This window comes from Simochromis diagramma, unplaced genomic scaffold (genome assembly GCF_900408965.1).
Source record: "Simochromis diagramma unplaced genomic scaffold, fSimDia1.1 OVJJ01000571.1, whole genome shotgun sequence".
In the NCBI taxonomy this organism is placed as follows: Eukaryota; Metazoa; Chordata; class Actinopteri; order Cichliformes; family Cichlidae; genus Simochromis; species Simochromis diagramma.
Window position 1 is genome coordinate 3,548,862 of NW_024386885.1, and position 138,709 is coordinate 3,687,570.

The window sequence follows — 138,709 nt, forward strand, 5'->3', positions numbered from 1 at the left end:
GTGGGAAGGTCAAATGAAGACTGACTTTCCAGAATGCATTCAGGATGAGCAATTTGCTTTGTCTAGAGAAGATCAGCAGTTTATGAAGTCAGTGATGGATTCTGTTAAGTTGGTTAATGGTCATTACACCATTGGTTTACCTTTTAGGTGCAATCGGGTAAAAATGTCAAATAATAGGAAGGCTGTAGAACAGCGAGCTATGAGCCTTAAACAGATGTTTGTCAAGGATGATTCCTGGTTGTCAGGGCCAAAGTTTCTTACTGAACCAGAAATTAATTGGCCAGTGAACCTTGATTTTGGGAAGATCTCTTCGAATGATCCAGAGATTAAAATGGCCAATTTAGTTAATGCTGTTGATGCAAATGAATACAAGAGTGCATTAATCAGGGACATCAAGAAGGCCTACAGAAAGCTGGCTTTGCAGTTACACCCCGACAGAAACCAAGACGACCCGCAAGCCCTGGACAAGTTCGCAGACTTGGGGGCAGCCTATGAGGTCCTCTCAGATAAGGAGAAAAGGAAACAGTATGACATGTATGGAGAGTACAGGCTCAAAGAGGGTCACCACAGCTCTCACAGTGATATCTTCTCCAGTTTCTTTGGTGACTTTGGGTTCATGTTTGGTGGCAACCGACAGCAACAGGACAGGAATATTCCCAGAGGAAATGACATAATACTGGACCAGGAGATTACACTGGAAGAAGTGTACTCTGTGAACTTTGTGGGTGGCAAACGTGCGTTGAAAGAGGCAGTGGAAGGATGGAATCAGGCACAGATTCATGAGACGCTGCTGCAAAAGGGCATAAAGTGGATCTTTAATCCTCCTGCTGGTTCCCATCATGGCGGTGTTTGGGAACGTCTCATAAGGTCTGTTAGGAAGGTGTTAAATTCCATTTTGAAAGTGCAGAGTTTGGACGAAGAAGGCCTTTGTACAGTTCTTTGTGAGGCAGAGGCTATTGTGAACAGTAGGCCAATAACTAAAGCCTCTACTGATCCTAATGATTTGGAGGCCTTGACTCCTAACCATCTGTTGCTGCTTAAGACCAAGCCATTGATACCACCAGGAGTGTTTCAGAAGGGGGACGTGTATGGACGACGTCGATGGAGGCAAGTACAGTACATGTCTGACCTGTTCTGGAAGCGCTGGGTTAAGGAGTACCTGCCCCAGCTTCAAGAGCGTCAGAAGTGGCAGAGAATCGGACGGAACTTCATTCCTGGGGATGTGGTTATCGTTGTCGATGATTCTGCGCCTCGTAACTCTTGGGTGACTGGAAGGATTGTGGAAGCAATTTCTGACAGTAAAGGACTTGTACGTCGGGTTCGTGTTAAGACAAAGACTGGTTGTTTGGACAGGCCGATCACTAAAGTGTGTCTTCTACAGGAAACAGAAGAGTCATGAAAATTGACTTTTTTCAAATATCTATTTGCATTAATGTATATTTATTTATTTGGAATTGAAATTGTATCTTTGAATGTTTGATAAAAGATTGATCATGTTTATTAGTATGTCTCCTACATGGTAAGTATGATGTAATTATTGCTCTAAAATAATTAGGGGCCGGTATGTAGGAGCCATATGAGTTGTTTCCGTCTGTCTAAGTGGGTTGGTTTAAATGGACTCACTGTATTGGTGCATGGGTGTGGGGCGTGTCTCATGGGTGTGGTATAAGGTAAATGTGGTTGCACTCACTTGTTCACAGCACCTGATGTGATGAGCAGAAGGTAGGGTGAGCACGAGGCAAAACTTTCTGTTGACCGCAACATACCGCAACATACATGATCGTAATATTATCGCAATATGAATGCAAATTGAACACAACGTGATCGCAATTGATATCAGCTTGAATGATTGTGATATATTTGGACTGTAACTTGATGGTGTTTGTATTTGTGCACTAATTGATGCCATAGATCAGTTTGTAATTTTGACATAGTAGCTAGTGCAGTTATTCGTAAGTTGCAGTTATTTGCTTGTGCCGTCTGTGCGTTTGTTTAGTAGTTAATCCTGTGTGTGTGTGTGTGTGTGTGTGTGTGTGTGTGTGTGTGTATATAGTGTGTGTGTGTGTGTGTGTGTGTGTGTGTGTGTGTGTATGTGTGTATATATATAGTGTGTGTGTGTGTGTGTATATATAGTGTGTGTGTGTGTACATACATACATACATACATACATACATACATACATACATATGTGTGTGGAAATAAAGAAGCAAATGATACAGAAGTGTATGGTATGCGTTTATTGTTGCGCGTCATCAGGGTCCTCATGTTTAGCCTGCCGCGGCCATTGGTTGGAGTAGCCGCAACAAAAAGGAAACAGGAAACACAGTGCAGTGAACGCTCTGCACAAGAACAACATTCAGTTTATTTCTGTAATGTGAACGTTATTTTTCCTCTCATTAACATGATACTGTCATAAGTACATTAATTAATAACATAATGTTGATAAACTGTTGTTGTAGAAGTCTGTACAGTCTCTAAGAATAACGCTGCTTGTTGCTGTTATTATTGATCCCTTATTGATATGTGATGGTCAGTCCTACAACTACAGCAGATACCTCGTATTATCTGCACTCAGATGGAGCAGATCAACACATCAGACACGACCTCTGCAGCTCTCAGCTGATGTGCACATGAATGATTGTGTTTCCTCTGCAGGTGAAGGTAGAAAGTGTGTGTGAGCTGATTTGGATTGAGCAGCATGGATCAGTGTGAGGACAGAGAGGAGGGAGTCCCTCCCTCTAAAAGAGCCAGAGAGAGCCAGACCAAAGCTCAGAGGTGAGATGACCATCTCTAACTGTCCATGACTCTTCTCCATGTCACAGCTCAGCACTCACATCTCTGCTCCATCATTATTCACAGGAGCCCACCTGGACCTCCACCCAGAGAGCGTGACAAGTCTAAAAGCCCTCCCATAGAAGACCTGCCTGTGTCTGCTGCAGAGAGGTGAGCTGTTAGTAACATGAACTCTGTGTTGTCAGTTTGTTGTCTGCTGTAAGTGATGATGATCTTTTTGCTTCGTGGTTTTTAAAATGATCTAAAATGTCTCAAAGGACACACAGGCTCAGCTGTAACTGTCATTTTTATCTGGTTTGAAGCCACATTTTGACAGAATTGGCTGTTTTTAACTATTTATTTTAAGAAGTTGTGGAAATTTAGACATCAGACATCTGGATCCTGAACTGTTATAGAAACAAATGCTAGCAGTGGGTAGTTTGACTTTAGCCTCGTGGCTAAACTGACCAAAACCAGCATGCCCACTTCCAACACTAGTTTGGAGTTTCCTTCTGCTCATGCTCAGCCTGCAATCCAGTTTGTCTTTAGGATGATGAAGGTATCCTAATCTTCATCAGCTTCTGTAGCTGCAAATTAAAAAAAAATGTTTCCTCCCTAACAGGACCCATGGGAGTCCAGCTGGACTTGAAGCTGGACCCAGCTGTGTGTCCTTCAAGAGTGACCAGTCTAGACGTCAGCCCATTGGTTTTAAAGTCCAGCAGGTGTCTGCTGCAGAGAGGTGAGCGGCTAGTAACATCAACTCTTTGAGAGCTGATTTAACTGCTTGGTGTTGTTGAATGTTGTTATACCTCCTCGTTTATCTGTTTGTGTAAGGTTTGTGGTGGGAGTAAGAGGACTGGGTAGGTCTGGTGGACTCTGTACATTTCCATTTGTTTTCTGTTAAAAACACTAAGTAAGATGTGCAGCTGCAAACATGACCCCGTTCTCTGCGGCCTGCTGGAGCGGGGGGGCTAGGAGGAGTTGGCCGTCCGACTGCGGTCTGGAGTGTGGGGCCTCCCTGCTGCTGCGGAGTCGGGGCGGTCTGCCTCTCCCCACCGCAGGGAAAAGGGTAACACCACCTGGGTCTGGGTGCAGTTCCCCCCTCCAGGGGCAAGGGTACCTAGACCCGGTTCATAGAGTATGCTTGGGGAGTGTGATCGTGTGTACAGCGTCTCTTTATGTCTGTCTCCACGTTGGTTGAGTGTGGAGTAAGTGCATATGAGAGCATGAGGGTGGGAATGGATGTTTGTGTCTGTGTGTGCCTGTATGTCTGTGTCTATATGTCAGGTTGGGTATCAGACGCCACCTCTCTGGGGACATCTCAGGCCCTCCAAGGTTTGGAGGCCTATCTCCACCCACCACCACTTCCCCTGCCAGTGGCGGACTCCCTCAGACATCGGTGCGTTGGTGGTTCTTTGTGTGTGGGGGTGGGCGTCCGGGTACACACCGGCTCACTCCTTGGCGGCCGCTTATCGGGGCCTGGAGCCTGGGGCTCGCTCGGGCCACTTCGGAGGTGGGGTGCCCCCGGCCTCTCGGCCTGGGGCTCGGTCACTCAGGCACAGCTGGCTGCCGGCGGAGCTCACGGGCGCGTCACTGCAACTCCCCCTGGCTTCTGCTCCGCGGCTGCTGAGTGAGCCCTCATCTGGGACTCTCCTCAGCTCTTACTGGGACAGTGGCGCGGCTGCCCCTCTGTTGGTCTTCCTTGGTCTCTTGTGTTCTGGGGGCCTCTGGATGTCTGGAGTTTTGATCTCCTCCATACCTGCTTCATGCCCTGGAGGACGGGGCTGTGGCCCCCCCCACACTCCCTAGCAGATCGTTACATGGAGAAACCTTTGGAATGCAAGCATGCTGATCCACACAGGTATGCACACAGGTGTACACACGGGTATTCACAGACGCGGACTACAGCTTTCTTGGCTGCTACCTCAAAGCACATTGTGTACTGTCTATCTTGCGTGCTGCACAATATCGTTTATTATTTAGTAACTATTGATATCTACTGGTAGCTAGTTTATTGTGATGGTGCCGTTTTTTTGTTTTTTTTTTTTTTACTATGTTGCTCTTTGTTGTTTGCTTTCTCTTCTGTGTTTTTTTTTTTTTTTCTCCATACAGGTGACCCAGGTGTTTTGGTTTTTTTTTTGTTTTGTTTTTTTTCTTTCTTCCCCCCCCCTTCTCACAGTCTCTTCTTCCCTTTGGTTTTCTTTCTCTCCCTCTCTTTCTTTCATTCTTTTTCCCTGTCCTGTCCCGTTTGTAGCAACTGAAAATAAAATAAATTCATAATTATAATAAAGGTCAATCAAATGGACCAATATGGCAAGGCCATGATGATCCACTTGGTAAAATAAATCCGCTTGGCATCCTTCTTGGCCTTAAGACAACAATTCTGATGGCTAAAGATCCAAACGGGACACAAAAAAAAGGAAAAAAAAAAAAAAAAAAAAAACACTAAGTAAGCAGGTTGGTGCCACCTATGCAGTGTTTTTCATCTTATGAATATTAAGATTTTTCTGTGTTTTTGTTTCGTTTTTAAGAGTAGAGCTCAGCCAGGTTAGGGTTAGTAGGTCTGACATTCAGCTGCAAATCATTCCAGTGTGGGCTGAAGGCCATCACTCGATGAAGCCAACAGAACCACATCATCTGTGAAAACCAGAGAGGATATTCTGAGACCACCCAAGTGAAAGCCTCGTGGCAATTCTGAACAGAACCGGTGACAAAGGGCAGCCCTGACAGAGTCCATCACCCACTGGGAAAGAGTGCAACTTACTGGTCCTCCTTCTTAAAGATGGGAACCACCACAGTCTGTCAATCTAGAGACACTGCCCCTGATAACCACGCAACATTGTAGAGATGAGTCAACCAACACAGCGCTAGAACGTCCAGAGTCTTCAGGAACTCAGAGCGAACCTCTCTTGAAGGTCTGCTGGAGGTGTTAGTTGAAGATCTCACGGATGTATCGACAAAACATTGAGAAACTAAAAACTATAGAGCATCTCATTCATTAAAAAACAAAGTTTATTGTTTTAATTACAAGAAACCTTCCCACACTGTAACTGACTGACCCATTTTAAAACGAAATAAAGCAGGAGGCCCAAACCATTGCACATACTGGTTCTGTATAGCACAAACGTTCTGCTACCAAATGACACCTGAGCATCCTGACTCAGGGTTTGAACGATTCATCCCATCGTCTGATCCAAACCATATTGTTAACGTTAGTACAGGAACCTCTCTGTGGTTCGTTTATGACAAAACTGTGAGATTTCAACCTCTTGGATATGAATGTGGTTGTTTACCAGGACACAGATGAGTCAGAGACAGTTAGCAGCTCTGTACTCGTGTCCAACACGATGATCCAAAAAATGGTGAAGTTTGAGAGGCATAATTATCTACTTCAAGTATCCGGTCGTTAAGTGATGACGTGACGAATCCTACTTCCGGGCCTAAAGTAGTCTGCGTTTAATATGGCTTTTGTGTTGTTAACATGTTTAATGTTTTGTATTTTCTTCTATTTAATCTCAAAAAGCTCCTAAAACAGTCAGTGATCCCTGTTGACCTCCCTCGGCTTTTATTACCGCTAATCATTTATTTAAGCTCAGTTTTTAAAACCTTAGGATGTAACTACAGCCCAGCCCATGCAGCAGTATATGAATGACTAACCTCGTATTGTGGATGGATTATCTCAGTTGTTCTCCTGGCTGAAGTTTGGTCCTTTTACAGCATCCTGCCATGCGATTACATTTGTTCCTGACCACCGAGAACACTCACGTTAACTTTTATCGAGTGGAAAAAAAGTTAGCTTGTTTATATTATGCTAACATAGCTGTGTCGCTAGCGGTCACGTAGCACATCATTATATACCAGCTAGCCCAACTTCAGTAACCCTACAAACGTCACTGCTGTTTAGTTTTCTTTCTTCATTTATGTTGGAAGTGATAGCAGAGCTGTACGTTTGGATTTGTTTCCCAAACCCCGCAGTCAGGACATCCTATATTGTTTTTAGATAGAAGCTAGCGAGCTAACTTCCTGCTAACTTTTAACTCCGTTAAATGTCATAAATTCCGTTTTCATGGATGCCTGGATGTTAAACTCAATTGTTACACCTAGTAGAGCAGAACGCTGATCATTTTATTAAAGATGAAAGACTTTAGACAGTTTTTCAACTCTTAGTAATGCCACAGTGATCGTTTGATATATGGACCTGCAGCGGAGTTTAGGCCCAGACACGGCTAGTGACGTCAGACTGAACGACCGGATGGTCGTTGAGCTGAGAGAGGAATTAATCATATCTTAGACGATTGATTGTGATTTAATTATTTCATTATGTTTTCTTTACAACTGTCATCCAAAGAGAATTTGTTAGCAGCTGATGTTGGCTTTTAGTTGGGAAACGCAAAGTAAAAAAAAAAAAAACTAAGCTGAGCTGTTGATTTTTAGGACAATCAGCTGAAATCATAGCCATATACGACTATGAGCAGTCATCTAAATAAATGTCTTTGTCAAAATATCACTGGCTGAATTGATGATAATTCCTCCACAGAGTGGACCAGGAGAGCTCAGAGGTTCAACGTGGTCAGACTGCCCATCAAACACAGCTGGACTCCATATTTATGGTCTGTACATGTACAACAACTTCTTTTACATCTATTCTATTCACAGTCATCTCCATGCTGCTCTTTGTAGACCAGCGGAGTGTCAGTGTGTCCAACATGGATCTGATGTTTGGCTCCATGATTTCAGTCTGATTGGCTCATTCATAAAGTATTCTGTTCCAGCTGCTGGAGGACAACATCATCACGTTTGTGAAGAACGAGCTGAAGAAGATCCAGAAGGTTCTGAGTCCAGATTACCCAGAATGCTTAGAGAGTCAGAGGGAGGATGATGAGAAGAGCAGAAGCAGAGAGGCATTTGTGAAGATCACAGTGGACTTCTTGAGGAGACTGAATGAGGAGGAGCTGGCTGACCGTCTGCTGCGCAGTAAGAAACAGATAAAGATTAGAGCTGGTTAATGAATGCTAAATTAACTAATATCTTGCAGATGGACAACATGCATGTGTACTTAATAAATTCTTGACTGAGATTTAATTAATTTGTTTTTTAGAAATTCCCACTGAAGGTTTTCAACATCATTTCAAGTCTGTCATGAAGAAGAAGTTCCAGCATGTGTTTGAGGGCATCGCTAAAGCAGGAAACCCGACCCTTCTGAATCAGATCTACACAGAGCTCCACATCACAGAGGGAGGGACTGCAGAGGTCAATGATGAACATGAGGTCAGACAGATGGAAACAGCATCCAGGAAACCAGACAGACCAGAAACAACCATCAGACAAGAAGACATATTTAAAGCCTCACCTGGAAGAGATGAACCAATCAGAACTGTGCTGACAAAGGGAGTGGCTGGCATTGGGAAAACTGTCCTAACACAGAAGTTCACCCTGGACTGGGCTGAAGGCAAAGCCAACCAGGACTTCCAGTTCATGTTTCCATTCACTTTCAGAGAGCTGAATGTGCTGAAAGAGGAAAAGTTCAGCTTGGTGGGACTTGTTCATCACTTCTTTACTGAAACCAAAGAAGCAGGAATCTGCAGCTTTGAAGACGTCCAGGTTGTGTTCATCTTTGATGGTCTGGATGAGTGTCGCCTTCCTCTGGACTTTCACAAAACTACAATCCTAACTGACCCTACAAAGTCCACCTCAGTGGATGTGCTGCTGATAAACCTCATCAGGGGGAAACTGCTTCCCTCTGCTCACCTCTGGATAACCACACGACCTGCAGCAGCCAATCAGATCCCTCCTGGGTTTGTTGACATAGTGACAGAAGTCAGAGGGTTCACTGACCCACAGAAGGAGAAGTACTTCAGGAAGAGAATTGGAGATAAGAAGCAGTCCAGCAGGATCATCTCCCACATCAAGACTTCACGAAGCCTCCACATCATGTGCCACATCCCAGTCTTCTGCTGGATCACTGCTACAGTTCTGGAGGATGAAACCAGAGAGGGAGGACAGCTGCCCAACACCCTGACTGAGATGTACATCCACTTCCTGGTGGTTCAGGCCAAAGTCAAGAGGATCAAATATGATGGAGGAGCTGAGACAGATCCACACTGGAGTCCAGAGAGCAGGAAGATGATGGAGTCTCTGGGAAAACTGGCTTTTGATCAGCTGCAGAAAGGAAACCTGATCTTCTATGAATCAGACCTGACAGAGTGTGGCATCGATATCAGAGCAGCCTCAGTGTACTCAGGAGTGTTCACACAGATCTTTAAAGAGGAGAGAGGACTGTACCAGGACAAGGTGTTCTGCTTCATCCATCTGAGTGTTCAGGAGTTTCTGGCTGCTCTTCATGTCCATCTGACCTTCATCAACTCTGGACTCAATCTGCTGGAAGAACAACAAACAACCTCCAAGAACTCTGACACAAGAGAATCTACAGAGAAAAACTTCTACCAAACTGCTGTGAATAAGGCCTTACAGAGTCCAAATGGACACCTGGACTTGTTCCTCCGGTTCCTCCTGGGTCTCTCACTGCAGACCAATCAGGACAAACTACAAGGTCTGCTGACACAGACAGGAAGTAGCTCACAGACCAATCAGGAAATGATCCAGTACATCAAGAAGACGCTCAGTGAGAATCTGTCTACAGAGAAAAGCATCAATCTGTTCCACTGTCTGAATGAATTAAATGATCGTTCTCTAGTGGAGGAGATCCAGCAGTCCTTGAGTTCAGGACGTCTCTCCACAGATAAACTGTCTCCTGCTCAGTGGTCAGCTCTGGTCTTCATCTTACTGTCATCAGAAAAAGATCTGGATGTGTTTGACCTGAAGAAATACTCTGCTTCAGAGGAGGCTCTTCTGAGGCTGCTGCCAGTGGTCAAAGCCTCCAACAGAGCCCTGTAAGTAAATATGTGGTCATTCCTTTTTGAATTCGTGAAATATTCAAAATAATTCAGCTGTCAAAGGTAGGGCTGCTCAATTAATCGAATTTTAATCACGATTACGATCTGGGCTTTCAACGATCATTAAAAATGACCGAGCCGATTATTAGCCCCTCCCTCATTTATCCGCGACACCTTAAAGGCCGGTCCGTGAAAAAATTGTCGGGCATAAACCGTTCCGTGGCGCAAAAAAGGTTGGAGACCGCTGATTAAGAGGACCCGAGGGAAGCTTGAAAAGCTAAGCAGAAGTTATTTGGAGAGGAGAGAGTGACTACCGTTGGTTGAAAAGAGAGGTAAAAAAAAAACTTCAGTGGTGTTGCACACTATTTTATATTATTTTTTAAAGTCATTATTCAATACATTGTTATTGTTAACCCTTTAAAGCCGGTCAGAGTAGCACGCTCCGTTTTGTGTAACTATTTTTAAATCCCTGTAGAACCTGAACCGTGTAAGCTAGCGCAATAATTTGTTTTGCATATGAAACTTACATCTTATGCCATCAGCTTGTCCTCGGTCACGGTTTCCTTCCACATAAGGCTTTGCAAAAATTGCATAAAAAGCGCTTGCAGGAACAAAAACATAATATTCCAGAAACACGCTTTGCCGATCCAATCAGCTGTTCGTAACACTTAGCACATTGAAACAGACGTCACCGCTAACTATCGCATGTCCGCCATTTCCTGCCCAAAACCGGAAGTGACGTCATTTTCGCGGAAAATGTAGTTGTTTTTTTTTTACTTGTAGGCCTTAAAAGCCTATACTGGTCATGTTTGACTTTTCTGAATAGTTTCTGTGATGCTTAGAACTCAAATTGCACTGCTGGAAATAGTTTATTTTGATGCACATGCTGTTTTCTTTGCAAATTTGCATCATAGGATTGTTTTTGTTTTTCCTGCAGTATATAAAAATTGCTGTATCTCCAAAATAAAACTATGAAGACACTCAAAATAAATTTCCTGTTGTTGTAAACTATTTTTTTGCAACTTTTTTGTATTTAAAGTTTTGAGGGATAAGCCTCTTAAATTTCTCCAAGTAGAAATATATGTAAAAAAAACAAAAACGATTTTCAATTTTTTTTGTAGTTTATTGCACTTTTTGGCAATTAATGTAGTTACTATGGACTTAATGCATACATATTATTAAAATATGGGCTATAACAGTTGTATAGCAACTTGAAATGCTCCCACAAATGGCACTACAACATGTAAAAAAAAATAGTATAAGCTCTGGCGGACTTGGTTCTATAGTAGGTCGTTAGGGTTAAATAAATATCGTCAAATAATCGAGATCTCAATTTCAGTGAAAATAATCGTGATTATCATTTTTGCCATAATCGAGCAGCCCTAGTCAAAGGTCCTCTCGAGCCTCTCGATTATCAAAGACATGTCTGTAAATTGCTGACCTTTAGTGAGGACACCGCTAGACCAGCCGGCACGGTGACCTTAGGCGTAGCAGGACCCTTGTGCGCCTCCACCTCCTTCCGGTCCGTGAAAACACGCTGGTCGCTCAGCGGCCCTCCTCCGGGGAGCCACGACGGGTGCAGACCCCTGCTGGCCGACAGCCACTCCCACCCAAGGAGTGGTGATGGGTGCGCTGACAGGCTGCATCCTGGCTGGTTTCACCCCGGATGTCAGAACAGACGCTGTGCAGTTGAGGGTCGTGGGTGGCGGAGTTGGCGGCCAGGAACCAATCCGAGCTGCCAGACTCGCGATCCGCTGCATCCGGCACTCGGATCAGTTTTGCAGTTCTTCCCACCGGCAGCAAGACACCGCCGCCTGCTCTCTCTGTGTGGCCACTAGCTCGGCCACTTTTTGGGCCAGCTCCTTCCCTGGCTTTCACCGTCTTGGGTCTGCCACGCCCCCTCCTGGGTTTTGGCGCCACTGTAAACATCACACGGCAGACCCAACCACAGTTTCATGCTTTTCAGCATGCTGCTTTATTTAACAGCCCAACACATACCAACAACAACAATCTAATGACTAACAGCACAGCCTTTTAAGCCAGCAAGGCATGATCGGTGTGATTCATTTTGGAATGAGGCTCTAACATGACAACTTGGAGAAAACTGAACTGCTGTGAATACTTTCTGCATGCATTCTAGATCTGATCCTTCAGCTTCGTCTGTGAGATTTGCTAGCCTCATGTTTTTCACTCACAATGTTGTCTTCAAGGACAGGAGTTTTGTTCTTTATTTCAATTACACATACTTTAGTTAGCTAATCATAGCTCAGTTTATAACTCGCTTTCAGTGTAGTCTGTTATCTCTGCTATGTCTGCCATAACACCATCTAGTTTAGAAGTCTTGGAGTCCAGGTTTGTCATCTGTGCCAGGAAATGGAGCAGTTAAAATGAACTTTCCAACAAGTGTGATCATACCAGAAGCTTACTGACCAAAAGCACCTGGTGGAGGTGCAACACTTAAGTCTCCCTTAGAAGAGATTTGTTTGGGCCAAGAAAGTGACCAATAGTGCCTTCTGTTTATGCCAACAGGTATATTTAGACAGAGGTTGATTTGTGTTTTCACAAAGAAAATTTAAAATGTTTTATTAGATTTGTTTTAACTCAAATTTTAGATTCTTTTCTTAACCATGAATTGGGTTGTCTAGGTTCAGCATTTACAGTAATTTAATCTTATCACAAATCTTGCTTTTCAGATTGAGTGGCTGTAACCTTTCAGGGAGAAGCTGTGAAGTTCTGTCTGCTCTCAACTTCCAGTCCTCTAGTCTCCAAGAGCTGGACCTGAGTAACAATGACCTGTGGGATTCAGGAGTGAGGCTTTTCTCTGCAGGACTGAAAAATCCACATTGCAAACTGGAATTTCTCAGGTCAGGAATCAGCCATAAAACATTACATTTTATTAATATTTAAACACCTACCAATCATATAATTGTCAAACTATTTTTGTTTAACCTTTTGCGTAGTGTTAGACTCTGGGTACTGTAGACTTTTTTCATATTTCATATTTTTGCATGTTTAAAAAGTGAATTCATTCACCGTCCATTTAGAGAATTTAGGGCTATTTTGTGCTTGTGATATACTAATTCCCTTTCATTGCTATGAATGATAGATTAAGGAAAAACTGCAGGAAATGCAAAAAAGACCTTGAGACATTGAGAATAGTTACAAGTACCTGGGAATCCCACAGGCAAATGTGGCTTCCAGGAAAGCTGCAACCACAAGTTCTGAGCAGTCAGCCGAATGGGAAGAACAAGATCTGGACAATCAATACCTATGCCCTTCCCCATTGGTGAGATCATCAGTTGGCTAAAGGAGGCGATAGAAAAAGCAGATGAAGACAGCCATAGTGATAGATGTAGCTGAGTGATAGTAATATGAGAAACCTGAAAAATACGACGGGCTGTGAGATGAGCTCAAAAAGATGTCGAGGGTGAAGGAAACAGTGGTTCTCTTGGTAACTGGAGCAGCGAGGGCAGTGACCTCCAAACTGGGCGAGTGGCTCCAGCAGATCCCAGGAATGACGTCTGAGATCTGCGTCCAGAAGAGTGCAGTCCTAGGAACAGCAAAGATACTGTGCAGAACCCTCATGGCCTTATCACTGTGAAAGACAAAGCTGGCACCGCTGATTAACAATGGGCAAAAAAATCCAACTAATTATATCTCATTATGTGTTCTCAATTGCTGCTGCTATAAATAAAGCTAACATTAACTGAATGCGTGGAATGGGTGCGTGGCATTCAAGCTCAAAAAAAAAGAAAAAACAACAACACAGCAACAACAAAAAAGTGTTCACACGTTGTTCTGTCTGCAGTCTGTCAGGCTGTCTGATCACAGAGGAAGGGTGTACGTCTCTGGCCTCAGCTCTGAGCTGCAACCCCTCCCATCTGAGAGAGCTGGACCTGAGTTACAATCATCCAGGAGATTCGGGAATGAAGCTGCTGTCGGCTGGACTGAAGGATCCAGACTGGAGACTGGACACTCTCAGGTATGGAGAGAATGTCTGATAGAGGAGGATGAATTTTAATTTCCTCAGGGAATGATAGAGTTCTCTGATTCTCTCCCTTTCACATATATTCTACGTGTGAATCAAAGGAACATGTGTTTCGTTCAGCCTGCTATCCCACAGCTTCCCATCCAGTGTGATACTCAGCCTTTCAGCCTTAACTGGAGAGCAGTCTTCTGGTCGAGTCAGTGCTAAATCAGCTGTCGGCCTTCTTCACGTAGTTACTGGGTCTTACAGACAGACGCATCAAACAAACAGACATTTATCTTCTAAAAGGATTCAGTGTTTCTTTTGATAATAAAAGCCTAAGCACCAAATGAGCAATACATATTTAGCCCTTCTACTTCTCAACATCTGGGGCTCCAACTTATCTCTCAACTCAGTCCTGAGTCCTCCTCACCCGACCCCAACCAGCAATGGCATCTGATAGTTTGGTGGCACGTGTTCGTCCTTTACTGCCGTTGTTATCAATCTGTTTATAAGAGTCCTCAAACATGAGATCTGACAACATCAATCCCAGAAAATTCTTTCATCTCATGTGACAGTTTCCATAATCCTTCCGGTGCCCTGGTAACTGACCCGTCCAGAGCTGTATAATTTGAAATATACATACAACAAGCCAACCCAAGCATTGGACACACCCATGTGTCCAATTTTTTTGCCAAAAGCATAACTAAAGCTATCCTGATCTGGACTGTCATAACTGACGTTGACATCAACTTTCTGACAGTCCAGCTATTGCATTCCTGGTCAGGTTAGCCAATTTCTGCACATTGTAATGAACATAATTAATACGGCTAAAATCCTTATTGGGTGTTATGCAAAGTACTATAGACTCAAACCCGTTAACTGTTGGGTTTGCCAATTTATAAGTAAGTAAAGTGTACTTATTAAGTGCTTTTTGTAGACAAGCCATCACAAAGAGCTGAACATGAAGGTAAAAATAACAGAACGCTAAGTATCCAAACTCTCTGTGAATGGTACTCATGGACAAGGCCCATTTAATCAATGGCCCTTGATCAGTGGTTGTTGATCAATGGGGATGAGAATTTGCACAATTATTATACTGACCTCCCAGCCCATTGTTCCTTCAGTGGGCTGGTTTCAGTCATTATGCAAATTTACTGTTTATAAGATTGAAACCTGCAGTCAGCTGAGACTGAAGACATCACCTGATGATGATGAAACGTTTCTCCCACAAAACGCTACGTCCAGATGAACAGAATGCAACTTTTGGAGATTTACTTACCTGGATGATTGAGAAATGCATCAAGAAGAACACTAAGTAACAAAACAGACATATAAACAATACAAAAGGTTAAAGGTAATAAAAAAGGTAAAAGAAATGAAGCGATCAACAGTAGGCTTTGAATGAATTTTTATTCATCTGGAACTCCTTTCTGTATCCCTGTTGATTTATATGTGCTGAGAATTTTGTCTATGGACCGTCTATTCCAATTTTTGGACTGATGTACCTTTTGTCTTATAACTCTTACTGGCAGTCCCAACCTGACCATTGAGCAAGACACTGACCAGGCACTGGGCAATACCAAAACAAATCAGCCTTTATATCAAAGATCTGGAAGAATTTGGCCATAAAGTAAAATTCATGGTGCCGTCAGGGCGTACGTCCTCTACTTTGGTATCCAGATTTCGATATAAACAACAGGCTCTGCTTACCTTTATTTTGAAGGCTTTCTGTGAGCTGAACCGAAACCAGTTGAAAAACTCCGTCAGGGTCGCCACTTTGTTAAAGCCATCATGACAATTGCGATTTACATTTGTTTCCTGATCCACCGAGAACACTTCACTGTTAACTTTTTACCGCGTGGAAAAAAAAAGGTTCGCTTGTTATATTATGCTAACATTAGCTGCTGTCGCTAGCGGTCCACGTTAGCACACTCATATACCATCAGACTTAGCAAAATCTTCTAGTAACCCTACCAAACGTCCCTGGTTTAGTATTCTCTGTTTCATTTATTGCTGGAAGTGATAATACCAGAGTGTACGTTTAATTTTGTTTCCAAAAACCCCCGCCAGTCAGCGACATGCTATATTGTTTGCTTTTTTCCCAAAAAACAAAAAGTGTAGAAGAAAATTTACATCAATTTTTTCTATACAAGAGTGTTTACAAAGTTATACTGTAGCTTTTTAGTTATCGTAGCCATTTGGTGGTCCGTTTTCTTTGCTTTTTTTTTTGATATCTCTATTCATGTTTTTTACATGTTTGAATGTTTTGGACATGCATGTTCAAACCCGTAATAAGTATGTGTTATATTACCTGGGTTGTTTTCCCCTTTTGATCTGAGCTAAGATTCCTGGCTTTCTGAGCGGCCAGTGAAGTATTCATGAGGCGGCCCCACAGGAAGTCGTTGGGTTTTGTCTGTTGCGGTGTGCTAAGTAAAGAGGCTGCTAACCAAGTTATCCGTCTCCGTCCTTGCTGTTTTCATTATTCAGAGAGATTTTCCGAACCATCTAGTGAACCTCACGTTTACAATTGTATTTTCGATTAGAAGCTAGCGAGTCGCTAAACTTCCTGTAATTTTAACTCACGTTAAAATGTTCATAATTCCGACTTTTTCCTTGGATGCTGGATGTTTAAACTCAATTTTACACTTGGTAGAGCGAACGCTTGATCATTTTATTTAAAGATGAAAGTACTTTAGACAGTTTTTAACTCTTCAGTAATGTCCACAGTGATCGTTTTTGATTATGGACCTGCAGCGGAGTTTAGGCCCAGACACGGCTGTGACGTCAGACTTAACGACCGTGATGGTTGTGAGCTGGAGAGGAATTAATCATTATCTTAGACGATTGTTGTTATTTAATATTTCATTATGTTTTCTTTACAAACTGTCATCCAAAGCGGAATTTGTTAGCAGCTGATGTTGGCTTTTAGGTGGGAAACAAAGTAAAAAAAAACTAAGCTGAGCTGTTGATTTTTAGACATCAGCTGAAATCATAGCCATATACGACTAAGAGCAGTCATCTAAATAAATGTCTTGTCGAAAATACTCACTGGCTGATTGATGGATAATTCCTCCACAGAGTGGACCAGGAGAGCTCAGAGGTTCAACGTGGTCAGCTGCCCCATCAAACACAGCTGGACTCCATATTTATGGTCTGTACCTGTACAACAACTACTTTACATTCTATTCTTCACAGTCATTCCATGCTGCCTCTTTGTTAGACCGCGGCCAGGCGTGTCAGTGTGTCTCAACATGGATCTGATGTTTGGCTCCATGATTTCAGTCTGATTGGCTCATTCATAAAGTATTCGTTCCAGCTGCTGGGTGACAACATCATCACTTGTGACGAACGAGCTGAAGAAGATCAGGAGTTCTGAGTCCAGATTACCCCAGGAAATGCTTAGAGAGTTCAGAGGGAGGATGATTGAGAGGCAGAAGCAGAGAGGCATTTGTGAAGATCCAGTGGACTTCTTGGGAGATGAATGAGGAGGAGGCGGCTGACCTCTGCTGGCAGTCAGAAACAGATAAGAATAGATGGAAACCAAATCCTTTAATGAATGCTAAATTAACTAATATCTTGCAGATGGACAACATGCATGTGTACTTAATTTAAATCTTGACTGAGATGAATTAATTGTTTTTTAGAATTGCCCACTGAAGGTTTTCAACTCATTTCAAGTCTTGCTCATGAAAAGAAGATTAGTTCCAGCATGTGTTGCAGGGCATCGCTAAAGCAGGGAAACCCACCCTTCGAATCAGATCTACACAGAGCTTCCACATCCACGGGGAGGGACTGGCAGAGGTCAATGATGAACATGAGGTCAATCAGACAGATGGAAACAGCATCCAGGAAACCAGACACAAACCAGAAACCACCATCAACAAGAAGACATATTTAAAGCCTCACCTGGAAGAGATGAACAATCCGAACTGTTCGCTGACAAGGGGTGGCTGGCATTGGGAAAAACTGTCCTAACACAGAGTTCACCCTGGACTCGGGCTGAAGGCAAAGCCAACCCGGACTTCCAGTGTTCATGTTTCCATTCACTTTCAGAGAGAGCTGAATGTGCGTGAAAGAGGAAAGTTCCGCTTGGTGGGACTTTTTCATCACTTCTTTACTGAAACCAAAAGGCAGGAATCGCCGCTTTGAAGACGTCCAGGTTGTGTTCATCTTTGTGGGCATGGTCTGGATGAGTGTCGCCTTCCTCTGGACTTCACAAAACTACATCCTAACTGACCCTAACAAAGTCCACTCAGTGGATGTGCTGCTGATTAACCTCACTCTGGGGGAAAACGCTTCCCTCTGCTCCCTCTGATTAACCACACGACCTGCAGCCGCCAATCAGATCCTCCTGGGTTTGTTGACATGTGACAGGAAGTCAGGGGTTCACTGACCCACAGAAAGGAGTTACTTCATGGAGAGAATTGGAAGATAGAAGCAGTCCAGAAGATCCTCTCCCACATCAAGAATTACCGAAGCCTCCCCATCATGTGCCACATTCCCAGTCTTCTGCTGGATCACTGCTACATTCTGGAGGATGGGACACCCGAAGGGAGGACAGCTGCCACAAACCCTGACTGAGTGTACATCCACTTCTTGGTGGTTCCGGCCAAAGTAAGAGGATCAATATGATGGAGGAGCTGAGCCAGATCCACACTGGAGTCCCGAGAGCAGGAGGATGGATGGAGTCTCCCTGGGAAAACTTGCTTTTGATCAGCTGCAGAAAGGAAACCTGATCTTCTATGAATCAGCCCTGACAGAGTGTGCCATCGATGAGTCGAAGCAGCCTCAGTGTACTCAGGCTTGTCACACAGATCTTTAAAGAGGAGAAGAAGGTGACTCTACACGGACAAGGTGTTCTGCTCATCCATCGAGTGTTCCGAGTTTCTGGGCTGCTCTTCATGCTCATCTGACCTTCATCACTCTGGACTCCATCTGCTGGAAAACAACAACAACCTCCAAGAACTCTGACACAAGAGAAATCTTACAGAGAAAAACTTTAAAAAAATGCTTGTGACAAGGCTTACAGAGCCAAATGACACCTGGACTTGTTCCTCCGTTCCTCCTTGGGTCTCTTCACTGCAGACCAACCAGAACCTACAGGGCTGCTGACACAGACGGAAGTAGCTCACAGACACTCAGGAAATGATCCAGTACATCAGAAGACGCTCAGTGAGAATCTGTCTACAGAGGAAAAGCATCAATCTGTTCCACTGTCTGAATGAATTAAATGATGTTCTCTAGTGGGGAGATCCACATGTCCTTGAGTTCAGGAAGTCTCTCCACAGATATAAACTGTCTCCTGCTCAGTGGTCCGCTTGGTCTTCATCTTACTGTCATCAGAAAAGATCTGGATGTGTTTGACGAAAAATACTCTTGTTCCGAGGAGGCTCTTCTGGAGCTGCTCCAGTGGTCAAAGCCTCCCACAGAGCCTGTAAGTAATATGTGGTCCTTCTTTTTGAATTGTGCCTATTCTAAAATATTCAGCTGTCAAGTCTCTCGAGCCTCTCGATTTCAAAGAAGTCTGTAAAATGCGCATTATTTTACTCCTGATATACGATCTGCCTGGTTCCTGATTGCTCATAACTTCACTGCCCAGCGATCCTGATGCCCACTCTGGTTCACCTCGTCAGATGGTATTGGACAGCTGTTATGACATTTTTAAAGCTGCGATTTTGCCTTTAGACAGCAGAAGTTTTGGGCATTCTGGTCAACCCCATTAAATGAGTTCTACATAGACTTTGCTTGCGTCCACGCTCCTCGGTAACTGTTTGCTACTGAAATGCTCTCTCAAAAATGGCCGTATTATAAACAAAGCCTTGCCACAACAATCTTACCGCATCAATTGGTGGACTCTATCCACAGCTTGTTCGAATTCTCAACAATATGCACATGAAATGATCACCAGCTAATTGATGTCGTTGTGCGAATACTGCTTTACATTTTTTTTTTTTTTGGTTGTTTCATTTTAACTAAGTGTCTTCTGAAAAATTTTTGGCAACCATTGATTTTTTTTTCTTGATTCCTTTGTCACTTTAGTTGTAAACAGCATCACCGGCTAGAGACCAAACCACAGTTTCACATTCTTTGCATATCCTGCTGTATTTATAACTTTTTCCCGCTGTTACACCAAAGTCACTGGCTTCGCAACTCTTCGCCGTTGGGGAGTGCATTATGCGTACATCCGAGTATTATCTACAGCCGGTCATTTTCTCCAATGATAGAGATGTGAGTAGTCTACCCAGACGTATCCCGTGCGTCTGTGATTGCTGGCACTCCTTAGGCTAAGTGTGGCTAAGTTATGCCAGAAATGATCCAAGTGCAGCAGAATGCTCCCCACGGTATGGCTGATGAGTGTGGCCGGCTATGCGAGACCCACTTTGCAGTGCATCTGATCATTTCAGGGACACCGCCATTTTTCATATCAGGAGTCCAAAGGCCAGTCTGTAACAGCGTGACCTCCGGGGAGTTAGCATCGGACCCTTCACGCTATGCGACCCCCCACCTGCTAGATGCCCTCTGCGCGCGCTCCACCTCCACCTCCGCTGAACCCTCGCGTGCTTCCTCCGGCTGAGAAACCGCCTGCGCTCTGCGGCCCTCCTCGGGGAGCCACGACGGGTGCAGACCCCCTGGTCCGGCCACAGCCCTCCCACCCAAGGAGTGGTGATGGGTGCGCTGACAGTGCTGCTCCTGGCTGGTTTCACCCCGGAGTCAGAAACAGGCGCTGTGCGTTGAGGGTCGTGGGTGGCGGGTGACGGAGTTCTGAGTTAGCCTTCGAACCAATGCTCTCGCTTGCATCCGGCACTCGGATCGTTTTTGCAGTTCTTCCCCACTGGCGAGACACCGCGCCTGCTCCTCGTGGGGCCCACCAGCTCGGCCACTTTTTGGGCCAGCTCCTTCCCTGGCTCACCGTCTTGGGCGTTGCCCGCCCCCTCCTGGGTTTTGGCCCACCGTAAACATCACACGGCAGACCCAAACCACAGTTCTGGTTTTCAGCATGCTGCTTTATTAACAACCCAACACATACCAAAACAACAAATCAATGACTAACCGCACAGCCTTTTAGCAGCAATGCGCTGGTGTGATTCATTTTGCAATGGGCTCTACATGACAACTTGGAGAAAACTGAACTGCTTGAATACTTTCTGCATGCCTTCTAGATCTGATCCTTCAGCTCTTCGTCTCGAGATTTGCTGCCTCTGTTTTTCACTCACAATGTTGTCTTCAGGACAGGAGTTTTTTTCTTTATTCTAATTACACATACTTTAGTACGTAATCCTAGCTCCAGTTTTAACTCGCTTCCGCGTAGTCTAGTTATCGTCCTGTCCATCTTCAGCTAAAATGAACTTTCCAACAGTGTGATCATACCAGGCTTACTGACCAAAAGCACCTGGTGTGAGGTGCAACACTTAAGTTCCCTTGAAGAGATTTGTTTGGGCCAAGAAAGTGACCAATAGTGCCTTCGTTTATGCCAACAGGTATATTAGACAGAGAGTTGATTTGTGTTTTCACCAGGAAAATTAAAATGTTTTATGATTTTTTTAACTCAATTTTTAGATTTTTCTTAACCATGAATTGGTTGTCTCGGTTCAGCATTTACAGTAATTTAATCTTATCACAAATCTTGCTTTTTCAGATTGGTGGCTGTAACCTTTTAGGGAGAAGCTGTGAAGTTCTGTCTGCCTCTCAACTTCCAGTCCTCTAGTCTCCAAGAGCTGGACCTGAGTAAACAATGACCTGTGGGATTCAGGAGTGAGGCTTTTCTCTGCAGGACTGAAAAATCCACCTTGAGCACTGGAATTTCTCAGGTCAGGAATCAGCCATAAAACATAAATTTATTAATATTTAAACACTACCAACATAATTGTCAAACTATTTTGTTTACCTTTTGCGTAGTGTTGCTCTTGTACTGTAGACTTTTTTCCATTTCTCTTTTTGTATGTTTAAAAAGTGAATTCATTCACCGTCCATTTAGTATTAGGGCATTTGTGCCTGTGTATACTAATTCCCTTTCATTGCTATGAATGATAGATTAAGGAAAAACTGCAGGAAATGCAAAAAAGACCCTAGACATATGAGATAGTTACAAGTACCTGGGATCCCACAGGAAATGTGGCTTCCAGGAAAAGCTGCAACCACAAGTCTGAGCAGTCAGCCGAATGGAAGAACAAGATCTGGACAATTCACTACAACAGTTTTTTATCAAATGAAAGGAAACAGGAAACACAGTGCAGTGAACGCTCTGCACAAGAACAACATTCAGTTTATTTCTGTAATGTGAACGTTATTTTTCCTCTCATTAACATGATACTCATAAGTACATTAATTAATAACAAATGTTGATAAACTTGGTTGTAGAAGTCTGTACAGTCTCTAAGAATAACGCTGCTGTGCTGTTATTTGATCCCTTATTGATAGTGATGGTCAGTCCTACAACTACAGCAGATACCTCGTATTATCTGCACTCAGATGGAGCAGATCAACACAATCAGACACGACCTCTGCAGCTCTCAGCTGATGTGCACATGAATGATTGTGTTTCCTCTGCAGGTGAAGGTAGAAAGTGTGTGTGAGCTGATTTGGATTGAGCAGCATGGATCAGTGTGAGGACAGAGAGGAGGGAGTCCCCCCTCTAAAACCACTCGAAGAGAGCCAGACCAAAGCTCAGAGGTGAGATGACCATCTCTAACTGTCCATGACTCTTCTCCATGTCACAGCTCAGCACTCACATCTCTGCTCCATCATTATTCACAGGAGCCCACCTGGACCTCCACCCAGAGAGCGTGACAAGTCTAAAAGCCCTCCCATAGAAGACCTGCCTGTGTCTGCTGCAGAGAGGTGAGCTGTTAGTAACATGAACTCTGTGTTGTCAGTTTGTTGTCTGCTGTAAGTGATGATGATCTTTTTGCTTCGTGGTTTTTAAAATGATCTAAAATGTCTCAAAGGACACACAGGCTCAGCTGTAACTGTCATTTTTATCTGGTTTGAAGCCACATTTTGACAGAATTGGCTGTTTTTTAACTATTTATTTTAAGAAGTTGTGGAAATTTAGACATCAGACATCTGGATCCTGAACTGTTATAGAAACAAATGCTAGCAGTGGGTAGTTTGACTTTAGCCTCGTGGCTAAACTGACCAAAACCAGCATGCCCACTGCCAACACTAATTTGGAGTTTCCTTCTGCTCATGCTCAGCCTGCAATCCAGTTTGTCTTTAGGATGATGAAGGTATCCTAATCTTCATCAGCTTCTGTAGCTGCAAATTAAAAAAATGTTTCCTCCCTAACAGGACCCATGGGAGTCCAGCTGGACCTGAAACTGGACCCAGCTGTGTGTCCTTCAAGAGTGACCGGTCTAGACGTCAGCCCATTAATTTTAAAGTCCAGCAGGTGTCTGCTGCAGAGAGGTGAGCGGCTAGTAACATCAACTCTTTGAGAGCTGATTTAAACTGCTTGGTGTTGCTGAATGTTGTTATACCTCCCTCGTTTATCTGTTTGTGTAAGGTTTGTGGTGGGAGTAAGAGGACTGGGTAGATCTGGTGGACTCTGTACATTTCCATTTGTTTTCTGTTAAAAACACTAAGTAAGCAGGTTGGTGCCACTATGCAGTGTTTTTCATCTTATGAATATTAAGATTTTTCTGTGTTTTTGTTTCGTTTTAAGAGTAGAGCTCAGCCAGGTTAGGGTTAGTAGGTCTGACAGAGTCCAATCACCCACTGGGAAAGAGTGCAAACTTACTGGTTCCTCCTTCTTAAAGATGGGAACCACCACAGTCTGTCAATCTAGAGACACTGCCCCTGATAACCACGCAACATTGTAGAGATGAGTCAACCAACAAAGCGCTAGAAACGTCCCAGAGTCTTCAGGAACTCAGAACGAACCTCTCTTGAAGGTCTGCTGGAGGTGTTAGTTGAAGATCTCGCGGATGTATCGACAAAACATTGAGAAACTAAAAACTATAGAGCATCTCATTCATTTAAAAACAAAGTTTATTGTTTTAATTACAAGAAACCTTCCCACACTGTAACTGACTGACCCATTTTAAAACTAAATAAAGCAGGAGGCCCAAACCATTGCACATACTGGTTCTGTATAGCACAAACGTTCTGCTACCAAATGACACCTGAGCATCCTGACTCAGGGTTTGATATGATTCGTCCCATCGTCTGATCCAAACCATATTGTTAACGTTAATACAGGAACCTCTCTGTGGTTCGTTTATGACAAAACTGTGAGATTTCAACCTCTTGGATATGAATGTGGTTGTTTACCAGGACACAGATGAGTCAGAGACAGTTAGCAGCTCTGTACTCGTGTCCAACACGATGATCCAAAAAATGGTGAAGTTTGAGAGACATAATTATCTACTTCAAGTATCTGGTCGTTAAGTGATGACGTGACGAATCCTACTTCCGGGCCTAAAGTAGTCTGCGTTTAATATGGCTTTTTGTTGTTAACATGTTTAATGTTTTGTATTTCTTCTATTTAATCTCAAAAGCTCCTAAAAACAGTCAGTGATCCCTGTTGACCTCCCTCGGCTTTTATTACCGCTAATCATTTATTTAAGCTCAGTTTTTAAAACCTTAGGATGTAACTACAGCCCAGCCCATGCAGCAGTATATGAATGACTAACCTCGTATTGTGGATGGATTATCTCAGTTTGTTCTCCTGGCTGAAGTTTGGTCCTTTTACAGCATCCTGATGTTGGAAGTCATAACAGAGCTGTACGTTTGAATTTGTTTCCAAAATCTCTCAGTCAGGAAATACTATATTGTTTTTAGATAGAAGCTAGCGAGCTAACGTCCTGCTAACTTCTAACTTCGTTAAATGTCATAAATTCCGTTTTCATGGAGGCCTGCCATGCTATTACATTTGTTCCTGACCACCGAGAACACTCACGTTAACTTTTATCGAGTGGAAAAAAGTTAGCTTGTTTATATTATGCTAACATAGCTGTGTCGCTAGCGCTCACGTAGCACATCATTATATACCAGCTAGCCAAACTTCAGTAACCCTAACAAACATCACTGCTGTTTAGTTTTCTGTCTTCATTTATTTTGGAAGTCATAACAGAGCTGTACGTTGAATTGTTTCCAAAACCCCGCAGTCAGGAATGCTATATTGTATTTAGATAGAAGCTAGCGAGCTAACTTCCTGCTAACTTCTAACTTCGTTAAATGTCATAAATTCGTTTTCATGGATGCCTGGATGTTAAACTCAATTGTTACACCTGGTAGAGCAGAACGCTGATCATTTTATTAAAGATGAAAGACTTTAGACAGTTTTTCAACTCTCAGTAATGCCACAGTGATCGTTTGATATATGGACCTGCAGCAGAGTTTACGCCCAGACACGGCTAGTGACGTCAGACTTAATGACTGGATGGTCATTGAGCTTGAGAGAGGAATTAATCATATCTTAGACGATTGATTGTGATTTAACTATTTCATTATGTTTTCTTTACAACTGTCATCCAAAGAGAATTTGTTAGCAGCTGATGTTGGCTTTTAGTTGGGAAACTTAAAGTAAAAAGAAACTAAGCTGAGCTGTTGATTTTTAGTACGATCAGCTGAAATCATAGCCATATACGACTAAGAGCAGTCATCTAAATAAATGTCTTTGTCAAAATATCACTGGCTGAATTGCTAATGATTCCTCCACAGAGTGGACCAGGAGAGCTCAGAGGTTCAACGTGGTCAGACTGCCCATCAAAACACAGCTGGACTCCATATTTATGGTCTGTACATGTACAACAACTTCTTTTACATCTATTCTGTTCACAGTCATCTCCATGCTGCTCTTTGTAGACCAGCGGGGTGTCAGTGTGTCCAACATGGATCTGATGTTTGGCTCCATGATTTCAGTCTGATTGGCTCATTCATAAAGTATTCTGTTCCAGCTGCTGGAGGACAACATCATCACGTTTGTGAAGAACGAGCTGAAGAAGATCCAGAAGCTTCTGAGTCCAGATTACCCAGAATGCTTAGAGAGTCAGAGGGAGGATGATGAGAAGAGCAGAAGCAGAGAGGCATTTGTGAAGATCACAGTGGACTTCTTGAGGAGACTGAATGAGGAGGAGCTGGCTGACCTTCTGCTGCGCAGTAAGAAACAGATAAAGATTAGAGCTGGTTAATGAATGCTAAATTAACTAATATCTTGCAGATGGACAACATGCATGTGTACTTAATAAATTCTTGACTGAGATTTAATTAATTTGTTTTTTAGAAATTCCCACTGAAGGTTTTCAACATCATTTCAAGTCTGTCATGAAGAAGAAGTTCCAGCGTGTGTTTGAGGGCATCGCTAAAGCAGGAAACCCGACCCTTCTGAATCAGATCTACACAGAGCTCCACATCACAGAGAGAGGGACTGCAGAGGTCAATGATGAACATGAGGTCAGACAGATGGAAACAGCATCCAGGAAACCAGACAGACCAGAAACAACCATCAGACAAGAAGACATCTTTAAAGCCTTACCTGGAAGAGATGAACCAATCAGAACTGTGCTGACAAAGGGAGTGGCTGGCATTGGGAAAACTGTCCTAACACAGAAGTTCACCCTGGACTGGGCTGAAGACAAAGCCAACCAGGACTTCCAGTTCATGTTTCCATTCACTTTCAGAGAGCTGAATGTGCTGAAAGAGGAGAAGTTCAGCTTGGTGGGACTTGTTCATCACTTCTTTACTGAAACCAAAGAAGCAGGAATCTGCAGCTTTGAAGACTTCCAGGTTGTGTTCATCTTTGATGGTCTGGATGAGTGTCGCCTTCCTCTGGACTTCCACAAAACTACAATCCTAACTGATGTTACAGAGTCCACCTCAGTGGATGTGCTGCTGATAAACCTCATCAGGGGGAAACTGCTTCCCTCTGCTCGCCTCTGGATAACCACACGACCTGCAGCAGCCAATCAGATCCCTCCTGGGTTTGTTGACATGGTGACAGAAGTCAGAGGGTTCACTGACCCACAGAAGGAGAAGTACTTCAGGAAGAAAATTGGAGATAAGAAACAGTCCAGCAGGATCATCTCCCACATCAAGACTTCACGAAGCCTCCACATCATGTGCCACATCCCAGTCTTCTGCTGGATCACTGCTACAGTTCTGGAGGATGTGCTGGAAACCAGACAGGGAGGACAGCTGCCCAAGACCCTGACTGAGATGTACATCCACTTCCTGGTGGTTCAGGCCAAAGTGAAGAAGGTCAAGTATGATGGAGGAGCTGAGACAGATCCACACTGGAGTCCAGAGAGCAGGAAGATGATGGAGTCTCTGGGAAAACTGGCTTTTGATCAGCTGCAGAAAGGAAACCTGATCTTCTATGAATCAGACCTGGCAGAGTGTGGCATCGATATCAGAGCAGCCTCAGTGTACTCAGGAGTGTTCACACAGATATTTAAAGAGGAGAGAGGACTGTACCAGGAGAAGGTGTTCTGCTTCATCCATCTGAGTGTTCAGGAGTTTCTGGCTGCTCTTCATGTCCATCTGACCTTCATCAACTCTGGACTCAATCTGCTGGAAGAACAACAAACAACCTCCAAGAACTCTGACACAAGAGAATCTACAGAGAAAAACTTCTACCAAACTGCTGTGGACAAGGCCTTACAGAGCCCAAATGGACACCTGGACTTGTTCCTCCGCTTCCTCCTGGGTCTTTCACTGCAGACCAACCAGACCCTCCTACGAGGCCTGCTGACACAGACAGGAAGTAGCTCACAGACCAATCAGGAAATGATCCAGTACATCAAGAAGACGCTCAGTGAGAATCTGTCTACAGAGAAAAGCATCAATCTGTTCCACTGTCTGAATGAATTAAATGATCGTTCTCTAGTGGAGGAGATCCAACAGTCCTTGAGATCAGGAAGTCTCTCCACAGATAAACTGTCTCCTGCTCAGTGGTCAGCTCTGGTCTTCATCTTACGGTCATCAGAAAAGATCTGGATGTGTTTGACCTGAAGAAATACTCTGCTTCAGAGGAGGCTCTTCTGAGACTGCTACCAGTGGTCAAAGCCTCCAACAGAGCTCTGTAAGTAAATATGTGGTCATTCCTTTTTGAATTTGTGAAATATTCAAAATAATTCAGCTGTCAAAGGTCCTCTCAAGCCTCTCGATTATCAAAGACATGTCTGTAAATTGCTGCATTCATCTTTCCCTGACTAGTCTCCTGGTTCCTGCTGCCATAAACCTTCCCACAGCATCCTGATGCCACCACTTGTTCACCTGTAGAGATGGTATTGGCCAGGTGATGACCTTTAGCTGGTTTCCTTTAGACACGACATTTGGCATTCTGGCCAAAGAGTTCACATCAGATCTTTGGTCACCTCTCTATTTGCTCTGAAATGCTCTCTCAAAAATGGGACCGTAAATAAACAAGCCTGTGCCTTTAAAAATCACAGCCAGTCAACTGGTGGACTCTATTCAACTTGTAGAAATATCTAACAAATGATCAGTGGAAACGGGATACACCTGAGCTTAATTTTGAGTGGCATGGTTGTGAATACTTGCTTATACTTGCTTATACGTTTTATTTATTTATTTTTTGGTTGTTTCATTTTAAATAAGTTTCTGAAAATTTTTCAAGCAGATTTTTTTTTTTTACTTTGTCACTATGGGTTGTAAACAGCACACGGCAGAACCAACCACAGTTTCACAGTTTGCATCCTGCTGTATTTAACACTTTTTCCCGGTTGCTGTACACACACAGTCAGCTGCAGCTCCACAGCTTGCAGCGTGAGCCGGGATTGCATATGCCGTACAGGTGAGTCCATCTCCCCTACAGCGGCTCAGCGATAGGGAAGTGTGAGTTCAGGTGGCTACCCACGTATCCGTGGCGCTGGTGATGGGGGCCACCCATGTGGCAATTGCAGATGTAAGCAGAGGCTCCCACGTGGCTTGGCAGGTGGCCGGCATGCAGGACCACTTGGCGTGCTGACCTCAGGACACCGCTAGACCGGCCAGCACGGTGACCTCAGGAGTAGCACGACCCTTGCACGCTTCGACCTCCACCACCTGCTTTAGATGCCCCTCGCAGCGCCTCCTCGACCTCCACCTCTGGCTGGAGAGGCCCCTCGCAGTGCCTCTGGCCGGACCGTGAAGACACACCAGTCGCTCTGCGGCCCTCCTCCGGGGCCATGACGGGTGCAGGCCCCTGCCGGCCAACAGCCGCTCCCACCCAAGGAGTGGTGATGGGTGCGCTGACAGGCTGCATCCTGGCTGGTTTCACCCTGGAGGCCAGAACAGGCGCTGTGCAGTTGAGGGTCATAGGTGGGGGGTGGCGGGGGTGACGGCCAGGAACTAATCTGAGCTGCTAGACTCATGATTCGCTGCATCCAGCACTCGGATCAGTTTTGTAGTTCTTCCCACGGGTGGCGAGACACCGCTGCCTGCAAGCTCGGCCACTTTTTGGGCCAGCTCCTTCCCTGGCTGGCCCGGTCTTGGGTCTGCCACGCCCCCTCCTGGGTTTTGGCACCACTGTAAACATCACACGGCAGACCCAACCACAGTTTCATGCTTTTCAGCATGCTGCTTTATTTAACAGCCCAACACATACCAACAACAACAATCTAATGACTAACAGCACAGCCTTTTAAGCCAGCAAGGCATGATTGGTGTGATTCATTTTGGAATGAGGCTCTAACATGACAACTTGGAGAAAACTGAAATGCTGTGAATACTTTCTGCATGCATTCTAGATCTGATCCTTCAGCCTCGTCTCCGAGATTTGCTAGCCTCGTGTTTTTCACTCACAATGTTGTCTTCAAGGACAGGAGTTTTGTTCTTTATATCAATTACACATACTTTAGTTAGCTAATCATAGCTCAGTTATAACTCGCCTTCAGTGTAGTCTGTTATCTCCTTTTTCATTTCTGCTATGAACTTTCCAACAAGTGTGATCATACCAGAAGCTTACTGACCAAAAGCATCTGGTGGAGGTGCAACACTTAAGTGTCCCTTAGAAGAGATTTGTTTGGGCCAAGAAAGTGACCAATAGTGCCTTCTGTTTATGCCAACAGGTATATTTAGACAGAGCTTGATTTGTGTTTTCACCAGGAAAATTTAAAATGTTTTATTAGATTTGTTTTAACTCAAATTTTAGATTATTTTCTTAACCATGAATTGGGCTGTCTAGGTTCAGCATTTACAGTAATTTAATCTTATCACAAATCTTGCTTTTCAGATTGAGTGGCTGTAACCTTTCAGGGAGAAGCTGTGAAGTTCTGTCTGCTCTCAACTTCCAGTCCTCTAGTCTCCAAGAGCTGGACCTGAGTAACAATGACCTGCGGGATTCAGGAGTGAGGCTTTTCTCTGCAGGACTGAAAAATCCACATTGTAAACTGGAATTTCTCAGGTCAGGAATCAGCCATAAAACATTAAATGTATTAATATTTAAACAGCTACCCATCACATAATTGTCAAATTATTTTTGTTTAACCTTTTGCGTAGTGTTAGACTCTGGGTACTGTATACTTTTTTCATATTTCATATTTTTGCATGTTTAAAAAGTGAATTCATTCACCGTCCATTTAGAGAATTTAGGGCTATTTTGTGCTCGTGATATACTAATTCCCTTTCATTGCTATGAATGATAGATTAAGGAAAAACTGCAGGAAATGCAAAAAAGACCATAAGAAATTGAGAATAGTTACAAGTACCTGGGAATCCCACAGGCAAATGTGGCTTCCAGGAAAGCTGCAACCACAAGTTCTGAGCAGTCAGCCGAATGGGAAGAACAAGATCTGGACAATCAATACCTATGCCCTTCCCCACTGGTGAGATCATCAGTTGGCTAAAGGAGGCGATAGAAAAAGCAGATGAAGACAGTCATAGTGATAGATGTAGCTGGGTGATAGTAATATGAGAAACCTGAAAAATACGACGGGCTGTGAGATGAGCTCAAAAAGATGTCGAGGGTGAAGGAAACAGTGGTTCTCTTGGTAACTGGAGCAGCGAGGGCAGTGACCTCCAAACTGGGCGAGTGGCTCCAGCAGATCCCAGGAATGACGTCTGAGATCTGCGTCCAGAAGAGTGCAGTCCTAGGAACAGCAAAGATACTGTGCAGAACCCTCATGGCCTTATCACTGTGAAAGACAAAGCTGGCACCGCTGATTAACAATGGGCAAAAAAATCCAACTAATTATATCTCATTATGTGTTCTCAATTGCTGCTGCTATAAATAAAGCTAACATTAACTGAATGCGTGGAATGGGTGCGTGGCATTCAAGCTCAAAAAAAAGAAAAAACAACAACACAGCAACAACAAAAAAGTGTTCACACGTTGTTCTGTCTGCAGTCTGTCAGGCTGTCTGATCACAGAGGAAGGCTGTACGTCTCTGGCCTCAGCTCTGAGCTCCAACCCCTCCCATCTGAGAGAGCTGGACCTGAGTTACAATCATCCAGGTGATTCGGGAATGAAGCTGCTGTCGGCTGGACTGAAGGATCCAGGCTGGAGACTGGACACTCTCAGGTATGGAGAGAATGTCTGATAGAGGAGGATGAATTTTAATTTCCTCAGGGAATGATAGAGTTCTCTGATTCTCTCCCTTTCACATATATTCTACATGTGAATCAAAGGAACATGTGTTTCGTTCAGCCTGCTATCCCACAGCTTCCCATCCAGTGTGATACTCAGCCTTTCAGCCTTAACTGGAGAGCAGTCTTCTGGTCGAGTCAGTGCTAAATCAGCTGTCGGCCTTCTTCACGTAGTTACTGGGTCTTACAGACAGACGCATCAAACAAACAGACATTTTATCTTCTAAAAGGATTCAGTGTTTCTTTTGATAATAAAAGCCTAAGCACCAAATGAGCAATACATATTTAGCCCTTCTACTTCTCAACATCTGGGGCTCCAACTTATCTCTCGACTCAGTCCTGAGTCCTCCTCACCCGACCCCAACCAGCAATGGCATCTGATAGTTTGGTGGCACGTGTTCGTCCTTTACTGCCGTTGTTATCAATCTGTTTATAAGAGTCCTCAAACATGAGATCTGACAACATCAATCCCAGAAAATTCTTTCATCTCATGTGACAGTTTCCATAATCCTTCCGGTGCCCTGGTAACTGACCCGTCCAGAGCTGTATAATTTGAAATATACATACAACAAGCCAACCCAAGCATTGGACACACCCAATGTGTCCAATTTTTTGCCAAAAGCATAACTAAAGCTATCCTGATCTGGATTGTCATAACTGACGTTGACATCAACTTTTCTGACAGTCCAGCTATTGCATTCTTGGTCAGGTTAGCCAATTTCTGAACATTGTAATGAACATAATTAATACGGCTAAAATCCTTATTGGGTGTTATGCAAAGTACTATAGACTCAAACCCGTTAACTGTTGGGTTTGCCAATTTATAAGTAAGTAAAGTGTACTTATTAAGCGCTTTTTGTAGGCAGGCCGTCACAAAGAGCTGAACATGAAGGTAAAAATAAACAGAACGCTAAGTATCCAAACTCTCTGTGAATGGTACTCATGGACAAGGCCCATTTAATCAATGGCCCTTGATCAGTGGTTGTTGATCAATGGGGATGAGAATTTGCATAATTATGATACTGACCTCCCAGCCCATTGTTCCTTCAGTGGGCTGGTTTCAGTCATTATGCAAATTTACTGTTTATAAGATTGAAACCTGCAGTCAGCTGAGACTGAAGACATCACCTGATGATGACGAAACGTTTCTCCCACAAAACGCTACGTCCAGATGAACAGAATCAACTTTTGGAGATTTACTTACCTGGATGATTGAGAAATGCATCAAGAAGAACACTAAGTAACAAAACAGACAATATAAACAATACAAAAGGTTAAAGGTAAATAAAAAGGTAAAAGAAATGAAAGCGATCAACAGAAGGCTTTGAATGAATTTTTATTCATCTGGAACTCCTTTCTGTATCCCTGTTGATTTATATATGCTGATAATTTTGTCTAATATGGACCGTCTATTCCAATTTTTGGACTGATGTACCTTTTGTCTTATAACTCTTACTGGCAGTCCCAACCTGACCATTGAGCAAGACACTGACCAGGCACTGGGCAATACCAAAACAAATCAGCCTTTATATCAAAGATCTGGAACAATTTGGCCACAAAGTAAAATTCATGGTGCCGTCAGGGCGTACGTCCTCTACTTTGGTATCCAGATTTCGATATAAACAACAGGCTCTGCTTACCTTTATTTTGAAGGCTTTCTGTGAGCTGAACCGAAACCAGTTGAAAAACTCCGTCAGGGTCGCCACTTTGTTGTGTTCATTTTTCTTTCTTAAGGAAGGAGAACGACTATCTTTGGAAAGATTTTATTGGCTTCAGCAGTTGAAGTTACAAGTTATTGCGTGCTGGACCTCAATGTGAACACGCGGTCTGCTTCACAAATAGGATGGCCCTGTAAGCATGCAATACAGTTTTATACCGCGATGTGGTGCTCCTACCGTCTCCCCTGCGGGTCTTCTCCACTCCGTCCATGTCTGACCTTGTCCTACCATCTGCTCCTTTCCTGGAAAAAAGGAAAAACACCTCCGTAGCCTAACCTTGTTGCACTAATATTATCCAGCAATTCTTAGCCTCTTATTTTCTACTGATTATCTAAATCTGGGACATTGTGTTCGGACTCTCTCAGCCCAGAAAAAATATCCCCCTGACTCTAACTCCACAATTGATGTGTAAGCATGTTTGCAAGCTCTACATGTCAGTCTTAATAATTCAATTTTAGAATATTGCTGAATTAATGCGTTTGGCCCTTATTACATGGAGTGCCACATTTGTATGAGCACAATAGGAATGTGTATAAACCATAAAGCAAAAGCAGCTTTATTTAATCCTTTTTCATCCTAACACTATCAGTCTGTGTATGAGAGCCATGTAATGTCCATGTGTGCATGCTGACTGTGCTGCTCTGACCCCCCTCCTCCTTTCAGGGTGCAGCCTGCTGGAGAACAATGGTTGACACCAGGTCTGAGCAAGTGTAAGTGTGTTTTTAATGGGATTCATGAAAACAAAGCAGCACACATTCACATCTCTGATCCATCATCTCTTCAATCAATGAACAGATGATGGATCAATAACTGCAGCTGGATTGTGTTTGTTCTCTCCATCAGATTCCTGTCAACTCACAATCGACACAAACACAGTGAACACAAAGCTCCAACTGTCCAACAACAACAGGATGGTGACACATGTGGAGCAGGTTCAGTCGTATCCTGATCATCCAGACAGATTCGATGTTCGTCCCCAGCTGCTGTGCACAAATGGTCTGACTGGTCGCTGTTACTGGGAGGTCAAATGGGAAGGACTGGTTGATATATCAGTGAGTTACAGAAGAATCAGAAGGAAAGGAGAGACGTACAACTGTGTTTTTGGATACAACAATCAGTCCTGGAGTCTGGACTGCATTAAAGATGGTCCTGATGCTGTCTGTCACAATAACAATCGAGCATCCATCTCCTCCTCCTCCTCCTCCTCCTCCTCCGTCTCTAAGAGAGTAGCAGTGTATGTGGACTGTCCTGCTGGCACTCTGTCCTTCTACAGAGTCTCTGACACTCTGATCCACCTCCACACCTTCAACACCACATTCACTGATACTCTTTATCCTGGGTTTTGGTTAGAAAGTGGTGCCTCAGTGTGTCTGTGCTGAGTGTAAAGAGGGTCGTCCTGTTAGAGAAACACTGACTGTTGAACAGTTCAGTCTGTACATGTCTGTCTCTTTCACTCACAAACGATTTTCGATTCTTTTTTTTATTTAGTTTATTGCACCTTTTTCCAATTTATGTAGTTACTACGGACTTAATGCATACATATTATTACAATTTGGGATGTAATGGTTGTATTGATGTATAGCAACTTGAAAACTAACTTACCTTAAATATGTTTATTTGCAATCTCGAGATTTGCCGCAGCTTGAATTACTTTCTACTGAGTTGTAGCAGCGCATTTTCATGTGGTGTTCTCTGTGTGTTTGAACCAAGTTATGTAATGTTTGCATAATTTGAGTTATTATATATTATGTCATGGACATGTATATGCATGCATGCATGTGTAGGTTTATCATATTAGATATTGTTTGAGTTTATATTAGTTGAACCACTGCTGGTGTGACATATATTTAGTCTAATGGCAACATATGTTACTACAGACTGCTGGCAACACTGAGCATTGAGGTGACAATAAACTAGCTGACTGTGACAGCCTCTTGTCCTCCGTCCTGTATTCTGACCGATACACCATCTTGTTAGCAGCTGAACCTAAAAGAACCAGCCCTCGCCTACTACTTACATATGGTGTCCAATGTGTGCCAAAATTGGGCCGGGCTGGAAACACCTAAACATTTATTAAAAGTGCTATAATTTTTTTACTTTTTCACTTTAGAAACAGAAATTTTTGCACAGGTGATCTTTATATGTTCATTACTGAATTTCTGGATTAAAATCTGAACTAAAGCATATTTTTAAAAGGTTTTTATGCTGGAAAAAATAAATAAATTAGGTGAGGAAAAAATCTATTTAATGTTTCTGTGTTCCAGCCTCGGTAACTTTGACACAGTAACATCAGCTGCAATTTTTACATCTCTGATGAAATCTCACAATTTTATTTATACAGCGCCAAATCACACAAACAGTCACCTCAAGGTGCTTTATATTGTAAGGTCGACCCTACAATAACACATACAGAGAAAAACCCAACAATCAATGACCCCCTATGAGCAAGCAATAAAAAGTGTGATTAATGCAGAGAGGTCTATTAACACCTAGTGAGTGAGAAAGGCTGAAGGCTCTGCCTCCCATTCTACTTTAAATACTCGAGGAACAACAAGTAGGCCTGCAGAGCGAGAGCGAAGCGCTCTAATAGGGTGATATGGTACTACAAGGTCATTAAGATAAGATGGGGCCTGATTATTTAAGACCTTGTATGTGAGGAGCAGGATTTTGAATTCTGGATTTAACAGGAAGCCAATGAAGGGAAGCCAAAACAGGAGAAATCTGCTCTCTCTTTCTAGTCCCTGTCAGGACTCTTGCTGCAGCATTTTGGATTAGCTGAAGGCTTTTCAGGGAGTTTTCAGGACTTCCTGATAATAATGAATTACAGTCGTCCAGCCTGGAAGTAATAAATGCATGAACTAGTTTTTCAGCGTCACTCTGAGACAGGATATTTCTAACTTTAGAGATGTTGCACAAATGGAAGAACGCAGTCTTACATATTTGTTTAATATGTGCGTTGAAGGACATGTCCTGGTCAAAAATGACTCCAAGGTTCCTCACAGTGTTACTGGAGGCCAAGGTAATGCCATCCAGAGTAAGAATCTGCTTAGATACCATATTTCTAAGCTTTTCAGGGCCGAGTACAATAACCTCAGTTTGATCTGAATTAAGAAGCAGAAAGTTAGCGGCCATCCAGGTCTTTATGTCTTTAAGACATTCCTGCAGTTTAACTCATTGGTGTGTGTTATCTGGCTTCATGGACAGATAGAGCTGGGTGTCATCTGCATAGCAGTGTAAATGTACGCTATGTCTTCTAATGATGCTGCCTAAGGGAAGCATGTATAATGTAAACAGAATTGGTCCTAGCACTGAACCCTGTGGAACTCCATAATTAACCTCAGTGTGTGAAGAGGACTCTCCATTTACATACACAAACTGGAGTCTATTAGATAGATATGATACAAACCACTGCAGTGCAGTACCTGTAATACCTACAGCATGTTCTAATCGCTCTAATAGGATATTATGGATGCAAAATCACACGGATTGTGCTGTTGTTTGTTTTTTAATACGATGGCCTGAACACAGGAGGTGTCTGACTAAGCAAAGATTAATCTGATCCCATTTCTACCTGTCTCTACTGTTTCAACTGTAACTGTCAGGATATATATTTATTCCAGCTCTCGTAGGGCAAATGAATGACTCAGACTTGTCAAATGTTCTTTGATTTGATGCACAATATGAAGTTCACAATTTTCTTACAAATAAAACTCTAATGACAAACATGAACAGCTGTGCTTGTTTCTGAGACATGAGTTTTTGAGTGTGTTCATACTTAGACAGTGTGCATCTGTCTGCTGAAACTGTGATGGTGAACCTGAGGTGATGGTCAACAAAGGCAAATATATATAAATATAAAACAATATTGAAGTAATGTCTTTACCCCCTGCAGCGTGTGGACGCTGTGCACGCAATCACCTTATTCACTGTAGTAAACGTGCACCGCTAGCTCACGTGACTGACTGTCTCCATGGTTACATCGTATATTATTAGCTATGTAAACAGCTTCCAAAGATGCCGCCATAGCTCTCTGCAGCTGTAACACTTTCACACTTTGCAAATCATTTCACGTTTTTGATAGTTATGAAGACAGAATATGTTTTTAAGGTCATGCTAGGCTGTTGCTATGGTGGTTGCTGTGGACTTGGGTGGACCGCGTCCGATTCCTGTTATTAGCTGTTGCTGTTTAATTTTTTACATTGTTACCATGTCATGAATAAGGTTCACCTGCTGGGGTTTGATGGCTCAGCTGGACAATACAGTCAAAGTTCATTCATCATATGCAGGAATCCTAGTTGGATTTTTGTTTTCACTCATATTTTTAAACCAAATATTGAAAACAACTGTGACAGACTGGATACCTGGTCAGGTGTACATTACCTTTCACTCAAGCATCCCAGGACAGAGCCCTGCCCCACCATGAGCCTGGGTGGATACGTGGTTATAATATAAAAGGACTGATACTGAATATGAATATGTCATGAAAATCGAATTATAATATGAATTCCTGGGTGTTTGTTATATCCAGCAAGAGTAATATTGATTACATATGTGTGAAACCCTAACCCTAGCTCAACAGACCACAGTGCCCTGGACTGTCAGCATTATTACATGCTGTGAACATAAGTAGCTTTGATCACAGTTTATGTTGTAAAGAGAAGGAATATTGACAAAAAGATCAACATTGTGATATTATTTCTTCCAAACTGACCAGAAACATGCTTGTCAGACTCTCACAGCAAAGGATCAGACTCACTGTGCATGACGGCTCAGGCCAATGATGTCTGTTAGATTGTCAGTTGTTTAGTGCTTCTGTACAGTTAGAGTCACGTCTCTATTTCAGAATAATTAATATGCAGAAAACACTAAAAGTTGGTTGTCTTCCAATATTCTAGCATAATTAAAAAACTTTAAGTTTGTAAGTACATATTATTAGTCCTAATGCCAGCATGATTCTTCATAACTCCTGCTTTGAAATACTGAACTTTAAATTTACCTGATGAAAGATCATTCACAGTGGCACTCTGTCAGGATCATTCTGACTGTAAGATCACTGTATTAATCTGAATCCTTCTGAAATGTGCTGTGAATGAATGCTGATGCAACTCACTGTGGGAAAGCTGTTAATAAAATGAATCTGTGACACATGTAGCACATTCACAGAGGAAGAGGACACAAAGGGAGGACACGCAGAGGCTGTGTTGAAGTCAGAAATCCAAATCTTTAGTCAAAAACAGGCGGCGGTAACAAACAGGAAGACAAGCAGTCCATCAAACAGTCTACAGGGTCAAACATACAGAGAATTCAAACAGCAGTAAAAAATAACTGGACACTGAAAAACTTAAAGCAATGTGAGACGCAATAAAAGGAAGCAGCGCAGTATATTCACTGAATTATCATCAATTACAACAGAGAAAAACGACGATTTCTAAGGATTATTTTCTTAAATGCAGTTAGAGTGTGGCTGGTAAAGATGGAAACATACAGAATGTAAACTGTGTGAGTTTGTGAACTTTGTTAGTAACAAATGAGAAAAAAGAGACAAAAACTCAGTATTCACGAATAATTAGAAAGCATCTAAACATTCTGGTCGTGGATTTTTACAGTCTTAGTTCCGCTCGCTGTCATCATTATAATCATCATGATCAATGGCGAGGTCCTGAGGCGGGCGGGGCTGTCTCTGGTGATGTCACCATGAAGGAACAGCATCTGGCACGTGTTGCTGAAACATCCCAGTACACTGGTGTCGTTTCCTCTCCAGCTGTTTGACATGTGACACTTGAACATTAAGGGGAAGAAGAAGAAACAGTGTTAGGTCAGGTGACCACATGGTTTCTAAAGTAACTGACAGGAAGTAACCAGGCCGTTAGAAATGGATGGCATGTGTTTAGAGTTACTGGAGTTGGGTAACTCTACTTACCAAAAGCAGAAGCACACAGATGAAGGATCAGATGCTGAATGTTGCAGGAACATGCTCATGTGTGGTGGTCATTCAGTGCTGCAGGTTAGACAGTCCAAGACTGATATGCTGCCCATCTGAGAGTTTGAAAACACACATGCAAAGATTTATTTTGTGTTACAGTCAAAGTTGGATGTTCATTTCTGTCCTTTAAAAATGTTTGTGTATTTGAAAGCACTAACATTTAAGGATGACTCTGATCGTCTCCTTTAAAGGGGAGACAAGTGTATCCACTGATCCACGTCACTTTACCTGGATGATGACTCCTCCCCCCTCACTCAGAAACACTCCTAATATAACCAAGCAAATAAATAATATTGAAGATTTACTTACATCATTTCTACATCATTTTCTCTGCTTTGTCTAACCTCTGCAGAGCCCCTGTCAAGAAAAACATAACTGTAAGCATAAAACAAATCTACATTCATAACACGTCACTGGACAAACCTCGGTCAGCTGATTTCCTCTGTGCAGTGCAGACGAGCATCAGTCAGCGAGTCAGGGTGGTGAGATGGACTGGTGTCCTTTGTGACTCTGCTGGTTCTTCTGAGGAAACACCACCGTCTCTCCACACCGTCACCATCTGTGAGCACAAACTGCTGCTCTGCCAGCATGTAGGAATCACATGTCACACACAGGGGTGAAGAAACATCAGAGCTCAACTTTGGAGACTTTAGATGTAAACAGATCAAAGCAGCTCTTAGTTTCAGCAATCAGACAAACAATGATACCAAACTGATTCTGTATGAATACAATAAAGTCTTTTCAACACAGGTGCCAAATTAATTTATTAAAACTAATACAGATATATGTATGATAAATTAGTTTGCTAAATTATAAGAATATTTTTTTATTTTTTTATTTAACAATTGCAACTGCAAGAAATTAAATATTGAACAAAAATATATCGTCACATTCTTCATTCTCAAATTCTAATTTCACAAAGTAAATTTTTGATTAACAGAAAAAATGAATTACAAAAAATAATATTTAGTATATTATAAAATATTCTGCAACCATGAGTCAGAATCTTCATGACAGTACTGTGGACTTACTGCTTGTCTAATAGTGATAAACTTCAGGGGAGATCATGATGACAGAAAACTGTAAACAGCACTCTGAAGTCTGAAGCTTCTTGTTTCTGTGACCTCAGCACGCTGACACACCTGAACTTACTACAGATTTTAAAAAGCGATGATTACAGGGAAGAAACTTCTCTTTTTCATCCGTTTAATCAAACATTTGAAGCCTCAGCTGTCTCAGTCCTGTAGCAAATACAACTAACCTGAGGCTTGGATTTGGCAGCAGGAGCCCCTGTACATCCTTCTCAGCAGCACACATGTGGGGCCCATTTAATCCCACTTCTTCCTGAGCTTTGCTTCATCACAAGACTAAAGGTGGCATCCCGTGTCACGGTCTGATCATCATCCAACTGGAGAAGAAACATTTACAGACCTCCTGGTTTTGTTTTCTGATCCTGCAAAAAGACCGAGGACAACAAAACCCAGAGAACACGAGATACACAACATCCAACAGACTCAACAGCCTCCATAAATGAAGAGCAGCAGGTTGGTCCAGGTATACCAGATATGAGCATACTTCACATTACTGGGTATGAATAATAATCAAGAGACAAACTTTGAAGATGCAGAGCATGATGTCCCATCATCAGACTGCAAACAAACATCCACCAGGCTTCTTTGCTGTCAGTGGTGATGGTTCTCCCATCAGGGATCAGTAGAGTGTATTAACCTGTGGTATAAGCAGCAGTCACTGAAATATTACTGTTTCAGATAAGGCTGCTCCTCCAGCCTCAACAATAATCTGACTCTCCAGTCACAAACAAAAAGCTCCAGCTGGGAGATAGAAAACGCTGTCTGGGTCTTGCTGGATGTTGCTGGGCAGAGTCCCACATTAGCACAGTGCTTCTTGGTCCCACTGACCCATGTGGACAGTGACTGTGGAGAACTGTTCTGGCAAACGGAAAAGAGAATTCAAATGACAAAAAGCCAAACAGGATTTCCACAAAGACTCTCTTGGAATCAGCAAATCCTTGATTCATTTTACAATGAAATATGACCAGTCTCCTTAAATGTCAGCAGTTAGGATCTGATGTGATTTACAGCTTCACACAGCACATTTGTCCAGACTGTCAGGTAAACATAGAATTCATCTCAGGTAAATGACTCGGAGTAGAGATTCAGTAGGAAAGATTGCCAGCTCTAATATTATTACCACACAATCCAAGGACACACCAACAGCTCAGATTTCTACAAGTATTTAACCCTCATAATGTCGTCCCGATTTCCACACACCTGTGCTCCTCAGGGGTCAAAAATGTCCCCACTTTATTTGAGTGTTTTTTAAAGTATAAAGTGTCAATCAATTCAGTGTTACATCTTAGCTTTACTTAAGACCAACACATTAACACAACATTTACCCAACATTTGACATTTTAGGGCCACCAGACCTTGTTTACATAAAGTGCACTCTGTTTTTGAGCGAAAATAAAACGAGACAATAAAATATTTAAGTGTTTAGATCATTTTGACTATTTGTCGAACTACAGAGTGCTGTATGTTGAACTTAATGTTTCTCAGTCTCAAAACTATTTGCTGGAACTTCCAGGTTGGTTTCCCATATTTCCTAATTTTCCATTTTTATGGAAAGACTCTTATGGAAAGAGGGTGCAGTCCTTCAAGTATCTTGGTGTCCACATCTCCTCAGACCTGACATGGTCTGCCCACATTCAGGTCCAGACCAAAAAGGCTAGGCAGCGCCTGTATCACCTACGACAACTGAGGAAGTTCAGGGTCTCTCCAAAGATCCTCAGGATTTTCTATACAGGCGCTGTGGAGAGCATCCTCACACAGAACATGACATCGTGGTTCGGGAACAGCTGTGTGAAGGACCAAAAAGCTCTCCAGAGAGTGATCCGTACAGCAGAACGCTGCTGCAGGATTGCTCTCCCCCCGCTTCAGGACACCTACACCAGGAGATGCCGGACTAGAGCAGCGCAGATACTGAAGGACCCGTCCCATCCTGGCAACAAACTGTTCCAACTTCTGCAATCTGGTAGAAGGTTCCGCATCTTCCGGGCAAGGACAGAGAGACTCAAGAGGAGCTTCTATCCCCAAGCCATCCGTGCCCTAAACACACACACCCGCCCTCTCACATCATCTATAATTGACTGAGTCAGGACTCTTCCAGACACTAAACCAAGGCACAATGTACATTTCAATTCCTTTAATTTTAAATATGTTTATATTGTCTATCCTGTAAAATAGTCAGATATCTATTCATATTAATGTACAGAATTCACCTGCTTGCTGCTACTACTGCACATTCACCCAGTGTATATACTATATATATATATATATATATATATATATATAATGTTCTTCCTCTACACCCCCCCCAATTTGTGCACATGTCGAGGAGCGTGTCAGGTTACATTTCACTGTGTGTTATACTTGTATAACTATGCATGTGACAAATAATAAAGAACCTTGAAGACTCACTTAGCTGGCTTCATTTTAACAAATACTTTTTCCTGTTGTAAAGGTTAGAGGACTCATTTTGTTCTAAAATCGAAACATATTTACATTTTCATAACTTTCTCGATACAAGAACTCATCTTTGTCTCAAATATTACATTTCAGTTTAAATTCAAGGTATTTTTTGTATCATTTATTTCTAACTTCTGACTGTCTGACAGACAAATATTAATATACAACCCCCACTGTGTGAAAGCTTTAGATATATTTAAGGACAATATCCCAAAAATAAAGTAAAAAGATTTGATCCTCTTACGTCTCAGATACAATGAAAGACAAACAGATGCAGTAAATATTCTTTTATTGATGAGAAAACTGTGCAGTATAATTTACTTATGTTGAAGATATGAGAGCATTAAACAGGCTGATGTTTGGAGGCTCTGACAGCAGAGAGATGATACAGAAACATGACATCTTTATAAAATACTGACACTTTGTGAAGGGACAGCTTTGTATTTAAATGCATACTTTTCCCACTGAAACCAGCACAATCCCACTGTGATGAAAACAATATCTGAACTCAACATATTCTGGATAAATCAAAGCATTATTGTCTGTGGTTCCCTTATTTTTCCTTGGTTCCCTGTCAGATCCTGCAGGACGAACAGCAGTGAGTGGTTCCTGTATGCAGCTGTTACAGTTTGTGTTGGAGATACTTCTGCAGATACAGGAAGCAAATATAAAAGTGTTTTCAATGTTTTTAGCAGTCCCTCAACTACAGAGAGCTGTCTGCTCTCCTCTGCATCTCTCAGCTGCTGCTGGTTCCTCTTCCTCCTCCTCCTCCTCACACACCGTCCTGGATCTGTCCTGGTGTCTCATCAGGGGTGGAGAGCCTCCGTCTCCTCTCACCTTCTCCGGCTCTTCTGACTCTGGACACTTGCAGAAGGAAATCAACCACAGCAGTCAGCAACAAAAGCAGCAGAAGTTTATCAAATATCTGTAAACTTGCAGTATAATACTTGTAATAAGAGTACAGTAACAGTAATTAGTGACTGAGCAGCCCGGGGCGTTCCTCTTGATTTCTTTAGTAAATGCATTCACCTGCACAGCTAAACGAACCCTGACATCTTAGCTAGCTAGGTCTCAGGACCGAGCTAAGGACGGTAGTTACGGAGTAGCTGACAAACACGTCTAACTTACCGGAACAGTGCAGCGGGGCCTCGGATCCTTCTGTCGGGTAGTCCAGTTTACTGAAGAACACCTCAGGCTGTCAGGTTAAAACACTCGGTCGTGTTTTTGTAGCGTAAACGCTGGCCTCCTCTCAGAGCCTACGCTCTGTTATTCCCGAACAGAGATACGCAAGTTTCTCCGTGACTGCAGCTGTCACTACAGTCATTGGTGGGACGTGACAACAGCGCCACCTGCAGGAAGGTTTTCTCTCTGTCTGATAGCTCGTGTTCTGAGACCTGACGATGTCCTAAAATGTACACCGTACTGCGCTTACTTTGAAGACTTATTTCTGGACCGCTTCACTTCGACCTCCGCCATTTTTCTTCAAGGACTTTGGTCTTGTATGTCTTCCATTTTCTGATGATTGCTCCCACAGTTGATTTCTTCACACCAAGCTGCTTGCCTATTGTAGATTCACTCTTCCCAGTCTGGTGCAGGTCTACAATACTTTTCCTGGTGTCCTTCGAAAGCTCTTTGGTCTTGGCCATGGCGGAGTTTGGAGTCTGACTGTTTGAGGCTGTGGACAGGTGTCTTTTATACAGATGATGAGTTCAAACAGGTGCCATTCATACAGGTAACGAGTGGGGGACAGAAAAGCTTCTTACAGAAGACGTTACAGGTCTGTGAGAGCCAGAGATTTTCCTTGTTTGAGGTGACCAAATACTTATTTTCCACCCTGATTTACGAATAAATTCTTTACAAATCCTACCATGTGGATTCATGGATTTTTTTTTCACATTCTGTCTCTCACAGTTGAAGTGTACCTCTGGTGCACATTACTGACCTCTGTCATCATTTTAAGTGGGGGAACTTGCACAATCGGTGGCTGACTAAATACTTTTTTGCCCCACTGTAGAAAAGGATCCTGGTGTTATTTGTCTCTCAGAAACAGTTCATAACTTCCCTTCAACTCATTCATGTTAACTAAAAGGTAAACCTGTTTCTCCATCACAGATCTGATGATTCAGTAAGGACATCTCCTGGTTTCATCTTCATGTTTCCCTCTCACCACATATCCAAACCGACATCATGACCAGCAGGTTTACAGCTGTGGCTCCAGCAAACATCAGCTGATACTAGAAAGTAATATTAAATAAATTCTAACAACAGCTGATCAAGCTTAAACGTGCTGCTGTTGTTTAGCGCAACATCTGCTGGTTTCCTCTTTCTTTCGATAAACAAACAAGAGAGAAAAGCCGATCAGCTGATCATTGATCAGTTTCATGATTGAAGTAGCAACAGGAGACGGAGGGGGGAGTATGAGAGAAGAAGAGGCAGCTGTGCAACGTAAAGATGCAGAATAAATCCAGCTTTGTGTCTTTTTCATTGTAGCTGAAGTTCGCGACAAACTGTGTTCTTTTCAGCTCAATACGAAACGCGTAATATTTTCTCTGAATTTGACGATTCCGAATTTTTACGGGACGGTTGGCAACTCTACGAACTAACCTTATGAATAAAATAAAGTTCACTATCAGTAACATCATAGCACCCACCCAGCTGTATAGAAACTCCATCATGCTAGCTAGCACACAGTACGAGTTATTGTAACTGACGGTAAAAAGTCAGCACAGCGAAAATAAACTCCACCTAAACTTGGTTCATATCTGACCCAGATAGACTGCAGGTCATAACTTCTTACCTGAAGTTCAGTTCACCTGATACTCGGACCGGTGGCCGCCTCAGGTCTCTGCTCCTCCTGCCTCCCATTTCCCTCATCCACCTGCTGGCCTCCACCACTTGCTAATGTTACTGAATCTGTGGAAGCTCCGCAACAGCCACCACCAAACAATTGAGTTATTTTTACACATCTGCCAGCATCTGGCCAATCCACCACCTTTCATTGTTTATACTGTTACCGAAAAAAACAAAAAAAACAAACATTCGCACATCAAAACGAAAAATCATCATCGGCCCACCGGGTCCAGCTATGGCTGCATATGTGTTTAGTAGTAATTTGTTTTTGTAGAGGACTAGCATAGCAACTGTTTTCGAGGGCATTGCCATATTGGAATCCCGACTTCTCTGACGAGGCTAACCAGAACGCTGTTTCCTGGAGTGTGACATTATTCCCAGGTCCGTGTTCCGAGGTAAGTCGAACACAACACGAATCTAAATCCCAGTAACGATTAATGCCTTCCTGATTTTAGCATAATAACTAGTTACCGTGCTCCATAAAATTATGAACAGAATCAGTAACAAAGGGCAGCCCTGGCGGCGCCCATCACCCACCAAGAACGAGTCCAACTTATTGCCGGCTATGCGGACCAAGCTCTTGTAACGGTCGTATAAGGACTGAATGGCCCATATCAATGGGCCAGACACCCCATACTTCCGGAGCACCTCCCATAGGACCCCCTGAAGGATACGGTCAAATGCTTTCTCCAAGTCCACAAAACACATGTAGACTGGTTGGGCAAATGCCCATGCGCCCTCGAGTATCCTCGAGAGGATAAAGAGCTGGTCCAGTGTTCCACGACCAGGACGAAAACCACGTTGTTCCTCATGTATCTGAGGTTCGACTAGTGGACGGACTCTCCTCTACAGCACCCTGGCATAGACTTTCACAGGGAGGCTGAGGAGTGCGATCCCCCTGTAGTTGGAACACACCCTCCAGTCCCCTTTCTTAAAGATAGGAACCACCACCCCGGTCTGCCAGTCCAGGGGTACTGCCCCTGATCGCCACGCAACATTGCAGAGGCGTGTCAACCAAGACAGCCCTACAACATCCAGAGCCTTCAGGATCTCGGGGCGAGCCTCATCCACCCCAGGGGCTCTGCCACCAAGGAGTTGTTTAACTGCCTCAGTGACCTCGCCCCCAGAGACTGGCGGGTCATCCCCTTCGTCATCAGACTCTGCTTCCTCCACGAAAGATGTGCCAGTGGGATTGAGGAGGTCCCCGAAGTATTCCTTCTACCGGCCAACAATTTTCTCTGTCGAAGTCAGCAGCGCTCCAATCGCACTATACACAGTGCAGGTAGAGCACTGCTTTCCCCTCCTGAGTCGCCTGACGGTTTGCCAGAATCTCTTCAGTCCGAAAGTCTTTTTCCATGTCCTCTCCGAACACCTCCCACAAACGAGTTTTTGCTTCAGCCACTGCCCGCGCCACGTTCCGCTTGGCCTGTGGGTACCTATCAGTTGCCTCCGAAGTCCCACAGGCTAACTAAGCCCGATAGGACTCCTTCTTCAGCTTGGTGGCTCCCCTCACCTCTGGTGTCCACCATTTGGTTCAAGGGTTTCAACCATGACAGGCACCAACCACCTTGCTCAATGCAGCAGCTTCAGCAATGGAGATGCTGAACGTGGTCCATTCGGACTCAATGTCCCCAGTCTTCCTCGGAATACTGTTGAAGCTCTGCCGGAGGTGTGAGTTGAAGATCTCACTGACAGGAGTTGCAGGTGAGAAGTTCAGGATTGTGTTTGGAAGTAGCCAACCATAGGCGGGTCGCTCCTCAGGTAGAAGAGAATAGTAGATCCCTGATCGCCGACACCAGAGCCATGCCAGCTTGTAATTAAGTGAGTGACACCTCGGATCTTGGTCTGCATTGGCATAAAAAGCATGTCTAATAATAATAATAATAATAATAACAATAATAGTACCAAATATAAACAAACTTTAGAAAGCTTCAAAATAATGATTTTAAGCTTTTCAGACCTTTCTCTTGGCCAGGGCTGGGCAATTAATTTCTATAGGTGGCCACATCAAAAATCTGAATAGTGTTGTAGGGGCGAACCACTGATAACTTTAACTTAATGCGGCTAAATATTAAATTTCTCCCATTTCTCTCCTACTGGTAATCAGAAGTTTAAGAATATTCTGTAGATATTTATGTAAATGTATGAATTGTTATGTAGGTTGACAGTAAAATAATCCTTTAAAAGTAATAAACAACTTTAAAAAATCATTACATCACTGTTTTATTTTAACTTGTTAATCTTCACAAATCTGCAGTATGTTAAAGATTCTTTAGAATATATAAAATAACTTTATACAAGAAGAAACAAGTGCTTACGATGTTTCCATTCAGCTCACTGGTTTAATGAGAAAAATCCAGTCTGTCTTGGGCTTGAACAAGTGCAGCGAAATCTGGCTGAATGTCTGCGATGTAACCCTGAGAGGGGATCATCAGATCAGAGGATCTGGATTTGTTGAACTTCATCACTGAGAATGTTTGCAGGTAGATCCAAAGAGGGCTAGGATGCTCTGAGCATGTCTCCTCATGTGTGGGAAGAGTAAAACTCAGGTAGTGGGACAGACCTGTGAACATCACTGGGTGCATTATCCACACTACAGGAGAAGAAACCATGTGCTTCAGTAGTGACGGTTCACTCTCAAACGTTTTCAAGTCTTGAAGTTGCCTTGAAAACTCGCCATGCGGTGCTTCTACCGCGGAACCTGTGGGGCTGATCAGCTCAAATTCAAATTCAAATTCAAATTTTATTTGTCACGTACACAGTCATACACAGTACGATATGTAGTGAAATGCTTGGACAACTGCTCGTGACCTAAAGAAAACAAAAAGGAAAAGGCTATGAATAAGATAGGAAATAAATATGAAAAATTAAAAAGGGTAAATTTAACTAGGAAGGAATAAAATATAAATTAAGGTTAAAAATGAAATAACTGTACAACACAAATTAGAATGAAGGGTAAATTTAACTGGGAAGAATAAGATAAATATATAAATTAAAGTTGAAAATAAAATAAAATAACTGTACAACAAAATACACAATATAGAACTATATAAGAATGTATGAAGAAATCTAAATATAAATAAATATATACACAATAAAGGCAGCTGTACAAGTATTAACCGGAAATGATGATGGCCTCCTTCAGTGTTAGCATGTGAGTCAGGATATTGTCCCCCAATTGAGTTGAGAGAAGTTGCAACTTTCACTGTGCTGTACATTTCAGGCCCTTGCATTGCACTTTGATATTCAGTTCATTTATCTGAGCAGTCACATCTACAGAAAACCAAGGTTGTCAAACCAGTCTGCATCTGAAAGCTTATTTCTACCTTATTAAGCTTATTCATAAGCATTTCTGATCATGCTTGACTTTTCATCACTATGTGCTGCTTTTACGTGACATGCCTGTGCATGTGTGGTATTTTAGATTAGATTAGATTAGATAGAACTTTATTAATCCCTCGGGTGGGTTCCTCTGGGAAATTCGATTTCCAAAAAAGCACAGCACCGACAGAAGTTACAGAGTTACAGAATATTATATATATATATACACACACACACACACATATATATAAATACAGAGACAATATAAATAAAATATACGAAGGGGATAAATAGAATAAATAGGAATAAAAAATAAAAATACAAGTGAATTGCACATTTCAAGTATTGAGGTCTATTGCACTGTTGACTATTTACAAAAGGTATTGCACAAAAGTATTGCACAGTGAGGTGAAGAGGCACTACAGCTTAGTTGTCCCCCCTCCTTTGTCCTCCTGTCTCCCCTCCCTCTCCCCTCCAGAGAGGAGTTAAACAGTCTGATGGCGTGTGGGACAAAGGAGTTTTTAAGTCTGTTAGTTCTTGTCTTTGGGAGAAGCAACCTGTCACTGAACAGACTCTTCTGGTTGTTAATGGCCGTGTGCAGAGGATGCCCAGCATTGTCCATAATGTCCATCAGTTTCTTTAATGTCCTTTTCTCTGCCACTGTCACCAGAGTGTCCAGCTTCATGCCGACCACAGAGCCAGCCTTCCTGATCAGTTTCTCCAGCCTGGATGAGTCCTTCTTTGCTGTGCTGCTCTCCCAGCACACCACAGCATAGAAAAGTACTCCAGCAACCACCGACTGGTAAAACATCCTCAGGAGCTTCCTGCAGATGTTAAAAGACCTCAGCCTCCTGAGGACGTACAGTCGGCTTTGGGCTTTTTTATACAGGTGCTCTGTGTTGCATGACCAGTCCAGTTTATTGTCCACCCACAGCCCGAGTTACTTGTACTTGTTGACCACCTCCACCTCCTCCCCCTCTATCTGAACCGGCAGTGGACCTGCTCTAGACCTCCCGAAGTCCACAACCAGTTCCTTAGTCTTTGAGGTGTTGAGTTGCAGGTGGTTTGTGTGACTCCATGCGACAAAGTTCCTCACCAGACTTCTGTACTCCTCTTCCTGATCATCCCAGATACACCCCATGATGGCTGTGTCGTCTGCAAACTTCTGAATGTGGCATAATTCAGAGTTGTAGCAGAAGTCAGAGGTGTGCAGGGTGAAGAGAAGAGGGGACAGCACAGTTCCCTGTGGTGCTCCTGTGCTGCTGACCACTGTGTCAGACGTGATGTCCTTCAGCCTGATGTACTGTGGTCTGTCGGTGAGGTAGTCGGAGATCCAAGCGACCGGGCAGGGGTCCACCTCCATCCTGTTCAGTTTTTCCTGAAGCATACAGGGCCGGATGGTATTAAAGGCACTGGAAAAGTCAAGAAACAGGATCCTGACCGTGCCTTTTCCCCCATCCAGGTGTGAGTGGGCTCTATGCAGGAGGTACAGGATGGCATCCTCCACTCCGACACCCGCCTTGTATGCAAACTGTAGTGGGTCCTGGGCATGTTGTACCTGTGGTCGGAGGAGGTTGAGGAAGAGCCGCTCTAGAGTCTTCATAAGATGTGACGTCAGTGCCACCGGTCGGAAGTCATTCAGCTCATTGGGCCGGTTCCTTTTGGGGACCGGGACGATGCAGGATGTCTTCCATAGGGCGGGCACTCTCCCCAGTCGCAGACTGAGGTTGAAGACTCGTTGTAGCGGCTCCCCAAGTTCAGCAGCACACGCCTTTAGCATCCTAGGACACACCTTGTCTGGGCCTGCTGCCTTTCTGGGGCGAAGCTTCCTCAGTTGTCTCCTGACCTGATCCACTGTGACACTGGGAGATGTTTGGGAGGAGGGGAGGGGGGGAGATGTCTTGCTGCTGAGAGAGGGATTGGAGGAGGGGGGTGTCATGGTGTCAGGAAGGGGGGGAAGCGAGGGAGGTAGGAGAGTGGGGGTTGGACTCTGTAGTGAAGGTGAGGGTGGGGGGGTTGTGGGCTGGTCAAACCTGTTGAAGAAGTTGTTGAGTTCGTTTGCCTTCTCCACAGTCCCCCCCACTGTGCTTTTCTTGGTGTTGTGGCCTGTGATGGTTTTCACACCATTCCAGACCTCCCTCATATTGTTCCTCTCCAACTTCTGCTCCACCTTCCTCCTGTAGGTGTCCTTTGCTTCCCTCAGGCAGCGTTTCACCTCCCGCTGTGCTGCTTTCATCTCCTCCTTCACTTTGCTCCTGAAAGCCTTCTTCTTCATGTTGAGGACAGCTTTGACTTCCTGTGTTACCCACGGTTTGTTATTAGGATAACACCGTACCGTCTTAGCAGGGGCGACCGTGTCCACACAAAAGTTGAGGTAGTCTGTAAGACAGTGTGTCGCCCCCTCTATGTCCTCACCATGTGGGCTCAGGAGCACATCCCAGTCTGTGGTGTCATAACAGTCCCTCAGAGCATCCTCCTTTTCTGGGGTCCATCTCCGGATGGAGCGCGTTGTGACAGGCTGCCTTTGGACGAGGGGTGTGTATTGTGGCTGTAGGTAAACCAGGTTGTGGTCTGACTTCCCTAGTGGGGGGAGGGGGGTGGCTCTGGATGCATCTCTCACATTAGCATACAGTAGGTCAATTGTCCTGTTGCTCCTTGTGGGACAATTCACAAACTGGTGAAAAGCAGCCAGAGTAGAGTCCAGTGTGGCATGGTTAAAGTCTCCAGATATAATAATGAAAGCCTCGGGGTTTTGTGTCTGAAGTCTTGCTGTGACTGTGTGTATTTTCTCACAGGCAGCTGTTGCGTCGGCCCTCGGAGGGATGTAAACACACACACAGATCACATGACTGAACTCCCGAGGTAGATAATATGGCCGCAAGCTAACAGCTAGCAGCTCCAGGTCCGGACGGCATACCGAAACTTTAACGGAGACGTGTCCAGGGTTACAGTATCTGTTGTTAACGTAGACAATGAGTCCCCCACCTCTGCTTTTTCCGCTGGCCTGCGTGTCCCTATCGGCTCTCACGGATGTGAAACCGCATAGGTCTACGTTAGCCTGCGGCGTTAGCTTGGTTAGCCACGTCTCCGTGAAGATAAACAAGCTGCACTCACGGTATAGTCTGTGGTTGTTCAGAGCGCACAGTTCATCAATCTTATTCTGTAACGAGTTCACGTTGCCCATGATCACTGTCGGGATTGATGGTTTGAATCGCCTCCGGTGATCCGCTCTCCTCGCTCCAGCTTTGCAGCCTCTGTAGCTCCTCTTTAGCTCGGCCGGGATGTTGTGTCGCATGCCGGTCTGTCCCTTTGTTTTTAGTGCCAGCAGCTCCGCTCTCAAATAGATGAAGGAGCTGGTTCCAGAAGTTTTAAAAAGTGCATTATCCATCTTGTATCGCTATATCTAAGAGGTATAAGTAGAGGAAGGTGAAAAAAAGTTTGAAAAGCCTAGTCTAAAAAAGTTAAAGTTAACAAAAAAGGTGCGGTGTTGCAGAGCTACTTGGAAAGGCTGCCGTCACTCCAGCGCCATCTTTGAGATCTTCCCAGTGTTTCCTCTATGAAATGGGCGGAGAGAGCAAAACACAGCCAGAGAGCATTTGAAGCCACACAACACGAGTGTGGAGACAATTCTTCCTCTGCAGATTTTGAAGGCACCGTAAGTTTCCCTTCTTTCTACCTTTAAGCTTTTATAGATTATTGATTAAACAGAAAAACACATAAATTCTTGTTGAGTAAACAATAAAACCTGAAGCTCAGTCACAAAGCGTCAGTTTCTGTTGGGCGCTGCTCACACACAAACACTCAGGAGGAAGTGCTCGTACACGCTGCTGTTATTTGCAGGTTCAGTCGGTTTTCTGCAGCTGGAACTCATAAATCCATGTTATGCAAATCTTCTGTTATAACAATGTAAGTAATGTTAACATCTCTGTTTATCATTTCAACTGTAGCTTTAAGTCTCAGCAACACCTTTGTCACAGGCTAATTGGTCCATTGTTCTAATTTGTCATGATAACTACAGAACAACATGGTAAAGATCAGCACATCGATATACTGAACTAAACATGACTGGATTTATAAACAGACTTCAAACATTTCAGTAACACACACACAGTCCACACACCTGCTTTTGCTTTCATTTCTAACATCAGATCTCCTTTTTTCACCAATCTTCTTCCTCTAACAAGATCCTCAGTCTGCCGCTGTTTCTTTTGTGGAGGCAAATCCATTCTGCGTTTCCTTCAAAGCTGTGAAAATGTGTCAGCTGAAGTTCCCTCTTTAAAAAGCGATGATGAAACTGTGGCACTTAGTGACTGAAACCCAAAACACATCATGTTTGTCTGCTGGAGAGACGGATCAGGGCGGCCTTCGTCGCTGTGATGTCATCAGCCTTTGAAGACTCTGTCAGGACAGTGACAGGAAGTGACCTCAGTCTAAAGGTCATTTGTGGAGCTGAGCTGATGCACAGCATCAACATGTTACTGCAGCTGAAAAGTAACAAACTCAGATTAAACAGTTCAAACAAGTCGAAGACGTTCCTACATCAGGGAGCAAAGACGAACTCCACACACACTGACACCTCTGCAGTGACACGTTCAACACAATAACATGATGCAGGTATGACGCTGACCTTTGACCTCAAACCCAGAAACAAACATCACTGATGTGTCAGTGTACAGGGACTGTTATCATAAATGTGTGTTCGTCGCATTAATCTCAGCTCAGATGTTTTATTTTAGCTGGAGGCTCAAACAGAGCAGGGAGCTCATAAAATATAAAAGCAGAATTCAAAGAGCTTTTAATAACTCAACACGATGCTTCAAAGTTAAAGGAGCTGGACTGATGTTCGTGCACATCAGAAGCTTCAAATATACAAACTTTTTTTTATAAAAAGGTAGCAGGAGGTCAAAGGTCAGAGCTCCTGTGTGTCTGAGGGCGGCTTCACGCTGGAGAAGGATGAAGGAGTCTGACCTGAGCCAGTGTTTGACATGAACACATCAGCACTGCTGTCAGTGAGCCTAACGACAGCCGTTAGCATCATTTCAGTGTTTCGGTGATAAAAACACTTCCTGTCACTGTGGTGGTCACAGTGACATCATGCAGTTTGTGTTTTGACCTCCAGAAAACCAGCAGACATAAATCACCTTTGGACAACCTGCCAGAGATTTGGGAGTTTCCCACGTGCACCTGAATGCAGCACTGACAGTTTCTAACGGTAACGTCACACCAGGGCCGGCCCGTGGCATAGGCCGTATAGGCAAATGCTAAGGGCGCCGTCCATCAGGGGGCGCCACGCCAGTGCCACAAATGTTGAAAAAAAAAAAGTTGGTACTATTATTTCTAAATACAAAAAATAATCCCACGTTAATTAAAATGCAAAGTAAAGCTTATTTAATAGAAATATTATTTGTTACAACATTACACTACACTGCTGATGTAGGGGGGCACCACCTAAAATCTTGCCTAGGGCGCCAGATTGGTTAGGGCCGTTTCTGCGTCACACAACCCTGTGGGTGTTTCCTTCCTGCTCAAACTTTACTTTCTCTTTCCTGAACTACCCGTTTCTGCTGACTGATCGTCTCCGTGTGAAGCTCCGTGTGAAGGTAACCTTAGCAGTCTGTAATGTTTCCTGGCTAACATCAGCTGTGTGCAGCTTAGTTCCAGCACCAACAGCACACATCTGCCGCTCCATAGTTCACGGTAACGGACTCACAGCTGGACCAACAGGCTGTTGGTTAGGGACGTGTGCTAAACACACATCCTTCTTTCAGTGTGGGCGTGACTTTGTCTTAACATTTAATGTCCTGTTTGTAGTTCGAAGGAAAAACGACTCCATGATGAGTCAGTTTGAATGTTTTCAGTGATGATCTGTAGAAAAATAGCAGTGAAGACTTTTTCAGGGTGAAGTTTGTGGTTCAGCTTTTAGCAGCTCTGCAAGTGGAAGGTTTGAATCCTGTTTTAAGGACTGATGTAAATTTCTTGCCGATGGGCAATGTTCCCTCTAAGCTGCGCGCGTGCGCAATTGCGCACTGCTGGCACGGTCTCTGCGTTGCGCACAAAAAAGAAAAAATCTAACCTGAATTGAAATTAAAATGAATACTTTAACAATCATGTTTTGCAGTGTTAGTCAGTGACTGACTGCTCCTGTATGGGATTAGAACGATGCCACCTTATCCCACAGTCCAGCCAATGATGCGATTCACATTCATATATACGCAGTAGTGATGTGTCGGTCGCGAACGAAATGTGTCAGAGCCGGGTCTTTGACGTGAACGACGCGAGCCGGTGTTGTGCTTTGCGCTGGGCAGAGGGGGGAGGGGCGGTAGTTACAGTCAGTACCACAGGAACAGAGCGGGAGAGAGAGAGAGAGAGAGCCAGGGACAACAAGGTCACATTAGAAAGGTATAGTAATCATCCACAACTATTTTCAGTTGCAGATGATGGGGTTTCCGTCTCTTTTTAGAGAACCGGCTCTTCAGGTTGTTTTGTTGCTTTAATTAATTTATTATTAACAATAATATAAAAGTATGCACAAAAGGAATTATAATGTAGAAAAAAAAAAGTCTGTTGTATTTATATATGTTTATATATAAATATATGCGGTGGCCCCTAGAGACAAAACACGTACAAACTGCAAAACACATTTCTAGCATGAACTGAACTTCCAAAGCAGAGCTACTAGATCACTTAAATTACACAATTGAAAGCATGAAAGCATGTGTGTATTCTTTGTGTATTTGTACACAAGCACTCATATATATTCAAATAAGTTGAAAAAAATGTTAATTTACCTGTTACTACCACACACCAAATCTGGTTGTTGGTACTTGCTGGCTTGTGTAGCCACGAGGTAACAAAAGCTCAACACTGCCCCCTAGCATCCTGGAGCACTGCTGTTGTGTTTTGTACGTGCTTCTGAGTTGCTGATGGGTTCCTGTTGTCTAAAGGTTGTTGCTCCTCACAGATCACAGTGTTTTCAGCCTTTGGTCAGTTTTTGCTGTCAGAACTTTCTTGATGTGATAGATGTGCAGCTGCAAACATCTGGAGTTGGTGGGGATGGGTTGAAATATTGACACTATGATCAGCAGCTGAGCTGAACAGCTGATTTCCTCTCAGTGTTTCAGGATTCAGAGACTTGTGGAGACTTCTGATCACTTCCTGTTTAAAATGTTCGACTTTAACCCTTTGTGTGAAATGAAGCTGCTGACTTCAGAGAGGGTTCAGCCTTCACAGTGAATAAAAGAGGAAAGACATGAATGTTCCTGTGCTCCCTCAGACATTTGATTACACTCAGACAAACAGCAGCTTCACTGCATTTAGTTCATGTTTGTCTGTTCAGACACAATCGCTGTTGTGTTTTAGTGTCTCTGCTGGAACTACACAAAACTCCTTCATTGACCCAACACTGAGAGAGGCCCTGCAGCTGAGAAAGTACCAGAACACAAAGAGAAGGAAAGACGTGTTTTCAGGAGCTCAGAAGGAACCATTTCAGTTTCTTTCCACTCGAGCAAAAGTTCAGCAAAGCAAACATTTAAAGATCAGAAAAGATCAAATCTGTCAGATGTTAAATAAACAGGAAGATGACCGTTGACCAGAGCAGGAAGAAGACGACAGTCTGAGGTTTCACTGTTTTATACTGCACCTCACACTAAACAGCTAACAGTCACATGACTGTGACCACAGGAAGTTGATGAAACCACCTCCTCTGTTACCAAGCAGAAAACATGAACACACTCAGCAAACAATGATGACTATGAAGTTCTTAAAGTGAAATTAAAAAAAACTGTTAAACTTGTAACTGTTTAAAGAAGAAAGCTGAGACTTACTTCAGTCGCATGATGCTCCTCTTTTTTCCTCCTCTCTTTTTTTAGACATGAGGTCACATGACAACTGTTAATGAGTGGGAGGGGCAGCGTCCCGCCGCCTCAGTAAAACTGCCCTCCTGGCCAACAGGGAACAAATCAGTGAGGATCAGTTTTGCATCAATTACAACCAGGCCCAGGCCGTATCATAGCGTTCACGGTAACACTGGAATAGTGTTGGGCAACGATAAGAAAATGAAATATGGCGATAGAATATGAGTAACACGCGCATGCGCAGTGCCTTTGTTTTCATACGCACATGGCGGTGACGGAGAACGAGAAGGGCGAAAGCGGATCATTGAATGAAACGATGAACCAGAACTGTTTTGTAAAAATGCTGCAGCTTCACTGGTGTGGAACTGGTTTAGCTTTACCATCAGATACACAACAAAGCACATGTTTTTGTAAAGCCTGCAAGCGGGCCGTCGTTATTACCGTACAGATTTTATGTCGTACACGCTGCTCAAAAATCTGTCAAGAATGTTTTAGTACGACTTTGCTAAGTTATGGAGCATTACAGCTATCGTAGGCTGGAGCCTCGCGGAGTGATACGTACGGTGCTTCAACATAATATTACATGCACATAAAAAACAGCTGCTTGTTTAAGTGAAAATCAGTGATGTTTTTTTGGAATAATAAAGTTGTGGAGTTGTAAAGCATTTTGTGTCGCGTCAGTTATATCGTTATTGCAAATTTTCAAACATTTATCATGATAAATATTTTTGGCCATATTGCTCTGCCCTAATTACAACATGGAGTGAGTTCAGTATGGATACGAGAGCATCTGGATTTTGAAAAGTGGGCTGTATGCACCACTTTGAACTGGATTAAACAGTGGAGAGCACATAATGATGTTGTTTTGACATGTGTGAGTATACAGGCCCATGTCATGTCCAAGTCTTCTTCCCATAATGTTTTGCGTTTGGCTCAAGAGGCACTCTATTGGTTGGATTCAATTGTTGGATAGTTCCTAATAGTGTAGGCTGGTGGAGGCGGGGGGCTTGAGTCTGATACCTGGGAACAAATAAAGTGCCTGGCTTGCAAGTATCTTAAAGTGTGTGATACTGGTTGACTGTATTTATTACCAAGTTGTGCAAATGACACCAGAAGCTAGAAGAAGGGTTCATCCAGCCTGTTTTACATTCTGGTGGAATTTCAAGAATGTTAAGTTTAGCTAGAAAGTCATTAATTGCATTGCAGTCAGTTTGTGACTCTGAGGTGTAAAGCTTTTAAATCTGGCCACTGATATAGTCCTTAAAATAATCCCATACAACAAGGCTGGAAGTCTCTGGAGAGGGGCTAGTGGCAAAGTAAAACCTTATCATGCTGGATAAACTTTACAAACTTGTCTCTTTTCTTTTCCTGTCCCGTTTGGTTCTTTAACCGTCAGATCTGTTGTCTGAAGACCAACAAGGAGACCCGATGGATGCCTTGCCGTATTGGTCCATTTGATCGACCTTTGTTGTTATTATTTATTTTATTTTATTTTCAGTTGTTACAGACGGGACAGACGTGAGTGAGGGATAGGAAAGGGAGAAAGTGGAACTGGATGTAAGTCCCGAAAAACTGAATTGTTGAACTGAAACTGAAATTAGTCGAGAGCTACATTTTTAAAGGATAAAATACAGTTTCAGAGCAAATGAATTCATTTTCAAAATATAAAATTCAATTTTAATTTAGTGACTATCAAACAAATATAATGAATTTCAAATTATGCGAATTCAAATTCAGTTTTAAAAAGCATTGATTCAAGTTACAATTCAGATTCAATCTGAGCAATTCAAATTTAACTTCTTCAAATTCAGTTTCTGATGGCACAAAGTTCTGCCCACAGTTGATGTTTGTGTATTCTCTGTAACACCTGACACTGATTATCTAAAGAGGATTTTTATTTTTACAACAACCAGCGAATGTCTTAATGTGGGGGTGTGACTGGGTGAGGGAAAGACTCTACAATAATACAAGTAAAACAGAGAAAACCCAACAACTCTTCGTAATATTCTGATGCCTGCAGACATGCATTTACTATGATTATTATGATTGGGTGATTTGGAGGCTGAAATCAGCTCTGTGACACTTCTCACAGTGAACTGATGAAAGCAGTTTGTGACAGAGGAAACTGTGGCTGATTCTCAGAGATGATATTTGGACATGTACTCTGTTACTCTGAGGTGTGCTGCTGTAAACGATTGTGTACTTTATTCTTTCCATACGTGCCAGTGCAACTCGGACTCAGTTTGATCGTCTGTCTCTGAACATTTACAGTTTTTATCAAATGAAAGGAAACAGGAAACACAGTGCAGTGAACGCTCTGCACAAGAACAACATTCAGTTTATTTCTGTAATGTGAACGTTATTTTTCCTCTCATTAACATGATACTGTCATAAGTACATTAATTAATAACATAATGTTGATAAACTCTGGTTGTAGAAGTCTGTACAGTCTCTAAGAATAACGCTGCTTGTTGCTGTTATTATTGATCCCTTATTGATATGTGATGGTCAGTCCTACAACTACAGCAGATACTTCGTATTATCTGCACTCAGATGGAGCAGATCAACACATCAGACACGACCTCTGCAGCTCTCAGCTGATGTGCACTTGAATGATTGTGTTTCCTCTGCAGGTGAAGGTAGAAAGTGTGTGTGAGCTGATTTGGATTGAGCAGCATGGATCAGTGTGAGGACAGAGAGGAGGGAGCCCCTCCCTCTAAAACCACTCTGTGTGGGGAACATGAGAGCCAGACCAAAGCTCAGAGGTGAGATGACCATCTCTAACTGTCCATGACTCTTCTCCATGTCACAGCTCAGCACTCACATCTCTGCTCCATCATTATTCACAGGAACCCACCTGGACCTCCACCCAGAGAGCGTGACAAGTCTAAAAGCCCTCCCATAGAAGACCTGCCTGTGTCTGCTGCAGAGAGGTGAGCTGTTAGTAACATGAACTCTGTGTTGTCAGTTTGTTGTCTGCTGTAAGTGATGATGATCTTTTTGCTTCGTGGTTTTTAAAATGATCTAAAATGTCTCAAAGGACACACAGGCTCAGCTGTAACTGTCATTTTTATCTGGTTTGAAGCCACATTTTGACAGAATTGGCTGTTTTTAACTATTTATTTTAAGAAGTTGTGGAAATTTAGACATCAGACATCTGGATCCTGAACTGTTATAGAAACAAATGCTAGCAGTGGGTAGTTTGACTTTAGCCTCGTGGCTAAACTGACCAAAACCAGCATGCCCACTGCCAACACTAGTTTGGAGTTTCCTTCTGCTCATGCTCAGCCTGCAATCCAGTTTGTCTTTAGGACGATGAAGGTATCCTAATCTTCATCAGCTTCTGTAGCTGCAAATTAAAAAAAATGTTTCCTCCCTAACAGGACCCATTGGAGTCCAGCTGGACTTGAAGCTGGACCCAGCTGTGTGTCCTTCAAGAGTGACAGGTCTAGACGTCACTTCATTGATTTTAAAGTCCAGCGGGTGTCTGCTGCAGAGAGGTGAGCGGCTAGTAACATCAACTCTTTGAGAGCTGATTTAACTGCTTGGTGTTGTTGAATGTTGTTATACCTCCTCGTTTATCTGTTTGTGTAAGGTTTGTGGTGGGAGTAAGAGGACTGGGTAGGTCTGGTGGACTCTGTACATTTCCATTTGTTTTCTGTTAAAAACACTAAGTAAGCAGGTTGGTGCCACCTATGCAGTGTTTTTCATCTTATGAATATTAAGATTTTTCTGTGTTTTTGTTTCGTTTTTAAGAGTAGAGCTCAGCCAGGTTAGGGTTAGTAGGTCTGACATTCAGCTGCAAATCATTCCAGTGTGGGCTGAAGGCCATCACTCGATGAAGCCAACAGAACCACATCATCTGTGAAAACCAGAGAGGATATTCTGAGACCACCCAAGTGAAAGCCTCGTGGCAATTCTGAACAGAACCGGTGACAAAGGGCAGCCCTGACAGAGTCCATCACCCACTGGGAAAGAGTGCAACTTACTGGTCCTCCTTCTTAAAGATGGGAACCACCACAGTCTGTCAATCTAGAGACACTGCCCCTGATAACCACGCAACATTGTAGAGATGAGTCAACCAACACAGCGCTAGAACATCCAGAGTCTTCAGGAACTCAGAGCGAACCTCTCTTGAAGGTCTGCTGGAGGTGTTAGTTGAAGATCTCACGGATGTATCGACAAAACATTGAGAAACTAAAAACTATAGAGCATCTCATTCATTTAAAAACAAAGTTTATTGTTTTAATTACAAGAAACCTTCCCACACTGTAACTGACTGACCCATTTTAAAACGAAATAAAGCAGGAGGCCCAAACCATTGCACATACTGGTTCTGTATAGCACAAACGTTCTGCTACCAAATGACACCTGAGCATCCTGACTCAGGGTTTGAACGATTCATCCCATCGTCTGATCCAAACCATATTGTTAACGTTAATACAGGAACCTCTCTGTGGTTCGTTTATGACAAAACTGTGAGATTTCAACCTCTTGGATATGAATGTGGTTGTTTACCAGGACACAGATGAGTCAGAGACAGTTAGCAGCTCTGTACTCGTGTCCAACACGATGATCCAAAAAATGGTGAAGTTTGAGAGGCATAATTATCTACTTCAAGTATCCGGTTGTTCAGTGATGACGTGACGAATCCTACTTCCGGGTCTAAAGTAGTCTGCGTTTAATATGGCTTTTGTGTTGTTAACATGTTTAATGTTTTGTATTTTCTTCTATTTGATCTCAAAAAGCTCCTAAAACAGTCAGTGATCACTGTTGACCTCCCTTGGCTTTTATTACCGCTAATCATTTATTTAAGATCAGTTTTTAAAACCTTAGGATGTAACTACAGCCCAGCCCATGCAGCAGTATATGAATGACTAACCTCGTATTGTGGATGGATTATCTCAGTTGTTCTCCTGGCTGAAGTTTGGTCCTTTTACAGCATCCTGCCATGCGATTACATTTGTTCCCGACCACCGAGAACACTCACGTTAACTTTTATCGAATGGAAAAAAAGTTAGCTTATTTATATTATGCTAACATAGCTGTGTCGCTAGCGGTCACGTAGCACATCATTATATACCAGCTAGCCCAACTTCAGTAACCCTAAAAACGTCACTGCTGTTTAGTTTTCTTTCTTCATTTATGTTGGAAGTCATAACAGAGCTGTACGTTTGAATTTGTTTCCAAAATCTCTCAGTCAGGAAATGCTATATTGTTTTTAGATAGAAGCTAGCGAGCTAACTTCCTGCTAACTTCTAACTTCATTAAATGTCATAAATTCCGTTTTCATGGATGCCTGGATGTTAAACTCAATTGTTACACCTGGTAGAGCAGAACGCTGATCATTTTATTAAAGATGAAAGACTTTAGACAGTTTTTCAACTCTCAGTAATGCCACAGTGATCGTTTGATCTATGGACCTGCAGCGGAGTTTAGGCCCAGACACGGCTAGTGACGTTAGACTGAACGACCGGATGGTTGTTGAGCTGAGAGAGGAATTAATCATATCTTAGACGATTGATTGTTATTTAACTATTTCATTATGTTTTCTTTACAACTGTCATCCAAAGAGAATTTGTTAGCAGCTGATGTTGGCTTTTAGTTGGGAAACTTAAAGTAAAAAGAAACTAAGCTGAGCTGTTGATTTTTAGTACGATCAGCTGAAATCATAGCCATATACGACTAAGAGCAGTCATCTAAATAAATGTCTTTGTCAAAATATCACTGGCTGAATTGATGATAATTCCTCCACAGAGTGGACCAGGAGAGCTCAGAGGTTCAACGTGGTCAGTCTGCCCATCAAACACAGCTGGACTCCATATTTATGGTCTGTACATGTACAACAACTTCTTTTACATCTATTCTGTTCACAGTCATCTCCATGGTGCTCTTTGTAGACCAGCGGGGTGTCAGTGTGTCCAACATGGATCTGATGTTTGGCTCCATGATTTCAGTCTGATTGGCTCATATATAAAGTATTCTGTTCCAGCTGCTGGAGGACAACATCATCACGTTTGTGAAGAACGAGCTGAAGAAGATCCAGAAGCTTCTGAGTCCAGATTACCCAGAATGCTTAGAGAGTCAGAGGGAGGATGATGAGAAGAGCAGAAGCAGAGAGGCATTTGTGAAGATCACAGTGGACTTCTTGAGGAGACTGAATGAGGAGGAGCTGGCTGACCGTCTGCTGCGCAGTAAGAAACAGATAAAGATTAGAGCTGGTTAATGAATGCTAAATTAACTAATATCTTGCAGATGGACAACATGCATGTGTACTTAATAAATTCTTGACTGAGATTTAATTAATTTGTTTTTTAGAAATTCCCACTGAAGGTTATGAACATCATTTCAAGTCTGTCATGAAGAAGAAGTTCCAGCGTGTGTTTGAGGGCATCGCTAAAGCAGGAAACCCGACCCTTCTGAATCAGATCTACACAGAGCTCCACATCACAGAGAGAGGGACTGCAGAGGTCAATGATGAACATGAGGTCAGACAGATGGAAACAGCATCCAGGAAACCAGACAGACCAGAAACAACCATCAGACAAGAAGACATCTTTAAAGCCTCACCTGGAAGAGATGAACCAATCAGAACTGTGCTGACAAAGGGAGTGGCTGGCATTGGGAAAACTGTCCTAACACAGAAGTTCACCCTGGACTGGGCTGAAGGCAAAGCCAACCAGGACTTCCAGTTCATGTTTCCATTCACTTTCAGAGAGCTGAATGTGCTGAAAGAGGAGAAGTTCAGCTTGGTGGGACTTGTTCATCACTTCTTTACTGAAACCAAAGAAGCAGGAATCTGCAGCTTTGAAGACTTCCAGGTTGTGTTCATCTTTGATGGTCTGGATGAGTGTCGCCTTCCTCTGGACTTCCACAAAACTACAATCCTAACTGACCCTACAAAGTCCACCTCAGTGGATGTGCTGCTGATAAACCTCATCAGGGGGAAACTGCTTCCCTCTGCTCGCCTCTGGATAACCACACGACCTGCAGCAGCCAATCAGATCCCTCCTGGGTTTGTTGACATGGTAACAGAAGTCAGAGGGTTCACTGACCCACAGAAGGCGAAGTACTTCAGGAAGAGAATTGGAGATAAGAAGCAGTCCAGCAGGATCATCTCCCACATCAAGACTTCACGAAGCCTCCACATCATGTGCCACATCCCAGTCTTCTGCTGGATCACTGCTACAGTTCTGGAGAATGTGCTGAAAACCAGAGAGGGAGAACAGCTGCCCAAGACCCTGACTGAGATGTACATCCACTTCCTGGTGGTTCAGGCCAAAGTGAAGAAGGTCAAGTATGATGGAGGAGCTGAGACAGATCCACACTGGAGTCCAGAGAGCAGGAAGATGATGGAGTCTCTGGGAAAACTGGCTTTTGATCAGCTGCAGAAAGGAAACCTGATCTTCTATGAATCAGACCTGGCAGAGTGTGGCATCAATATCAGAGCAGCCTCAGTGTACTCGGGAGTGTTCACACAGATCTTTAAAGAGGAGAGAGGACTGTACCAGGACAAGGTGTTCTGCTTCATCCATCTGAGTGTTCAGGAGTTTCTGGCTGCTCTTCATGTCCATCTGACCTTCATCAACTCTGGACTCAATCTGCTGGAAGAACAACAAACAACCTCCAAGAACTCTGACACAAGAGAATCTACAGAGAAAAACTTCTACCAAACTGCTGTGGACAAGGCCTTACAGAGTCCAAATGGACACCTGGACTTGTTCCTCTGCTTCCTCCTGGGTCTTTCACTGCAGACCAACCAGACCCTCCTACGAGGCCTGCTGACACAGACAGGAAGTAGCTCACAGACCAATCAGGAAATGATCCAGTACATCAAGAAGACGCTCAGTGAGAATCTGTCTACAGAGAAAAGCATCAATCTGTTCCACTGTCTGAATGAATTAAATGATCGTTCTCTAGTGGAGGAGATCCAACAGTCCTTGAGATCAGGAAGTCTCTCCACAGATAAACTGTCTCCTGCTCAGTGGTCAGCTCTGGTCTTCATCTTACTGTCATCAGAAAAAGATCTGGATGTGTTTGACCTGAATAAATACTCTGCTTCAGAGGAGGCTCTTCTGAGACTGCTACCAGTGGTCAAAGCCTCCAACAGAGCTCTGTAAGTAAATATGTGGTCATTCCTTTTTGAATTTGTGAAATATTCAAAATAATTCAGCTGTCAAAGGTCCTCTCGAGCCTCTCAATTATCAAAGACATGTCTGTAAATTGCTGCATTCATCTTTCCCTGACTAGTCTCCTGGTTCCTGCTGCCATAAACCTTCCCCACAGCATCCTGATGCCACCACTTGTTCACCTGTAGAGATGGTATTGGCCAGGTGATGACCTTTAGCTGGTTTCCTTTAGACACGACATTTGGCATTCTGGCCAAAGAGTTCACATCAGATTTTTGGTCACCTCTCTATTTGCTCTGAAATGCTCTCTCAAAAATGGGACCGTATATAAACAAGCCTGTGCCTTTAAAAATCACAGCCAGTCAACTGGTGGACTCTATTCAACTTGTAGAAATATCTAACAAATGATCAGTGGAAATGGGATACACCTGAGCTTAATTTTGAGTGGCATGGTTGTGAATACTTGCTTATACTTGCTTATACATTTTATTTATTTATTTTTTGGTTGTTTCATTTTAAATAAGTTTCTGAAAATTTTTCAAGCAGACTTTTTTTTTTTAACTTTGTCACTATGGGTTGTAAACAGCACACGGCAGAACCAACCACAGTTTCACAGTTTGCATCCTGCTGTATTTAACACTTTTTCCCGGTTGCTGTACACACACAGTCAGCTGCAGCTCCACAGCTTGCAGCGTGAGCCGGGATTGCATATGCCGTACAGGTGAGTCCATCTCCCCTACAGCGGCTCAGCAATAGGGAAGTGTGAGTTCAGGTGGCTACCCACGTATCCGTGGCGCTGGTGACGGGGGCCACCCATGTGGCAATTGCAGATGTAAGCAGAGGCTCCCACGTGGCTTGGCAGGTGGCCGGCATGCAGGACCACTTGGCGTGCTGACCTCAGGACACCGCTAGACCGGCCAGCACGGTGACCTCAGGAGTAGCATGACCCTTGCACGCTTCGACCTCCACCACCTGCTTTAGATGCCCCTCGCAGCGCCTCCTCGACCTCCACCTCTGGCTGGAGAGGCCCCTCGCAGTGCCTCTGACCGGACCGTGAAGACACACCAGTCGCTCTGCGGCCCTCCTCCGGGGCCATGACGGGTGCAGGCCCCTGCCGACCAACAGCCGCTCCCACCCAAGGAGTGGTGATGGGTGCACTGACAGGCTGCATCCTGGCTGGTTTCACCCTGGAGGCCAGAACAGGCGCTGTGCAGTTGAGGGTCATAGGTGGGGGTGGCGGGGGTGACGGCCAGGAACTAATCTGAGCTACTAGACTCATGATTCGCTGCATCCGGCACTCGGATCAGTTTTGTAGTTCTTCCCACGGGTGGCGAGACACCGCCGCCTGCCAGCTCGGCCACTTTTTGGGCCAGCTCCTTCCCTGGCTGGCCCGGTCTTGGGTCTGCCACGCCCCCTCCTGGGTTTTGGCGCCACTGTAAACATCACACGGCAGACCCAACCACAGTTTCATGCTTTTCAGCATGCTGCTTTCTTTAACAGCCCAACACATACCAACAACAACAATCTAATGACTAACAGCACAGCCTTTTAAGCCAGCAAGGCATGATTGGTGTGATTCATTTTGGAATGAGGCTCTAACATGACAACTTGGAGAAAACTGAACTGCTGTGAATACTTTCTGCATGCATTCTAGATCTGATCCTTCAGCCTCGTCTCCGAGATTTGCTAGCCTCGTGTTTTTCACTCACAATGTTGTCTTCAAGGACAGGAGTTTTGTTCTTTATATCAATTACACATACTTTAGTTAGCTAATCATAGCTCAGTTTATAACTCGCCTTCAGTGTAGTCTGTTATCTCCTTTTTCATTTCTGCTATGAACTTTCCAACAAGTGTGATCATACCAGAAGCTTACTGACCAAAAGCATCTGGTGGAGGTGCAACACTTAAGTGTCCCTTAGAAGAGATTTGTTTGGGCCAAGAAAGTGACCAATAGTGCCTTCTGTTTATGCCAACAGGTATATTTAGACAGAGCTTGATTTGTGTTTTCACAAAGAAAATTTAAAATGTTTTATTAGATTTGTTTTAACTCAAATTTTAGATTATTTTCTTTCTTTTTTTTTTCTTTTTTTTTCTTTTTTTTTTGCCTGTCCCGTTTGGCTCTTTTGCCATCAGAATTGTTGTCTAAAGGCAAAGAAAGATGCCCAACGGATTTACTTTACCAAATTGACCATCCCAGCCTTGCCGTAATGGTCCATTTGATTCACCTTTTATTGTTTATTTTATTTTCACTTACTGAATACGGGACAGACTTGACTGGGGGAAAGAAGGGGAGAAAGAAAGAGGGAAAGAGAAACAGCTGAGAAGAGGGACGGGGAGAAGGGCAAAAGACAAAAACCAACAGAATGAGCAGAAAAAAAAAAAAGAAAAAAAAATGCATATATCAATCACCTGGATCACCTGCTGAAAGAAAAAAGAAAACAAGCAGAAGAGAACAAGAGTAATAGAATAAACAACATCACAATGATATATGGGAATATGACAGTAAATACTAAATATTAAACATTATTGTGCAGCACATAAGATCAACATAACACAGTGTGCGTTGAGGTAGAAGCCAAAAAGGGTGTAGTTTGTGGGTGTGATCACCCGTGTGTACACCTGTGAGCATGGACGCGCTTGTTTTTAAAAGGTTCCTTCATGTAATGATCTGCTAGAGGGTGTGGGGGGGCCGCAGCCCCGTCCTCCAGGGCATGAAGCAGGTATGGAGGAGATCAAAACTCCAGACATCAGAGCACAAGAGACCAAGGAAGACCAACAGAGGGGCAGCCGCGCCACTGTCCCAGTAAGAGCTGAGGAGAGTCCCAGATGAGGGCTCACTCAGCAGCCGCGGAGCAGAAGCCAGGGGGAGTTGTAGTGACGCGCCCGTGAGCTCCGCCGGCAGCCAGCCGTGCCTGAGTGACCGAGCCCCAGGCCGAGAGGCCGGGGGCACCCCACCTCCGAAGTGGCCCGAGCGAGCCCCAGGCTCCAGGCCCCAATAAGCGGCCGCCAAGGAGTGAGCCGGTGTGTACCTGGACGCCCATCCCCGGACACAAAGAACCACCAACGCACCGATGTCTGAGGGAGTCCGCCACTGGCAGGGGAAGTGGTGGTAGGGGGAGATAGGCCTCCAAACCTTGGAGGGCCTAAGATGTCCCCAGAGAGGTGGCGCCTGACACCCAACCTGACATATAGACACAGAAATACAGGCACACACATATACAAACATCCATTCCCACCCTCATGCTCTCATATGCACTTACTCCACACTCAACCAACGTGGAGACAGACATAAAGAGACGCTGTACACACAATCACACTCCCCAAGCATACTCTACAAACCGGGTCTAGGTACCCTTGCCCCTGGAGGGGGGAACTGCACCCAGACCCAGGTGGTGTTACCCTTTTCCCTGCGGTGGGGGGAGGCAGACCGCCCCGACTCCGCAGCAGCAGGGAGGCCCCACACTCCAGACCGCAGCCGGACGGCCAACTCCTCCTCCTAGCCCCCCCGCTCCAGCAGGTCGCAGAGAATGGGGGTGAGAGAAGACTCCAAACCTCCCTCCACCCGCTCATTGTAGTGTTGATGCATGTGTGTTCTAAGGTGCATTTAAAACCCAGGAGGGCATGGAGCTACCTGCCAGAGAGCAGCAGGTAAGCACATGGTCCCTCCTGCTAGCCCTCAATGTCTACGTGTATTTAACATTGAGAGGTGGGCAACGACGCCAGGGGTGGGGTGTACACCCTGATGGTACTTTGGATTCCGTGTATCGTGCCCACCCCCAAGATCCTATATGTATGTGTAATGAGAGTGTGAGTAATGTGAATGTCTAAGTTGTGGGATAAAATTGAGGCAGAGGCAGCCAGAAGGGGACAGGGGGGGTGGTAGCCTCCTCTGCACCCTGGTGACATACCCCTACTCCAAGGTCCTGCATGTGTGGGTGGTTGTGGTGGAGCGGGAAGAGGGAGGCAGCTGGAGATGGGGAGGGAAGGAAGGGAGGGGCAAGTGACCCCTCCCTGGGGCCAGCTCCCCCGCTGACCCCAGTAGGCACCCCCATACTCCGCGACCCGCCAGGGAAAGGGGGCCCAGGCCCATCCAGACCGGGGCCCAGCGCAGCAGTGCCTCCCGGCCCCACAGAGCCCGGGACAGTCCACCCAACCCCACCACAGAGAAAACTGCACCCACCCCACCATCCACTCATCTTCCAGACTACATAAGACAATAAACACCCAGGCTGAGATCTTCCTCCACCTCTCCTGTGTCTCCCCCTCCTGCAGAGAGAGCCCCTGAGGAGAGGAAAGCTCCTGCGAGATGTGACAATCTTCCCCACCAGTTGAAGAGCCCCCCAGGTGGCTCGATGCACCGGCGGCACCCTGCTCCAGGGCTGGGCCCCCATGCACCCACCCGCCCACAACCCCGGCAACACACCAACCAGGACCCAAGCCCCCGAGGCCTGGCCCGGGCCCCAGCCCAGAGACGGAGCGCCCCCAGAACCTCACGCCCATCCCGGACCCACCCAGGGGCAGCCAGGCTACCAGGTCAGTAACCCACGTCCGTCAGTACAGACCCTCCCCTAGCCCCGCTGCACGCAGCCGCGAGGAAACAGTCACCTGAAAGCCAACAGAGCCCCTAACCGGACATGACCGCTACCCCGGGTTGAGCCCCCCAAGGAAGATGCCTCCGGGGAACCCCCCGACGCCCTAAGCCTGTCCCTACCCCCACACCAATCACAACAGTGAAGGCGGGACCAAACTATGACCCCCCACCCCCACTAGGTGATGGAGCTGATCAAAGGAGCCCAGAGCAATTGATCTGATGTGGTGGCAGAGGCTGTATCAAGACTAATATAACCTAATAGATAATTTCTATATTGGTTAGAATTAAGATTATTTTTATTTTTCCAGTTCATGAGGACTGTTTTCTTGGCTATGCATAGGGCAGTGAAAACCATATGGGCGATATTCTTTTCTGAAGTGACATTATCTAAGCTGCCCAACAAACACACTAAGGGGGAAGTTGGAATGTTACATTTCAGACACTTCGATAAGTCTTCACATATCTCGCGCCAAAACTTCTGAACTGGTGGACAGAACCAAAGAGCGTGGATATAATTGTCCGGTGAATTGGTTTGGCAGTGTGAGCAGTTGTTGGTAGACGTAAGGCCCATCTTGAACATCCGATGACCTGTATAGTGCACTCTATGTAATATTTTGTATTGAATTAATTGAAGACTGGGATTTCTAATTAGATGAAAGGTTTTTAAGCAAATCTGAGACCAGAAGTTTAGGTCTAAGTTAACTGATAAATCCGCTTCCCATTTTGCAATAGGAAGTGATATTGATTCATCTGTTTCAGAAAGCATTCTGTATATTTTGGATAGTAATTTGGGGGTTTTAAGAGTAAGAAATTGAACCACACTTGGTGGTGTTTGTAGTTCAACTTGACCCGGTTTAAATTTCTTTTTTACTATGGATTTAATTTGTTGATATTCTAAAAATCTTTTCTTGTTGATCCCATATTGTGTAACTAGTCCGTCAAATGAAATAAATTCTGTTCCTTCTAGTATATGTTCTAAATATTTGATTCCTTTACCACTCCAATCTGAAAAGTTTATCATATTATTGTTTTGTAATATGTCAGGGTTGTTCCAGATAGGTGTACGTTTGCATGGGATTAATGAAGACGCCGTCAATTTTAGAAACTCCCACCATGCTGTCAGAGAAGAGCTGATGTTGATGCTTTTAAAGCATTCATGTCGTTGGATGTTTGAGCTGATAAATGGTAGGTCTGAGATCTCTAGATTATTGCAAAGTGCTTGTTCTACATCTAGCCAAGGTTCATCTAAGAAGGTATGTTTTAGCCATCCTGAGATAAACTGAAGCCTGTTGGCTAAGAAGTAGTGCTGAAAGTTAGGCAGTTCTAGTCCTCCTTTATCCTTGGTCTTTTGTAGTGTTTTTAAGCTTATACGTGGGGGTTTATTTTTCCAAAGGAATTTGGACATACATGAATCTAGAGATCTGAACCAATCTTGTGGCGGTTTAGTTGGGATCATTGAGAATAAATAATTTATTTTTGGTAAGACCATCATTTTTATAGCGGCAACCCTTCCCATGAGTGATATGGGTAGACATTTCCATCTAGCCAGATCATCTTCTACCTTCTTTAAAAGTGGGATATGGTTTAATTTAGTTAGATCTGCAAGCTTGGGAGAAACATTAATACCTAAATATTTTATATTTCCTGATTGCAGTGGTGTAGTGGTTATTTTCTTAACCATGAATTGGGCTGTCTAGGTTCAGCATTTACAGTAATTTAATCTTATCACAAATCTTGCTTTTCAGATTGAGTGGCTGTAACCTTTCAGGGAGAAGCTGTGAAGTTCTGTCTGCTCTCAACTTCCAGTCCTCTAGTCTCCGAGAGCTGGACCTGAGTAACAATGACCTGTGGGATTCAGGAGTGAGGCTTTTCTCTGCAGGACTGAAAAATCCACATTGTAAACTGGAATTTCTCAGGTCAGGAATCAGCCATAAAACATTAAATTATATTAATATTTAAACAGCTACCAATCATATAATTGTCAAATTATTTTTGTTTAACCTTTTGCATAGTGTTAGACTCTGGGTACTGTAGACTTTTTTCATATTTCATATTTTTGCATGTTTAAAAAGTGAATTCATTCACCGTCCATTTAGAGAATTTAGGGCTATTTTGTGCTCGTGATATACTAATTCCCTTTCATTGCTATGAATGATAGATTAAGGAAAAAGTGCAGAAAATGCAAAAAAGACCATGAGACATTGAGAATAGTTACAAGTACCTGGGAATCCCACAGGCAAATGTGGCTTCCAGGAAAGCTGCAACCACAAGTTCTGAGCAGTCAGCCGAATGGGAAGAACAAGATCTGGACAATCAATACCTATGCCCTTCCCCACTGGTGAGATCATCAGTTGGCTAAAGGAGGCGATAGAAAAAGCAGATGAAGACAGCCATAGTGATAGATGTAGCTGAGTGATAGTAATATGAGAAACCTGAAAAATACGACGGGCTGTGAGATGAGCTCAAAAAGATGTCAAGGGTGAAGGAAACAGTGGTTCTCTTGGTAACTGGAGCAGCAAGGGCAGTGACCTCCAAACTGGGCGAGTGGCTCCAGCAGATCCCAGGAATGACGTCTGAGATCTGCGTCCAGAAGAGTGCAGTCCTAGGAACAGCAAAGATACTGTGCAGAACCCTCATGGCCTTATCACTGTGAAAGACAAAGCTGGCACCGCTGATTAACAATGGGCAAAAAAATCCAACTAATTATATCTCATTATGTGTTCTCAATTGCTGCTGCTATAAATAAAGCTAACATTAACTGAATGCGTGGAATGGGTGCGTGGCATTCAAGCTCAAAAAAAAGAAAAAAACAACAACACAGCAACAACAAAAAAGTATTCACACGTTGTTCTGTCTGCAGTCTGTCAGGCTGTCTGATCACAGAGGAAGGCTGTACGTCTCTGGCCTCAGCTCTGAGCTCCAACCCCTCCCATCTGAGAGAGCTGGACCTGAGTTACAATCATCCAGGAGACTTGGGAATGAAGCTGCTGTCGGCTGGACTGAAGGATCCAGGCTGGAGACTGGACACTCTCAGGTATGGAGAGAATGTCTGATAGAGGAGGATGAATTTTAATTTCCTCAGGGAATGATAGAGTTCTCTGATTCTCTCCCTTTCACATATATTCTACGTGTGAATCAAAGGAACATGTGTTTCGTTCAGCCTGCTATCCCACAGCTTCCCATCCAGTGTGATACTCAGCCTTTCAGCCTTAACTGGAGAGCAGTCTTCTGGTCGAGTCAGTGCTAAATCAGCTGTCGGCCTTCTTCACGTAGTTACTGGGTCTTACAGACAGACGCATCAAACAAACAGACATTTTATCTTCTAAAAGGATTCAGTGTTTCTTTTGATAATAAAAGCCTAAGCACCAAATGAGCAATACATATTTAGCCCTTCTACTTCTCAACATCTGGGGCTCCAACTTATCTCTCGACTCAGTCCTGAGTCCTCCTCACCCGACCCCAACCAGCAATGGCATCTGATAGTTTGGTGGCACGTGTTCGTCCTTTACTGCCGTTGTTATCAATCTGTTTATAAGAGTCCTCAAACATGAGATCTGACAACATCAATCCCAGAAAATTCTTTCATCTCATGTGACAGTTTCCATAATCCTTCCGGTGCCCTGGTAACTGACCCATCCAGAGCTGTATAATTTGAAATATACATACAACAAGCCAACCCAAGCATTGGACACACCCAATGTGTCCAATTTTTTGCCAAAAGCATAACTAAAGCTATCCTGATCTGGACTGTCATAACTGACGTTGACATCAACTTTTCTGACAGTCCAGCTATTGCATTCTTGGTCAGGTTAGCCAATTTCTGCACATTGTAATGAACATAATTAATACGGCTAAAATCCTTATTGGGTGTTATGCAAAATACTATAGACTCAAACCCGTTAACTGTTGGGTTTGCCAATTTATAAGTAAGTAAAGTGTACTTATTAAGCGCTTTTTGTAGACAGGCCATCACAAAGAGCTGAACATGAAGGTAAAAATAAACAGAACGCTAAGTATCCAAACTCTCTGTGAATGGTACTCATGGACAAGGCCCATTTAATCAATGGACCTTGATCAGTGGTTGTTGATCAATGGGGATGAGAATTTGCACAATTATGATACTGACCTCCCAGCCCATTGTTCCTTCAGTGGGCTGGTTTCAGTCATTATGCAAATTTACTGTTTATAAGATTGAAACCTGCAGTCAGCTGAGACTGAAGACGTCACCTGGATGATGACGAAACGTTTCTCCCACAAAACGCTACGTCCAGATGAACAGAATCAACTTTTGGAGCTTTACTTACCTGGATGATTGAGAAATGCATCAAGAAGAACACTAAGTAACAAAACAGACAATATAAACAATACAAAAGGTTAAAGGTAAATAAAAAGGTAAAAGAAATGAAAGCGATCAACAGAAGGCTTTGAATGAATTTTTATTCATCTGGAACTCCTTTCTGTATCCCTGTTGATTTATATGTGCTGAGAATTTTGTCTACTATGGACCGTCTATTCCAATTTTTGGACTGATGTACCTTTTGACTTATAACTCTTACTGGCAGTCCCAACCTGACCATTGAGCAAGACACTGACCAGGCACTGGGCAATACCAAAACAAATCAGCCTTTATATCAAAGATCTGGAAGAATTTGGCCATAAAGTAAAATTCATGGTGCCATCAGGGCATACGTCCTCTACTTTGGTATCCAGATTTCAATATAAACAACAGGCTCTGCTTACCTTTATTTTGAAGGCTTTCTGTGAGCTGAACCGAAACCAGTTGAAAAACTCCGTCAGGGTCGCCACTTTGTTGTGTTCATTTTTCTTTCTTAAGGAAGGAGAACGACTATCTTTGGAAAGATTTTATTGGCTTCAGCAGTTGAAGTTACAAGTTATTGCGTGCTGGACCTCAATGTGAACACGCGGTCTGCTTCACAAATAGGATGGCCCTGTAAGCATGCAATACAGTTTTATACCGCGATGTGGTGCTCCTACCGTCTCCCCTGCGGGTCTTCTCCACTCCGTCCATGTCTGACCTTGTCCTACCATCTGCTTCTTTCCTGGAAAAAAGGAAAAACACCTCCGTAGCCTAACCTTGTTGCACTAATATTATCCAGCAATTCTTAGCCTCTTATTTTCTACTGATTATCTAAATCTGGGACATTGTGTTCGGACTCTCTCAGCCCAGAAAAAATATCCCCCTGACTCTAACTCCACAATTGATGTGTAAGCATGTTTGCAAGCTCTACATGTCAGTCTTAATAATTCAATTTAAGAATATTGCTGAATTAATGTGTTTGGCCCTTATTACATGGAGTGCCACATTTGTATGAGCACAATAGGAAGGTGTATAAAACATCAAGCAAAAGCAGATTTATTTAATCATTTTCCATCCTAACACTATCAGTCTGTGTATGAGAGCCATGTAATGTCCATGTGTGCATGCTGACTGTGCTGCACTGATCCCCTCCTCCTTTCAGGGTGGAGCCTGCTGGAGAACAATGGTTGACACCAGGTCTGAGGAAGTGTAAGTGTGTTTTTAAAGGGATTCATGAAAACAAAGCAGCACACATTCTGATCCATCTCTGATCCATCATCTGTTCAATCAATGAACAGATGATGGATCAATAACTGCAGCTGGATTGTGTTTGTTCTCTCCATCAGATTCCTGTCAACTCACAATCGACACAAACACAGTGAACACAAACCTCCAACTGTCCAACAACAACAGGAAGGTGACACGTGTGGAGGAGGTTCAGTCGTATCCTGATCATCCAGACAGATTCGATGTTCGTCCCCAGCTGCTGTGCACAAATGGTCTGACTGGTCGCTGTTACTGGGAGGTCGAATGGGAAGGAATGGTTGATATATCAGTGAGTTACAGAAGAATCAGAAGGAAAGGAGAGACGTACAACTGTGTTTTTGGATACAACGATCAGTCCTGGAGTCTGGACTGCATTAAAGATGGTCCTGATGCTGTCTGTCACAATAACAATCGAGCATCCATCTCCTCCTCCTCCTCCTCCTCCTCCGTCTCTAAGATAGTAGCAGTGTATGTGGACTGTCCTGCTGGCACTCTGTCCTTCTACAGAGTCTCTGACACTCTGATCCACCTCCACACCTTCAACACCACATTCACTGATACTCTTTATCCTGGGTTTTGGTTAGAAAGTGGTGCCTCAGTGTCCCTGTGCTGAGTGTAAAGAGTGTGGTCCTGTTAGAGAAACACTGACTGTTGAACAGTTCAGTCTGTACATGTCTGTCTCTTTCACTCACAAACGATTTTCAATTCTTTTTTTTATTTAGTTTATTGCACCTTTTTCCAATTTATGTAGTTACTACGGACTTAATGCATACATATTATTACAATTTGGGATGTAATGGTTGTATTGATGTATAGCAACTTGAAAACTAACTTACCTTAAATATGTTTATTTGCAATCTCGAGATTTGCCGCAGCTTGAATTACTTTCTACTGAGTTGTAGCAGCGCATTTTCATGTGGTGTTCTCTGTGTGTTTGAACCAAGTTATGTAATATTTGCATAATTTGAGTTATTATATATTATGTCATGGACATGTATATGCATGCATGCATGTGCAGGTTTATCATATTAGATATTGTTTGAGTTTATATTAGTTGAACCACTGCTGGTGTGACATATATTTAGTCTAATGGCAACATATGTTACTACAGACTGCTGGCAACACTGAGCATTGAGGTGGCAATAAACTAGCTGACTGTGACAGCCTCTTGTCCTCCGTCCTGTATTCTGACCGATACACCATCTTGTTAGCAGCTGAACCTAAAAGAACCAGCCCTCGCCTACTACTGACATATGGTGTCCAATGTGTGCCAAAATTGGGCCGGGCTGGAAACACCTAAACATTTATTAAAAGTGCTATAATTTTTTTACTTTTTCACTTTAGAAACAGAAATTTTTGCACAGGTGATCTTTATATGTTCATTACTGAATTTCTGGATTAAAATCTGAACTAAAGCATATTTTTAAAAGGTTTTTATGCTGGAAAAAATAAATAAATTAGGTGAGGAAAAAATCTATTTAATGTTTCTGTGTTCCAGCCTTGGTAACTTTGACACAGTAACATCAGCTGCAATTTTTACATCTCTGATGAAATCTCACAATTTTATTTATACAGCGCCAAATCACACAAACAGTCGCCTCAAGGTGCTTTATATTGTAAGGTCGACCCTACAATAACACATACAGAGAAAAACCCAACAATCAATGACCCCCTATGAGCAAGCAATAAAAAGTGTGATTAATGCAGAGAGGTTTATTAACACCTAGTGAGTGAGAAAGGCTGAAGGCTCTGCCTCCCATTCTACTTTAAATACTCTATGAACAACAAGTAGGCCTGCAGAGCGAGAGCGAAGTGCTCTAATAGGGTGATATGGTACTACAAGGTCATTAAGATAAGACGGGGCCTGATTATTTAAGACCTTGTATGTGAGGAGCAGGATTTTGAATTCTGGATTTAACAGGAAGCCAAAACAGGAGAAATCTGCTCTCTCTTTCTAGTCCCTGTCAGGACTCTTGCTGCAGCATTTTGGATTAGCTGAAGGCTTTTCAAGGAGTTTTTAGGACTTCCTGATAATAATGAATTACAGTCGTCCAGCCTGGAAGTAATAAATGCATGAACTAGTTTTTCAGCGTCACTCTGAGACAGGATATTTCTAATTTTAGAGATGTTGCACAAATGGAAGAAAGCAGTCTCACATATTTGTTTAATATGTGCGTTGAAGGACGTGTCCTGGTCAAAAATGACTCCAAGGTTCCTCACAGTGTTACTGGAGGCCAAGGTAATGCCATCCAGAGGAAGAATCTGGTTAGATACCATATTTCTAAGCTTTTCAGGGCCGAGTACAATAACCTCAGTTTGATCTGAATTAAGAAGCAGAAAGTTAGCGGCCATCCAGGTCTTTATGTCTTTAAGACATTCCTGCAGTTTAACTCATTGGTGTGTGTTATCTGGCTTCATGGACAGATAGAGCTGGGTGTCATCTGCATAGCAGTGTAAATGTATGCTACGTCTTCTAATGATGCTGCCTAAGGGAAGCATGTATAATGTAAACAGAATTGGTCCTAGCACTGAACCCTGTGGAACTCCATAATTAACCTCAGTGTGTGAAGAGGACTCTCCATTTACATGCACAAACTGGAGTCTATTAGATAGATATGATACAAACCACTGCAGCACAGTACCTGTAATACCTACAGCATGTTCTAATCGCTCTAATAGGATATTATGGATGCAGAATCACACGGATTGTGCTGTTGTTTGTTTTTAATACGATGGCCTGAACACAGGAGGTGTCTGACTAAGCAAAGATTAATCTGATCCCATTTCTACCTGTCTCTACTGTTTCAACTGTAACTGTCAGGATATATATTTATTCCAGCTCTCGTAGGGCAAATGAATGACTCAGACTTGTCAAATGTTCTTTGATTTGATGCACAATATGAAGTTCACAATTTTCTTACAAATAAAACTCTAATGACAAACATGAACAGCTGTGCTTGTTTCTGAGACATGAGTTTTTGAGTGTGTTCATATTTAGACAGTGTGCATCTGTCTGCTGAAACTGTGATGGTGAACCTGAGGTGATGGTCAACAAAGGCAAATATATATAAATATAAAACAATATTGAAGTAATGTCTTTACCCTGTGCAGCGTGTGGACGCTGTGCACACAATCACCTTATTCACTGTAGTAAACGTGCACCGCTAGCTCACGTGACTGACTGTCTCCATGGTTACATCGTATATTATTAGCTATGTAAACAGCTTCCAAAGATGCCGCCATAGCTCTCTGCAGCTGTAACACTTTCACGCTTTGCAAATCATTTCACGTTTTTGATAGTTATGAAGACAGAATATGTTTTTAAGGTCATGCTAGGCTGTTGCTATGGTGGTTGCTGTGGACTTGGGTGGACCGCGTGTCCGATTCCTGTTATTAGCTGTTGCTGTTTAATTTTTTACATTGTTACCATGTCATGAATAAGGTTCACCTGCTGGGGTTTGATGGCTCAGCTGGACAATACAGTCAAAGTTCATTCATCATATGCAGGAATCCTAGTTGGATTTTTGTTTTCACTCATATTTTTAAACCAAATATTGAAAACAACTGTGACAGACTGGATACCTGGTCAGGTGTACATTACCTTTCACTCAAGCATCCCAGGACAGAGCCCTGCCCCACCATGAGCCTGGGTGGATACGTGGTTATAATATAAAAGGACTGATACTGAATATGAATATGTCATGAAAATCGAATTATAATATGAATTCCTGGGTGTTTGTTATATCCAGCAAGAGTAATATTGATTACATATGTCTGAAACCCTAACCCTAGCTCAACAGACCACAGTGCCCTGGACTGTCAGCATTATTACATGCTGTGAACATAAGTAGCTTTGATCACAGTTTATGTTGTAAAGAGAAGGAATATTGACAAAAAGATCAACATTGTGATATTATTTCTTCCAAACTGACCAGAAACATGCTTGTCAGACTCTCACAGCAAAGGATCAGACTCACTGTGCATGACAGCTCAGGCCAATGATGTCTGTTAGATTGTCAGCTGTTTAGTGCTTCTGTACAGTTAGAGTCACGTCTCTATTTCAGAATAATTAATATGCAGAAAACACTAAAAGTTGGTTGTCTTCCAATATTCTAGCATAATTAGAAAACTTTAAGTTTGTAAGTACATATTATTAGTCCTAATGCCAGCATGATTCTTCATAACTCCTGCTTTGAAATACTGAACTTTAAATTTACCTGATGAAAGATCATTCACAGTGGCACTCTGTCAGGATCATTCTGACTGTAAGATCACTGTATTAATCTGAATCCTTCTGAAATGTGCTGTGAATGAATGCTGATGCAACTCACTGTGGGAAAGCTGTTAATAAAATGAATCTGTGACACATGCAACACATTCACAGAGGAAGAGGACACAAAGGGAGGACACGCAGAGGCTGTGTTGAAGTCAGAAATCCAAATCTTTAGTCAAAAACAGGCAGCGGTTACAAACAGGAAGACAAGCAGTCCATCAAACAGTCTACAGGGTCAAACATACAGAGAATTCAAACAGCAGTAAAAAATAACTGGACACTGAAAAACTTAAAGCAATGTGAGACGCAATAAAAGGAAGCAGCGCAGTATATTCACTGAATTATCATCAATTACAACAGAGAAAAACGACGATTTCTAAGGATTATTTTCTTAAATGCAGTTAGAGTGTGGCTGGTAAAGATGGAAACATACAGAATGTAAACTGTGTGAGTTTGTGAACTTTGTTAGTAACAAATGAGGTAAAAAAAACACAACCAAAACAGACAAAACACAGAACGAGGCTCTCAGTATTCATTAATAATTACAAAGAAACATTCTGGTCGTGGATTTTTACAGTCTTAGTTCCGCTCGCTGTCATCATTATAATCATCATGATCAATGGCGAGGTCCTGAGGTGGGCGGGGCTGTCTCTGGTGATGTCACCATGAAGGAACAGCATCTGGCACGTGTTGCTGAAACATCTCAGTACACTGGTGTCGTTTCCTCTCCAGCTGTTTGACATGTGACACTTGAACATTAAGGGGAAGAAGAAGAAACAGTGTTAGGTCAGGTGACCACATGGTTTCTAAAGTAACTGACAGGAAGTAACCAGGCCGTTAGAAACGGATGGCATGTGTTTAGAGTTACTGGAGTTGGGTAACTCTACTTACCAAAAGCAGAAGCACACAGATGAAGGATCAGATGCTGAATGTTGCAGGAACATGCTCATGTGCGGTGGTCATTCAGTGCTGCAGGTTAGACAGTCCAAGACTGATATGCTGCCCATCTGAGAGTTTGAAAACACACATGCAAAGATTTATTTTGTGTTCCAGTCAAAGTTGGATGTTCATTTTTGTCCTTTAAAAATGTTTGTGTATTTGAAAGCACTAACATTTAAGGATGACTCTGATCGTCTCCTTTAAAGGGGAGAAAAGTGTGTCCACTGATCCACGTCACTTTACCTGGATGATGACTCCTCCCCCCTCACTCAGAAACACTCCTAATATAACCAAGCAAATAAATAATATTGAAGATTTACTTACATCATTTCTACATCATTTTCTCTGCTTTGTCTAACCTCTGCAGAGCCCCTGTCAAGAAAAACATATCTGTAAGCATAAAACAAATCTACATTCATAACACGTCACTGGACAAACCTCGGTCAGCTGATTTCCTCTGTGCAGTGCAGACGAGCATCAGTCAGCGAGTCAGGGTGGTGAGATGGACTGGTGTCCTTTGTGACTCTGCTGGTTCTTCTGAGGAAACACCACCGTCTCTCCACACCGTCACCATCTGTGAGCACAAACTGCTGCTCTGCCAGCATGTAGGAATCACATGTCACACACAGGGGAGAAGAAACATCAGAGCTCAACTTTGGAGACTTTAGATGTAAACAGATCAAAGCAGCTCTTAGTTTCAGCAATCAGACAAACAATGATACCAAACTGATTCTGTATGAATACAATAAAGTCTTTTTTTTTTTCTTTTTTGCCTGTCCCGTTTGGCTTTTTTGCCATCAGAATTGTTGTCTAAAGGCAAAGAAAGGTGCCCAACGGATTTACTTTACCAAATTGACCATCCCAGCCTTGCCATAATGGTCCATTTGATTCACCTTTTATTGTTTATATGATCATGATGACAGAAAACTGTAAACAGCACTCTGAAGTCTGAAGTTTCTTGTTTCTGTGACCTCAGCACGCTGACACACCTGAACTTACTACAGATTTTAAGAAGCGATGATTACAGGGAAGAAACTTCTCTTTTTCATCCGTTTAATCAAACATTTGATGCCTCAGCTGTCTCAGTCCTGTAGCAAATACAACTAACCTGAGGCTTGGATTTGGCAACAGGAGCCCCTGTACATCCTTCTCAGCAGCACACATGTGGGGCCCATTTAATCCCACTTCTGTGCTGGGAGCTCATAAAATATAAAAGCAGAATTCAAAGAGCTTTTAATAACTCAACACGATGCTTCAAAGTTAAAGGAGCTGGACTGATGTTCGTGCACATCAGAAACTTCAAATATACAAACTTTTTTTTATAAAAAGGTAGCAGGAGGTCAAAGGTCAGAGCTCCTGTGTGTCTGAGGGCGGCTTCACGCTGGAGAAGGATGAAGGAGTCTGACCTGAGCCAGTGTTTGACATGAACACATCAGCACTGCTGTCAGTGAGCCTAACGACAGCCGTTAGCATCATTTCAGTGTTTCGGTGATAAAAACACTTCCTGTCACTGTGGTGGTCACAGTGACATCATGCAGTTTGTGTTTTGACCTCCAGAAAACCAGCAGACATAAATCACCTTTGGACAACCTGCCAGAGATTTGGGAGTTTCCCACGTGCACCTGAATGCAGCACTGACAGTTTCTAACGGTAACATTACAGCACCCTGTGGGTGTTTCCTTCCTGCTCAAACTTTACTTTCTCTTTCCTGAACTACCCGTTTCTGCTGACTGATCGTCTCCGTGTGAAGCTCCGTGTGAAGGTAACCTTAGCAGTCTGTAATGTTTCCTGACTAACATCAGCTGTGTGCAGCTTAGTTCCAGCACCAACAGCACACATCTGCCGCTCCATAGTTCACGGTAACGGACTCACAGCTGGACCAACAGGCTGTTGGTTAAGGACGTGTGCTAAACACACATCCTTCTTTCAGTGTGGGCGTGACTTTGTCTTAAAACACACATTTAATGTCCTGTTTGTAGTTCGAAGGAAAAACGACTCCATGATGAGTCAGTTTGAATGTTTTCAGTGATGATCTGTAGAAAAATAGCAGTGAAGACTTTTTCAGTACAGGGTGAAGTTTGTGGTTCAGGTTTTAGCAGCTCTGCAAGTGGAAGGTTTGAATCCTGTTTTAAGGACTGATGTAAATTTCTTGCTGATGGGCAATGTTCCCTCTAAGCTGCGCGCGTGCGCAATTGCGCACTGCTGGCACGGTCTCTGCGTTGCGCACAAAAAAGAAAAAATCTAACCTGAATTGAAATTAAAATGAATACTTTAACAATCATGTTTTGCAGTGTTAGTCAGTGACTGACTGCTCCTGTATGGGATTAGAACGATGCCACCTTATCCCACGTAGTCCAGCCAATGATGCGATTCACATTCATATATACGCAGTAGTGATGTGTCGGTCGCGAACGAAATGTGTCAGAGCCGGCTCTTTGACGTGAACGACGCGAGCCGGTGTTGTGCTTTGCGCTGGGCAGAGGGGGGAGGGGCGGTAGTTACAGTCAGTACCACAGGAACAGAGCGGGAGGGAGAGAGAGAGAGAGAGCCAGGGACAACAAGGTCACATTAGAAAGGTATAGTAATCATCCACAACTATTTTCAGTTGCAGATGATGGGATTTCCGTCTCTTTTTAGAGAACCGGCTCTTCAGGTTGTTTTGTTGCTTTAATTAATTTATTATTAACAATAATATAAAATTATGCACAAAAGGAATTATAATGTAAAAAAAAAAGAAGTCGGTTGTATTTATATATGTTTATATATAAATATATGCGGTGGCCCCTAGAGACAAAACACGTACAAGCTGCAAAACACATTTCTAGCATGAACTGAACTTCCAAAGCAGAGCTACTAGATCACTTAAATTACACAATTGAAAGCATGAAAGCATGTGTGTATTCTTTGTGTATTTGTACACAGGCACTCATATATATTCAAATAAGTTTAAAAAACAATGTTAATTTACCTGTTACTACCACACACCAAATCTGGTTGTTGGTACTTGCTGGTTTGTGTAGCCACGAGGTAACAAAAGCTCAACACTGCCCCCTAGCATCCTGGAGCACTGCTGTTGTGTTTTGTACGTGCTTCTGAGTTGCTGATGGGTTCCTGTTGTCTAAAGGTTGTTGCTCCTCACAGATCACAGTGTTTTCAGCCTTTGGTCAGTTTTTGCTGTCAGAACTTTCGTGATGTGATAGATGTGCAGCTGCAAACATCTGGAGTTGGTGGGGATGGGTTGAAATATTGACACTATGATCAGCAGCTGAGCTGAACAGCTGATTTCCTCTCAGTGTTTCAGGATTCAGAGACTTGTGGAGACTTCTGATCACTTCCTGTTTAAAATGTTCGACTTTAACCCTTTGTGTGAAATGAAGCTGCTGACTTCAGAGAGGGTTCAGCCTTCACAGTGAATAAAAGAGGAAAGACATGAATGTTCCTGTGCTCCCTCAGACATTTGATTACACTCAGACAAACAGCAGCTTCACTGCATTTAGTTCATGTTTGTCTGTTCAGACACAATCGCTGTTGTGTTTTAGTGTCTCTGCTGGAACTACACAAAACTCCTTCATTGACCCAACACTGAGAGAGGCCCTGCAGCTGAGAAAGTACCAGAACACAAAGAGAAGGAAAGACGTGTTTTCAGGAGCTCAGAAGGAACCATTTCAGTTTCTTTCCACTCGAGCAAAAGTTCAGCAAAGCAAACATTTAAAGATCAGAAAAGATCAAATCTGTCAGATGTTAAATAAACAGGAAGATGACCGTTGACCAGAGCAGGAAGAAGACGACAGTCTGAGGTTTCACTGTTTTATACTGCAGCTCACACTAAACAGCTAACAGTCACATGACTGTGACCACAGGAAGTTGATGAAACCACCTCCTCTGTTACCAAGCAGAAAACATGAACACACTCAGCAAACAATGATGACTATGAAGTTCTTAAAGTGAAATAAAAAAAAACAACTAAAAAAACTGTTAAACTTGTAACTGTTTAAAGAAGAAAGCTGAGACTTACTTCAGTCGCATGATGCTCCTCTTTTTTCCTCCTCTCTTTTTTTAGACATGAGGTCACATGACAACTGTTAATGAGTGGGAGGGGCAGCGTCCCGTCGCCTCAGTAAAACTGCCCTCCTGGCCAACAGGGAACAAATCAGTGAGGATCAGTTTTGCATCAATTACAACCAGGCCCAGGCCGTATCATAGCGTTCACGGTAACACCGGAATAATGTTGGGCAACGATAAGAAAATGAAATATGGCGATAGAATATGAGTAACACGCGCATGCGCAGTGCCTTTGTTTTCATACGCACATGGCGGTGACGGAGAACGAGAAGGGCGAAAGCGGATCGTTGAATGAAACGATGAACCAGAACTGGTTTGTAAAAATGCTGCAGCTTCACTGGTGTGGAACTGGTTTAGCTTTACCATCAGATACACAACAAAGCACATGTTTTTGTAAAGCCTGCAAGCGGGCCGTCGTTATTACCGTACAGATTTTATGTCGTACACGCCGCTCAAAAATCTGTCAAGAATGTTTTAGTACGACTTTGCTAAGTTACGGAGCATTACAGCTATCGTAGGCTGGAGCCTCGCGGAGTGATACGTACGGTGCTTCAACATAATATTACATGCACATAAAAAAACAGCTGCTTGTTTAAGTGAAAATCAGTGATGTTTTTTTTGGAATAATAAAGTTGTGGAGTTGTAAAGCATTTTGTGTTGCGTCAGTTATATCGTTATTGAAAATTTTCAAACATTTATCATGATAAATATTTTTGGCCATATTGCTCTGCCCTAATTACAACATGGAGTGAGTTCAGTATGGATACGAGAGCATCTGGATTTTGAAAAGTGGGCTGTATGCACCACTTTTTTTTTTTTGACACTTTTTATTTGTTTAGGAACATTTTTATGCAACAAGATAAAAGAAAAAACAGAAACAGTATGAGGTCATGGGAAGATAACATACACCTGTACATACATCTGCACATCCACACATACATACGTCAACAAGTCTGCATTGCTAATTCTATGCATCAAAGGGTGCTGCCACAAGCTGTAAAGTCCAGCCATTTTCTCCACCGTCTCCTTCCCAAATCTCCCTGCAGTCGCAGAGTGAAAGTCATACATTCCATCAATTTGACGTCTTCCACTATAGAGGTAAAAAGTGTTACAGTGGGAGGATCTCTACAGAGCCAGCGTTTTGTTATGGCCTTCTTCGCAGAAGCCAAGAGAACTTTCAGAAGGTAAACATCATCTGCAACTAAATCGTCTGTAAAATATCCCAGATACAATGAGGTAAATGTACAAGACACGTGGAATCCCAACACCTCTGTAATTATCTTTATAACTTCCGTCCAGAAGGGTCGTATGAGTGGGCAGGACCAGAATATATGACCGTAATCAGCCATGACTTCCCCACAATTCCTCCAGCAAAACGCAGGTGTAGCACTGAATTTAGACTTCTGTTTAGGCGTTATGAAATAGCGTATAATGTTCTTCCAGCAGAAGTCCCGCCACATGTTGGAGTTAGTCGTGGTAAACTGTGTCTCCCAGATCCGTGCCCAGCCATCTTCTGTAATCACAATGTCCATTTCTTTTTCCCATTTCTGCTTTATGTAAATCGTTGAGTGCCCTTTGAGCTTAGTCAGACATTTATACAGTTTACTTATCAAGGCTCTGTTACTCCCAGAGTCATAAGCATCAATGAAAATATTAACAATCGAGAAGTCTCCACGGACACAGCTCTTCAGTCTTTTGCCAATATAGTCACGGAGTTGCAAGTATCGAAAAAAGTCTTGTTTCCCAAGATCGTAAGTCTTGCATAGGGTATCAAAAGCCATAATTTTAGATTTTACAATAACCAAACACCCAGCAGTGATTCCATGCCACACCCATTGTTTAAATCTACTATCGTGGGAAGCAGGTAGAAAATCAGGGTCATACGCTGGCCACCTCAGAAGTTTTATCTCTTCCTGGAGTTGCGCCTGCTTGACCACTCCCCTCCATATTTTTAATGTAAAAGTGACCCAGTGGCTGGGCGTCAAGGTATCGTCCAAATCAGAAGCCGCGTGGCCAAGTCTAGACTGGATTGGCGTGTCTGAGAGAGACATCTCAATAGTCTTCCACCTCGCACAAAAAGATGGATTACACCAACACACCAAGGACCTCAGCTGAGCAGATAAGTAGTAATTCCTTAATGAAGGTAGAGCCAAGCCCCCTTTGTCTTTCGGCAACTGCAAAGTAGAGAACTTCACCCTTGGTCTTTTGTTAAGCCAAATGAATCTCGAAATCTGCTTATTCCATTCCCTGAATTGCTTCTCTGGAATTTGAATAGGTAAAGCAAGAAAAAGATAGAGTAGTTTGGGGAGAATATTCATTTTAATTATCTGTATCCTGTTGCCAAGGTCGAGAGGGAGCAAGGCCCAAATGTTGAGATCGCTATATATTTCCCTATTAATACGACTGTAATTAATATCGTACAGTTGTGTCAGATCTCTAGGCAGAAACACTCCCAAATATTTGATAGCAGTTGCCTCCCAATTAAACTTGAATTTTGCCAGTAGTGTCTGGTCCGGAGAAAAATTAAATGACAGAACTTGAGTTTTTTTGACATTAAGGACATACCCTGAATACAGGCCATATGTTTCCAACATCCCCATTAACACTGGTATACCTGAGCTGGGATCCATGATTGTCACCAAGACATCATCTGCGTATAAACACACCTTGTACTCGTCCCCTCCTATTACAATCCCTTTCAACGATGTTTCCTGACGTATAGCCTGGGCTAGAGGTTCGATACACAAGTTGAAGAGGTAGGGGCTTGCTGGACACCCCTGTCTACATCCTCGTTCTAAAAAAATAGTATCGGAGAGGCTACCGTTAATTTTTATTCTGGCAGTAGGGAGAGAATAAAGAGCTTGGAAACATCTTATAAACTCGCTACAGAAACCAAATCTTTCCATCACTAGGAAGAGGAAGTCCCAATTCACTGAATCATATGCTTTTTCAGCATCTAAGCTAAGAATAATTGAGCTTTTTTTCTTATTATTAATGTGTTCGATGATGTGTAAAGCTCGTCTAATATTATCGTGGGTTTGTCTATTTTTCAAGAAACCCGTTTGGTCTTCATCAATCAAAGAAGGCATTACAGCATCCATTCTTCGCACCAAAATAGTTGTGTATAGTTTATAGTCTGAGTTCAGGACACTTATCGGCCTATAAGATTTGCAGTTTAGTCTATCCTGTCCCCCCTTTGGCAAAACCGATATGAAGGCCTCCTTCCAAGAGGGAGGTACCAGACCTCCTTTCAAAATGTAGTTAAAACTAGTTTCCAACAGGGGAAGAAGGCTTTCCCTCATGGTTTTGTACCATTCGGCAGGGAGCCCGTCGGTACCTGGTGATTTATTGGATTTAAGGCTGGAGATAGCTTTAATTATTTCTTCCCGAGATATTAAGGACGTTAACTTACTATTTGCTTCTCGACCAATCGTAGGCAGGTCTAAGGAATTCAAAAAGTCAGTCATCTTATTTACATCACCCTGAGTAGATTGACTATATAAGGATTTGTAATACTTTTCAAACGCTTTTTGAATTTTATCCAGGTCAGTTACAACATTGTTACCAACCGGGTCTCTAATCTTATAAATATTATTTTCAGCTTGCTGTTTTCTAATCCGCCACGCCAACTGCTTCGCCGCCTTAGGCCCCGCCTCATAATACCTCTGTTTCATGAACCTTATGTTTTTCTCTACTTCTTCGCTCAATATCTTATCTATCTCCTGCTTAATCTGTCTGATCTGGTGGGTTACTGTAGTATTTTTATCCTTTAGACCTGACTGTTCCAAGGCCATTAATCTATCCTGCAGTTGTAACAATTCTTGTGACTTTTTCTTTTTAATCATGGTCGACCACGCAATTATTTTACCTCTGAGGACAGCTTTGGCTGCATCCCATACAATACTGTGATTTGTCTCTCCATTATCATTGTCCTGCAGGTACAAGTTAAGATCGGCTGTCATTTGTTTCACAAAAGCGGGGTCATTTAACATACCGGTATTTAGTCTCCACAAAGTTGTCTTCCGTGTCCCGTCTAAATGTAACGTTATATAAATTCCATTGTGGTCAGAGACATCTCTTGGACCTATTCTGCAATCTTTTATCCTGTGTAAATCCCTATTAAACATAAAACAGTAATCTATCCTCGAATACACTGAGTGTCGAGCAGAGTAAAAAGTGAATCCTGACGCTGACCCATGGATAGATCGCCACACGTCCATAAGCCCTAATTCCGTTAACATTCCTTTAACCCGTTTCCCTCCAGACGTGCTTTTCCTGTCCCTATTATTTGAGTCTAATCTGGGATTTAACAGTAAATTAAAATCTCCTGCACAAATAAGAGTTCCCACCGTTTCCTTAGAGATCAAATCAAATATCTTCTTAAAGAAGCTTGCGTTGCTTCCTGGGGGTGCATAGACATTTAATAGTGTGACCGTCTTATTCTCTATTCTACCTTTTACTAAAACAAACCGACCTTCCTTATCACTTATAGTAGATATATGTTCAAATTTTATTTTATTTGAGATAAGGATAGCTACTCCTCGTTTTTTCCCGGCCCTATACGATGAATAAAATGTATGTCTGAAACCCATCTTTTTTAATTTCTCATGTTCTGCATTATCTAGATGAGTTTCTTGCCAATATGCCAAGTCTACTGTCTCCTTTTTCAATTTGGCAATTAATTTGCTTCTTTTAATAGGGCTATTCAGGCCATTTACATTTAGTGACAGCATTTTATAGAAATTATAAGCCATCAAGTGGATATGTGGAATACAACATAATCAACCCAGACCTCAGAACATCACAACCAGAACTCACTGAACAGCAAACACACAAAACATCAACAGGATCTTCCAATACAAAGGATATAACAGCATCCTTTGACATTGAGGGGACTGGCCACAGGGTGGGGCCCCTCATCCGACAAGAGGGGAGTGACCGACAAAAAAGCCAAAAAAGGGCAAAAAATAAACGAAACAGTCTCTTATCGCTACTAGACATAACGTGGTGGTTCTCTAACCATGTCCGTAGGCACCAACCTAAAGAAATATGAATTCTGAAGGATACGAAAGTCAGTGTTCCTGCGGTTAGATTATCAAAACTCTACCGCCAGCTATCTCACCGTTGTCCCGCCATCAGCTGCTCACTCGTCTGCTGACACTTTTTCTTGCTCCCTCCGGAATGCTTGGAGTTTTTCCCGCACGTGCTGCTGGAAGCCGCCCCCGCAGTGTGCTGTCTGCGTTTCCCAAGGAAGTAGCTGCTTTATCGTGTCCTCTGTCATCCTGTTGGTTTGGTTCCCCAAGGTGATCTTACCCACGGCTATTCCCCGCTTTCTTAAATCCTCGGCAGCTTGGCTCGCGGTATTATATAGGACATTGCCTGACGCATAAAACACTCGCATCTTACTTAGTGGTGTCTGGAAACGGATCCCGTTGTCCTTCAAAGCCTTCTTAACTGGGATATATTCCCGTCTCCTTTTCTGCACTTCCAGAGAGTAGTCATGATCGAAATACACCCGTTTGTTTTGGATATGTACCCCTTTGTTCCACGCCGTGCGGAGAATCTCTTCTTTAACAGAGAACCGGAGGAAGCGCACTATTATTGAGCGTGGTGGGGCGTTCGGGGGTGGTTTCGGTCCCAACGCGCGGTGTGCGCGCTCAATGCCGAGGCACGGTCCGGGCCGAAATCTTCGCCTAGGTGTTCTTTGATCAGATTTTCAACAAAGGTAGTCACCGACGAGCCCTCCGAGTTTTCCGGTACGCCGTAGATCCGGATGTTCTTGCGCCTAGCGCGGCCCTCCATATCGGACACCTTTTCCTGAAGCGCCCGTTGATTTTCCAACAGCTGCACAAGTGTATCCCTAACACCAATGTCCCAGCGTTCCGAGTCAGCCATGTTGTCCTCGACGTGCTTTAGCCGACCGGTCATCTCCTCCACCTGATCCGCCATCTCGTGTAATCTTTGATTCAATTCCTTAGAGAGTTCGGCCATTTGCTTCTTTACATCCTCCCGAAATTCCGTACCGAGTGCTTTGAAGTCACTCTTCAATTCGGTTCGCAATGTAGCCATCTCGGCCACCAGTACGCTACTCACAGCATCCCGAAGCCAACCCAGACCTTCACCTCGGTCGCCATCTTGTCCCGATGCGAGGCTTGCCTCACTAGCCGCGGCGTCCTTCTCCATTTCACAGTCAAGAATGTTTCGTAGCCCGTATCCTCCCTTTTTAGATTTATCCCCACTCATTCTTGAGTCGAAAAATGGCAATGTAGCCTTAATACAGCTCTCGAGTCCGGGGAAACACACGGTTGGTGCCGGAGGTCACTCTCTATGCGGCCATGCGGTGCTACGAGCCACCGGAAGTCCCTGTATGCACCACTTTGAACTGGATTAAACAGTGGAGAGCACATAATGATGTTGTGTTGACATGTTTGAGTATACAGGCCCATGTCATGTCCAAGTCTTCTTCCCATAATGTTTTGCGTTTGGCTCAAGAGGCACTCTATTGGTTGGATTCAATTGTTGGATAGTTCCTAATAGTGTAGGCTGGTGGAGGCGGGGGGCTTGAGTCTGATACCTGGGAACAAATAAAGTGCCTGGCTTGCAAGTATCTTAAAGTGTGTGATGCTGGTTGACTGTATTTATTACCAAGTTGTGCAAATGACACCAGAAGCTAGAAGAAGGGTTCATCCAGCCTGTTTTACATTCTGGTGGAATTTCAAGAATGTTAAGTTTAGCTAGAAAGTCATTAATTGCATTGCAGTCAGTTTGTGACTCTGAGGTGTAAAGCTTTTAAATCTGGCCACTGATATAGTCCTTAAAATAACCCCATACAACAAGGCTGGAAGTCTCTGGAGAGGGGCTAGTGGCAAAGTAAAACCTTATCATGCTGGATAAACTTTACAAACTTGTCTCTTTTCTTTTCCTGTCCCGTTTGGTTCTTTAACCGTCAGATCTGTTGTCTGAAGACCAACAAGGAGACCCGATGGATGCCTTGCCATATTGGTCCATTTGATCGACCTTTGTTGTTATTATTTATTTTCTTTTATTTTCAGTTGTTACAGACGGGACAGACGTGAGTGAGGGATAGGAAAGGGAGAAAGAAAGAGGAAGGAAAAGAAAAACAGGAGGGAAGAGTGACAGTGAGACAGGAAACTTATAAAGAGAAAGAAGGGGAAAAAAATCTCCTGGATCAGCTGTTGAGAGAAAAAGAAGAGAAAACAAGGAAAAAAACAGAGCAACATACTAAACACAACACCATCACGTTAATCTAGCTAAGTGTAAACAGCAGTAAATACTAAATATTGAATGTTGTTGTGTAGCAAACGGGACCGACAGCGCACAATGTGCTTGGAAATAGCAGCCAATAGAGGTGTAGTTTATGTCTATGAACAGACATGAACAAACTTCTGACAGAAGGGTTGAATTGAAACGCCGTTGTGCAGCTTTTGCAGTAAGATGTGGAAGAGACGGAGTAAGTGGGGCATGATCTGAAATAACTATGCTATCGTAGGCACAGGAGTGGACCTGCTACAGATAATTAATGTAATGTATGGTGCACGAGTGAGAAGTAGAAGTCTCTCTTGTGAGGATTTAAGCTACACTAAACATCACACATTCCATATTCAGATAGAAAGATGTCGTCACAGCTTAGTAATAATGCTTTGTGAGGCTTCTGGAGTCTTTGGGAGCCTCTTAAAGCCTCGCCTGTAGAACATAATGTTCGCCCGTTGATTAAAGACCTCAGGATTGTAGTCTTCCACACTACAGATTGTTGCGCCTCAGCAGGTGAATCTCCTGCTCCTCCAGGCCCTCAAATGATGAGGTCCTCGGTCTGGTATCGATGGAGACGAAAGATCACCGGGCAGGGCGGGTGGCCCACGGGCAGCTTAGCTGCAAGGGAGCAATGTTTTCTATCGAGCTCAGGTGGAGATGGAAACAAGTCTTTGCGCAGTAACTCACAGAGAAGGTTAGAAAGGAAATGAGTGGGGCGCCCATTCTCAGTGTCTTCAGGTGATCCGAGGATCTGAGGTAACTTTTATGCTACAATAAGCATAAAAGTTACTGTACGGCTATCATTTGTTAACATGACGCTTGTTCCTATACATATAATACATTTATTACCAACCCGCTGGTCATTCAACATGACTTTTGAGGTCTTAATCCAGCTCAAGATGCTGTAGATTCCAGACAGTAACAAGCTGGCAAAACGTAGTTCTATTAATCTGCACTCGATTACTCTGGAACTGGATGTAAGTCCCGAAAAACTGAATTGTTGAACTGAAACTGAAATTAGTCGAGAGCTACATTTTTAAAGGATAAAATACAGTTTCAGAGCAAATGAATTCATTTTCAAAATATGAAATTCAATTTTTATTTAGTGACTATCAAACAAATATAATGAATTTCAAATTATGCGAATTCAAATTCAGTTTTAAAAAGCATTGATTCAAGTTACAATTCAGATTCAATCTGAGCAATTCAAATTTAACTTCTTCAAATTCAGTTTCTGATGGCACAAAGTTCTGCCCACAGTTGATGTTTGTGTATTCTCTGTAACACCTGACACTGATTATCTAAAGAGGATTTTAATTTTTACAACAACCAGCGAATGTCTTAATGTGGGGGTGTGACTGGGTGAGGGAAAGACTCTACAATAATACAAGCAAAACAGAGAAAACCCAACAACTCTTCGTAATATTCTGCTGCCTGCAGACATGCATTTACTATGATTATTATGATTGGGTGATTTGGAGGCTGAAATCAGCTCTGTGACACTTCTCGCAGTGAACTGATGAAAGCAGTTTGTGACAGAGGAAACTGTCAGGCTGATTCTCAGAGATGATATTTGGACATGTACTCTGTTACTCTGAGGTGTGCTGCTGTAAACAATTGTGTACTTTATTCTTTCCATACGTGCCAGTGCAACTCCGACTCAGTTTGATCGTCTGTCTCTGAACATTTACAGTTTTTATCAAATGAAAGGAAACAGGAAACACAGTGCAGTGAACGCTCTGCACAAGAACAACATTCAGTTTATTTCTGTAATGTGAACGTTATTTTTCCTCTCATTAACATGATACTGTCATAAGTACATTAATTAATAACATAATGTTGATAAACTCTGGTTGTAGAAGTCTGTACAGTCTCTAAGAATAACGCTGCTTGTTGCTGTTATTATTGATCCCTTATTGATATGTGATGGTCAGTCCTACAACTACAGCAGATACCTCGTATTATCTGCACTCAGATGGAGCAGATCAACACATCAGACACGACCTCTGCAGCTCTCAGCTGATGTGCACTTGAATGATCGTGTTTCCTCTGCAGGTGAAGGTAGAAAGTGTGTGTGAGCTGATTTGGATTGAGCAGCATGGATCAGTGTGAGGACAGAGAGGAGGGAGCCCCTCCCTCTAAAACCACTCTGTGTGGGGAACATGAGAGCCAGACCAAAGCTCAGAGGTGAGATGACCATCTCTAACTGTCCATGACTCTTCTCCATGTCACAGCTCAGCACTCACATCTCTGCTCCATCATTATTCACAGGAACCCACCTGGACCTCCACCCAGAGAGCGTGACAAGTCTAAAAGCCCTCCCATAGAAGACCTGCCTGTGTCTGCTGCAGAGAGGTGAGCTGTTAGTAACATGAACTCTGTGTTGTCAGTTTGTTGTCTGCTGTAAGTGATGATGATCTTTTTGCTTCGTGGTTTTTAAAATGATCTAAAATGTCTCAAAGGACACACAGGCTCAGCTGTAACTGTCATTTTTATCTGGTTTGAAGCCACATTTTGACAGAATTGGCTGTTTTTAACTATTTATTTTAAGAAGTTGTGGAAATTTAGACATCAGACATCTGGATCCTGAACTGTTATAGAAACAAATGCTAGCAGTGGGTAGTTTGACTTTAGCCTCGTGGCTAAACTGACCAAAACCAGCATGCCCACTGCCAACACTAGTTTGGAGTTTCCTTCTGCTCATGCTCAGCCTGCAATCCAGTTTGTCTTTAGGATGATGAAGGTATCCTAATCTTCATCAGCTTCTGTAGCTGCAAATTAAAAAAAATGTTTCCTCCCTAACAGGACCCATGGGAGTCCAGCTGGACTTGAAGCTGGACCCAGCTGTGTGTCCTTCAAGAGTGACCGGTCTAGACGTCACCTCATTGGTTTTAAAGTCCAGCGGGTGTCTGCTGCAGAAAGGTGAGCGGCTAGTAACATCAACTCTTTGAGAGCTGATTTAACTGCTTGGTGTTGCTGAATGTTGTTATACCTCCTCGTTTATCTGTTTGTGTAAGGTTTGTGGTGGGAGTAAGAGGACTGGGTAGGTCTGGTGGACTCTGTACATTTCCATTTGTTTTCTGTTAAAAACACTAAGTAAGCAGGTTGGTGCCACCTATGCAGTGTTTTTCATCTTATGAATATTAAGATTTTTCTGTGTTTTTGTTTCGTTTTTAAGAGTAGAGCTCAGCCAGGTTAGGGTTAGTAGGTCTGACATTCAGCTGCAAATCATTCCAGTGTGGGCTGAAGGCCATCACTCGATGAAGCCAACAGAACCACATCATCTGTGAAAACCAGAGAGGATATTCTGAGACCACCCAAGTGAAAGCCTCGTGGCAATTCTGAACAGAACCGGTGACAAAGGGCAGCCCTGACAGAGTCCATCACCCACTGGGAAAGAGTGCAACTTACTGGTCCTCCTTCTTAAAGATGGGAACCACCACAGTCTGTCAATCTAGAGACACTGCCCCTGATAACCACGCAACATTGTAGAGATGAGTCAACCAACACTAGGGATGGGTATTGATAAGATTTTAACGATTCCGATTCCATTTTCGATTCTGTTTAACGATTCGATTCTTTATCGATTCTTATTTTTAAAAAGGAGAACACTAAAGTCGATTAGCTTAGAACTTTGTTTTTTATCTTCTCTTTGAACAAGATAGAAATTTAGGAGTAACATGGCCTTACAAACCCAACAGTGAGATCTTAAGAGATCCAGCCTATGGCTCTTCAATGGGGTGTCACAGGGTCCCCAGGAAAAAATATGTAAATGTAAAATAATAAAATAAATATTCTTCTGTAGCAATAACAAAGTGTAACATAAATTATTCTGTAGCAATTACACAAGAATATCCAGTAATGTCCCTGCCTACAATTAAACACATTCACTTACCAAAGTGAAATCGGGGGCATCTGCTGTGGCAAATGGGTGCAAGGCTTCGACCACAAACTTAGTCACTGCTTGGTGACATTCGTCTATCCTGGCCTGAAAGGAGACGCTACCGGCAGACTGCAGCGAGAACTGCCAGCATCTGAGCCAGACTCTGTCTGTCATCATGGTCACCTAAATGCACAGTGATGGCAGGTTTTGTAATAAGGCAGATCGCGCTAACATAATATGCACTGTTGTTGGTTATTTACCTGCCGCATTAACGGGAGAGGACGTGCAAACGTTACCGCTGCTGCTGGGTTGAGATTCACGAGTCCGGAGCGGAATTAAAAACACGACATTCATTTAAGGTTATCACGTGTTTTGTGAGCAAATGCTTTTGCATATTCGTAGTGTTTCCTCCCTTAAATGAAATATCTACTTTGCAAGTATTGCAAGTTGCCCTGTTGTCATCCGTTCTCGTAAAGTATAACCAAACTTTTGAGCGTTTGAGCCGCTGGCGCCGTGTTTCCTGTCAGGTAAATGACGCTCCGCAACGTGGTGACGTCATTCGGGGCGACTGGAATCGATAAGGGAATCGTTTGCAAAAATGGCAAACGATTCCAAGGAATTGAAACAGTGGGAACCGGTTCTCAACAAGAACCGGGTTTCGATACCCATCCCTAACCAACACAGCGCTAGAACGTCCAGAGTCTTCAGGAACTCAGAACGAACCTCTCTTGAAGGTCTGCTGGAGGTGTTAGTTGAAGATCTCGCGGATGTATCGACAAAACATTGAGAAACTAAAAACTATAGAGCATCTCATTCATTTAAAAACAAAGTTTATTGTTTTAATTACAAGAAACCTTCCCACACTGTAACTGACTGACCCATTTTAAAACTAAATAAAGCAGGAGGCCCAAACCATTGCACATACTGGTTCTGTATAGCACAAACGTTCTGCTACCAAATGACACCTGAGCATCCTGACTCAGGGTTTGAACGATTCATCCCATCGTCTGATCCAAACCATATTGTTAACGTTAATACAGGAACCTCTCTGTGGTTCGTTTATGACAAAACTGTGAGATTTCAACCTCTTGGATATGAATGTGGTTGTTTACCAGGACACAGATGAGTCAGAGACAGTTAGCAGCTCTGTACTCGTGTCCAACACGATGATCCAAAAAATGGTGAAGTTTGAGAGGCATAATTATCTACTTCAAGTATCCGGTCGTTAAGTGATGACGTGACGAATCCTACTTCCGGGTCTAAAGTAGTCTGCGTTTAATATGGCTTTTGTGTTGTTAACATGTTTAATGTTTTGTATTTTCTTCTATTTGATCTCAAAAAGCTCCTAAAACAGTCAGTGATCACTGTTGACCTCCCTCGGCTTTTATTACCGCTAATCATTTATTTAAGCTCAGTTTTTAAAACCTTAGGATGTAACTACAGCCCAGCCCATGCAGCAGTATATGAATGACTAACCTCGTATTGTGGATGGATTATCTCAGTTGTTCTCCTGGCTGAAGTTTGGTCCTTTTACAGCATCCTGATGCTGGAAGTCATAACAGAGCTGTACCTTTGAATTTGTTTCCAAAATCTCTCAGTCAGGACATGCTATATTGTATTTAGATAGAAGCTAGCGAGCTAACTTCCTGCTAACTTCTAACTCCGTTAAATGTCATAAATTCCGTTTTCATGGATGCCTGGATGTTAAACTCAATTGTTACACCTGGTAGAGCAGAACGCTGATCATTTTATTAAAGATGAAAGACTTTAGACAGTTTTTCAACTCTCAGTAATGCCACAGTGATCGTTTGATATATGGACCTGCAGCAGAGTTTAGGCCCAGACACGGCTAGTGACGTCAGACTTAATGACTGGATGGTCATTGAGCTGAGAGAGGAATTAATCATATCTTAGACGATTGATTGTTATTTAACTATTTCATTATGTTTTCTTTACAACTGTTATCCAAAGAGAATTTGTTAGCAGCTGATGTTGGCTTTTAGTTGGGAAACTTAAAGTAAAAAGAAACTAAGCTGAGCTGTTGATTTTTAGTACGATCACCTGAAATCATAGCCATATACGACTAAGAGCAGTCATCTAAATAAATGTCTTTGTCAAAATATCACTGGCTGAATTGATAATGATTCCTCCACAGAGTGGACCAGGAGAGCTCAGAGGTTCAACGTGGTCAGACTGCCCATCAAACACAGCTGGACTCCATATTTATGGTCTGTACATGTACAACAACTTCTTTTACATCTATTCTGTTCAGTCATCTCCATGCTGCTCTTTGTAGACCAGCGGGGTGTCAGTGTGTCCAACATGGATCTGATGTTTGGCTCCATGATTTCAGTCTGATTGGCTCATTCATAAAGTATTCTGTTCCAGCTGCTGGAGGACAACATCATCACGTTTGTGAAGAACGAGCTGAAGAAGATCCAGAAGCTTCTGAGTCCAGATTACCCAGAATGCTTAGAGAGTCAGAGGGAGGATGATGAGAAGAGCAGAAGCAGAGAGGCATTTGTGAAGATCACAGTGGACTTCTTGAGGAGACTGAATGAGGAGGAGCTGGCTGGCCGTCTGCTGCGCAGTAAGAAACAGATAAAGATTAGAGCTGGTTAATGAATGCTAAATTAACTAATATCTTGCAGATGGACAACATGCATGTGTACTTAATAAATTCTTGACTGAGATTTAATTAATTTGTTTTTTAGAAATTCCCACTGAAGGTTTTCAACATCATTTCAAGTCTGTCATGAAGAAGAAGTTCCAGCATGTGTTTGAGGGCATCGCTAAAGCAGGAAACCCGACCCTTCTGAATCAGATCTACACAGAGCTCCACATCACAAAGGGAGGGACTGCAGAGGTCAATGATGAACATGAGGTCAGACAGATGGAAACAGCATCCAGGAAACCAGACAGACCAGAAACAACCATCAGACAAGAAGACATATTTAAAGCCTCACCTGGAAGAGATGAACCAATCAGAACTGTGCTGACCAAGGGAGTGACTGGCATTGGGAAAACTGTCCTAACACAGAAGTTCACCCTGGACTGGGCTGAAGACAAAGCCAACCAGGACATCCAGTTCATATTTCCATTCACTTTCAGAGAGCTGAATGTGCTGAAAGAGGAAAAGTTCAGCTTGGTGGGACTTGTTCATCACTTCTTTACTGAAACCAAAGAAGCAGGAATCTGCAGCTTTGAAGACTTCCAGGTTGTGTTCATCTTTGATGGTCTGGATGAGTGTCGCCTTCCTCTGGACTTTCACAAAACTACAATCCTAACTGATGTTACAGAGTCCACCTCAGTGGATGTGCTGCTGATAAACCTCATCAGGGGGAAACTGCTTCCCTCTGCTCGCCTCTGGATAACAACACAACCTGCAGCAGCCAATCAGATCCCTCCTGGGTTTGTTGACATGGTGACAGAAGTCAGAGGGTTCACTGACCCACAGAAGGAGGAGTACTTCAGGAAGAGAATTGGAGATAAGAAGCAGTCCAGCAGGATCATCTCCCACATCAAGACTTCACGAAGCCTCCACATCATGTGCCACATCCCAGTCTTCTGCTGGATCACTGCTACAGTTCTGGAGGATGTGCTGGAAACCAGAGAGGGGGGACAGCTGCCCAAGACCCTGACTGAGATGTACATCCACTTCTTGGTGGTTCAGGCCAAAGTGAAGAAGGTCAAGTATGATGGAGGAGCTGAGACAGATCCACACTGGAGTCCAGAGAGCAGGAAGATGATGGAGTCTCTGGGAAAACTGGCTTTTGATCAGCTGCAGAAAGGAAACCTGATCTTCTATGAATCAGACCTGACAGAGTGTGGCATCGATATCAGAGCAGCCTCAGTGTACTCAGGAATGTTCACACAGATCTTTAAAGAGGAGAGAGGACTGTACCAGGACAAGGTGTTCTGCTTCATCCATCTGAGTGTTCAGGAGTTTCTGGCTGCTCTTCATGTCCATCTGACCTTCATCAACTCTGGACTCAATCTGCTGGAAGAACAACAAACAACCTCCAAGAACTCTGACACAAGAGAATCTACAGAGAAAAACTTCTACCAAACTGCTGTGGACAAGGCCTTACAGAGTCCAAATGGACACCTGGACTTGTTCCTCTGCTTCCTCCTGGGTCTTTCACTGCAGACCAACCAGACCCTCCTACGAGGCCTGCTGACACAGACAGGAAGTAGCTCACAGACCAATCAGGAAATGATCCAGTACATCAAGAAGACGCTCAGTGAGAATCTGTCTACAGAGAAAAGCATCAATCTGTTCCACTGTCTGAATGAATTAAATGATCGTTCTCTAGTGGAGGAGATCCAGCAGTCCTTGAGTTCACGAAGTCTCTCCACAGATAAACTGTCTCCTGCTCAGTGGTCAGCTCTGGTCTTCATCTTACTGTCATCAGAAAAAGATCTGGATGTGTTTGACCTGAAGAAATACTCTGCTTCAGAGGAGGCTCTTCTGAGACTACTACCAGTGGTCAAAGCCTCCAACAGAGCTCTGTAAGTAAATATGTGGTCATTCCTTTTTGAATTTGTGAAATATTCAAAATAATTCAGCTGTCAAAGGTCCTCTCAAGCCTCTCGATTATCAAAGACATGTCTGTAAATTGCTGCATTCATCTTTCCCTGACTAGTCTCCTGGTTCCTGCTGCCATAAACCTTCCCCACAGCATCCTGATGCCACCACTTGTTCACCTGTAGAGATGGTATTGGCCAGGTGATGACCTTTAGCTGGTTTCCTTTAGACACGACATTTGGCATTCTGGCCAAAGAGTTCACATCAGATCTTTGGTCACCTCTCTATTTGCTCTGAAATGCTCTCTCAAAAATGGGACCGTATATAAACAAGCCTGTGCCTTTAAGAATCATAGCCAGTCAACTGGTGGACTCTATTCAACTTGTAGAAATATCTAACAAATGATCAGTGGAAACGGGATACACCTGAGCTTAATTTTGAGTGGCATGGTTGTGAATACTTGCTTATACGTTTTATTTATTTATTTTTTGGTTGTTTCATTTTAAATAAGTTTCTGAAAATTTTTCAAGCAGACTTTTTTTTTTTACTTTGTCACTATGGGTTGTAAACAGAACGGCAGAACCAACCACAGTTTCACAGTTTGCATCCTGCTGTATTTAACACTTTTTCCTGTTTGCTGTACACACACAGTCAGCTGCAGCTCCACAGCTTGCAGCGTGAGCCGGGATTGCATATACCGTACAGGTGAGTCCATCTCCCCTACAGCGGCTCAGCGATAGGGAAGTGTGAGTTCAGGTGGCTACCCACGTATCCGTGGCGCTGGTGACGGGGGCCACCCATGTGGCAATTGCAGATGTAAGCAGAGGCTCCCACGTGGCTTGGCAGGTGGCCGGCATGCAGGACCACTTGGCGTGCTGACCTCAGGACACCGCTAGACCGGCCAGCACGGTGACCTCAGGAGTAGCACGACCCTTGCACGCTTCGACCTCCACCACCTGCTTTAGATGCCCCTCGCAGCGCCTCCTCGACCTCCACCTCTGGCTGGAGAGGCCCCTCGCAGTGCCTCTGGCCGGTCCGTGAAGACACACCAGTCGCTCTGCGGCCCTCCTCTGGGGCCATGACGGGTGCAGGCCCCTGCCGGCCAACAGCCGCTCCCACCCAAGGAGTAGTGATGGGTGCGCTGACAGGCTGCATCCTGGCTGGTTTCACCCTGGAGGCCAGAACAGGCGCTGTGCAGTTGAGGGTCATAGGTGGGGGTGGCCGGGGTGACGGCCAGGAACTAATCTGAGCTGCTAGACTCATGATTCGCTGCATCCGGCACTCGGATCAGTTTTGTAGTTCTTCCCACGGGTGGCGAGACACCGCCTGCCTGCTCTCACTGCGTGGCCACTAGCTCGGCCACTTTTTGGGCCAGCTCCTTCCCTGGCTGTGGGTCTGCCACGCCCCCTCCTGGGTTTTGGCGCCACTGTAAACATCACACGGCAGACCCAACCACAGTTTCTTGTGGTTTGCTTTTCAGCATGCTGCTTTCTTTAACAGCCCAACACATACCAACAACAACAATCTAATGACTAACAGCACAGCCTTTTAAGCCAGCAAGGCATGATTGGTGTGATTCATTTTGGAATGAGGCTCTAACATGACAACTTGGAGAAAACTGAACTGCTGTGAATACTTTCTGCATGCATTCTAGATCTGATCCTTCAGCCTCGTCTCCGAGATTTGCTAGCCTCGTGTTTTTCACTCACAATGTTGTCTTCAAGGACAGGAGTTTTGTTCTTTATATCAATTACACATACTTTAGTTAGCTAATCATAGCTCAGTTTATAACTCGCCTTCAGTGTAGTCTGTTATCTCCTTTTTCATTTCTGCTATGAACTTTCCAACAAGTGTGATCATACCAGAAGCTTACTGACCAAAAGCATCTGGTGGAGGTGCAACACTTAAGTGTCCCTTAGAAGAGATTTGTTTGGGCCAAGAAAGTGACCAATAGTGCCTTCTGTTTATGCCAACAGGTATATTTAGACAGAGCTTGATTTGTGTTTTCACAAAGAAAATTTAAAATGTTTTATTAGATTTGTTATAACTCAAATTTTAGATTATTTTCTTAACCATGAATTGGGCTGTCTAGGTTCAGCATTTACAGTAATTTAATCTTATCACAAATCTTGCTTTTCAGATTGAGTGGCTGTAACCTTTCAGGGAGAAGCTGTGAAGTTCTGTCTGCTCTCAACTTCCAGTCCTCTAGTCTCCGAGAGCTGGACCTGAGTAACAATGACCTGTGGGATTCAGGAGTGAGGCTTTTCTCTGCAGGACTGAAAAATCCACATTGTAAACTGGAATTTCTCAGGTCAGGAATCAGCCATAAAACATTAAATTGTATTAATATTTAAACAGCTACCCATCACATAATTGTCAAATTATTTTTGTTTAACCTTTTGCGTAGTGTTAGACTCTGGGTACTGTAGACTTTTTTCATATTTCATATTTTTGCATGTTTAAAAAGTGAATTCATTCACCGTCCATTTAGAGAATTTAGGGCTATTTTGTGCTCGTGATATACTAATTCCCTTTCATTGCTATGAATGATAGATTAAGGAAAAACTGCAGGAAATGCAAAAAAGACCTTGAGACATTGAAAATAATTACAAGTACCTGGGAATCCCACAGGCAAATGTGGCTTCCAGGAAAGCTGCAACCACAAGTTCTGAGCAGTCAGCCGAATGGGAAGAACAAGATCTGGACAATCAATACCTATGCCCTTCCCCACTGGTGAGATCATCAGTTGGCTAAAGGAGGCGATAGAAAAAGCAGATGAAGACAGCCATAGTGATAGATGTAGCTGAGTGATAGTAATATGAGAAACCTGAAAAATACGACGGGCTGTGAGATGAGCTCAAAAAGATGTCGAGGGTGAAGGAAACAGTGGTTCTCTTGGTAACTGGAGCAGCGAGGGCAGTGACCTCCAAACTGGGCGAGTGGCTCCAGCAGATCCCAGGAATGACGTCTGAGATCTGTGTCCAGAAGAGTGCAGTCCTAGGAACAGCAAAGATACTGTGCAGAACCCTCATGGCCTTATCACTGTGAAAGACAAAGCTGGCACCGCTGATTAACAATGGGCAAAAAAATCCAACTAATTATATCTCATTATGTGTTCTCAATTGCTGCTGCTATAAATAAAGCTAACATTAACTGAATGCGTGGAATGGGTGCGTGGCATTCAAGCTCAAAAAAAAGAAAAAAACAACAACACAGCAACAACAAAAAAGTGTTCACACGTTGTTCTGTCTGCAGTCTGTCAGGCTGTCTGATCACAGAGGAAGGCTGTACGTCTCTGGCCTCAGCTCTGAGCTGCAACTCCTCCCATCTGAGAGAGCTGGACCTGAGTTACAATCATCCAGGAGATTCGGGAATGAAGCTGCTGTCGGCTGGACTGAAGGATCCAGACTGGAGACTGAACACTCTCAGGTATGGAGAGAATGTCTGATAGAGGAGGATGAATTTTAATTTCCTCAGGGAAGTTCTCTGATTCTCTCCCTTTCACATATATTCTACATGTGAATCAAAGGAACATGTGTTTCGTTCAGCCTGCTATCCCACAGCTTCCCATCCAGTGTGATACTCAGCCTTTCAGCCTTAACTGGAGAGCAGTCTTCTGGTCGAGTCAGTGCTAAATCAGCTGTCGGCCTTCTTCACGTAGTTACTGGGTCTTACAGACAGACGCATCAAACAAACAGACATTTTATCTTCTAAAAGGATTCAGTGTTTCTTTTGATAATAAAAGCCTAAGCACCAAATGAGCAATACATATTTAGCCCTTCTACTTCTCAACATCTGGGGCTCCAACTTATCTCTCGACTCAGTCCTGAGTCCTCCTCACCCGACCCCAACCAGCAATGGCATCTGATAGTTTGGTGGCACGTGTTCGTCCTTTACTGCCGTTGTTATCAATCTGTTTATAAGAGTCCTCAAACATGAGATCTGACAACATCAATCCCAGAAAATTCTTTCATCTCATGTGACAGTTTCCATAATCCTTCCGGTGCCCTGGTAACTGACCCGTCCAGAGCTGTATAATTTGAAATATACATTCAACAAGCCAGCCCAAGCATTGGACACACCCAATGTGTCCAATTTTTTGCCAAAAGCATAACTAAAGCTATCCTGATCTGGACTGTCATAACTGACGTTGACATCAACTTTTCTGACAGTCCAGCTATTGCATTCCTGGTCAGGTTAGCCAATTTCTGCACATTGTAATGAACATAATTAATACGGCTAAAATCCTTATTGGGTGTTATGCAAAGTACTATAGACTCAAACCCGTTAACTGTTGGGTTTGCCAATTTATAAGTAAGTAAAGTGTACTTATTAAGCGCTTTTTGTAGGCAGGCCGTCACAAAGAGCTGAACATGAAGGTAAAAATAAACAGAACGCTAAGTATCCAAACTCTCTGTGAATGGTACTCATGGACAAGGCCCATTTAATCAATGGCCCTTGATCAGTGGTTGTTGATCAATGGGGATGAGAATTTGCATAATTATGATACTGACCTCCCAGCCCATTGTTCCTTCAGTGGGCTGGTTTCAGTCATTATGCAAATGTACTGTTTATAAGATTGAAACCTGCAGTCAGCTGAGACTGAAGAAGTTACCTGGATGATGACGAAACGTTTCTCCCACAAAACGCTACGTCCAGATGAACAAAAGCAACTTTTGGAGATTTACTTACCTGGATGATTGAGAAATGCATCAAGAAGAACACTAAGTAACAAAACAGACAATATAAACAATACAAAAGGTTAAAGGTAAATAAAAAGGTAAAAGAAATGAAAGCGATCAACAGAAGGCTTTGAATGAATTTTTATTCATCTGGAACTCCTTTCTGTATCCCTGTTGATTTATATGTGCTGAGAATTTTGTCTTATATGGACCGTCTATTCCAATTTTTGGACTGATGTACCTTTTGTCTTATAACTCTTACTGGCAGTCCCAACCTGACCATTGAGCAAGACACTGACCAGGCACTGGGCAATACCAAAACAAATCAGCCTTTATATCAAAGATCTGGAAGAATTTGGCCATAAAGTAAAATTCATGGTGCCGTCAGGGCGTACGTCCTCTACTTTGGTATCCAGACTTCGATATAAACAACAGGCTCTGCTTACCTTTATTTTGAAGGCTTTCTGTGAGCTGAACCGAAACCAGTTGAAAAACTCCATCAGGGTCGCCACTTTGTTGTGTTCATTTTTCTTTCTTAAGGAAGGAGAACGACTATCTTTGGAAAGATTTTATTGGCCTTAGCATTTGAAGTTACAAGTTATTGCGTGCTGGACCTCAATGTGAACACGCGGTCTGCTTCACAAATAGGATGGCCCTGTAAGCATGCAATACAGTTTTATACCGCGATGTGGTGCTCCTACCGTCTCCCCTGCGGGTCTTCTCCACTCCGTCCATGTCTGACCTTGTCCTACCATCTGCTTCTTTCCTGGAAAAAAGGAAAAACACCTCCGTAGCCTAACCTTGTTGCACTAATATTATCCAGCAATTCTTAGCCTCTTATTTTCTACTGATTATCTAAGTCTGGGACATTGTGTTCGGACTCTCTCAGCCCAGAAAAAATATCCCCCTGACTCTAACTCCACAATTGATGTGTAAGCATGTTTGCAAGCTCTACATGTCAGTCTTAATAATTCAATTTTAGAATATTGCTGAATTAATGCATTTGGCCCTTATTACATGGAGTGCCACATTTGTATGAGCACAATAGGAATGTGTATAAAACATCAAGCAAAAGCAGCTTTATTTAATCCTTTTTCATCCTAACACTATCAGTCTGTGTATGAGAGCCATGTAATGTCCATGTGTGCATGCTGACTGTGCTGCACTGACCCCCCTCCTCCTTTCAGGGTGCAGCCTGCTGGAGAACAATGGTTGACACCAGGTCTGAGGAAGTGTAAGTGTGTTTTTAAAGGGATTCATGAAAACAAAGCAGCACACATTCACATCTCTGATCCATCATCTCTTCAATCAATGAACAGATGATGGATCAATAACTGCAGCTGGATTGTGTTTGTTCTCTCCATCAGATTCCTGTCAACTCACAGTCGACACAAACACAGTGAACACAAAGCTCCAACTGTCCAACAACAACAGGAAGGTGACACATGTGGAGCAGGTTCAGTCGTATCCTGATCATCCAGACAGATTCGATGTTCGTCCCCAGCTGCTGTGCACAAATGGTCTGACTGGTCGCTGTTACTGGGAGGTCGAATGGAAAGGACTGGTTGATATATCAGTGAGTTACAGAAGAATCAGAAGGAAAGGAGAGACGTACAACTGTGTTTTTGGATACAACGATCAGTCCTGGAGTCTGGACTGCATTAAAGATGGTCCTGATGCTGTCTGTCACAATAACAATCGAGCATCCATCTCCTCCTCCTCCTCCTCCTCCTCCTCCGTCTCTAAGAGAGTAGCAGTGTATGTGGACTGTCCTGCTGGCACTCTGTCCTTCTACAGAGTCTCTGACACTCTGATCCACCTCCACACCTTCAACACCACATTCACTGAACCTCTTTATCCTGGGTTTTGGTTAGAAAGTGGTGCCTCAGTGTGTCTGTGCTGAGTGTAAAGAGGGTCGTCCTGTTAGAGAAACACTGACTGTTGAACAGTTCAGTCTGTACATGTCTGTCTCTTTCACTCACAAACGATTTTCAATTCTTTTTTTTATTTAGTTTATTGCACCTTTTTCCAATTTATGTAGTTACTACGGACTTAATGCATACATATTATTACAATTTGGGATGTAATGGTTGTATTGATGTATAGCAACTTGAAAACTAACTTACCTTAAATATGTTTATTTGCAATCTCGAGATTTGCCGCAGCTTGAATTACTTTCTACTGAGTTGTAGCAGCGCATTTTCATGTGGTGTTCTCTGTGTGTTTGAACCAAGTTATGTAATATTTGCATAATTTGAGTTATTATATATTATGTCATGGACATGTATATGCATGCATGCATGTGTAGGTTTATCATATTAGATATTGTTTGAGTTTATATTAGTTGAACCACTGCTGGTGTGACATATATTTAGTCTAATGACAACATATGTTACTACAGACTGCTGGCAACACTGAGCATTGAGGTGACAATAAACTAGCTGACTGTGACAGCCTCTTGTCCTCCTTCCTGTATTCTGACCGATACACCATCTTGTTAGCTGAATCTAAAAGAACCAGCCCTCGCCTACTACTTACATATGGTGTCCAATGTGTGCCAAAATTGGGCCGGGCTGGAAACACCTAAACATTTATTAAAAGTGCTATAATTTTTTTACTTTTTCACTTTAGAAACAGAAATTTTTGCACAGGTGATCTTTATATGTTCATTACTGAATTTCTGGATTAAAATCTGAACTAAAGCATATTTTTAAAAGGTTTTTATGCTGGAAAAAATAAATAAATTAGGTGAGGAAAAAATCTATTTAATGTTTCTGTGTTCCAGCCTCGGTAACTTTGACACAGTAACATCAGCTGCAATTTTTACATCTCTGATGAAATCTCACAATTTTATTTATACAGCGCCAAATCACACAAACAGTCGCCTCAAGGTGCTTTATATTGTAAGGTCGACCCTACAATAACACATACAGAGAAAAACCCAACAATCAATGACCCCCTATGAGCAAGCAATAAAAAGTGTGATTAATGCAGAGAGGTTTATTAACACCTAGTAAGTGAGAAAGGCTGAAGGCTCTGCCTCCCATTCTACTTTAAATACTCTAGGAACAACAAGTAGGCCTGCAGAGCGAGAGCGAAGTGCTCTAATAGGGTGATATGGTACTACAAGGTCATTAAGATAAGATGGGGCCTGATTATTTAAGACCTTGTATGTGAGGAGCAGGATTTTGAATTCTGGATTTAACAGGAAGCCAAAACAGGAGAAATCTGCTCTCTCTTTCTAGTCCCTGTCAGGACTCTTGCTGCAGCATTTTGGATTAGCTGAAGGCTTTTCAGGGAGTTTTTAGGACATTCTGATAATAATGAATTACAGTCGTCCAGCCTGGAAGTAATAAATGCATGAACTAGTTTTTCAGCGTCACTCTGAGACAGGATATTTCTAACTTCAGAGATGTTGCACAAATGGAAGAACGCAGTCTTACATATTTGTTTAATATGTGCATTGAAGGACATGTCCTGGTCAAAAATGACTCCAAGGTTCCTCACAGCGTTACTGGAGGCCAAGGTAATGCCATCCAGAGGAAGAATCTGCTTAGATACCATATTTCTAAGCTTTTCAGGGCCGAGTACAATAACCTCAGTTTGATCTGAATTAAGAAGCAGAAAGTTAGCGGCCATCCAGGTCTTTATATCTTTAAGACATTCCTGCAGTTTAACTCATTGGTGTGTGTTATCTGGCTTCATGGACAGATAGAGCTGGGTGTCATCTGCATAGCAGTGTAAATGTATGCTATGTCTTCTAATGATGCTGCCTAAGGGAAGCATGTATAATGTAAACAGAATTGGTCCTAGCACTGAACCCTGTGGAACTCCATAATTAACCTCAGTGTGTGAAGAGGACTCTCCATTTACATGCACAAACTGGAGTCTATTAGATAGATATGATACAAACCACTGCAGTGTGTATAAGCACATTGTGCGCTGTCGGTCCTGCGTGCTGCACAACAACATTCAATAGTTAATATTTACTGTTATTTACACTTAGCTAGATTAATGCTTTGCTGCTATTTCTTTTATGTTGCTCTGTTTTTTTGGTTGTTTTCTCTTTTTTTTTTTTCCTCTCAACAGGTGACTCGGGAGATTTTTCTTCTTTTTAAGTTTCCTTTCTCACTGTTCCTCTTCCTCTGTTCTTCTTTTCCTTCATTTTTCTTTCTCCCTTTCCTATCCCCCAGCCATGTCTTTCCCGACTGTAACAACTGAAAATAAAATAAAATAAAATAAATAACAACAACAAAGGTCGATCAAATGCACCAATACAGCAAGGCTATGATGATCCACTTGGCAAAGTAAATCTGTTGGGTATCTTTGTTGGTCTTCGGACAACAATTCTGACAGCTAAAGAACCAAACGGGACAGGCAAAAAAAAACAAACCCAAAAAACAGGCTGAGATTCAGCAGATGATCCAGAAGAGATGACTGAAGATTCAGGAGATCAAAGAGTCGGTGAAGATGAGGAAAGATGCTGCAGACAGACAGAAATCAGAAGGTGTTCAGGTCCTCACGGCTCTGATGGAGTCTGTTGAGAGACGCCTGAAGGAGCTCATAAAGGAGATCGAAGACAAACAGGAAACTACAGAGAAACAGGCTGAAGGTCTCATCAAAGATCTGGAACAGGAAATCTCTGAGCTGATGGAGAGAAGCTCTGAGGTGGAGCAGCTCTCACACTCTGAAGACCACCTCCACCTCCTCCAAAGCTTCTCCTCCCTGAAAGCTGCTCTATGCACCAAGGACTGGACAGAGGTCAGAGTCCCTCCACCATCATATGAGGGGACCGTGGGGAGAGCTTTGGTGACATTTCTGAATCAAGTAAACTCGATATTCAGGAAAGGGAAGAGGTAGAAGCTGCTTTAGGTGGAGAAACAGAAATGTTTATACAACTAGTGCTGGTCCTGCAGTTTGTCTGTGCTTGTGCTCCCTCGATGGCTGGTTTCCTTGTATGATACCTTGTATGTGTTCAGGTCCTTTTCCTTGAAGGGCACACAGAGGGATCTAAGAAAACTAATACACCACTTACATTGGGGATGATGATTTTGTTCATTGTATATATAATAAATTGTACAGATCAAGTCAAACACAATACATTCATCCATCCATTAGTTTTCCTCCACTTATCCAAGCCCAGGTTGCTCCCTGTCAGATGAGGTCGGTGAAGGAGCTGGTCAATTCCACGAAATTTGGGAAGAACCTGCGGTAATAACCAGCCAGCCCCAACAACCACCTCAGTTCTTGTTTGGTCTTGGGACATGGGCAGGACACGATGGCTGCCGTCGTATCTATCTAAGGGCGCATTTGGCCCACCTCCCAAGTGGTATCCCAGATACTGAACCTCCCTTCAACCAGTTGCACACTTCTAGCGGTTGGCTGTGAGCCCCACCTGGGACTCCATGACCCCAGCCACTCATATTGCTCTGTACAGGTGTCACTGTGGACGATTACATGATCACACACAAAGCGTGCAGACACAGCACACGGTCTATGAAGAGCTGGAAAGTGGAAAAGGGCTGGAGAGAGCTCTGAACAAGCCAAAGGGAAGTGTGATGAATTGGAAAAAGCCGTACGGAGTGGAGAAGCCTGTTTTTTCCTTAGACTCTGCAGACAAGGACATCTGCCAGTAGCCCTTGGTTAAATCCAGTGTCATGAAAAAGCGAGCAGTGCCTAATCGGTCCAGAAGCTTGTCGACTTGGGGCATGGGCATGTAAGACCTCATTCACCTTGTGGTAGTCAGCACAGAACCATATAGACCCATCTTTCTGCACCAGAATTATTGGGCTACAGCACACGGTTAGTGTCATTCAGGTAACCGATAGGGCCGTGAACGCACCGTCATGCATGGGCATGTTTCAAAATGGTGCTCTATGAGCGTGGTATGACCGCGTCACAGCCCATTAGCCCCACTATGGGGTTATAGCCACCCGGAAAAGCATTTCACTGCGGCTGGTAGCACCAACAACAAGTCAATCAATTCAATTCAATCAAAGCTTTATTCGTCACATGCAGGTTGCCCTGCAGTGAAATGGGACCCCCCCCGACCATACACATATAGCACAAACATTACATGGGGATACAGGTCGGAGATTGGTAGAATCAGAGAAAAACATTGAAATGTACACTACAGTGGGGAAAGTACGAGAGGAAAAAAGAGACCCCTACTCATGCTGTGCTTCCATGGTAGGACAGCATGAGAACAGGAAACAAAAAAAAACTCCTTTGCACAAAAAAGCACATAAATGTCCACAGCACAACATTGTGAAGACATGACAAGCCACAGGGGTGGGTGGGGGGTGAGGAGTAATCCGAAGAAACACAGCAGCCACCCTGCACAGCGCTATCATTCCAGCGCGGCACACAGACCCGCCGTGTTCCCTCGCCGGAAACAAGCATCGAAGGCGTTGGAAAGGGAGGGGGGATGAGTGAGTGCCTATCAGTGTAAGTGTATGTGTGTGCGTGTCCATAGTTCAGCGGAGACAGTGTCCTTCGCTCTATCAGGCTAAGTAAACAGTCTGCCAGCCAACCCAGGTGGCCTTCATGGGACGGGAAGAATAGTCATCACACAGTCGGTATCAGGGAGTTGTTTTGGTGGGCTCCAGCCTTGGGCCTGAGCAGCTGGCGCCGTGGTGTCCAAATGTTGAATATTGTTGATTTCTCCTTTGTGAGCAGCTCGAATTTAGCCCTCCGACACTGGTCCCTCGATCTCCCGTTGGAGAGCCGCGAGCCTCCCCATGATGGTATCAAACTTCTGTTCCATGGTGTTGTCAGTCTTTTGATTCTGAGACCTCACAACTGCAGTGATCCGTTCCGCGATGTTTTCCAACTGTTGCTCAAGTGTGTACTTCTTCTGTGCGAGTGTCACATCGCATTAGATGCAGACTGTCTCTAATCAAGGCAAAATGCAGATAGGTCAGCGCTGTATTCGGGCGCACCATGTAACCACTAATTTTCATCACTTGGGTAAAGGCACGATTGCTCTATTGGGAAGTCTTACGTGGAGTGAGTTACTGGAGGCAGAGGGGTCTCCCAAGAAGGCCCTGCAATCTCCTCCTCCACAGAGTCGGCGTCGTAAGACCTCGCGTCACCACTGAGTGTAGCAGAGATGCGACATGCTCCTATAGGTCATGAACGCATCCCCACATGCTGCCAAACAGGTCATTAAACCCCCGCCAATCTGTCTCCAGAATTAATGGATGCATTAGGCCGGAGCTAACCGCATCCTTTCCTCTGTGCATTTGGCCCTTGTATATCATTTCTAGCAGCACTAAGGGATTTTTGTATATGTCCCCATGCATGCACCTAACCAATCAGACTCCAACAATGGTTTTGGTGGGTCAGGGTCTGCGGGCAGCCCAAGTCCACTATAGCCTGGTGTGTACTCCCTTGGCACCTTACTGGAACATTGTATATCTCTCCTGGACCAGGGGAAAGTGTTGGGAGATTGGCAACAAAGAACATCTGTCCAGCCTCCATCAGTGGACACTCCCAGTCAAAATGCACCAGTCGCCCACACGTTCAACACTCCTGCCCCGGCATCTGTGCAACCCCTGGTGGGTCGGGTGGAGCATCCATAGCTGCTGGAATCCTGGGAGAGAGAGGAGAAAGAAATGGGTTAAGGGAGCACCGTGGACGCCCATAATCAATCAATCAATCAATCAATCAATCAATCAATCAATCAATCTTTATTTATAAAGCACTTTTCATGCAAAAAAAATGTAGCACAAAGTGCTTTACATAGTTAAAAGCAGCCCACCCCACCCTCCAACTCACTCCCCACACTCTCATAAACATAAATGATGTGAATACACATATATCCCCCCACCCCCCCACACACACACACACACACACGCGCGCACACTTAAAGAGTAAAAATTGGGCTGGGCTCGCATGAGCCAAGTGAGGAAACACTATAACAGGGAGCCGTCTGCACCGGGAGCCGGTCACAGACCGCAGCCTCCAGGCTGGGCACACAGCAGGAGGGAGGCCAAGGAGCCCCCCAGCCAGGCTGAGAGGACCCCCAGAAACCCAGCAGCCACAGTCGATCACAGCCCCGGTGCAGAGAGCGCCCTCTGAGGAAACACTGGAGATATGACGCAATACGATATATACAGGGTAAAATGATAAAATAAATAAGAACAGGATACAATATAAATATAAATATAAATAGAGTAAGAAGATTAAAAAATGAATAAGAATAAAATCAATAAATATTAGGTAAAGTCTAAATTAATAATAGAATAACAGGATAGAATAAATAAGCATAAAATAAATAAACGCTAAGTAAAAGCTAAATTAAAAAGGTGGGTCTTGAGCCTGTTCTTAAAAACATGCACGTTCTCTGCGGCCCTGAGCTCCTCCGGCAGGCTGTTCCACAGACGAGGACCATACCACTGAAAAGCTGCCTCTCCGTGAGTATGTGTCCTGACTTTAGGGACAATCAAAAGGCCAGTACCAGAGGACCTCAGGATCCGCGAGGGTTCGTATGGTAAAAGCAGATCTGAGAGATAAGAAGGCCCAAGACCATTAAGACATTTAAAAACCAATAACAGAACTTTAAAATCGATCCTGAAACACACGGGGAGCCAATGCAGCGATTCTAAAACCGGTGTAATGTGGGCCCGCCCTCTGGTCTTCGTCAGCACACGAGCTGCCGAGTTTTGCCAAAGTTGTAAAGTTGAAATATTCTTCTTAGGAAGACCAGAGAGCAGGGCAGTAATCAATGCGACTGGTAATAAAAGCATGCATCAGCATCTCCGTGTTGGCCCGAGAGAGAATAGGGCGACTCTGGCTATATTTTTTAGATGATAAAATCCAATTTTGGTTACATGTTTAACATGTGGGATAAAACCAAGCTCAGAGTCAAAAATAACACCCAGGTTTTTCACTTGTAGTGAAGGACATAGTGAAAATGCCTCTAATTTAGACAAGAGTTTCTCTCTCTGAGCCTCAGGACCGACAATTAAAACTTCAGTTTTGTCCTGGTTAAGCTGTAAAAAATTTTCTGCCATCCAAGATCGTATATCTAAGATACAGTTAAAAAGGGCATCCATTGGTCTGGTGTCATCAGGAGACACGGAGATGTACAGCTGCGTGTCATCAGCGTAACTGTGGAAGTTCACTCCATGCCTCCTGATGACACTGCCGAGAGGCAACATATACTAATTAAAAGGTACAGGGCCTAGAACCGACCCTTGAGGCACACCACATGTCATTCTATGGATCTTAGAGGAGCATGTATCCATACTCACCATAAAAGATCTGTCAGAGAGACAGGAAGTGAACCAGTTATGTACAGCACCAGAGAGGCCTACCATGTGTTTTAGTCTGTTTAAAAGAATAGCGTGGTCTACTGTATCAAAGGCTGCGCTTAGATCCAGTAGCACCAGGACTGAGAGCTTTTGGGCGTCCCAGTTACATCTAAGATCATTTAAAACCTTTAGGAGAGCCGTCTCTGTGCTGTGGTTCACCCTAAATCCAGACTGGAATATCTCCAGGATCTGTCTATCATTGAGAAAATCAGTAATCTGAGTAAAAACAAGTTTTTCTAAGACTTTACTTAAAAATGGTAAGTTGGATACAGGTCTGTAGTTATTAAAATCATTACAATCCAAATTGCTCTTCTTCAGAAGGGGCCTCACCACCGCCGTTTTAAAGGCAGCAGGGAAAACACCCAACTGAAGAGAGCAATTCATCATGTATAAAAGCTCAGCTTCAAAGAATCCATAAAGTGTTTTAAAGAGTGAAGAGGGGATTGGATCTAAAAGACATGTGGTGGGTCTCACTGTGGAGAAAACTTTCTGAAGGTTCTCAGCATTAACCAGGACAAAGCTGTCCAGTGTCTCCTCAGGTACAATCGAGCCCTCAGATGTGTTTACAAACATATCGCGATTAGATAAAATATCAGATCTGATGGCGCTGATCTTTCCCCTGAAGTGGTCTGCAAACTGCTCACAGAGCGAGTCTGTGGGGGTTCTTTGGGAGCTGTTAAAATCAGGGTTAAATAAATGATCTATGGTGGAAAAGAGGACCTTGGGATTATTTTTGTTATTACTGATTAATTTGGCGAAGTATGAATTTCTTGACTTCCTTAATGTATTATTGTACATTTTAAGTTGCTCGCAAAATATTTGATGGTTGATAGTATTTTTATTTTTCCTCCACCTCCTTTCTGCTGCCCTGCAATTTCTTTTGAGTTTTTTGACTTCCTCGTTTCTCCAGGGTGATGCATGTTTTACGTTAATCTTTTTGGTGGTGAGTGGAGCAACGGAGTCAAGGCTTTTCTTCAGTTTGCTGTTAAAATAACTAAAAATCAAATCGCAGGGTGCAGGTAGAATCACAGGGGGGCCTTCGTCTAAAACCCTGGTAAGATTTGCAGCCACTTCAGAGGTTAGATAGCGCCTCCTCACAGTTTGCACCGAGGTCTCCCGCTGAATAAAACCGGTGATGTTAAAAAACACACAGTAGTGGTCAGAGACAGCCAAGTCAACAACAGAGGACACGCTGTGGACAGCCCATGGGTGATGACCAGGTCCAGAGTGTGTCCTCTGTTGTGAGTCGGCTGCGTGACGTGCTGGTAAAATCCAAACAGTGAAGAATGTTTAAGAATTCTTTTGCTGCAGGGTCAGAAGGATTATCTATGTGCAAGTTAAAATCACCGGTTAAAATTATCATATTATATTTTGAATGTATGTTTGTTAAAAATTCTGAGAATTCCTTGATAAAAGCAGCGCTGTCTTTAGGTGGTCTATAAATTGTGACAGATAAAACTGGAGGGCTGCTGAAAACAATAGCATGGAATTCAAAAGTGGTAAAATGATCAAATAAAATTTGTTTGGAGGTGAGTGTGTTGTTGGTTAAAGATGCAGTCCCACCACCTCTCTTACCACTTCTAATAGAAAAAGAGAAATTAAAATTTGGTGTGGAGGCCTCAGTGAGAACAACTGGTGCATCCGAGCCCAGCCATGTTTCAGTTAAAAATAAACAGTCAAGTTTATTATCTAAAATTAAATCATTAATAATAAAAGACTTGTTCGACAGAGAGCGTACATTTAAAAGTGCCATACTGATTGCAGCTGAAGAGGTCAGGAGGGAGCTGAGAAGCTTCCTCTTCAGGGCTGGAACTGGCTATCCAAACTGGCTGAAGGTGCTGGGCCCTCCGGTCACACTGCCAGATGGTCCTTGGTCAGTGTGACTGCCACCTCCTGGTTTGCTGGCTGGAGACAGCTTACCCATTATGCCACCCCATCCCAAAGCCCCTCCACAAACTGCTCCATCAGTATTGAATCCAGCAAACCCAGCTGCAACTGTCTCAACGCTGCAACCACGAAGCCACGGAGCAAAAGTGAAGGGTCGGTCCTCCTTTGGTGCCAGTTTAACACTCGTCCTGGTTACAGAGACCCAGCACATACAGACGGGCATGATGTTGTGTTTACGTGTCTTTACTAACACAGTGAATTTGTCTACATAGTTTGCACACTCAGCTGTGTCCGCCCGCCTCCCCTGGCAGTGCCCCTGAACCTACTGCACCACGCCTGCAGCTGAGCCAAAGACCAAACCCCACCACCTGTAAGACAGGGGAGAGATGTGAAGCCAGGATGACCAGAACATCTGAGAATTTTACTATGTAATGCAAGATGTCTAATAGTAAATGTGCAAAATGTTTTAACGCTGCTTTGATGTTAAAGAAATTAACAACACGTGCACTAAAGGGGCAATAATGAGACAGCTAATGTTAATGTTAATAATTTATAATGTGTCCAGTTTAACGTACCAGTATACATGCATACTCGTGTATAATCAGGGTCCACTGTGTTAGGACTATCTGGGCCTGCCACAACCACCAGCTGACCAAATCATCTTATTCTTCACTAATGACATATCATTGCTGGATGTCATCAAGATTGATTATATTTCATCCTTTAGAGTCTAGTTTTTTGACACCAACAAATCTCCATAAAATAGATAAATATCCTGGGTGCCAGACAAGCAATTAAGAGGGTGAATGAATTTAACTTTCTGTTTATTTTCTTGAGCATAATGTTGTAAATCAGCATGGGATGTGTCGGCTTCCTTATCAGGAATTGCATATGTTGATGGTCATTACAGTACTGATATACAGGGCATTGATTAGGTCGGAACAGCCCAGTCTAATCTAAAAACACTTGATGTAACTCAGGCTAAAGCCCAGAGTTCATGCTGTGGGGCCTGTGTACAGCTTGTAACGTCGGGTTGTGTTTAGTGGTTGAGAGGAGGCGGCAAAAACACTTAGCAGGATAATCAAAAGAATACACACTCACACTGGCTTTGGGAATTCCACAGCGTGTTCTTTAATGCACCTTCTCTTCGTCAAACATATAAGCCCGGTTGAACGGCTGCAGCTTAGCAAACATAGTGCACAGTGTTCGTACAACCCATAACGTTGCAAAAAAAGGTGTCTGGAGAAGTAAAACATAAAATCCGTCCCTCCTCATGCACTAGCGTGCAAGCACATGTCCCCACAACCACAGAGAGAGTAGTGGCGCATACGGATGACCGGGGCTCTAGACTAACCTTTTGCCATGGGCACAAAAGTTAGGCGCACTCAAATTTTTCAACCACATCGCTTAACACCGCAGTTTTACATGTGCACATTTTCTGGGGGGAAACTGCAGTCCATACAGACAATATTCATTTCTAAATTATTAACTAACAATCTTGTGCTTAAAGTGCTTTGTCAATATTGTAGAAAACGTTAAACTTAATCATCATCTTGGCCTCCTCTGACAACCTGTTCTGATCATTTATCAGCACTGATACATGTGAGACTTCATCGGAATTGTGAACATCACAGCAGAGGCCTTTGTGTGAAAGTAACTGAGAATAAAACACAGAAAAACATGAAGGAGATTTTCCTGGTCTGGCTTTTTATAGCAGATAACCTTAAAAATATTCTACAATGTTGTGTAATTTTGCATAATTTTAAAAAGTTTAAATATCGTCAGTATTGAACAGCAGAAATTAGGCTTTCTTGTCCGAGGTCATTTAAGTGAAAGAAAGGAAAAAAGAAAAAGACAGCGGCCGACAGCGCTGTGAACGACTGGTGGGTAAGTTTGCTGCTTCTTTTGCTGCTGGCTCGGTGAATTTTGGTCGGAGAGACAAAACCTGCAGCTCAGAATCAGCGCAAAAAGACGTAAACACAGCGCGGACGGTGGGCTCGCTGAGCTCCGACAGCGTGTCCGTCTACGGGCCGTCGGGTGAGAAAGCCGAGAAAGACAAAGCTGATTCTGATGCGTGGGGTCTGTGTTTACGTCTTTGTGTGGAGTCCGTGTACCTGCTCTCATCTGCTGTTTGGTTGTTGTTGAAATGGTTTTGTGAGCTTTAATCTGAGAATCTGGCGTTTCTGGCAAAACACAGTTATATTTAAAAGTCGATTCAGGATTTAATGAATTGATATCGCTTTATTCAAGCTACTCACCTCCCACTTCCACCTGCACTTTCAACTGGACCACGGCCAACAGAGAGGTCCCGCCCCTTACTATCTCTGATTGGTTTAGTCCACGATAGGGGCAAAATGTGTGTCTGTTGTTGACCACAGGGAAGGTTGCAGATTTTTTTTTTTGTTACTCAACAGTTGGTCCCCACCAAAGATTTTTTTTTAGTCGCACCATTGAAAAATTTGGTCGCACTCTAGACCAGCGGTCCCCAACCCCCGGGCCTCGGACCGGTATCGGTCCGTGAGTCGTTTGGTACCGGGCCGCGAGAGTTGAGGCTCAGGTGTGAAATGTATGGTTTTCAGGGTTTTTATCGGTTTTCAGCGTTATTTTGTTATTGTTTTGATCGTTAACTCGGTTTTCCTGGGTCTTTTCACGTGTGTCATGAATAAATCTTCTTTTTTTCAGTACTAGTTTTATTTTGTTGTATTTATCCGCGACACCTTAAAGGCCGGTCCGTGAAAATATTGTCGGGCATAAACCGGTCCGTGGCGCAAAATAGGTTGGGGGCCGCTGCTCTAGAGCCCTGCCGATGACAACATTAACCCTCGACTTAGGTTGTCTTAAAGAGACACTATACCACTGTGACTGTTACAAGCTCCAGTCCCAGCTTTGTTGGTAGAAATACGGGAAATGCCACTAGAAAGACCTGATGTTGGAGCTGCTGGCTCTGGTGTATAAGACTGAAAACGATGGAGGATCCTGGATGGGGGCGTTTCTGTGGATCATGGTAAGGTAGAAGGGAACAAGACTGCACACATAACAGCCAAAGAAACACTAAAGTGAGAACCTGACAAGGGACTGCTTCGACTGTGCTATACAAATAAACAATAAGCATAATATGCACATATGCATAATACTTTACTTGGACCATCTGTGTTTGCAAAGTACCAGAATTTATGTGAGGATTTGTAATTCTTCAAAGCACCTGAGGGGGCAGCAAAACACATTTCATTCGAATAACCTACATGAAGCCAATAGAAGAAAATCTACAGGAAGAGGCGGAACAACAAAGATTCAACATCACATTCCTGAAACGAAAGTAAAAGTTAGTGAGAAACAGCAGAGCTGCAGTCTGGAGAACATCAACGAACTCAAATACAGGTGAGTGCAGCTGATCAGAGTTACTGTGTTCAACAGATTAGTTCAAGTTAAAAGTGCAAAATTGAAAAAGTCTGCTTGTCTTTGTAAAAACAGGAGTTGAAGAGACTCACAGACGACAGCCTCGCTGTCTTACTTTAAAAATGAGCTGTAGCTGTCTAAGAAAGTGACACCACTAAACTTTATTGTTACAACAAGTATTTTTTTTAAATAAAGAAATTAATTAAGAAATAAAAAATGGCATTGGTGGTGGTTAAAACTGAGAATCATGACCTGAGATAACCATGTCGTGCTACATTCACAAGTGTTAAAATATGAAGGTTAGAAGATGAGCTTGGTATCAGATGTAGGCATGAAAGAGACTTTTGATGTGCTCTCGCATGTTACACCTGTCCCACATCCTAACACTTCCTGCTGTTTGCATGTCCAAGTCATCAGAGGCAAACACGCAGAGTTTTTGGTTTTATTCCCACTTAAAGCTGGTTACCGATACTGAGTTTAATGAACACTGGCAGCTTCCCAAAGTGAGAGCTCTACAGGCCTGCAGCCAGGAGTAAACCACAGCGCTGCTGGTGTCAGAGGGAATGTTACAAGCTAAGCAAGTCCCTAAAGACAGAGTGAATGAATACTGTGAAGATAATTAGCAGGTGATTCAGCAGAGTGTGATTTGCAATTTGGCACCATCTGTAAAAACTAAAAATCCTTACGTATTAAATAGCAGAAATTAGGCTTTTTTTTGTTAGTCATTTTTGCAAAACAAAACAATTCAAACGCGGACAGCCACACTGTACACCAGAGGTGGGACCAAGTCATTGTTTTGCAAGTCTCAAGTAAGTCTCAAGTCTTTATCCTCAAGTCTCAAGTCAAGTCTCAAGTAATGTCAGGCAAGTCAGAGTCGAGTCTCAAGTCACTGGTGTAAAAGTCCAAGTAAAGTCACAAGTCTGAAACTTTGAATTTCAAGTCCTTTCGAGTCTTTAAAAAACCCCGAAAAAAAGCATGTTGAAGTTATATGCTAAATGTAAATATTAGACCATGTAATTTTAAAATCTGTGTTTTTCTCAACACATGACAAAATAGTGAACTTAGAAAATATACACAAATTGTGAAATTGCACCTCTTTAAAATGCAGCTCAATTAAACCTAGCTCCAAGAATAATTTTCACCGACAGTTCTGAGATAAGCTGCATGTTATTCTTGGATGCGGTTGTAGGACCGGCTTTAAAATCGCATGACAAAAATATCATACATAAATAAATGATATTTTTTTTTAAAAATATCATTAAAAAATAACTGCATCACCAACGTAGCCTGGACAACATTTGCTAGTTAGATGAAGTCAGCTATCTCATCGTAGCATATTTATATGCATATTTATAATTATACGGTTCTTGGAGTGAGCGCATACACTCATGAAGTTTAGTAACTTCAGGTCACTGCAACAAGCCCAGGTACAGTTTACCGACGGATGGGTGCAGGACCTTGAAATGCACCGTGCAGAAAGTAAAGACCATCGTACGTATCATAAGTTTACCAGTCTCACAAATCGTCGTCATAAATACACATTCGTTAACAGTTTATTAATATAACCTTTGAGCTCAATGGTAATTAATTAGCAGTGGAAATAATTTCTGGTAGCATTACAGAAATGTAGCAGTGACAATAATATTGTATGCTGTAATCGCACTGGACAATTAGTGATACAAAACAACTGTTTTACCCTGTGAATAAAAGTATATGTTTTTGTCAATGTACCATGGTAATAACAGAAGCGAAACGCAATATTGTGTCAGGACAATTCACTATTTATGCACAATAAACACAATAAATAAAGGAGCATAGCGCGACAATTTCTGTTCAGTGCCAGACTTGCTTGTAACCTATATCACCAATTATGTTAAGAAAAATGACGCATTAACTACAACAGCAGACTGACCTTTGTGGAAATGCTTGGAGCAGACTAACCTGTGAGCTGGAGTGTTCTGGGACGTTATATTTGGTCTTTGAATGGCTGCAATCCAGGCCACCCGTCGGCTCTTTGTTACTTCGGAAACATGGCTCGAACAATTTCTCTTCAACGACGTAATCCGATAACAACCGATCTCTTTACCCGTCGGCTTCCCGTGGCTGTCATGCGACCGGCTATTGCAGTTAATAATACAACGGCTTCTTGACATTTTTGTGTTTCTTTTTATCGCTGTATAACTGATTTTAATTGAAAGCCTGCGTGCGCTAGTACCGCTTGCCATGAGTTCCCAGAATCCTTTGCGGTTCTACCCGTGAATGACGTCACATTTTCAATCTCTATATAATATGCATGTTAAATTTTATATTTGGGGTAAAATATCAAGTCTTTTCAAGTAAACCGGTTCAAGTCCAATTCAAGTCCCAAGTCATTGGTGTAAAAGTCCAAGTCAAGTCACAAGTCTTAGAACATTTTTTCAAGTCAAGTCTAAAGTCATAAAATTAATGACTCGAGTCTGACTCGAGTCCAAGTCATGTGACTCGAGTCCACACCTCTGCTGTACACAACAGTAGACTGGTGCGTAATGCATCTGTGCATAAACAAGAAAATAAAGAAAATAGAGATTTAACTGGAAACTGTTCTTGAAGCACACTGGGAGGTGGAAGTTTGTGGGAAATGTGGTTTTATCACAGTGGATTTTTGGAAGTAAGACAGGATTCATGTTAATGTTTCTCAAACCTGAAACGTGTTTCGGTCTTCTTTGACATGATGAAACTTGCAGTTTTGTAATCTGTGCTTTTGGCAGAGACATTGTTTTTTCTACATGCTGTCGGACGAGTGAGGGAATCGTACTTTGTGTTTACATCTTTTCACGGAATCAGTTTTCCTGCTTTTTTGCAGTTTTAGCTGTTTGTAAATGGTTTTGTGAGCTTTTAGCTGAGGTCTGGTGGCCAGGCTTTACAATACAATACAACTTTATTTATATAGCACATTTAAAAACCAACGGTATACCAAAGTGCTTCACAATAAAACAGCAGGTTAAAACATTGAAATTTAAGACCATTAACAAAGTACTGAATATGCTAACAGGTCAATGGCACTGATTACACAAGAATAAAAGTAATATCAATCAAACTTGCTAAAAACACACAGGTTTTAAGTAGACAAAGATATATAGAAAGATTGGAATTGAGTACAAAATACAGGCGTTAACTAACTGGGAAAGCAAGGTTAAATAAATGAGTTTTTAAATGTGATTTAAATAACTGGATGGAGTCAGACGCGCAAATAGCAATGGGAAAGTTGTTCCACAGGTTAGGTGCAACCAGGGCAAACGCACGGTCACCTCTGGTCTTAAGCCGAGATCTACGCTGAACCAAGAGTAATTGGTCAGATGATCTGAGGGCTCTCCCAGGGGTGTATGGTCTAAGAAGTACAACAAGATAGCTAGGTGCTGTATCGTCTATAATTTTGAAGGTAAGCAGCAATATTTTAAATTCGATGCGGTATTTGATGAGGAGCCAGTGCAAATCAGCAAGGACAGGGGTGATAGAGGCAAACCTTCTGGTTCCAGTCAAGAGGCGTGCTGCGGCATTTTGGACAAGCTGTAATCTATGAAGAAGAGCAGCATGGAGACCAAAGTAAAGGGAATTACAGTAATCTAATCTAGAGGTCACAAAGGCATGAATAAGCTTTTCAAGATCCTTATGTGGTACGTAATGCTTGGCCGTCGAAATAAGACGCAGTTGGTAGAAGCTAGATTTGACTACAGAGGACACTTGTTTGTCAGATTTGAAGGAGCTGTCCAGCAGCACACCTAGTGTCAGAGAGAAAAGTGGCGATGGATCCAAAGGTATCAACTAGCTGGCCCCGGGGGAAATAACTGTCAAACACCACAATTTCGGTTTCATTTAAGATTAGAGAGTTGCCCAAAAGCCATTCTTTGGCTTCTCTCATGCACTCTAGGAAGCAGTGTTATCATAGTTAACAACACTAAACCGTAAGTGTTGTTGCCATTGCACATTGCACTTTTTTGATGAAAAATCTAGGTTGTTTTATCAGGCTTTTATTATATTATCTTGGTGAGTGTATGTGATGTGTTGGTTGTCTGTTTGTTTGTTTGTACGGACATACTGCAAATCAATTTCCCGTTAGGGACAATAAAGTTACCATTGACCATTGACAGTGACCATTGTGCAGTGACAGAGCAACATCATCAGTTAGCTGAAAGTAAATTTGTATATCATCAGCATAGCAATGAAATGACATGTTGTATTTTTCAAAGATTAAGTTTAGAGGTAGCATATAGAGAGAGAATAACATTGGGCCCAACACAGAGCCTTGAGGCACGCCACAGCAGAAGGATGCAACAGAGGAAGAATAGGTACCCAGAGTGACAGAGGAGGACCTGCTCGAAAGATATGATTTAAACCAGTTAAGGGCGTCACCTCTAATGCCAACTGTATGTTCTAACCTCGTTAGTAGAATATTATGGTCCACCATACTAAAGGCTGAGGACAAGTCCAGTAAGCCTAAGACTGCAGAACGACCTGAATCGGCAATTAGGAGAAGATCATTAAGGACTATCAGCAGAGCTGTTTCAGTGCTATGACGTGGTTTAAAGCCAGACTGGAATTTATCATTGATGTTGTTTGCATCCAGTTCGGCCTGGAGTTGCGAGAGAACTATCTTCTCCAAGATTTTGGACAGGAACAGGAGTTTGGAGATCGGCCTGTAGTTCACAAAGTCATTATGATCGAGGTTCCTTCTTTGAGAACAGGCTGCACTACAGTGTGTTTAAAGGCTGATGGAACATGGCCGGAAAGCAATGAAGAATTTGTGAGAGTTAAAATACTGGGCCCAATTCCATCAAAACCATCCCTGATAATGCGTGATGGGAGAATATCATGTACAGAATTTGTATTTTTCAGTTGTTCAACTATTTGCTTAAGGGCGGGGAGTGACACTGGCTCAAACTGATGAAAAGTTGATAAACATCCAGGGGTGAAAGCAGGGCTCACAACTAAAGGGTGTGAAGACTTGAGAGATAAAAGTTTATCTGTGAAGTAATAACAAAATTGTTCGCAGAGAGCTGGAGAGGACACCGTCGGCATTTCATGACAGGGATTGACTACTGGATTAAAGATTTTAAACAGCGTTCGAGGATTATAGCCATTAGTCTCAATAATTTCAGAAAAGAAAGCCGCTTTAGCCATTTTAACAGCATTTTGAAACTTCAGGCGGCTGGTACCTAAGATATCAAAGGATACCTGGAGCTTAGTCCAAGGGGCTTAGCCGGGCTCCACCCAAAGACGCTACGTGGGTCTATCTTCCTGTGTACCCACCCACAGGAGGGGCCATAAGGGTTTGGTGCTCTGTGGATTAGGCAGCAGCCAGAGGTGGAAGTCTTGGTGCTCCAATCCCTGGCTTCAAAAACAGTTTGTAGCCCTTGGAGTGACCCTTTCTGGTGGGGTAGGAGCCAGAGCTGGTGCATAAGGTCAAGAAATGCCAACTAGATATAGCATGGCTCGCCTGAATGCATAGCTCAGACTGTACGTTGGGGTTATTCCCAGTGAACGAGAGGGTTGCTTCCCTTTGCCTGCCTGACTGTTGTTTGTGCCCATGCACCAAATAACAGTTCAGAGTGCCCAGGCTTCTTGGAATCACTGGCTGGGAGCTGGAGAGTGCTCCACCCAGGGACTGTTCTGCTGGGGGTCTTCAGTGCTCACGTTGGACCTGAGTGGTGTTTTGTGATTGGACTTTTGTTGGCGAGTGTCGTGGCAGTTGTCCCAGAACACAGGAGATGAAGGAAGCCGTCACCTTAAAGGAGTCTTATGAGGCTTGGTCAGCCTGTGGGATTCCAGAAGCACCTGACAGGTACCAGCAGAACCAGCAACGTGCAACAGTAGTAGTGGCTTATACAAAAACTCAGGTGTGGGAGGTGCTCAGGGAGACCGCGGAACAAGACTTTAGGTTGGCCTTAAAGTTATTTAAGAGACACACTATTTACAGTGGTGACAGGACGCTGCTGACCTCAACCAAAGACATGGCCAAGCAGTGGAAGGAACACTTTGAGGACCTCCTCAATCCACATTCACATCTGCTATGCAAACAGAGTCTGGGCATACGGTCTGTGACTCGCCTATCACTGAGGGTGAGGTCACCAATGTAAGTTAAACCACTGCTCAGTGGCAGGGCCCCTGAATGAATGAAATGGGCGCTCAAATCCTGAAAGTTGTGAATGTTGAAGGGCTGTACCTGGCTGACATGTCTCTGCAACATTGCATGGAGGTCTGGTTCTGTTGGCTTATTGGCAGATTGTGACCAAGTATCTCAGGGTCTTGTGCTCGAGTAAGGGGAACATGAGTTTGACAGATGGATTGGAGCGGCGTCTGCAGTGATGCAGATGCTGTACAGATCTTAGTGATAGAAAAAGAGCTGAGCATGAAAGCAAAGCTTTCAATTAGTGGTCTATTCTACGTTCCTACCCTCACCTACATTTTACACAGCTTCCAACGACGTTTGGACTTGAGGCTGAAATAATCCATCCAGTCACACGATGAATAATCAGAGAGTAGAAGCTAAGCCTATGTTTGAAGCCACTGAGGTGTTCGATGGCGGGGTGACGTGGTTCCACTGAATGAAACTTGAGATGGTCCAATAACTCCGTACCTATCCTGTCTGTTTAATACCTGTATCGCTTTCCATCGGTTGCGTTTGCTGCTCATCAGTTCTCTCAGTATCCAGCATCATTTAATATAAATCACAACAGTACAGCAGTCACAAACCATTTCCTCCTTCCAATCAATGACACCCGACGCTAATTACATGTCTACCTTAAAAAGATACCATACTGTAAAACAAACAGTGACCCCTAGTGGCTCACAGAAGGTAACAACACAGAAAACGGCTCCTACAAAAAAACTTATAGAGAAATAAATTTGTTGAAACCACACAAGATGAACGTTGTCACTTCCTCTTTCTTTCCATTCTTTATCTTTGATTTCTAGTGTTAGAGGCTGAATGTTAATTGTATTTTCTCTTTGATATTTCTAAACCATTTACAGATATGTTTAATTAAAGTGTACATTTTTATACTTCTGTTCTCAGGGTGCAGACATGTCTGCTGCCACCAATCTGCAGTATGAAGATCGCTTTCTGTGCTCCATCTGTCTGGATGTGTTCACTGATCCGGTCACCACATCATGTGGACAACAACGTCTGCAAAAAGTGCATCACTCCAATATGGGATGTTCATGAGAGGTGTCAGTGTCCCCTGTGTAAGGAGACTTTCAAGAGTAGACCTCAGCTGAAGATCAACACCTTCATCTCTGAGACAGTTGCTCAGTTCAGACGTGAAGCTCAGCAGAAAGCCAGCAGCAGCAGCTCAGAGCAACAAGCTGCCAAACCAGGAGAAGTTCCCTGTGACGTCTGCACTGGAACCAGACTGAAGGCCCTGAAGTCCTGCCTGGTGTGTCTGACCTCCTACTGTCAGACTCACCTGGAGCCTCATCTGACAGCTACAAGTCTGAAAAGACATCAGCTGATTGAGCCTGTGGAGAACCTGGAAGGCAGGATGTGTAGGAAGCACGATAAACATCTGGAGCTGTTCTGTAAGACCGATCAGACATGTGTCTGCATGCTCTGCTCTGTTCTAGATCACAAGGCTCATGAGTTTGTTCCTCTGAGAGAAGAATATGAAGGAAAGAAGGCAGAGCTGGAGAAGGCAGAGGCTGAGATTCAGCAGATGATCCAGAAGAGACGACTGAAGATTCAGGAGATCAAAGAGTCGGTGAAGATGAGGAAAGATGCTGCAGACAGACAGAAAGCAGAAAGGTGTTTCAGGTCCTCACGGCTCTGATGGAGTCTGTTGAGAGACGCCTGAAGGAGCTCATAAAGGAGATCGAAGACAAACAGGAAACTACAGAGAAACAGGCTGAAGGACTCATCAAAGATCTGGAACAGGAAATCTCTGAGCTGATGGAGAGAAGCTCTGAGGTGGAGCAGCTCTCACGCTCTGAAGACCACCTCCACCTCCTCCAAAGCTTCTCCTCCCTGAAAGCTGCTCTATGCACCAAGGACTGGACAGAGGTCCAAGTCCGTCCACCATCATATGAGGGGACCGTGGGGAGAGCTGTGGAGACACTCAGGAAAGACATGAAGAAGCTGTTTGAGGCTGCAGAGCTGAAGAGGGTCCAGCAGGATGCAGTGGACGTGACTCTGGATCCTGATACAGCAAATCCTTATCTCATCCTGTCTGACGATGGAAAACAAGTGAATCATGGTGATGTGAGGAGGAAACTTCCAGACAACCCAGAGAGATTTTCTCAGTGTGTTTGTGTTTTAGGAGAGCAGAGTTTCTCTTCAGGCAGATTTTACTTTGAGGTTCAGGTTAAAGGAAAGTCTAAATGGACTTTAGGAGTGTCCACAGAGTCGATCAACAGGAAGGGAAAAATCCGACTGAGACCTCAGAATGGTCTCTGGACTGTTTGTCTGAGAAATGGAAATGAGTACAAAGCTTGTGCCGCCCCTCCGGTCCGTCTCTGTCTCCAGTCTGGTCCTGAGAAGGTGGGGGTGTTTGTGGACTATAAGGAGGGTCTGGTCTCCTTCTATGACGTAGATGCTGCAGCTCTGATCTACTCGTTCACTGGCTGCTCCTTCACTCAGAAACTCCACCCGTACTTGAATCCGTGTAATAATGATGATGGTAAGAACGCTGCACCTCTGCTGATCACTGCTGTCGATCTCATTCTGTGTGAAGACCGTCTGGATTAAGAACATTCACTGATAACACTCGATGAGTTTGGTGTTCGTGTCACACAGTGGAAAATTGTTTTTATATTTTGTTTTGGATCAGGCTGTTTATTGGTACATAGTGTTGATTTTATTTGCATGGTTTTATCCTCATATTTATATTGTGTATTTTAGTGTTGTTGCACAATATTCTTTTAATCCACTGTGGACTAAGCAGACCTGTAGGCACCTGTGAGGCGGGGTGTTCCCCGAGCCGGCCTATCAGCCGCCAAACTGACCTGCTAAAGGGGATAGTGAGAGAGCGACGCACGAAAGGTGAGCAGGAGAAAAAAGAAACTGTTCAAGCCAGCATGTGTGTCGAAGGACCTGCTGCCTGACTGTGGGGTGCCACGAGTCGTTCGGCAACGGACCGGCCAGCGGAACACGGCGATCCAGTCCCAACGGCAGGAACAGCGACAGTGGGTGGCGATGCCCGCAATCCACAGCAGGGCAGGGGTGTCCCTCTGCCTGCATCTGGCGGTGCTACGAGGGAGGCCGTGTTCAGGTGTGGAGTGGGGCGGGACTGTGCAGTGACGCGCTGTCAGGAGAAGACAGGTCTGCGACAGGAGCCTCCTCCTTGTTCTTCTGGCCGGTGTGGCCCGGAAGAGAAGTTCCTCTCCTGTTTCAGATAAGGACATTTGCCCGCATGTGGCTGGACTGTGGGATTATGGCTCTGGGGGGGGGGAAACATTTGTGTAGCTTTTGTTTTAATAGTATATAGTTATTTCTGGCGGCAGGGTTTTTAGCGTAGTGGAAACTCTTTATTGTATAGGGGGATTTTAAACTGTATTTGTGATTCTGGTTGTGTCTGCGTTCCCATGGAAATAAAGGGTGTGTTTAAGGCCCTGAGCGCCGACCCACTCACTCCCCTTCTTTTTGTATGTGAACGGACTTTGAGGTGAAGATTTATATCCAGCACTTTTAGCGGCTACATTCATATCATTGATCTCACACGTACAGTACATCGTTTAAAAATGGAAATAATCTGTAAAATTCTGTAAAAATAAAACAAAACAAACAAATAATCTGACAGAAAAATATCGTACAGCAGTGGAACTTTAACAGTTTGTAATTTTGGTAATTAAAATATGGAGAAGTTTTTTTTTAATGGTACAGAAAATATAATAATTTGTAGCTTTAAATTTACATGAAATCTTTCAAATAAAAAGTATTTACATGTGTAAAGACGACACATTTACCCTCAGTGTGGTTCAACACTGTAATACAGTAACCAGGTGTATTAGTCTGTTTTTATAGTAAAGAATCTCAGTTTTATTAGAGTCTGAATTTATTAAAATGTTATACTACCCATAAAAATGTCAGCATGTTGTTTTTTTATTATTTTAAATGGGAAATGTCATCCATCCATCCATTCGCTTCCGCTTCTCCTTTTCAGGGTCGCGGGGGGCGCTGGAGCCTATCCCAGCTGTCATAGGGCGAGAGGCAGGGTACACCCTGGACAGGTCGCCAGTCTGTCGCAGGGCCAACACACTGAGATAGGCAACCATTCACACTCACATTCACACCTAGTGGCAATTTGGATTATCCAATTAACCTATCCCCACAAGCTGCATGTCTTTGGACGGTGGGAGGAAGCCGGAGCACCCGAGGGAACCCACGCAAACACGGGGAGAACATGCAAACAGAAAGACCCCGGCCTGATGGTGGAATTGAACTCAGGACCTTCTTGCTGTGCGGCAACAGTGCTAACCACCGTGCCACCGTGGGAAATGTGTTTAAATAAAAACTTTTGTATATTTTATAGTCTGTTTAAAACCTTAATCGATCTGCTGTTTTAAAAACATCTGAAGAGACAGATGAGAGACCCCACCCGCACCTACGGTCACGAGCTGTGGGATCGGTCACTGCCCACAGCTCGTGACCGTAGGTGAGGGTAGGGACGTAGATCGACCTCCAAATCGAGAGCTTCGCTTTTACACTCAGCTCTCTTCACCACGACGGACCGGTGCAGCGTCCGCATCGCTGCAGCAGCACCAGTCCGTCTGTCGATCTCCCGCTCCACTCTCCCGTCACTCGTGAACAAGACAGAGATATTTAAACTCCTCCACTGGGACCAGGAACTCGTCCCCACCCAGAGTGGGCACTCCACCCTTTCCCAGCTGAGGGCATCCTTAAAATGTTTATGGTGCAAACTCAGCTTTTGGAATATCCAAGAAGAAAGCATGTGTACTAAACCAACTACTGAGTGCAAGAAGAGCTAAAAACTCACTGACATCACCTCAGTCGTAGCTTTGCTAGCAAGCACACGGTCCTGTCATCATGAGAGGAAGACTCAGTTTAATATGTAGCTGGTGACGCGACGTGGCTGCTCAGAGCGTCAGTGTCTGCAGACAGAGTGATCTAATGGTACAAAGCTTGGGTTTGGTATACTCACCCTGCAGATGCAATGTGTGGTGCTGTTTCTCCAGAGTTTTGCTTGTTGTTGGTTATTTAAAGTCTCCACCTTCTCTGGATTGGAGTTTCCTCCTCTTCCTCAGCCCTAGCTACATGTGCAAGTACTGTGACTGTAACTTTACTGACGTCTGCAGCACGAACACATTATGGAGAAAGAGAGGGAACAAGGATGTGGCAGGCCGTAAATGGTTAAAAGCTGCTTCAAGCTTTAAATAAATTCCACTAAAGATCCAAACCTGCTGTGGGACGGACACAGATACGCTGTGAAGGAGCCGTAACTCAAACGGCTGCTCGGCCTCCACAGAGGAAGAAGGCGAGGACGCGAGTTTTTCTCTTTAATATGGATTTACTGAGATCGTTTACATCAGTGGATACAGGAAACACACAGCGACGTACAGACACACCACGGCTACAGTGTACCAGTTAAAAAGGAGACGAGCTCCTTAGATCCAATCACAGATGTCACGCCTCTCCTTTCAAAGTTCGTCTTCAGTGCATCAGTTAAAGTCAAACTTCTCCAACCATAAACCAGCAGTGGACGGAGGAGGTGTCGGTCAGAGTCCCAGTTATGAGCAAGAGGAGGACGTGGAGCCAGTTTATCACCAGCTCCCAGTAACAGAGATCCCGCACGCGCACGCACGCACGCACGCACACACACACACACACACAACCACCTCGTCTAACGTGGGAATGTACAGAGTTACAGATGATTAAAGTTTAGAGGAACACTGCTCTGAGTTCATCATTTCCACTTTCTCATCTGAAGGACCGACAGCATCAGCTCCTCACACGGCAAAATCTAAATAAAGTTTAATAAAATCAAATAAAGCACAAAAAAAGTCTAAAATCAAAAATAAACACTGACCTGTTTGTTCTTCAGTCCCTTTAAACCTTTGAAATAAACGTGTCGTTAAGAAGGCGATGAGAAAGTGAACAATCAGTGTGTGTGTGTGTCTATATGTCTGTGTCTATATGTGTGTGTGTGTCAGTGTGTGTGTGTGTGTGTGTGTGTGTGTGTGTGTGTGTCTGTCTGTGTGTGTGTGTCAGTGTGTGTGTCTGCATGTGTGTGTGTGTTGGAGCATTTCAGTCAGAGTGTTTGTGGGGTTTCTGTGTTATTGTGACAGTTTAAACTACGTTTGTCTCTAATAAAAAATCTCCCCGGTGTTCCCAAAGTAACTGTAGTAGAAGCCCCGCCCACCAGGGGCTTAAAGGGGGCGGGCCATTTTGAACTGAATCAAAGCTGCTCTAGCAGCACTTCAGTGTTCAGACTGAGCAGACAGCTGATCCAGGATCAGACTGAAGCCCTCTGAGGAAACGGCCGCCTGTCGTCCACACAAATACGACCCCACAGGCGTGACTGCTGTGACGAGCTAACGAGCTAACGAGGGCCACGCTGAACATGTACAGCAGGTCAGCTTCATGATCTACAGTGAAACCTTTATGCCTGTTATGCCGCGCTGCAGGACGAGGAAGACTGGGTGGAAACAAGTTTTCAGACTCTTCAGTGAAGAGAAGAAGAGACAATAACTCGTGTTTGTTCTGATCGCTTTAAACTCGTGTGCGTCTGACTTCCTGTCACTGTGCAATCGTGCGTTTCAGTACAAATGTCAGTAACCTAAAAACATTTAAATTGAAGCAGCCTGTCTGTTCTGTGAACCAAAAACGTTAAACCGTGTTTTCACCTCCGTCTCAAACGCCGCCGAGGTTTCTCCCTTTAACCTGGAAACGTCACCTCGCCGTCCTGTGAATAAATATTAATAAAAGCCAGCGGAGTCCCTTTGATCCGGTCCGTGTCACTCCAAGTCCGGGTCCTTGCCGACATCACCGCCGCTGGATGAGCGGCTGCTGAGGTCGGCCACGCCCGACTCCAGGTCGCTGCAGGTGGAGAGTCATCGGCTCGGGGTCGCGACTCTTGAGCTGGGCATGTGGCCCTAAGGGCAGGGAGAGTGCGGGCTCCTTGGGTGAGTCTTCTGATTGGCTGGTGCAGAGGAAAGTGTGTGACTGCTGTCCTGCGCGAGGCTGGCGATTGGCTCTCTGTATAAGGTGGGCGGGTCCGGCCCGCTGTGCCTCTGCGGCAGGCAGCTAGTCCTCCTCCGGGGAACCTCGATCTTCTCCCAGGTGATCGGCTTCCCTGTCAGCGCTGCGATCCTCTGCACAGAGACAAGAAGCTTACAATCAGCTGAGAGGACTCGTAACTGGAAAAACTTCATTAACACTCAGAGAGTTACAGGTTAGAACGAGGCTGCAGCCCAGCTGCAGTTCCCCTCACGTCCACTAGAGGCTCCAGCAGTGGCTCAGTCCCATAGACTCCTATGTTAAAACAAAGGTGTTTTTAACATGACGTAGCTGCTAGCTGTCTGACTTCACCTCAGCTAACCCTGAACTTGACCTCTGCACCGTGTTTGTGCTGTTGCAGCTTTTTAATGACATCACCTGACCAATAATGTGTCGGCTGTGAGGTTACTGGACTAACAGGCTGTCCGATGAGATGTTACTGAGCGCTAACATCAGGTGTGTGTGACACAGTCTATGGTGGCCAAATACAGTAACCTTTACGCAACCCAGCAGGGCGGCTAATGCTAACATGCTAATGTCCAATTCTGGGATGTAGAGCCAGTTTCCTTCTTTTATTTACAGTCTTTGCTACCAACATAAACATTTAAAAAAAATTAATCTAGAAACTTCTGCAGATTTTTTAAAATTGGTTTAATAACTGCTGAATTATTTTTAATTTTTGGGGTAAAAGTGTTAAAAAGTAGACGGTCGCAGTTTAAGCAGCGAAGCTGAAGTAACGATCTGTGCTGGTGTCATAACAGGCGTGTCGTGTGTTGTATGCCTTGTCTGGAGCCCGGGTGGTGGTGGTGGGCGGTTCCTCCTGGCGGTACCTCCTGGTGATTGGTCAGCTCCTCTTCCAGCTGCTGGGACTCCTCCCTCACGGCAGACAGGAAGTCGGCAGGTGACTGGCGGGGAGGCGTCGATTTCTCAGCGTGGTTATAGAGACCCTTCCACATCCTGGAGGAGAATAAATGTGAAATATAAAAGCAGAGAAACTCTCCGCCTGTTTCAGGGACTCAGGCAAACAAAACAATGCACAAAACCAGCACTCAGTGCAGCTTCCTTTAACCCTTTAAAGCCGGAAATGACGTCATTTTCGTGGAAAATGTCGTTTTTTTTACCTTCGGGGCCTTATGAGCCTATACTGGTGTTTTTGAAAGTCATGTTTGACTTTATGCTTTTCTGAATAGTTTCTGGGATGCTTAGGACTCAAGTTGCACTGCTGGAAACAGTTTATTTTGATGCATATGCTGGTTTTTTTGCAAATTTGCATGATAATATTTATTTCCGTTTTTCCAGCAGTGTATAAAAATTGGTGTATCTCAAAAATAAAACTATGAAGACACTAAAATACATTTCCTGTTGTTAGAAACTATTTTTGTATTTACAGTTTTTAGGGACAAACCTCTTAAATTTCTCTAACTAGAAATATATGTAAAAAAAAACAACAACTTTCAATTTTTTTGTAGTTTATCTAGTTATTATTCACTTAATGCACAATATTTGGACTATAACGGTTTTATTGATGTATAGCAACTTGAAATGCTCCCACAAGTAAGAAAGAATATTAACACATTATTGGAGCAAAGCAGAAGTAACACACAAGTAACATGGAGGATATTAAACAGTAAAATCAAAAAGGGCTCAAAAAATAAGAATTATCCAGATTATTTTAAAAAAGATAAAGATATCGTGCTTGATAAAACTAAAGACATTGTAAATGAATTTAATGATTTCTTTGTAAATGTTGGCTTTAATTAGCAAAAGAAATTCCAGAGTCAAGAAATAATAACAGAGAGATGTCAGTTCAACAATTACAGGCCAATATCTCTGCTCCCACAGTTCTCAAAAATTTTAGAGAAGTTATTTGTTAATAGACTTGATAAATATATTGAGAAGCATAATCTCCTAAGTGATAACCAACATGGCTTTAGAGTGAAAAGTCCACTTCGATGGCAGTGATGGAACTTGTTGAAGGGATATCTAATGCTATAGATAATAAGGAATATACTGTTGGTGTGTTTATAGACTTAAAAAAGGCGTTTGATACAATTGATCTATATTAATGAATAAACTAGAGAGATATGGCATAAGAGGGTTAGCATACAAGTGGATGAAAAGTTACCTGGATGACAGAAATCAATAATGTAAAATCTAAGCAGTTGAAGGTAACTTGTGGTGTTCCTCAGGGCTCTGTGCTGGGCCCTAAATTATTCATATTATATATATAAATGGTATATGTAGTGTTTCCAAACTGTTAAAATGTGTGTTGTTTGCTGACGACACCACTCTGTACTGCTCAGGTAAAAACCCAGAACAGCTTCTGACTGCAGCGGAAAAAGAGTTAAATATATTAAAAAACTGGTTTGATGTAAATAAGTTATCGTTAAATATAAAGAAAACAAAATGTATTATTTTGGCACTAGACAAATGAAAAATGTATCCAAAATCAGGGTTTAATGGAATTGAAATTGAAAGAGTGTAGAATAAATTTCTGGGAGTGATGATTGATGATCAGCTGGAAGTCTCATACAAACCACTGATTTTCTCTACAAAACAAACATGACCTGAACAAGAAATTAGATTCGCCTTGTCTCGTGCTGTCTTGCTTTGTGGTAATCTTTATTCTGTATCCACTGAATATTTGAATGCTGATCAATAAATCAAAACACAAGTGTCCCTACAGCATGTAAGAATATAAGGATAATTCTGGCAGACTTGGTTCTATGGTAGGTCTTAAAGGGTGAACCTGCTGCTGCTTAAATAAATTAATTTAACAGGAATCGTCATGTTTCCAGCTAAGCTATCAGGATCCACAGAATCACTGCGGGGAATCGCAGCCGGCTGGACTGGACCAGGACTACACTTCCTGTTTTGTGAGGGAGAACGCGGTTGTGTTGGCGTTTTTGCTGCAGTGACTCACTTGAAGCAGTAGGGGGAGGTGTTGGGTCTCAGCACGCCCTGACTCTGGCTCTGCTCGGCCTTGTACAGAGGGTTGGTGTACTCGCCTCGGTCCTTCCACAGCTGAGGCCACACCGAGTGAGTGCGCTCATGAAGCCTGCAGACACACATCGCACAGCCTTTACCTCCGTGACGCAGATACGAATAAAACTGGATTATAAGCGGCGTGCTCGCCGTCGCCCTGACGAGCTGTTGTAGCGATGAAAACATCTGTGGTCTGTGACGAGGAGTGGCAGGTGATGAACGACGGACGGTTCCTCATTAAAAACATTCAAGGTTTCTGCACTTCCTGTTTCTTACTTCCTTAAATAAAAACGAGCAGCGGGCAGATATCCACGCAGACGGGACTGCGACGACATCAGACCATGAACACATTCTGTCCAGTTTCAGAAACTCATCTCGTTTAAATAAAAGCTACGACGACTGATTTCCTTTAACACAGGAGAGCGAGCTCCTCGAGGGCCGGCGTCCTGCAGCTCTCAGACGCGTCTTTCGTCCAACGCGGCTGATTTAAAGGTCTCGAGTTCTCCAGAGGCCCAGTAATGAACTAATCATGTGATGCAGGTGTGCTGACCCAGGGTGCGATCTAACACCTGCAGGACGCCGGCGCTCGAGGCCTGGAGTTCCCACAGGATCAGTCGCTGGTTTCTACTTTTTCCTCTTTGGATCCGTCACATAAACAGGACTGATTTCTTAAATCTATTCAGACCCTGAAAAGCCGACTCGCCTGCTCACAGTAAGAGCCCGTGAATCCGGGACGCTCGTGCTCACCTCATGTCCCGACGCTCCTTCTGGCTGTTTCCCAGGAAGGTCCCGTACTGACACGAGTACACGTGAGCGTGGATGGCGATGAGGAAGCGCTCGTTGAACTCAAAGGCACACGGGAACTGCTCTGACAGCTGCCACACGCACTCCAGGAACTGGTCGATGACGGGGGACACCTCTTTGGGATCTCTGTCCAGGTGAGCGTACCTGCGGGGCACAGACAATATTCATGTGTTCAATCAGGTAAAGAGCAAATATGAACGAGTAATTAAACTGCTGATGCTCTCGTTGAACGTCAGCTGTACAGGTAAGCTTGACATCACTAACAGAAACTAATGAACCGTCATCACGTCTGATGTCTCACGTTTACCGGAGTCTGTGCTCACGTCTCTGCAATCATGAGATTGAAACATAGAACTGAGGTTCTGCTGCTTTGAAGTGAAAGTCGTTTGGATTGTTTGGACCAACCCTCGCCTTCAGCTTCTCTTTCAGTTTCAACCTCGGAGCTCGTTACAGAACTGGCACTGCCGCCCTCTTCTTCTTTCTCATGGTTTCCCACACCGTAGGACCAAAGTGTCTGAAACGTCTTTATCGTGGACTAAATGTGGACAGAAAGATGCAAGAGAAGCGTCCGAATGAGACCAGACTCAAAGTTACTGACCTGTGTGAGAACTTGTGGCCAAACGACACCCAGTCTCTCTGTATCAGCACCTAGAAGAAGAAGAGGAGGAGGTATGGATGTGAGACGTCAGAGGAAGAACAGGCGATGGTCAGCGCGGCCGTCTGCGTTACCATGAGGCCTCTGATGGTCCTGTAGTACGGGTCCAGCAGGATACTGGCCACAGAGCAGGCCTGGGCGGTCCTGTCCCAGCCGTCTGAGCAGTGAACCAGCACGCTGACGCCTTCGTCCGCCACCGCCTGGAGAGAGCGCAGAGAGCAGGAGTCTGACTTTAGTGCCTGATGGAGCTGCGACTGCTGAACCTGACCTGATGTAATGACCACGTTTTAAAAAAAAACGACGGGTTACCGTGCGGCGAGCTGGCAACAGGTGTTTTTTTAGTTTAGCAAATCCAATCAGAGCAGACCGTCAGCCACGCTGGGCGACCTCCACCACAAACAGCAGCACAGCGCGTCCACTGTGACCATCCCCACCACGAGGCCCCGACTTCGTATCATTAACAACGTTTATGTTTCTCACGTCTGATAAATAAAGTCGTGACATCATCCATCGGTCTGATTACGAAGCATCAACTGAACCTGACGAGCGCGAAGTGGATCCACCTGACTGAGACCCCACCCCCCCCGAGCGACCGCTAGTTAATAAAGCATTAGCTCTGCTGAGCGTGTGCGAGTGCGTACACACACCCGGGCTACGAAGACGCCGGCATCCAGTATGGCTTTGATGTGTTTGAGCCAACCAGAGTTCTCCAGCCCCCACAGGAAGTCTGTCATGGACGGAGATCGCATTTCCCCCACTGAGAGAGAGAGAGAGAGAGAGAGAGAGAGAGAGAGAGATAGAGAGAGGAGAGAGAGAGAGAGAGAGAGGAGAGATAGAGGAGAGAGAGAAAGAAAAATATGCAGTCAGAGGAAGTCTGTATTTACTGATCGTTTGGGAAGCTGAACATTTCTTCCTCATTACTGTTTGTTTACCACACACACACACACGCACACACGCACACACGCACACGCACACACACACGTGCACGCACACACGCACACGCACACACGGTTACCGTCGACGATCTTCTGCTGGCTGCTCCTCATCACGTGAATGTTTTCGATGCCGATGAACTGCAGCTTGATGTTGGTGTAGTGGTCCTCGTTCTCGTAGCCTTTACCTGCCGCTCGATTCGCCATCGCGTTCAGCTGCACGCACACACACTCCGTTAGTCACAACACCTCTTCGTGTGTGTGTGTGTGTGTGTGTGTGTGTGTGTGTGTGTGTGTGTGTGTGTGTGTGTGTGTGTGTTACCTTGGGCCTGGTATCCACCACATAGATGTAGTCACTTCCAGGGTTGGACTTCATCAGCGCCTGCAGCATCATCTCGTCCTCCTGACAGCGCCCGCTGAAGCCCGACAGCGGCTGACTGCAGCGGCACACGGCGGCCTGCAGAGCGAAGAACACATTCAGAATCCCATCCTGTGTGTGTGTGTGTGTGTGTGTGTGTGTGTGTGTGTGTGTGTGTGGTTGGGTGTGTGTGTGTCTATTTAGTGCCCGTCCTCACGAGCTTGAAGCATTTTTGAGACTCAGAACGTGGTTTTGGTGTCAGGGTGACAGTTAGTTCATGGTTAGTCAGGATATTGTGGCTTAGTTATACTGGTTTTAAGCTCAGGTGCACAGTGCAAGCGGCCGACTGGACCCTTGTTCTCCCTTCAATCTCACAGTGCGACTTATGTGCTCTTCCTTTGTTTGCATCATGCGTTCGGCTGTGTTAACCTTAACCATCTCATCCACAGTCTTACATATGCCCATACACATGGAGGGAATACAGAGCTTTTAATCCCTGTTTGTTGTCAGGGTGACAGTTAGTTTATGGTGAGGTTTAAAGTAAGCGGCTAAAGCATAATGTCAATGAGATGTCCCCACGAGGATATAAATACAAACGGTGTGTGTGTCTGACCAGTGTGTCCTGGTGGAAGTACGACAAAGCAGGAAATCGTCCTCGACTTCTGAACCTCGAGCTGCCCACGATGATGGCGGGCGTGGCCGACTTTGGAACAAACAGCTCTGAAGGGTATGTATCACACACCTGCAGGACACACACACACGCACACACACGCACACGCACACACGCGCACACACACGCA

General features: G+C 43.6%; 5 protein-coding genes, 3 long non-coding RNA genes and 1 pseudogene across 18 annotated transcripts in view; 6 read left to right on the plus strand and 3 right to left on the minus strand.

The window, feature by feature from the left end:
* The first annotated feature begins 2,727 nt into the window (after positions 1-2,727).
* On the plus strand, positions 2,728-9,681 carry LOC120734648 (NLR family CARD domain-containing protein 3-like). Its single transcript, XM_040033582.1, has 6 exons — positions 2,728-2,775; positions 2,860-2,943; positions 3,395-3,511; positions 7,310-7,382; positions 7,545-7,746; positions 7,871-9,681. Exons 4-6 carry the CDS (start codon positions 7,380-7,382, stop codon positions 9,664-9,666), a joined length of 2,001 nt encoding a protein of 666 aa, XP_039889516.1. The 5' UTR covers positions 2,728-2,775; positions 2,860-2,943; positions 3,395-3,511; positions 7,310-7,379; the 3' UTR covers positions 9,667-9,681.
* LOC120734646 (protein NLRC3-like) lies at positions 9,614-64,548 on the plus strand. Its single transcript, XM_040033580.1, has 9 exons — positions 9,614-9,662; positions 12,359-12,529; positions 13,474-13,647; positions 22,186-22,305; positions 22,390-22,473; positions 22,924-23,040; positions 62,186-62,258; positions 62,421-62,610; positions 62,747-64,548. The coding sequence occupies exons 4-9, from the start codon at positions 22,229-22,231 to the stop codon at positions 64,546-64,548; spliced, it is 2,343 nt and encodes a 780-aa protein (XP_039889514.1). The 5' UTR covers positions 9,614-9,662; positions 12,359-12,529; positions 13,474-13,647; positions 22,186-22,228.
* Positions 38,078-61,329, minus strand: LOC120734649. Of its 8 annotated transcripts, none has more exons than XR_005696063.1 (7): positions 54,244-54,255; positions 52,321-52,326; positions 40,121-40,808; positions 39,283-39,434; positions 39,018-39,125; positions 38,797-38,912; positions 38,078-38,654 (listed from the first exon to the last, which is right to left on the minus strand). It is a non-coding gene; the product is annotated as an uncharacterized LOC120734649 (long non-coding RNA). The 8 variants fall into 8 exon arrangements; XR_005696062.1 differs by having other exon boundaries at positions 39,283-39,439; XR_005696064.1 differs by lacking the exon at positions 52,321-52,326 and adding an exon at positions 53,427-53,434 and having other exon boundaries at positions 39,283-39,439; positions 40,121-40,803.
* LOC120734652 lies at positions 59,127-61,113 on the plus strand. Its single transcript, XR_005696077.1, has 3 exons — positions 59,127-59,193; positions 59,278-59,361; positions 59,812-61,113. It is a non-coding gene; the product is annotated as an uncharacterized LOC120734652 (long non-coding RNA).
* Positions 64,549-64,615: 67 nt separating the features above from the next.
* Positions 64,616-77,777, plus strand: si:ch211-278p9.3 (ribonuclease inhibitor). Its single transcript, XM_040033338.1, has 5 exons — positions 64,616-64,761; positions 70,894-71,064; positions 72,009-72,182; positions 74,629-74,675; positions 77,731-77,777. Exons 1-5 carry the CDS (start codon positions 64,748-64,750, stop codon positions 77,775-77,777), a joined length of 453 nt encoding a protein of 150 aa, XP_039889272.1. The 5' UTR covers positions 64,616-64,747.
* A 1,380-nt stretch (positions 77,778-79,157) lies between these two features.
* Positions 79,158-81,071, minus strand: LOC120734651. 4 transcript variants are annotated; one of them, XR_005696073.1, is made up of 5 exons: positions 81,053-81,071; positions 80,383-80,534; positions 80,118-80,225; positions 79,897-80,012; positions 79,158-79,754 (listed from the first exon to the last, which is right to left on the minus strand). It is a non-coding gene; the product is annotated as an uncharacterized LOC120734651 (long non-coding RNA). The 4 variants fall into 4 exon arrangements; XR_005696074.1 differs by having other exon boundaries at positions 80,383-80,539; positions 81,053-81,070; XR_005696075.1 differs by lacking the exon at positions 81,053-81,071 and having other exon boundaries at positions 80,188-80,225; positions 80,383-80,570.
* An 18,610-nt stretch (positions 81,072-99,681) lies between these two features.
* Positions 99,682-106,274, plus strand: LOC120734511 (neoverrucotoxin subunit alpha-like). The gene is made up of 5 exons (XM_040033339.1): positions 99,682-99,890; positions 101,830-102,000; positions 102,945-103,118; positions 105,559-105,605; positions 105,739-106,274. Exons 1-5 carry the CDS (start codon positions 99,877-99,879, stop codon positions 106,272-106,274), a joined length of 942 nt encoding a protein of 313 aa, XP_039889273.1. The 5' UTR covers positions 99,682-99,876.
* Positions 106,275-118,233: 11,959 nt separating this feature from the next.
* On the plus strand, positions 118,234-128,289 carry LOC120734653 (annotated as a pseudogene).
* A 3,795-nt stretch (positions 128,290-132,084) lies between these two features.
* The window catches only part of LOC120734512 (myotubularin-related protein 7-like), a 7,869-nt gene continuing 1,244 nt past the window's right edge, over positions 132,085-138,709 (minus strand). Inside the window, exons 2-11 of the mRNA XM_040033340.1 lie at positions 138,523-138,651; positions 137,874-138,008; positions 137,635-137,767; positions 137,267-137,376; positions 136,694-136,819; positions 136,563-136,612; positions 135,908-136,108; positions 135,099-135,233; positions 132,957-133,132; positions 132,085-132,270 (exon numbers count right to left, since the gene is read on the minus strand). Coding sequence (XP_039889274.1) covers positions 132,203-132,270; positions 132,957-133,132; positions 135,099-135,233; positions 135,908-136,108; positions 136,563-136,612; positions 136,694-136,819; positions 137,267-137,376; positions 137,635-137,767; positions 137,874-138,008; positions 138,523-138,651 — 1,263 coding nt within the window. The 3' untranslated portion in view covers positions 132,085-132,202. The remainder of the gene's footprint in view (positions 132,271-132,956; positions 133,133-135,098; positions 135,234-135,907; positions 136,109-136,562; positions 136,613-136,693; positions 136,820-137,266; positions 137,377-137,634; positions 137,768-137,873; positions 138,009-138,522; positions 138,652-138,709) is intronic.

Bases quoted from the DNA above. Each gene is read 5' to 3' on its own strand.
- LOC120734648 (XM_040033582.1), top strand. The intron at 7,747-7,870 runs GTAAGAAACAGA...TTTGTTTTTTAG, and splicing joins GGCTGACCGTCTGCTGCGCA to AAATTCCCACTGAAGGTTTT.
- LOC120734646 (XM_040033580.1), top strand. From the start codon at position 22,229: ATGGATCAGTGTGAGGACAGAGAGGAGGGAGTCCCCCCTCTAAAACCA. The intron at 22,474-22,923 runs GTGAGCTGTTAG...CCTCCCTAACAG, and splicing joins CCTGTGTCTGCTGCAGAGAG to GACCCATGGGAGTCCAGCTG. The intron at 62,611-62,746 runs GTCTGCTGCGCA...TTTGTTTTTTAG, and splicing joins TGAGGAGGAGCTGGCTGACC to AAATTCCCACTGAAGGTTAT.
- si:ch211-278p9.3 (XM_040033338.1), top strand. The intron at 72,183-74,628 runs GTATGGAGAGAA...TCCTCCTTTCAG, and splicing joins TGGAGACTGGACACTCTCAG to GGTGGAGCCTGCTGGAGAAC. The intron at 74,676-77,730 runs GTAAGTGTGTTT...GTTCATATTTAG, and splicing joins GACACCAGGTCTGAGGAAGT to ACAGTGTGCATCTGTCTGCT.
- LOC120734511 (XM_040033339.1), top strand. The intron at 102,001-102,944 runs GTCAGGAATCAG...TTCTGTCTGCAG, and splicing joins TGTAAACTGGAATTTCTCAG to TCTGTCAGGCTGTCTGATCA. The intron at 105,606-105,738 runs GTAAGTGTGTTT...TCTCTCCATCAG, and splicing joins GACACCAGGTCTGAGGAAGT to ATTCCTGTCAACTCACAGTC.